Raw genomic sequence first — 107855 nt, 5'->3', positions numbered from 1 at the left:
CATACATTAGTCTACACTGAATCCCAGAATAAGACTGATTACCTCTTGGATAACAGCTAGTTGGTCAAAATCATACTTAAAACATTATCTTAACATAGAAGCTAAGTTTATGCAACTGACCCCAGGTAAGTAGAAACCGCCTGAGCAAATGGCTTCAGACTGCCAAAGCACCATAACTTTATCATAACTAATGTTCTCAAACACATTTGTAAGGGGTTGTAAAAGTTAAGTTAACTCAGTCCTTCCAGCACCATTCTCTTCACCAACCTGCCAACGATTAATGTCATTTCAGTAGCCTGAATAACAGAAGCATTGTTATTGTGCATAGGGTCAGACATGTAGAGACCAGCTGAATTCTACACACAGTTATCATTCACCAACTTGTTGAATAATGTAATCATCATTGTTAACAGATCTGCAAAATCTGTGCACACAACAAAGCGCACAAAAAATGTTGTATGCATGTGGAATTAAAAAAAAAAAAAGAATTATTTGTAAAGAAGAACAAACTAATCAATTTTGCACATGGAAAATGCTGTTCATGTCTGTGACTTAGATAGATACAGGCTGACTGAGTTTAGCTCCAACACTAATCAAACACACTGCACAAGCTCATCAAGGTGTTCAGAATTACTAGAAGGCTACAGGAAGGTGAGCTTGATTAGGCTTGGAGCCAAACTCTGCAGGACAGTGGACCTCAAAGGCCAAATTTGACAAGGCCTGTGCTATTGTGTACTACAGTGCCACACATTTTTCCAGTTCTGGAATTTAAAAAACAATCTTTGTTTAAGAGTTATAAGCCATTAATCAAACAAGCCTGCTTCAAGGAGAATAACAGCAAACTCTGATTTGAAGCAAAAAATCTGACAGAAAGACGAAGGTCCCCATGAAGCATTGTGAATGACATACATCAGGCGGAACAAAAGAGCTCTTTTGACATGATTTGCTTGCAGAGATTATTTTGATTGGTGGAGAGCTCTCTGCAGAATTATGGGTAATGTAGTTTTTCACCAAGAAATCGGCTGTTGAACACAAGCTTAAATAATTTATTAAACAAAAATGTATAACAAAAAGATTAAATAATGTGGGCTGATGGCTTCAACAAATGCAAATAACATTGATTAACAACCTCATGGCTCACAGTAGGTGTGTCTTTAAGGGTAAGTTATAATTGAAATGTTATATTATTAAAAATCAATGCCCCTTTGATGAAACATATGGAAGCATATGGGTAGCAATATTCAATTCGGAATGTAATATGCAAAATGACAATGCAATATGTAAAATGGCAATGCATTTCTGTATTTACATTTACATTTTCCAATACTATTGTGCAACGTATGGTGCAAAATGAAAATGAAAATTAAATTACATAATTTTCATTTGCCATTTCACACACTAGTTTTAATATGTAAAATGAATACTTATTTTAACGCTTAATAAGTTGCAAAATTAAAATGAAAATGTATTACAGAAATGATTAGATATGTCTAACATGTTTAAGCAAAAACTGTGACAAAATTATCATTTAAATGCTATTTTTCTTAAATGCATTAACACTCACAGTCAAGACACTTACGATTGCATTTTCATTCAGTGTCCCGCAATGAATGTAACAAAATTCAATGTGCACATTGAAAATGCATTCCGAGCCGATCACGTGTCCGCCCCCTCGCGCCATGTCAATCACTGCGTGAACAAGGCGGGGCTTGCAGAAGGTCTGAGACTCAAATCTCAAGAAGAGGATTCAAGTGAGAGAACATGGACAAGACCGTTGGTCTGTGTACGTTTTGATAATTTCGGTTTATGGCTTCAATATTTCATTCGCACTTGTGGGCGGAGCTGAAACGCTGCTTTCATCTGATTGTTTGAATCGTTCCACCTTCAGCTCGGTCTTTTCATTCTTTCAGACAGAATAAGAGTTTAATTTGACATGAACCAGAGAAATGAACCAAGATCTACAGCCTCCAGCCACTAGAGAGCGCCCTCTCGCGGCTGGAGACGGTAATGTTTTCTCTTGGTTCTGAATAAATGCGACTTATATATGTTTTTTTCCTCGTCATGACGTATTTTTGGACTGATGCGACTTTATACTTAGGTGCGACTTATAGTCCGAAAAATACTGGTAACATTATTATTATTCTTTATTATGAGAGTAATTGACACAGACTAGAAATTTAATGTTTCACCAAATTCAGCTTAGATTTTCAGATTCATCCGACTCGCATTGTTGTATAACTGGCCAGACTTACCTTCCCAAAAAATCCTATTTAATTTTATTTCATAAATGTAACTATATTTATTTCCACTTCACTTTTATCCAAAGAGACATAACTATTTGCACTGTATTTATCAGTGGGACAATATTTATACAATACTATAATCTAGAAATTATTTGCAGGTCTCAGCAGCACGAATTATGTGCCCAGCTACATCTGATTCAAATATTATGCTAATTAACAGTGAGCGGTGGTTTCAGACATTACAGTGCTTCACTCGCACTGACTCTTATTCTGCCTGAAAGAATGAAAAGACCGAGCTGAAGGTGGAACGATTCAAACAATCAGATGAAAGCAGCGTTTCAGCCCCGCACACAAGTGCGAATGAAATATTGAAGCCATAAACCGAAATGATCAAAACGTACACGGACCAACGGTCTTGTCCATGTTCTCTCACTTGAATCCTCTTCTTGAGATTTGAGTCTCTGACCTTCTGCAAGCCCCGCCTTGTTCACGCAGTGATTGACGTGTCGGGAGGGGGCGGACACGTGATCGGCTCGGAATGCATTTTCAATGTGCACATTGAATTTTTCTACATTCATTGCGGGACATTGAATGAAAATGCAATCGTAAGTGTCTTGACTGTGAGTGTTAATGCATTATAGAAAAATAGCATTTAAATGATCTGGGCCCGGTTCCCCAAAACATTCTTATCGCTAAGTAGTTCTTAACCTATTCCTTAACCTATCTCTTAACCTTATGGCACGGTTCCCGACACGTTCGTACGCTAAGTATATCTTCTGTAAGTCACACTTTCGTAAGGTTGGTCTGGACCATTCGTAGCTCTCTCTTAGCGTTATTTGAGCTCATGACGCTACTGTACAACAGTCTTTAGAAACCAGCGCAGCGAAGTACAAGTCAAACTATGGTATGTTGACAATTTTGTGGCTCAACAATGATTTTCTGTTATTTTTTAAGACTCATAATAAATTATGTTCGCAATGGATACAGGCCTATTTATGAAGTTGACTTTATGTGGTTACAGAACTAATAAGGTGGTAATTAGCCTAGGCTTTTTCGTAATGTAATTAAAGCGAATTGGCAATCATTTTTTTGATAATTAAAATCTGGCAAACAATTTGGCTCTAAATGGCTAAGATCTTTAAATGGGTAAGCATGGTGGTGTCCAGTAAGCGACCAACTATGGCAGCGATCCAACGTGTTCTTGTATTGAATCAAAGACGGAGCCGGACTCGGAGCCGTTTAGTTCATGTCAGTTTTTTTATTCGGCAAACATAAGCCCTTTTGACATTTTGCCTGACGTGGCTATATTAAAAAAAATCCCCTCCCAAGACAACTCATTGTGGAGCAGCTGGACCTTCGCAGACCTGCGCTGGCCAGGCTAACGCGGCGGAATTCTGCTTCAAGCCCTGAAGCCCAGCGCTACTTTTTTTTTTTCTTTTTTTTTTTTTTTTGCTACAGAGAGATTCATCGAGGTCGTGGGACAGGGCTACAGCCTAATCAAGACCTCTGTGTGGAAGTGCGTCCACACTGTCTCCAACACCCTTCTGCGCCGTGCCGGGGATTGCATCCTGGTGGATGGCACTCATCCCTATCGCCAATCCATCAGTGAATGATCAGGTGTAGGCTACTCATCGCGAAAGGAAGACGCGGCCATAAACGTGCAGGTTATAGTGGACCATAGGGGTGTGATATCTGACCTGGTGGCAAGGTCCAGCAACACTTCAAGTTCCTCTCACGAGAGGCTTGGTGCCCTTTTTTACGTTGCTTCCCCAGCATATTTTGTATCTAACTCTCTCTCTCTCTCTCTCTCTGTTCATTGTAGATAGGTTGCTTTTTATTAAAAACATAAACCAATTGCAATCAATACCACATTAAACAGAAGTAACTGCAGCTGCTTGCCAATCAATTCTAATTGTAAAGTACCTTGCCATTAATATAAAAGTGTATTATATAATTTTTATAAGTCGTTAAACCCATGTCAAAAAGCGGCACAAGTGGCACAACGGGATGGATGATTAGCGAGGGATACCCGGTTTGTCTTACCGTCACAACATATCGTGTGAACATTACTGACCCTTTGATAATTTAATTTATAGTCTATATTTTACTGATAACTTAAACTATGTTAAAATAAATGTTATTGTAATAATTTGAGGAATGTTTCATTTGCATAGAACATGTTGTCTTTCTTAACGCTGTAATGCACCTTCGCGTAAAGTGGAAAAATCGATTCATGAGCAATCGATGCCAACTAATTCAGCACCTTCACTCGGGACAGCGCTCTTGTAACGTCGGACGTAAGAGGCAGCGTGCTAAGAAGCTTCCTAAGGGACACTTCGGGGAACACACTTAGAAACATCAACAACTTTGGTAAGATATATCTTTCGATGTCTTCTTAGTGCGCTAAGAGTGAACGTTATCGGGGAACCGGGCCCATTTTGCCACAGTTTTTGCTTGAACATGTTAGACATATCTAATCATTTCTGTAATACATTTTCATTTTGCAACTTTAAAATTACAATTAAAATTAGTATTCATTTTACATATTAAAACTGGTGTATGAAATGGCAAATGAAAATTATGTAATTTAATTTTCATTTTGCACCAAACGTTGCACAAATCTATTGGAAAATGTAAATACAGAAATGCATTGTCATTTTACATATTGCATTGTCATTTTGCATATTAAATTCCAAATTGAATATCGCTACCCATATGCTTCCATAAAAACAGTTTTAAACCATTATCCTAATTCTATAATAAATCTGTTATGCATACATTTTGACCTTCATGGTGCTAATTCAGCTGCTCAAAGTATTTCAAATGAGATGTGCACTTTATTCACTGTAGACATTCTAAACCAGACCCGTATGTTCACACAACCACAATGCTAAATTGTGCTAAACCAGTCTACTGTGTGTCTGCATGGAATACCTTCTGAATATGAACCTGTCGAACGGAAAACACTTCCGCGCGTCACGACGCTCTCTGCACAATATGGCCAAATTGCATAACTAACGCGCGTGCGGTCCTAAACGGCACGATTCTCGACGCGCGTCGTATAAATACTCTGTTGTGCGCGTACAGTCAAAAGCATCGCGCAAACGCGCGCCGATGAAAGCGCAGTAAATGGACGCGCTCGTTCAGATGTGATGTCACTGGCGTCAATGGCGCATGTGAACGCGTCGAGCCGCGTGAGGTACCGCAGCGAGTGAGGAGAGGATGCGCTCGCTCCATCACACACAAACACTCACACACTCACACACACACGCACACACACACACACACACACACACGCATCTCTCTCGTTTAAAGCCGCTCTCCATGCTTCACGCGCTCTCCATCGCGGAGGTGCTCGCTCGTTCGGGAGCAGATGCTCGAGCTGTACCGTTACCGTATCTCTGGAGGATGCTGTTGTCGCGTTGTCAAGTGAAGGGTGTATCCGGTGTTTTCCTCTCGGTTCCGCGGTAAAAGCCGCGTCTCTCCGCGCGTTCTCCTCTATCTCTCGGCTCGGCGTGATTTCGTCCGGTCCGGGTCGAGCCCCATCGGCTGAATTGCGCGATCACGGATTCGGGTCCATTAGTCGAGCGGAAGGAGCTGTTTCTCCTCTACGGTGCTGAAGTGACGTCATGACGCCCGCTAGAGGGCGCGCGCGTCGGCGTGAGCGCGCATATGACGTCAGAGCCACATGAGGTGGATGTACAGTATGTACAGTTTGTTCAGTGATCTGTCTATGAGCTTCCGATCAGTTCATATTTTAAAATTTTTATTAATCAGGATGTGCAGAAACGCTGCGTTGATAAATATGATTTAAAAATTGCTCCAGTGTGAAAATGATATAGCTGATATTATAAATAAATTATAAATAGGCTACGTAAAATTTGAATTAAATAAACAAACAGATATTATATTTATCAACAGCTTGTGCATTAATTTCAACTTAACTGTTTTATTTATTTGTATTGTGGTTTAGAACAAACTTTTCAGTTAAATTCATATTTGAGGCACTGTCCATGCATACATTTTTACATTTTAAGTTGTCCAACAAAACAAATGTCTAAAAAATTGACAGCACATTGACCTCTGACCTGTTCAGCAAGACATTAGTCCTCACAAAATGAAGTTGAGTTCAGCTCTGGAGTCTCTTAAATCACTCGTCTATTTCCACGTCATCTAGAAACCTGGACATTAAACATCCAGGCCTATAAAAGCAACATGTTTGTGTAAAGAGTGTGTTCAGCTGTTAAACAGATGTGTTCAGTGAAACTCACACACACGGACTGGAACTATCTGTTTCATGTGTAGAAGAAAGAAGTGCTGATCCTAATGTTAACCATATGATGGTCTGACCCCAGTGAGACTCTTTCTCTCATGAGCTTTATTAGCACGTAGCACAATGTAGCCAAAGCATTCACATATAGTATACAAACATAAAACAGAGGTGGAAGTGTTTTTCATCCTCGGTTTGCTGTAGATCCTCTGCTCTCTCTGACCATCTTCATCTACGAGATCATGATCACCTCATCTGTATTCACAGAGGATCTGTCTTTGTTTAATTGTTTCATTAATATGACATTTGCTCATTTAGAGGTTCTGTTTAAGGCAGAGTTTATTTTGGAGGTCAAATTGTGTTTTTGTTGCCTTTGTGATTTCTGGGTGATGGAGGAACTGAACTGAAGGCATCTCTTCAGGATCTCTATGTTCAGAGGGTACAAGCCTAAATCAGACGAGAGGCTGTGGACCCCTAACAAGGGTCTGACAGTTTCTGATGATTTCTGAAACAGGAAGCCATGTAAATCATGCTGGTGTTTGATGAAGAGAGAGAGAGAGTGTACATGTGAATGTGTGCCGGATGTGTTCACTGACATCAGGTTGTGTTCATCTCATTAACACATCAACTGTCTGAGAGAGACACTCACTTCATCTCTGTATGCATCTGCTGCACATTTCTCCAGTGTTCGTGGAAATATTTGTGACAGACTGACATTAGCTAGATATTTATTCATTTTTGCAAATATCACACAATTTAATATAAACATACTGAATAACCTTAAACCTCTGTACTTTAGATGTGTTTAGGTGCTTCTCTCCCACACCACACCGTGACAGCATCAATGTCTCTATGAACTCTTCTATATCAACAGATGCACATCAGCTCTTCATGCCACTCCGTATATCAGCCTTTCATGTTATTATACTTTTGTGCAATGAAAGATTATTAATAGCCTTTCTTGTTGTCTTATCTATCATATGTTGCTGCCTCATTATTGTGCTATAAATGTAAAAGAAATGTATTTCATTTATATATAATTATATTTACTTTCTATGTACTTTACAACAATACACAATACATTTTTGTCATATATTATGATTTTATCTTTAGTCATTTGTTGTTTTTCTTTATAATGAAGTCTGTATTTGATAGATTGTGTTTAACACACACAATTGTGATGATCAGGTCAACACATTGAGGTACAGAAAGTCTACACTGGATTCTACAGAAAAACAGCTGTGCTGGTATCAGATACTCAGAATCGGATCGGATCGGATCTGATAAAGTGATATTGAGCCAGCCGTTACTTCTGCTCTTTTCTGCTGGTCAGGTCGGTTTATACTGGATCCCACAGCATCACCCGATGTCAAACATAGTCAGCGATGTGTCTGAAATCACTCCCTATTCGTACAGTAGACCTTATTCAGTTAGCCTTCCCTTATAGTGGAGGGAGCGGGAAATCATAAGTGACAAATGAGTCCTTAATTGATTATTTGTTGTGTTTTGTCATCTTTTAACATCTGACTGTGAGTATGAGATTGTGTCCACACTAAATGGACAGCCGTTGTTTCTGTCCACCAGTTGAGCAGTGATGAGATGGCAGAGTTGGATTGGTACGTCGTTTTATCAGCCCTCGATTTTGACATGTACACTGTTCTTGGTTCAGAGGCCAAACCTTTAGAAACTGAGAACAGGAGATCATCCGTGAGCTTTCTGCCAGTTTCTGGTCTGATTTCTGTGTGAGTTTCTCAGGTATTCTGAAGGAATCGTACAAGTTAGATATTATACTACTATTCAAAATTGCAATTACAGATTTGCACACACCCTGTGCAGCTCCATGTGTGAGGTTTAGTGTTTTACTTTACTGAATATTTATGCACATTCAGAAAGAATTCAGACACCTTTATTTGATATTTTGTTAGACTGCAGCTTTGCTAGTGTTCAAACTGAAGAACTCCAACCTATGTTGAGGATCCAGACTGAGTATAAAGTCTGTGCAGTGACCTTGTCCCTGGGACTCAAGCTGAACTCAGACCTGAAGTGGTACATTCACACTGCTGCTTTTAGGAACTTTCATTTGCAAAAGATAAAGCTGAGAGCTTTCATGTTGATGGAAGTGACATTACAAACACTTCTCGTTACAAATCTGGTAAAAACACCCTAATCATCTTTCTACAGAAATGTTGGAAATTATGTAAATGTGAAAACTGCAGTAATTTTTGCCAAAGGTGCTCCAAGCAGAACCTGATTTTACCAAGTGAGACATGTTCCTGGGACAACATCTTTGTTGACCCTGGAACAACATTGTGATTAACCAATCAGATTTGAAGAACAAGTTTATAGATTTTGTGAAGTTTACATTTACAATCACTGTTAGGTGCTTGTACATCAGTGTCATTCATCTATGATTTTAAGGATCACTCATGGTAAAGTTTAGGTTTAGGTGTAGGGATATGGTCAAGACTACATTTTTTGAGTAAAATGTTGTTCCAGGGTCAACAAAATATGTTGACCTAGGAACACATCTAACTCAGCAAAGTGAGGGAGCGGAGGAGTCGGCGCCGTTCGCCAGGGGGCCGGAGCCTGCTGCCTCCGTGAAGGTATCCGGAGGAGCAGGGAACGGAGGACTCCTGCCGGCTGCCCAAAACCGGAGGAGCCGTCGCCGTCCACCGACGGCGGAGGGGTGTTGTGCCGTCCGCCGAGGGCCGTCCAGTGCCACTGCCAGGCACCGCGGAGGAGATCGCCCAGCCGGTGGAGGGCCGAGCAGCAGTGCGTCGGGGAACCGGAATTTTTTTTTTTCTCCCCTCTCTCGTCTCTGTCGCTCCTCCTTCCATCTCCTTTTCTCTTGCCTCGTCTGTCCTACCCCCAGGTTCCCGCAGGTCCCCGTGAGCGGTCCCCCCCGGAGGGAGGGGGGAGTAGAGCGCAGTCTCAAAGGGATCCCCCGGCCTGCGAGGGGCGATGGGGGTATGTGGCGAGTGGGGCGGGGCCGAGGGACGTGGGAACAAGGAGGGAGGCCGGCAATGATTGGGAAATCAGTGACACCTGCGACCCACCGCCGGTCTCGAGTCCCACGTAGGAGATGGAAGGATATAAAAACTGGAGCGACGACAGTGAAGGACGAGAGAGGACCAGGCCTGGGCTTTTAGTTGTGTTTTGGTTTTATTTTGTTTTGTTTATTTTGTGATTATTAAAGTTTCATTTGATTGTCCGCTGGTTCCCGCCTCCTTCTTCCGAAAGAATACGAAGTTTTTATCATTACATTGTTGTTAATATGCAAAGTTATCAAATCTTTTTTCCCCTTTGCCATAATGTGTTATCCAGTGTAGATCGATTTAAATAATAAATCAAAGCATTTTTAGCAGAAGTCTGCAACAAAATCAAAATGATAAGAAGTGGTTGTGGATAGTTTCTAATCTGGCTGCATGAAGTGTGTTATTAAATCAACATCACGCAGACAGTCGTGCTCATATCTGTCACAGCACTCCTGATCATGTGATGATCGACGGCTCAGTTAATTATGAGTTTTCTAGTTCTGTTTCAGTACTTCTGGAAGACCAGTTGATTTACTGAGGAGTAATTCAATGTAAATGTTAACTGACATGAATGATTGCAGTTTCTGTGTGAAGGAGAATCAGTGTGTGTAAGGATTTTTACTATTGGCCTGGTCAGTGGTTCAGGTTTTTATTTCCCCTGAGGTTCAGGAAATATAGTGTCTGTTGCAGAGTGTTGGCCTCTCTGTGGTACTAGTAATATTTCAGTCATCAGTCATTCCTGTGTTTATTTGTATTTACGGTTGTCATCCATGAAGTAAAAGAGCTCCAGCTAATGCTTGTGTGTGCTCCGGTCACTCTCTGGGATCTGGACCACATCTCTGCAGGACAAACACTAGGTGCTGCTGGGGGTCATTGTGTTGCAGGATAGTCAACAAAGAAGCCATTTTCATTCAAACTTTGACATTTCTATTTCATTTTTCAAATCTCATATCTATATAATTCATTGCTATTCTGCTTCCTAGACTGTAGTGCTATTATAGATTACATTATTATAATAACCTCTCATCATTCAGATGAGTCAAATTCAAATCACAGAACCCTGTGTACAACTTGCACAAATAGAAGGAACAATAAAGTGTTGTAAGCTTCAAACACCAGAGAGCAGGAGAAACAGTGAGTTGACGGAGTCTGTGTCTCTCTCAGTCTGGTCTCATCCTCCGGCTCTCTGCTCGTGTCTGTGTCTCTCTCTCAGTCTCGTCTCATCCTCCAGCTCTCTGATCGTGTCTGTGTCTCTCTCTCAGTCTCGTCTCATCCTCCAGCTCTCTGATCGTGTCTGTGTCTCTCTCTCAGTCTCGTCTCATCCTCCAGCTCTTTGCTCGTGTCTGTGTCCCTCTCTCAGTCTCGTCTCATCCTCCGGCTCTCTGCTCGTGTCTGTCTCTCTCAGTCTCGTCTCATCCTCCAGCTCTCTGATCGTGTCTGTGTCTCTCTCAGTCTCGTCTCATCCTCCAGCTCTCTGATCGTGTCTGTGTCTCTCTCAGTCTCGTCTCATCCTATGGCTCTATGCTCGTGTCTGTGTCCCTCTCTCAGTCTCGTCTCATCCTCCGGCTCTCTGCTCGTGTCTGTGTCTCTCTCAGTCTCGTCTCATCCTCCAGCTCTCTGCTCGTGTCTGTGTCTCTCTCAGTCTCGTCTCATCCTCCAGCTCTCTGCTCGTGTCTGTGTCTCTCTCTCAGTCTCGTCTCATCCTCCAGCTCTCTGCTCGTGTCTGTGTCTCTCTCAGTCTCGTCTTATCCTCCAGCTCTCTGCTCGTGTCTGTGTCTCTCTCTCAGTCTCGTCTCATCCTCCAGCTCTCTGCTCGTGTCTGTGTCTCTCTCTCAGTCTCGTCTCATCCTCCAGCTCTCTGCTCGTGTCTGTGTCTCTCTCTCAGTCTCGTCTCATCCTCCAGCTCTCTGCTTGTGTCTGTGTCTCTCTCAGTCTCGTCTCATCCTCCAGCTCTCTGCTCGTGTCTATGTCTCTCTCAGTCTCGTCTCATCCTCCGGCTCTCTGCTCGTGTCTGTTTCTCTCTCTCTCGTCTCATCCTCCAGCTCTCTGATCGTGTCTGTGTCTCTCTCAGTCTCGTCTCATCCTATGGCTCTATGCTCGTGTCTTTGTCTCTCTCAGTCTCGTCTCATCCTCCAGCTCTCTGCTCGTGTCTGTGTCTCTCTCTCAGTCTCGTCTCATCCTCCAGCTCTCTGCTCGTGTCTGTGTCTCTCTCAGTCTCGTCTTATCCTCCAGCTCTCTGCTCGTGTCTGTGTCTCTCTCTCAGTCTCGTCTCATCCTCCGGCTCTCTGCTCGTGTCTGTGTCTCTCTCTCAGTCTCGTCTCATCCTCCAGCTCTCTGCTCGTGTCTGTGTCTCTCTCTCAGTCTCGTCTCATCCTCCAGCTCTCTGCTTGTGTCTGTGTCTCTCTCAGTCTCGTCTCATCCTCCAGCTCTCTGCTCGTGTCTATGTCTCTCTCAGTCTCGTCTCATCCTCCGGCTCTCTGCTCGTGTCTGTTTCTCTCTCTCTCGTCTCATCCTCCAGCTCTCTGATCGTGTCTGTGTCTCTCTCAGTCTCGTCTCATCCTATGGCTCTATGCTCGTGTCTTTGTCTCTCTCAGTCTCGTCTCATCCTCCAGCTCTCTGCTCGTGTCTGTGTCTCTCTCTCAGTCTCGTCTCATCCTCCAGCTCTCTGCTCGTGTCTGTGTCTCTCTCAGTCTCGTCTCATCCTCCGGCTCTCTGCTCGTGTCTGTGTCTCTCTCAGTCTCGTCTCATCCTCCGGCTCTCTGCTCGTGTCTGTGTCTCTCTCAGTCTCGTCTCATCCTCCGGCTCTCTGCTCGTGTCTGTGTCTCTCTCAGTCTCGTCTCATCCTCCGGCTTTCTGCACGTGATTGTCACTCTCAGTCTCGTGTCATCCTCCAGCTCTCTGCTCGTGTCTGTGTCTCTCTCTCAGTCTCGTCTCATCCTCCAGCTCTCTGCTCGTGTCTGTGTCCCTCTCTCAGTCTCGTCTCATCCTCCGGCTTGCTGCTCGTGTCTGTGTCTCTCTCTCAGTCTCGTCTCATCCTCCAGCTCTCTGCTCGTGTCTGTGTCTCTCTCAGTCTCGTCTCATCCTCCAGCTCTCTGCTCGTGTCTGTGTCCCTCTCTCAGTCTCGTCTCATCCTCCAGCTTGCTGCTCGTGTCTGTGTCTCTCTCTCAGTCTCGTCTCATCCTCCAGCTCTCTGCTCGTGTCTGTGTCTCTCTCTCAGTCTCGTCGCATCCTCCAGCTCTCTGCTCATGCCTGTGTCTCTCTCAGTCTCGTCTCATCCTCCAGCTCTCTGCTCGTGTCTGTGTCTCTCTCAGTCTCGTCTCATCCTCCGGCTCTCTGCTTGTGTCTGTGTCTCTCTCAGTCTCGTCTCATCCTCCGGCTCTCTGCTCGTGTCTGTGTCTCTCTCAGTCTCGTCTCATCCTCCGGCTCTCTGCTCGTGTCTGTGTCTCTCTCAGTCTCGTCTCATCCTCTGGCTCTCTGCTCGTGTCTGTGTCTCTCTCAGTCTCGTCGCATCCTCCAGCTCTCTGATCGTGTCTGTGTCTCTCTCAGTCTCGTCTCATCCTCCGGCTCTCTGCTCGTGTCTGTGACTCTCTCTCAGTCTCGTCTCATCCTCCTGCTCTCTGATCGTGTCTGTGTCTCTCTCAGTCTCGTCTCATCCTCCAGCTCTCTGCTCATGTCTGTGTCTCTCTCAGTCTTGTCTCATCCTCCGGCTCTCTTCTCGTGTCTGTGTCTCTCTCAGTCTCGTCTCATCCTCCAGGTCTCTGATCGTGTCTGTGTCCCTCTCTCAGTCTCGTCTCATCCTACAGCTCTCTGCTCATGTCTGTGTCTCTCTCAGTCTTGTCTCATCCTCCGGCTCTCTTCTCGTGTCTGTGTCTCTCTCAGTCTCGTCTCATCCTCCAGGTCTCTGATCGTGTCTGTGTCTCTCTCAGTCTCATCTCATCCTCCAGCTCTCTGCTCGTGTCTGTGTCTCTCTCAGTCTCGTCTCATCCTCCAGCTCTCTGATCGTGTCTGTGTCCCTCTCTCAGTCTCGTCTCATCCTCCAGCTCTCTGCTCGTGTCTGTGTCTCTCTCTCAGTCTCGTCTCATCCTCCGGCTCTCTGCTCGTGTCTGTGTCGCTCTCTCAGTCTCGTCTCATCCTCCAGCTCTCTGCTCATGTCTGTGTCTCTCTCAGTCTTGTCTCATCCTCCAGCTCTCTGATCGTGTCTGTGTCTCTCTCTCAGTCTCATCTCATCCTCCAGCTCTCTGCTCGTGTCTGTGTCTCTCTCAGTCTCGTCTCATCCTCCAGCTCTCTGCTCGTGTCTGTGTCTCTCTCTCAGTCTCGTCTCATCCTCCGGCTCTCTGCTCGTGTCTGTGTCTCTCTCAGTCTCGTCTCATCCTCTGGCTCTCTGCTCGTGTCTGTGTCTCTCTCAGTCTCGTCTCATCCTCCGGCTCTCTGATCGTGTCTCATCCTCCGGCTCTCTGATCGTGTCTGTGTCTCTCTCAGTCTCGTCTCATCCTCCAGCTCTCTGCTCGTGTCTGTGTCTCTCTCAGTCTCGTCTCATCCTCCGGCTCTCTGCTTGTGTCTGTGTCTCTCTCAGTCTCGTCTCATCCTCCAGCTCTCTGCTCGTGTCTGTGTCTCTCTCTCAGTCTCGTCTCATCCTCCGGCTCTCTGCTCGTGTCTGTGTCTCTCTCAGTCTCGTCTCATCCTCCAGCTCTCTGCTCGTGTCTGTGTCTCTCTCTCAGTCTCGTCTCATCCTCCTGCTCTCTGATCGTGTCTGTGTCTCTCTCAGTCTCGTCTCATCCTCCAGCTCTCTGCTTGTGTCTGTGTCTCTCTCAGTCTCATCTCATCCTCCGGCTCTCTGCTCGTATCTGTGTCTCTCTCAGTCTCGTCTCATCCTCCAGCTCTCTGATCGTGTCTGTGTCTCTCTCTCAGTCTCGTCTCATCCTCCGGCTCTCTGCTTGTGTCTGTGTCTCTCTCAGTCTCGTCTCATCCTCCAGCTCTCTGCTCGTGTCTGTGTCTCTTTCTCAGTCTCGTCTCATCCTCCAGCTCTCTGCTTGTGTCTGTGTCTCTCTCAGTCTCATCTCATCCTCCGGCTCTCTGCTCGTGTCTGTGTCTCTCTCTCAGTCTCGTCTCATCCTCCGGCTCTCTGATCGTGTCTGTGTCTCTCTCAGTCTCGTCTCATCCTCCAGCTCTCTGCTTTTGTCTGTGTCTCTCTCAGTCTCATCTCATCCTCCGGCTCTCTGCTCGTGTCTGTGTCTCTCTCAGTCTCGTCTCATCCTCCGGCTCTCTGCTCGTGTCTGTGTCTCTCTCAGTCTCGTCTCATCCTCCGGCTCTCTGCTCGTGTCTGTGTCTCTCTCAGTCTCGTCTCATCCTCCGGCTCTCTGCTCGTGTCTGTGTCTCTCTCAGTCTCGTCTCATCCTCCAGCTCTCTGCTCGTGTCTGTGTCTCTCTCAGTCTCGTCTCATCCTCCGGCTCTCTGATCGTGTCTGTGTCTCTCTCAGTCTCGTCTCATCCTCCGGCTCTCTGCTCGTGTCTGTGTCTCTCTCTCAGTCTCGTCTCATCCTCCGGCTCTCTGCTCGTGTCTGTGTCTCTCTCAGTCTCGTCTCATCCTCTGGCTCTCTGCTCGTGTCTGTGTCTCTCTCAGTCTCGTCTCATCCTCCAGCTCTCTGCTTGTGTCTGTGTCTCTCTCAGTCTCATCTCATCCTCCAGCTCTCTGCTTGTGTCTGTGTCTCTCTCAGTCTCGTCTCATCCTCCAGCTCTCTGCTCGTGTCTGTCTCTCTCTCAGTCTCGTCTCATCCTCCGGCTCTCTGCTCGTGTCTGTGTCTCTCTCTCAGTCTCGTCTCATCCTCCGGCTCTCTGCTCGTGTCTGTGTCTCTCTCAGTCTCGTCTCATCCTCCGGCTCTCTGCTCGTGTCTGTGTCTCTCTCAGTCTCGTCTCATCCTCCGGCTCTCTGATCGTGTCTGTGTCTCTCTCAGTCTCGTCTCATCCTCCGGCTCTCTGATCGTGTCTGTGTCTCTCTCAGTCTCGTCTCATCCTCCGGCTCTCTGATCGTGTCTGTGTCTCTCTCAGTCTCGTCTCATCCTCCGGCTCTCTGCTCGTGTCTGTGTCTCTCTCAGTCTCGTCTCATCCTCCGGCTCTCTGCTCGTGTCTGTGTCTCTCTCAGTCTCGTCTCATCCTCCGGCTCTCTGATCGTGTCTGTTTCTCTCTCAGTCTCATCTCATCCTCCAGCTCTCTGATCGTGTCTGTGTCTCTCTCAGTCTCGTCTCATCCTCCGGCTCTCTGATCGTGTCTGTTTCTCTCTCAGTCTCATCTCATCCTCCGGCTCTCTGATCGTGTCTGTTTCTCTCTCAGTCTCATCTCATCCTCCAGCTCTCTGCTCGTGTCTGTGTCTCTCTCTCAGTCTCATCTCATCCTCCGGCTCTCTGCTCATGTCTGTCTCCAGTCCAGATGAAAGCTGAAGTGTTCTGTATGGTAGGACGCGTCTGTGATTGAGAAAAGTGCTGTGATTCTCTAGACACTATTCAGAGTGTTCACTGTAGTGTCACCTCGTGTCAGACGGACTGAACTGTAGCTGATAATAAATAACACAAATATACAAGATTAGTTTTCTGATTATATATATATTTAAGTCTATAGGGTTACTAGTTTTCTCACAAAATCCAATAATATTATTTTTCTTCCACAACAATAACTAAATGTCTGACTAAATAAGTGCAATTCACCTTTATTCCTTTAACCCAGCTTTGAAAAGGTACCGGGATGTGCCTTATTTTATTCTCTTGTACTTCTTATTAAAATATCAGGAGAGTTTTACGCTATTACACTGAAACTGTTCTTTCAATAATGTTTTTAATTACCCACCATATTTCTAGCTAAATTTAACATCTGCACTGGACTAAATATTTAGCACTGCCTTTTATGCTTGACTTGAACTAGAAAAAAATATTTGTCCTAAATATGAAATGTCATAGAAAGCATCAAATGTATCTTTCTAATTCATGTCGACACATTGTTAAAACCAACACCAAATATTAAATTCTCCATAGTCTCCTATGCAGAGATTATGAACTAATTATTTTAGAGCATAGACTAAATAAACAATTATAGTTATTTTTAAAATGAGAGTACATCGAAAGCTTTGAAAAGAACTATAATTTTTTTTTAATCAGTCACTGTTGATGTTTTCGGACAGATGCACTTGTAACATTTTATAAGTGGATTTAACATTTGTAGATGACCTAAAGCAAAAGAGCTTTTTAATATTTTAGAGCTCCTTGTATTAAAATTTAGAAAATCTGTTTAAAAAAAGACACATTATCTGTGTATATGTATTTTACAAGTTTGTGATTTTTATTACTGTAAGCCACAGTTTCTGATCTATAAATCAAAACATCAGTTACTGCTTTATTTATTCAGAAACACAATCTTAATGTTATTTGTGTGTTTTACTTTCATGTTATTACATTAGGCCAACAGCGCTGCCTAAATAAATAAAAGTGAGTACTGACTCTTTGTTCTGATTAAATGAGACCTGTACCTCAGGAAAGACATTCAGTGTCCATACACTTGACTGTCCTTATATTACATACTGTTTTTTACTGTCCTTTTTGATGTGAAATTTACACCAGATTATATAATGAGGCTTATTTCAACAAATTAAAGTAGAAACATAATTATGTAATTTAAAAGTTGCTGTAAACTGCTATTAATGTATGTAAATGCAAGAATTCTCTGTTGCTTATGTGTGAAAATGAAGAGATAACAGTGGAGAGATCAGTGTGTCAACTCTCTCAACAAACAGACTTTACTTCTGTGATGTCACTCGACCCCCCCGACATCATCTATCACACTCCACTACTGCAGCGCTGAGTAACAGTGCAGTTCAGATCAAGATGATGATGGGGTTTTAAACAGTGCCATCCAAAGATCTGAGAGCATGAGTGAAAACGCTTGTTTTCTGATGGACTTGCAGAGAAAGACAGAGTCTGATTCAGTCTGATCCTAACCTGTGACTCCATGGCTCAACCTCAGACGGCCAGACAGGGATGGCACACATTTCACTGAGAATTCTGATTGATAAAAACATTGACACCCAGTAAGAATCCATGCAGCTCCACCATCTAAAGAAGCAGATGACAAAAATAGGCCATGTTTTTCCTTTGTTTGTGTCTGATGTGTTCGTCGGCCCGCCGGAGTCCTGACGGTATTCAGGGAGAGAGACTCATCTATGTGCCCACACACAGTCCTCCGATTGTTTGTTAGATATTATTATGATTCTGAAGGGTGTGAACCATTGGGTAGATAGTGATTCACTCTGATTCATAATTCAGCTTCTCTGTTCAACTCTAAAGAGGTTTATGCGAGTTCAGAACCATTTGATTCTCAATGAAATTTGATTAGAAATTCTAGAACCAAAGCAAGAAACATCAGTGGTTATTTGAAACGATACGGTTTCACATCATTGGCTTGCAGTGTACAGTAGATGATGTAACAGCCTGTCCTGCAGTTTACACTTCAACTGAGCCATGCCACAAACCCAGAACACGCTCTCTTGTTCCCTGTAAAGCTTGCATGGTGAAAAGTGCTGACAGCTGACGAAAGTGTGCTCCTGTAACTGTGTTCCTCTACATATGCACACGCTTCAGACACCAGAGCCACTGAAGAGTTCACATCAAACACTGTAAATCTGCAGTGACCGCTCCGCTGGCAGCTTCTTTCAACATGGTTGCAGAATTGCTTGATTTGGGTATATTATATTTTTTCATAATTGGAACAACAGTGGCGTTTTTCATGCTATCAAAGGGCCAGTGAGAGTTTGCTGATGTATAATCTAGCGATAACGTAAATCAGGCACATGATATTCAGTTTGTTGTGGATGTGTGGTCTTCATAAAGACAAATGACAGGCAGTTTATCTGCACACACAAGATGTATACTCATTTAAACTATTATTCTCAATGAATCAGTGAGGTAACAATCCTGATTTGTCCTCATTGCATATGTGATTACCAGTTCATACTGGCTTCAGTAGTTTAAAATGAACAATGCAATGTGAATAGTGCTGTCATTTCCTCACTTAATCACCCGTCAGTCACAGTCGTCATTAAAACACGCTCCAGTCCTGTCTTTGAGTCTTCCTCAAACAAGCTGTACACCGAGCACATTTCCTGAACACCCTCTGCACAGCCACTTAACAAAATTAGAAGTGCATAAAGTACTTTAATGGTAAAATGAATTTTTGCAAAATAATGTTGTTCCTCAAAGGTGCAGGATGTACGTAATATTGACAGCTAGTGGTTGAAATGAGTACTGCAGTCCACATTCACAACCTATCCTCCATGAAGAGATACACGGGATAAAGGTCCACTGTGCAAAGGTCCTTTTGATTTTTCTTTATATTTTTTAAGATAAAAAGATACAACTACATAAATAACAGTTGTCTTCAGAGGTGATGTAATAAAGCAATCATTATGTCACAGTCAGGAGCAGAGCATTTGCCAGGAAAAAACAGTAATTATAGTAGTAACAAATGAAAAAATTCACAAAAGAGGAAAGCAACATAAAATAACAAATCTATAATGAAATGAAACCGTTTGAGGCAGTCCATTTACTGCCAGGCAGTCGGTTCTTCAACACCCAACTACAACTGTCTGTGGGAGAGAAAAAGGGTCCCAAGTCTTGTAAAACTGTAAAAGAAACTCAATCTTCCAATGGCATGATGTCCAGTACACTCTTGGTCCACTGTGTCTTTGTTGGCAGCTTTTCAGAAATCCACTTCAGCGTCTGCTGTAAATAACACATTATGATGAGCTGGACCTTGGAAGAAGAGCTTCAATCCCTTCAAAACACACCAGTGAGTCCTGATCATTTCCTCAACAACATCTGACCAGAATCCTTAATATTACAACAGTCCTCCACTTGTATTAAAATGTATTATTCCAAATGTCTTCTCATTTAAAAGTAGGCAACTTTATAACCCAACAAACAATACTAACGATACAGTAATATTCTACCCACGGTCTCAGGACTCCATCCAGGAGATATCTGCATCATTTCTCTGAAGCTGCTGAATATATCCAGTGCCTCCATCAGAGATCAGTGGGTCAGTGATTCAGATTTAGCGTTCGGTTCTGTAGCATCCACAGATACACCGGGATCTCTTCTGCCAGGACAAGCTGTAATTCAGTTCAGTAGAGTGCAGCGGTTGTTTCGGTGTGACCGTCTTCAGCTGGGATCTCTCTGTGGTCAGATCAGGTTTAGGAGCTCTGGTGAGGCCGAAGAGGTCAGGGGTCAGCCGTATTCATGAAACACCTTAAGGCTGAATGTAGGAGATGGTGAACGTGGTGATTTAAGAGAAACTCTGGAGGGTTTTCACACTGTAGTGCCATGGGCTGGTTTGACGTCAGAGTATGGTTGGTTTAGATAATGTGAACGCTGTTTTCTGTACTCAGGTGTGCACCCCTCCAGAACATTCACTTCTGATGTGAATGCAATCGCACTAAATTATCATCATCAAAAATTGGGTTCAGAACCCCCCAAAAACAACAACACACAGTATGAATACAGTCCTAACTTAAGGACTCCTAAATGTGTGTTTGTAGAGTAGTTCCCAAAGCACTAAAATCAGCTCCTAAATCTGCTGAAAGTTATGGGGTTAAGAGTCACTAAGACCCAGTCACTAATCATGCCTGTTGTCCACAATCCGGCTATAAAAGTAAACCTTTTTAGAAACATTTCAGAAATAATTTGTCTTTAATAGAATTACGTCCTCCTTTTCATGTGCAAATTTGGCAAAAGTAAAGCATAATGAGTCTTTATAAAGCTTGCACATATGGGCTGCCGTTTGTTAAATAAAGTAAAACTGCTCACATTTTGTCAGATTTAACTAACATAACAAATACATTTGGCAAGATTTACCTAAATAAGCTTTATATATGTATTACTATATTACTAAATTAAAATCTTAAAGATGTTTTTATCTTATTTTTAATCTTGTATTTAAATCGAAATGTTAAACCTAATCTGAATATAACATTTAAATCTTATATCTAAATGTATATATATATATATATATTATTATTGTCCTAAATATTATTCGATATGCTAACAGTGTTTTTAACAGTGATGTGAACTTTAACAGCTCACTAAAATACTGATCCAAAAAATAACTTTATTGCTTTAAGTTTAATATTTTAAATAGTGAAAATTTTGTTTTAAAAAATTTTTGTTTTAAATTTTTTTTGGAAAGATTATTGTTGCTGTGTGTTTTACAATAAACTCGTCATCAGTGAATATCGAGAAGAGGCGGAACCTCGCTGGAAACAGCAGCATAAGGTTAAATTAATAAGAGCATCATGATATTGGTACAGAGAAGATCAGCGAGCCTCTCTGATATGTTTTAAATGTTCTGCTCAAATATTTTGAATAATCTCCTAGGTTTTCAGGGTGCATATGTGCATGTTGGTGTATGGAGGGGGTGATTCCGATACGGGATGTTTACCGTACGCTCATCAGCGCGAGCTTCATCACGCCACGGAGGAGAGGGCCACGCGGTCACGTGATCACGAGGAGTCCCGGACAGGAGAAATGTCCGTGCATCTGTTCAGCGGCGCTTCAGCTCGAACCCTTGAATCATTGCCCGGGACACATTGCGTCTGTTCTTCAGTCGAGCTCCTGCAGCGCCCCGCGTCAGCACACATCGCTCGCGTCGCGTCGCGTCTCGCCGCAGGTAGGTACTGTACCGTATGACCGCTGCGGCGTTCTCCTCCTGATCACTCGTTTATTGTGCTTCCCATATTAGTTCAGTTCTGAACTTTGAGTACAGTTAGTGACTAGGCTTGAGTTGTGCTGGTTTAGCCCGTGTTCGCGGTATGCATGAAGATGCACGGTTTCTCCGTTATTAAAGCGTGCTGTCACGCACTGTTTGCCGTTCATTGATTTCAGCATATGTGCGACGGACTGAAATGACGCATAGATGTCAGCCTGGGCCAGGGGGTCAACATGTTAATGTACAGAGATGTCCTTGTATCTACCATCATTTAAAGGGACAGCTCACAGTTCCCTAAACATGACTTTCTGTTTTACATGAACACAGTATGAGAAATTCTGATGAATGTCCTCGCTGCTCTTTTACACACAATAGCTGTGTCTGAAATCACTCACTCGTTCACTCATTCACTGTTCCCTATATAGTGTAAGGCAGTGTAGTGCACTAAATCAGAAAGGAGTGACCTAAATGAAGTGAGCAACTTCAGATTCTGCTGTACAGTGTGCATCAGAGAGCACAGAAACATCTCTCCCAAACAGAGTTTGTGCTCGTACACTGGTCTCACAGCTCCCTCGGGCGACCATTCATTCTGCAGTACAATGAATACACTACATACAAGTGATTATCCAATATTATATAATCATGCACCAAAATAAATCTCCATCATCTCTTGTTAACAACGACTCCACTTCAGTAAATTAGTAAAACATTAAACTGAGTTAATGCCTAAATAATATATTTTATTTGAACAATGCATGAAATAGCCCAAGCTTGAAAACAGAAATAATAAAGATGTAAACAGCATCTCTCATTCAAACTCATTCGCTCCTGCTCTCGCTCTCCGCATTGGATTCTGGGAAATAGTGCTTCAGCGAGTGTACATCGGTTGTACATTCTAAATCAGAGAGGATTGTGGGTAAAAATAGTGAATGAATGTAGGGAATAAACTCGTTCACTCAGAATTTAGAGAGTGCTACAAAATGGCCGACAGCCGATGTAGTGCACTATATAGTGTATAGGGAGCGGTTTCAGACACAGGTAATGAAACAATGAGACAGTAAGCAGGTAGAAAAGGGCTACTTTTACTACTAGTTATGTGTAGGGGAACATTTTAGTATCCCTACCCTTACCCCTATCAAGACACTTTATTCCTAACGTGTTAGCAATGTAATCTTTTACTTCACCACAAACTATTTGAATTATATTGTGAAAACTACAGTTCCTGTGTGACATTTAAGATCATTTTTAGAGCTTGGTAATATTAAAGGGATACTCCACCCCAAAATGAAATGTTTGTCATTAATCACTTACCCCCATGCTGTTCCAAACCCGTAAAAGCTTCGTTCATCTTCAGAAAACAATTTAAGATATTTTGGATGAAAACCGGGAGACTTGTGACTCTCCCATAAACTGCCAAGTAACTTACACTGTCAATGTCCAGAAAATTATGAACAGCATCATCAGAATAGTACATCTGCCATCAGTGATTCTACCGTAATGTCATGAAGCGACGAGAGTACTGTTTGTAAGTGAATGAACCAAAAATAACGACTTTATTCAACAATTCCTCTGTCAACAGTGTCCTCTGTGTCTCTCCACATCACAGTATGCTGCGTATGCTCTTCTGTTCAGCCGCGCCACAAGGATGCGCTGTTTTCTTTCAAATCAAAGCATAAATACACGTAGAAACAGTGCATCCTTGTGGCGTACTGTATCAATGCTATATCAGGATAAAACCGTGTATTAAAAGCTAACAGAAGCAGTAGCATTTACAAATAACAGCGTATCTAAAAGTATAAGACACCAAGCAAAAAACATAGTCCTACCATTAAAAGCCGTGCTTGCACAGATTCTGCACGATCCTCTTCATTAATATCCTCTGCTTCTCAATGGCACTCAAACTGATAAACGATATTAACGATGTTTACCATAAAGCTGGAGCACATGCCACTGATGACAGGGGAGGGACGTTTAGACGCGCACTGGAGGAAGTGTAGCCAATCACAACACACTGGGCTAGCTGACCAATCAGAGCCCACATGTACTTCTGAGGGAGGAGCTTCATAAAAGCAGGAAATGATCAGCGTGTTTCTCAGAGATGGGACAGAGTGGTGTGGAATAAAGGTAAATTATGTGGAAAATAATGTGCTTTTTTTGTTTTAAAGGGAGCATTAAGGATCCAAATGCAGACTTAAAATAGTGCGTAGTTAAAACAGGCAGGGCCACACAGCAGCAAATGACAGTATCCAGGGCAAGACAAAGGGTTAAACCACAAAAACTCAATGGTCAGGACAGGCAGCAAATTATCAAAAAACAAGAAAACAGTACAGAGTCAAAAACACAGGCAAGGCAAGAACAAGGCAAAAAAAAAAGACAAGGCTAAACAAAGCAAGATGGACTTGGAAAAAATGCTTAGTTTTTGCCGCAGTAGCAAAAGAAGAATTCACAATGAGAGTGTGTTTGTGTGCAGCATTATAGTCCATTGATGGGAGACAAGTGTGTCTGTAATTATAGTGCGTTCAAGTTCTCCTGGGAAGTTTGTACGCACGAGGTGGGAAGTCGTGCTTACGACGGCATGTGCGTTCACGTCACTTTCGTCAGAACAAGATGGTGGAGTACTTTCTCTTAATTAATAACACAAAAATACAGCAATGTTCTTAAACTCTTGTTCTAGAAAATGAAGAACAAAGAAATGTGCATTAGGTATACTTCATTTTTAATGTTTAAAATTAATTTATGAAGCCACTGCCAACTTTATTGTTACAAGTTGCATTGTTATATTATAATGCCATCATATTATGTGTCGTCGATTAACTTACTGCGCTGTAAATAGAAAAGCCTGACAATATCACAGCTAAATACTTTTAAGTATTTTGTATTCCGCCATGTTAATCACTGACAAGCCCACAACTCGTACAGATCGGGGCTTAAAGAAAATCCCGATCTCCCCACTGGTATTTACGATATTGTGGTGGCGTTCTACTCGTAAATACGATCTATACGAGATGACTTGAATGCACTATTAGTTCCCAGAGTGGGGATTGTGGGAAATGTAGTCTGGGAGGATATGTAGATGGAGTTCTCTGGTGGTGAGCAGGAAGAAGGACAGGGACCTAATTCATAACAGAGCCCCCCTTCGAACGAGCGGGTTTGATATGCTGTTGTAAGCTATAAGGACATTTGGTGAAGTGATACCGACATGTAAATCCAGTCAAGACCTGCCTGGAACTACTTTAGCCATGCATTTCCCTGAAAATAATTGCACACCTTACACTGTTTGTCAGTCAATCAGATTCAAGCATTCAACAGCCCTGTAGTGTGTGTGTGTGTGTATGTATATATATATATATATATATATATATATATATATATATATATAATACCGGTATCCGATTTTTTTTGTAAGTGTGCCCTGCCAGTACAGAGTTTTGCACATTTTCATTTTTCTATAACTGACAGCATATACAAACAAAAGTCTACTTTTTGGTTCTCTTACGAGAGCTCTCTCGTACTGCGTCTTAGCTAAGACGCTACGGGAAAAGTCTCTTTTCACGAAATACTGAAGCAAAAAATTATCCTTAATTTTGTATTTTTGTAAAGCGCATTTGCAGCAGTACACAGCCATAGGCGAGACGGCTCGCTCGCTCATTGGCTTGTTCTGCGGCAACTGCACAGCCTATCGAGCGCAGGCTGATGCAACATCAGACCAATAAGGGCGCTTTGCGCCCTTCTTGCCACTTCCCGCCGAAACGGGTGTGGCCCAACCTATAAAAGGAGCTCGAAAAGGCTGACTCACCTGATTTTTCATCTCTTCAGCGAAGCTCACGCATCGCTGGATCACGAGGAAGCAAGCGCCGTCTGGAAGAGCATATCAGCAGGACGAGCCATCCTGAAGCCGCTGGCACCTCCGCCTTCCACTGCCATTCCTGCTGCGCTATCCGGCGCCCATATCCTTTATAATCCTTGTTCTGTGATATTCTGTGTGTGTGTTCGCCCTGCGACGCACATTCACAAAAGAGCTGCGTCTTTTTAAAGATGCCTTCGTGCGGCTCGTGCAGAACCCCGCTCAGCGAAGGAGATCGTCATGTCATCTGCGTCTCCTGTCTGGGTGAGGACCATGCAGCGCTCGCGCTCGCTGATGGCGGATGTCCTCATTGCGAGTTGATGCCTATGGTGACTCTGAGGACTCGCCTGGCATCCTTCTCGAAGCCTGCATCATCCGCTGCGCCGCAGCGCCTACCAGAACCGCCTCCAGCTCGGCCGAGCTCGACGGTTCCCTCCGCTTCGCCGGTCTCCCCTGCATCGCTTCCCGATGCTCAGCGTCCGCTGCTTGCCGACGCGTCATCGGAGGAAGTGGATCTCAGGCCCGCGTCGGAGGAAGAAGACACGTGCTCTCTGCTTGCTTCGGGCAGTGAGGGTTGGGCGAGCTCCGTGGACCTCGCGACCGCTGCTCAGAGGCCCAGCAGACGGGGGGATATCGATAAGGAGCTGATGCGTGTACTCTCGTTGGCCGCGGCGAGCCTCGGCCTCGAGTGGTCTGCACCAGCGCCCCCTTCACGTTCCCGGCTGGATGGTAGCTATCTTCCGAATGAGCGCTCTTCCTCAAGCTCAAAACACGCCCCTTTTCTTCCTGAGCTTCACGAAGAAGTGGCGAAGGCTTGGGACGCTCCATTCTCGGCGAGAATCCGCTCATCTGTTTCGTCAGCATTCTCCACACTGGACGGTGCTAAGAACAGAGGCTACCTGTCACTTCCGCCGGTGGAACAGGCTATAGCAGCGCACCTTTGCCCGCCCTCTGCTGGACGGCGGACTAAGGCGGCGTTGCCATCCAAAGCCTGCCGCATGACGTCATCGCTGCTCGCACGGATATTCTCTGCTGCTGGGCAGGCTGCGTCTGCGTTACACACCATGGCGACGCTACAGATTTTCCAGGGCGATCTTCTCCGCAAGCTGGATGAGATGGGACCTGAAGCGATCTGTCTCGCGGATCTGAGGAGTGCTTCGGATCTCTCCCTCCGCGCTACTAAGTCCGCTGCACAGGCCATGGGACGGGTTATGGCTTCCGCTATGGTGGCTGAGAGGCATTTGTGGCTGACGCTTTCTGACATCAAGGAGTCTGAGCGCGCTGCGTTTCTTGACGCTCCGCTAACTCCTGCCGGCCTCTTTGGATCTTCCGTCAACGAGTTTGTGGAGAGATTCGCCGAGGACCAGAAAGCTTCACAGGCGTTCAAGCACTTCTTGCCGAAGCGCTCCAGTTCTGCAGCTAGCCGCTCTAGACCGGCCCCACAGAGCTCTCAGTCACGCCCACCGCCTCCTGCTGCGCCATCACGACAGCGTCAGCAACGCAGCTCGGGACCCCGTTCTCGCTCTTCGAGCCGTCGCCCCGCGCCGCGGGAGCCGCGGCAGAGGATTGCGGTGAAGCCAGAAGCCCCGAAAGCATCCTAGCACTGCTGGGAAAGCGCCGGTGTTCGAGTTCCGCTGCGGCCGAGCTCTCACCCAAGCGCGCCGCTGTTGCAGTTCCAAGAGTTGCGACTGCCTCAGTGTCTTCTGCAATGCGCAAGCCTGCACGAGTGCCCGCTTGCCTGCACACAAAAGCCGTTATCACGGCTACCCAGATGTTTCACAAAAACAGTGTTTTTTCTGGTGTTCCGGCCACGGCCGATGGTACTATAATTGTTGTGACGATGCCCACTCCTCAGTGCCCATCTCCACATGTAAGCACAGCCCTACACACAGGGCCTGCGCTCATAATGTCGACTCAAGTCGGTCGCGCACACTACATAGTAAACGTGCCCACCCCTCAGTGCCCACAATTACTATGTCACACGCGTCATGTGGTTTCTGTAAAAACGAAACCCGTGCACGCTCGTCCGGCCACGGCCGATGGTGCTTTAAATGCAGTGACGATGCCCACTACCCAGTGCCCATCCCCGCATGTAAGCACAGCCCTGCACACAGGGCTGGCGCACATAAGATCGACACAGATCGGTCGAGCGCGCCGCATAGTAAACGTGCCCACTTCCCAGTGCCCACATACACTATGTCACTTACGGCGCGGGACTTCTGTAAAAACGAGGCCCGTGCACGTACATTCTGCACAGGCAGACGGCGAGTTGGAAGTGGTAAAAGTGCACACATGCAGCCCACGGTTACTCGCAGATATATTGAGTCCCACGGGACCCGCTCAGCCTCCCTCCAGTCGGTTAAGCGCCGGAACGGGGTCGAGGATGAGCGATCTGCCCGCTGTGATCAGCGCGCTCCCCGCCTCAGATGCCCAGTCAACAGAGCGCGTGTCACATCCAGCCCTTAGCCATTCATGCAGATGCATGGTCAGCGCTTCCAGGGGTTTCGGATTGGGTGCTAGGCATTATAAAGAGAGGCTACTCGCTACAGTTTTCTCGACGCCCACCGCGCTTCTCAGCGCGCGTCGAAACTACGGTCAAAACAGAAGTAGCACACATACTTCGGGCCGAAATATCAAAACTGTTGAGCAAAGGGGCTGTAAAGCCTGTGTCTCAAGCTCAAAGCGAGGGGGGGCTGTACAGCAGATACTTTCTGGTGCCCAAGAGAGACGGGGGTCTCAGGCCCATACTGGATCTAAGACAGCTGAACAAGGCATTGATGAAACGCAGTTTCAAAATGCTCACTACCAGGAAGCTCCTCGCGCAGATTCGCGGAGGGGACTGGTTCATGTCAATAGATCTGAAGGACACGTATTTTCAAATACAGATAGCGTCAAACCACAGGCGGTTTTTGAGATTCGCCTTCGAGGGCCAGGCATACCAGTTTGCAGTCCTGCCATTCGGCTTGTCCGTAGCTCCTCGTACGTTTACGAGGTGCATGGATGCAGCGCTCGCTCCTCTCAGACTCAGAGGCATACGAGTGCTGAATTATTTGGACGACTGGCTGGTTCTGGCCCAATCACGAGCGGAGCTCGTGGACCACAGGGCCGTTTTACTCGATCACCTCGAGAAGCTCGGCCTCAGTTTCAATTGGGCGAAGAGTTCGCTGAACCCCAGTCAGACGATCCTGTTTCTGGGTATAGTTCTGAACTCGTGTTCCATGACGGCGCGACTGTCACCACAGCGCACGATGGGCATTCAGCGCGCAGCGAGTTCTTTCCGCTGCGGCGCGACTGTGTCGCTCAAACACTGTCAAAAGATGCTGGGTCTCATGGCCTCAGCATCTCCGGTTCTGCGGCTGGGCCTGCTCCGCATGCGCCCCCTGCAGTTCTGGCTGAAGGCTCGGGTGCCGCGCAGAGCGTGGGCGTCTGGCCGGCTGCATTTCAAGGTCGATCAGAGCTGTGTTGCGGCTCTAGCACCTTGGACAGCGAACGGCTGGTACCGATCAGGTGTAAGCCTGGGGACTTCCACGAGTGTGAAAATGGTGTCGACAGACGCCTCCACTTCGGGATGGGGAGCGCTGCTCGAAGGCAGACCGTCCTTTGGCCTATGGTCAGAACGGGAAAAGCTCCATCATATCAACTGCCTGGAAATGCTGGCAGTGGAGAACGCGCTGATGCGCTTTTGTCCCCATATCAAGGATCACCACGTCGTAGTCCGTTCGGACAACATGTCCGTGGTGTCCTACATAAATCGCCAGGGCGGTCTCGGGTCCCGAAACCTGTACAGGCTGACGGAACGCCTCCTGATTTGGGCTCAACGCAACGTGCGCTCGCTGAGAGCAGTGCATGTGCCTGGACTGCAGAATCTGGGTCCAGACAGGCTGTCCAGAGGCAATGTCCCTACGGGCGAATGGTCTCTACACCCGCAAACATTTCGGCGGTTGTGGGAGAGATTTGGCACGGCGGAGGTGGACCTCTTTGCGTCCCACGAAAACGCTCACTGCCCCGCATTCTTTTCCAAGAACGAAAAGCGCGCTGTCACGGAAATGGCCGTGCTGCCCGCTTTATGCGTTCCCTCCCGTCTCCCTCCTTCCGCAGGTGATAGAACGGGTGAGAGAAACGAGATGTTCAATACTGCTTGTGGCACCTCTTTGGAAGAACCAACCATGGTTCCCAGATTTGATGCAATTAGCAGATGTCGCCCCATGGCCGGTACCGTTGAGGAGAGATCTCCTCTCGCAGGCCAGGGGCTCGATTTGGCACCCTCAACCGGAGTTGTGGTCCCTCCATGTATGGGCACTCAACGGTTACCCGCTGATCTCGCAGTGGGAGTGCTAAATACCATCACTCAGGCTAGAGCTCCGTCGACACGACGTCTGTATGCCTCGAAGTGGTCGGTGTTCTCCAGCTGGTGCACAGCTCGAGGTTATTCACCCCTTAGTTGTGAGGTGACGGAGGTCCTCTCCTTCCTACAGGAGCTGTTGGATAAGGGCAGAGCCCCATCCACGCTCAAAGTTTATGTGGCGGCCATCGCGGCGTTTTCTGAAACGGCGTCCGGTCAGTCAATAGGAAGGAACGATTTAGTCATCCGGTTCCTCAGAGGAGCTAGGAGGCTGAATCCTCCCAGACCTCCATCAGTCCCTATGTGGGACCTCGCGGCGGTTTTGGAGGCCTTGAAGGGTCCCCCTTTTGAGCCTATCCAATCGGTTAGCCTTCAGCATCTGTCGTTCAAGACAGTATTCTTGTTGGCTCTCGCTTCTGTGAAGCGTGTGGGTGATTTGCACGCGCTCTCGGTGAGCCAGTCGTGCTTGGAGTTTGGGCCCAATGACTCAAGGGTCATACTCAAACCTAGGCACGGTTATGTGCCGAAATCCCTCAACACACCGTTTCGGGCTCAGGTTATTGCCCTGTCTGCCCTGCCGGTGTCAGGGGAGGATGGGGACTCGAGTCTTCTTTGCCCTGTCAGGGTTTTAAGAGCTTATGTGTCTCGCTCTGCTGCCTTTCGGCAGACGGAGCAGCTTTTTGTCTCGTTCGGTGGACGTTCCAAAGGAATGGCTGTTTCGAGACAGACTCTATCCAGATGGATAGTTGACGCCATAGCGTTAGCTTACGCTTCCAGGGGCCTTCAGTGCCCGTTGGGCGTCAGAGCACACTCCACAAGAGGCGTTGCCTCGTCGTGGGCGTGGTCTACTGGGATCTCCTTGCAGGATATATGTATGGCGGCGGGTTGGGCCTCGCCGTCTACATTTATCAGGTTCTATAACCTGGAGGTTCCCGCCTTGCAAGCAAGGCTACTGTCGGTATAGAAGAATCAGGGCCCTGAGGGGAATTCTGAATTCATGAGCACCCGCATTGCCACATTGAGAGACCCGCATTGCCACATTGGTCAGGCCTTGCCTCGGCTGTGTGATGTCATATTGCCGCATCTACGGATGCTGCTAGATATGGGACGGAGGGCTTTCCCCCTTTTCTGTCCCGGACTCTCTGTGAGTCCCTCAGGTGACTGTGCACTGTAAATCCTGGGCGTTGCTTCAGGTTTATCGGTGTGTGATCCCTGCGCGCACGGCGTTTTACATCGGGTTCCCGTAGCGTCTTAGCTAAGACGCAGTACGAGAGAGCTCTCGTAAGAGAACGTACTCGGTTACTAAACGTAACCTCGGTTCTCTCTAGAAGAGCGAACGAGTACTGCGTTCTCTGCCGTGCGTACGATTCACTCTGGTTCGCTTCGGCGATGAAATAAATCAGGTGAGTCAGCCTTTTCGAGCTCCTTTTATAGGTTGGGCCACACCCGTTTCGGCGGGAAGTGGCAAGAAGGGCGCAAAGCGCCCTTATTGGTCTGATGTTGCATCAGCCTGCGCTCGATAGGCTGTGCAGTTGCCGCAGAACAAGCCAATGAGCGAGCGAGCCGTCTCGCCTATGGCTGTGTACTGCTGCAAATGCGCTTTACAAAAATACAAAATTAAGGATAATTTTTTGCTTCAGTATTTTGTGAAAAGAGACTTTTCCCGTAGCGTCTTAGCTAAGACGCAGTACTCGTTCGCTCTTCTAGAGAGAACCGAGGTTACGTTTAGTAACCGAGTACGTTTTCAATGCAAAAAAAAAAAATAATAATAATAAAATAATCTAATCTAAGTTTAAGTTCTCTCACTTAAACAACTCTCAGAAGAAAATACTCTGTGACTTTAAAGAGGTAGAAATAACAGTTAACTGAAAATGAGTGGCTGTAAATAACACAACAGATGTAATTTCCCACAGCTTATAAATGGTCCTTTTTTCCCCTAACAGTATAAAATGTGTTATCTTTCACATCAAATTCTTACATTGTTGCAGTTAATTCAGTAGAGTTGTTCCCATTCAAATGAAATCAGTATCACCAAGAATGTGAGGGAAGTCGTGGCCTAATGGTTAGAGAGTCGGACTCCCAATCGAAAGGTTGTGAGTTCGAGTCCCGGGCCGGCAGGAATTGTGGGTGGGGGGAGTGCATGTACAGTTCTCTCTCCACCCTCAATACCACGACTTAGGTGCCCTTGAGCAAGGCATCGAACCCCCAACTGCTCCCCGGGCGCCGCAGCATAAATGATGACCACTGCTCCGGGTGTGTATGTATGTATGTATGTATGTATGTATTTCGGATGGGTTAAATGCAGAGCACAAATTCTGAGTATGGGTCACTCACTTTCAAACTCCAAAACTGCAGAGGCAACAGAAGCTGCTTCTGAAGGGACAGCTGATGAAGCTGAGAGGTGCCAGAAAGTCATTTACACAGCAAAACTGCAAATGCATAATCATGTTATAATACTGCTTTAAATATTATTAAACATACAAATAAGAAATGTTGAGAAAAAAATGCAATATGTTTAAACATGAAACCAAACCATTAGTTGGTGGTGTGAGTGAGGTTTTAGTGAGGGAGTCATTTTTTTCATTCATCCATTCAACTGATTTGTTCAAATGGCTAATCATTTAGAAATGAGGCAAGTAACTGTCTTAATGAACTGGTTATGAATCATTGACTCACTTGATTCATTCAAAAACGTAGATTTATTAAGTAAATCATCTTTGTCGTGTCATGTTGTTTACCTATATTATATATTTTTTTGTACTGTACACAAATTCTAACTTTCTGAATTAATTTGCGTGTGCTGTTGCTCACATTTGTTTAGATCTTTCAACGAGTCTTTCTCTCTCTCAGGCTGCACAAACCTCATCTGGGATGACATTATCAGTCTCCGTTTACACTGAATGCAATACAATCTGATTCATTTGCAGGCAAAACTTTTTGATGGCCAAGTTTCAGTGGTTCCCTAATTATTTTTGGTATTGAAGTTTTAATCAGGCTTTTTGTCCAGACGGGTGAGTAAAATTCCCTCTCACTTGCTCTTTTAAGAAAAAGGCAGTAGGAAAGGTCTCAGGTCCGGTAACTTAGGAGAGTAAAAAGACATTCCTGCTGAATCAGAAGTCAGATGGAAAACAACAGAAGAAATATGTCTAGGGTTTCTGCTCACCTTCGTGAACATAGCAATAGTCCTGCGGAAGAGATGTGTGATCAGGTGCGTCATGCAGATTTTTGAGGGGGCACATTTTGGGGGCGGGGGGGGTATAAGTCATTCTACGAAAGCACTGTATAACTGATATAGGCTTATTTTTTTATTATTTTTTTTCCTTTTTATTCAAAACAATTCCAAACATGCTTAATATATCAGGAAATATCTCGTTTCTCAAATATGTGTAGGTAAACGCGTTTTGCACCTTTATAGATCGTTATTTGATCAATATATGGAAATGTAGTGTAATCTATTAACTACACATAAAAACCTGACTTTTTACTTAAGTGCCATATCATGCCATAACATATTTTTAATACGACTGAATTTGCATTTAATGTAAATTTTAATAACAATATTGTAAGATACTTATTTTAACACTTTCATTTTACAGAGAGTAAAGAACATTTACATGATCAAAAAACATTTTCATTCAGTCTAGCCAGAGTTCAGGCACTCTCAAAAACTCCCATTAAAATCACTGAAGCACTTTACATTATGAAACGAATATCTTACTTACATTCGTACGCACATCTGCACTTTTTGTTGTTTCTGATGAGAGAATTCGCTAAATAATTCAGACAGCGAGCAAGTGAACAAAACACCGCGTTTCAGTGATGACTCTTCTGGACGTCTCTGATTGGCCATTGCACCCATAAGCGCAACAGAATAGTTTCTGATTGGTTATCATGAAGCGTTGTACGAACGCGTCTGTCTCTGGCTCAGCGCCAGCCAGCGAACGCAGATTTTAATTTAGCAGCTGATGCTGTGCACTGAACGATCTAATCACACCGCTGTGATTGTATCAAATATAGAAAAAATATTATTCTGCAATTTTTTTTTTTCGTTTGGAAGCTGCATTTAAAATCCACTTGGCTCAGAAATCTGAGGGGGCACGTGCCCCCTCACTTTGAATGGGCACGACGCCTCTGTGTGTGATGACTGCAGATGAGTTCATAACTGGGATTGTCGCGATAACTGCAATATCACAAAACCGCACTATTGACGAGCAAACCGCAGAGGAATGGAAGAACCGTTTTCTTTTCTTGTATCAGACTGAATATTAAACAAGTTAGTGATGATAACATAATGTGTCAATAACACAAAAATGGTGTGCACATCCCAAACATCCAAATAGGACGCAGGTGCAAGACAACTGAATAATATAATCAAAGAAGTGAAGTCTAATGGCTAAATATCAAAATCCTCATTCAACCCTAAACACAAAGTATTTAAAGTATAAATCCAGAAACATTCCCTCTGTAATAATTTCTTCTCATAATCTCCTCCTCTTAAGGGTTTTGTTACCTTTTCTATACCGATATACTGTAAAACGCTGCCGTTATGGCCTGCTTGTCTAAAATGAGACGCTATAGGACTGCGCATATCTCCAGTTCGAATGTTACTGCGATGTTCCCTAATACGAGTGCGTAATTGTCTGAATGTTTTACCCACGTATGCAAGACCACAAGGACAACGAATTAGATAAATCACATGAGTGGAAACGCAGGTAATGGTACCCCGTATCAGAATGTCACGACCAGTGCGTGGATGACTAAACGATTTGCATTTATGTGTAAAAGCACACTTACCACATCTATAATTACCAGGAGGAAGAGAAGGAATGTCTTTGTAGCTTGTATCTGTTGCATGATTTGTTTTTTGTCACATAATAGACATGACTTGTATGTGTCACATGATTGCTTGGATGTGCCTAATTAAGGTGATCACCTGTGTCTATTTAAAGTTGACCTCACTTTGCATTGATACTGTGCCTGATGAAGACCTGAAGGTCGAAACGTTGCTTGAGCTTAATTAAATTCCTCTGGAGCAGTAGTTTTCAGTGTGCAGACTTCACTTCTTTATTTGATAACATAATGTGTACCAAGCTGATTTGAACAGCGGCTCCGTAGATTTGCACTTAACAAGCCTAAGCAGACAGTAAATGAGCGAGAGATCGTCTGAGCGCGTGTGAATACTTGCATCTGTCCTCCAGGCTGGGTCATATATAATTGGGAAAATAGGTTGTCATGTCCAAGAAAAGCTTCAGCATTGACTCATAGCTGGTCATCTGAGCCTGCTAAAGTGGCGCTCAAAGGTAAAATGATTTCAGCAGCGTGTTTCATTATGTTTCTTTTTGAAATAATCCGTGTTTTTGAAGGTGTAGTTGGATGACAGTGCGTGGCACATCAATCTAACTGCAGTGACTGACCGCCCATCTAGATCGCCTGCTGGGGAAATATCAATACAAAGTCTCGTCCACTTAGATTAGAAAATCAGATTACAACTAACTACATATTGACTCATGACAATTTTATGTATACAGTATGTATATGTATGGCAATAATACTAGGGCTGGGCCGATATATGAAAAAATCTATTATATCTCGATATTGTAAAAAATATTTATGATATTCGATATATATCTCAATATATTTAATTTTGCATTTAAACAATACAAAATCTGGGGGGAAATAAACTGGGATAAGGAATTATTTAGTTTTTTTTATACAAGTTTTTAGCTAAGAACACAAGTGTGTGTACTGTCTCTGGTGTAAGAGAAGCTCTGTGGCATGCATCTATGTTTCTGCTGCCACTAAAAACCTTTTTTTTCAGCTATTTGCTGATGCACATATATATTTCTTATTTATTTATATATACCAAAGACTTATACACTGTTTCTGTCTATATTATGAAAACTGATAAAACAAATGAAAAATATTATAAAAGTTAAATTCATATTAGTAAATCCACATTGCCATAGCCTATGTTTCTCTATTCACACAACAGCGATTGAGTTTATACAGTGACCACAATCGCATCCAGTCGAGATCTCATGAAAAACCGGCTGAGTGACGCATTCATTTAGATCACTAAACTCCAGCTTGTTTGTTTTTCAGATCATATCTGTAGCGGCGCCTCCGCAATGAGGAGCGAGCGTTTGCGTGCACATGGTTGCCAAATTGCTTAGAATAAGCAGAACACCAGGAAGAAAAAGTGTCTATGTAACAGCGAAGCTCTGATTCGGGGATTTGAACTTATGGGAAAGGATGCTTGAATTTGAAATATTCAATATTCACAATATTTTCCAAATTTACATCGTCATCAAAATTATTCCGATATTATCGCTAATATTCGATATATCGCCCTATACCATGCTATTGCGCAACTCAAAATTACTGCAAGGGAAATTTTCTCAGCACGACAGCCCTATCCAGAACAATAAACTGCAATGTCTGTAATATACGTTGTAATGTAAGGCAATGCTACAGGGAGACAGGAAGGACAGCTGATCTTCGTTTCAGTGGCAAACCACATGTAATACTTTTCTGGACTTTGACAGTGTACTGTAAGTTACTTGGCAGTTTATAGGACAGTCACAAGCCTCGCGGTTCACCCAAAATATCTTAAATTGTGTTCTGAAGATGAACAAAGCTTTTAAGGGTTTGGAACAACATCGGGGTAAGAGATTAATGACAAAATTTTAATTTTGTGGTGAAGTATCCCTTTAACTGTAAACATCGGACTGCAAAAGATATATTTAGAGGACAAAAAAAAAAAATAAAGACAGTGGGGATTGTGGGTCAGGAAAAAATATGATGGTGATAGAATAAAAAAGTCAAAGTTGATTTTTGCAGAGGTAAGAATGAATACCTGAAGTATTAAAGTGTACATATCAATTTTTGTTATAGTAATTAAATATCATATTTTACTGATAAGAATAGAGTCGTGGTGCCCAGTTTTGGCTGTAGTGTAAATGCTTCTGTAGTTCCCTTTCAAGGAATGCTATGGGAGAAACCCTCGTCGGGACCCATGTCTAAATTATACATTTAAAAAAACTCCAACAACTTGTTGGGCGGCGACAGCCCATGACATCACTACTGGTGTGACTATAGTCTATAGTTTCTTTAAGTACCGGTGGTACCGAGTACCCAGTCAACCCGGTTCTTGACGAATACAGCGCTATGATTTCCGCGAAGCAGAAAATGCGGACGGAATTTTAAAATCCAGTCACGAAAATGAAATTTACATTTTAATATGGACAGTCACCGAATTTGTCAAAGTTAGATTCAATTAATCAAATCAAATCTCCATATGGACCAGTACCTGTAAAAGTTGGTTGAAATCTGAATCCTGCATGTTCTGCGCATCTCTGTGTGAATGAATGAATGGTTTGTTTACTACATAAACTGAAGCGCGTGACACTTGCAGTCAATTTAGCATCTGCCGTCTCAATGAGGACATAAATACATAAACAACATCACCAGAATTGTTCTGAGTCACTTCACAAGAGTTTTACCATTTCATTTGAGTAAAACCAGTGTCAATTTAAAGTTATTCACGGTAACCCATCAAAATAAAAGTTCATTTTTACATAAAGGCATTGTGCTAGAAATATTACTTAGTTAGTTAGTAGACTTATTATTTAGTAGAATGTATGTGCTACTGCTACTACTGTTGAAAAAATTAATAAAACTTTTTAAAGAAATAAATAACACAATATTTCTTCCATGTTTTAATTTTCATAGCAAATCCCCTTTATTTACAAAAAAATAAAATGTGTTTTAATTTCATTAATTAAAAGCCAAATTACATTTGGTTGAAACTTGTTTACTGGTTTTCATAATTATATTACTTGTAGAAAAACTTTAAACACAATTGTTAATAAGTATAAAGAATGGCACTGGTTTTATTTTTAGTGATAAAAAGTGTTTTTTTTTTATTAGCATATTTTTGTGTTTTGCTTTGGTACCGAAATTCGTACAGAGATCCGTGGATTTTCACTGGTATCGGTACGGTGACAACACTAGTTTTTGTTTGGGAGAAGAGCATGCACACGATGTCCTCAGGGGGCAATATGCATGCACTGTGAGTGTTTTCCGATGAAAAAGCTCCGCTCTCGTTTTTCTTTAATTTCGAGGAAAAGGTGGCAGGCATCTGCTACACGTGGTTCAGGACCCACCGCTGCTGGGTTCCACCCAGGAAGAGCAGGAGATCAAGAAGGAATAGAATAGGCCATTTTCATCTCACGTAGAAGAGACTCTGGCTAGTTATCTCTCTATGGGTGAGACATCATCTCTAAAGATTCCCTCCTTGCCATCCAAACCCCTTCAGGATACATCTCACTTGAATGGCAGGGTGTACGGAGCAGAAGCTCAGGCCCTCGCTTCGTTGCACACAATGGCGGTTTTCCAGGCATATCAGGCTGTCCTACTGAAAGACTTAAATAAAAGCAAGGGCCTTTACGCTGATGAGATAGCTGAGTTGCATGGCACCACAGATCTTGCTCTACGTGCTACTAAGCAGGCTGCCTCTGCTATTGGCAGGTCCATGGTGGCTATGGTAGTAATGAAGAGACATCTTGAAGGTCTGGTTTTGCCTTCCAAACTTTTTGGTGCCTCTGTTGAGACAGTGGTTGAGATGTCCAGGGAGGCGAAGTCATGCTCGGTGGCCTTCAAATCCTTCATTCCACGAAGGTCTATGGAGGAATTATTGCGTCAGATTTAAACTAAAAGTCTAAAACTAAAAGTCTTAAACCAAATCTAAAAATCTAAATTGTAAGCTTAAAGTCCAAGTCGAAAATTAATTTGGTATTTAGGATTGGGCATTTGGTATTTAGGATAGGGCATTTTGTATTTAGGGTTGGGCATTTGGTCATTTAGCCATTTAGGATTTAGGATTGGGCATTTGGGGATTTAGGATTGGGAATTTGGGTATTTAGGATTGGGCATTTAATCATTTAGCCATTTAGGATTGAGGATTGGGGATTTGGGGATTTAGGATTGGGAATAAGAGGATTGAGGATTGAGGAGTGTATGCAAATTAGGAGGCATGGCCCAAATACTGGAGGCTGGGTTTGAAATGGCTGGTGCGCAGAGGCACCTTATGGACAGCAGAGGGAGCTCCCAGTGCTAAGGAGCACACTGTAATGAAATTAATGTAATTGTAATGTAATTCTGTTTTTGTAATGAAACAGAGCGAGGACTGTGTGATAACTTCAACTTAATGACAGCTTTGTAACATTTGTGGCCTGAAAACACAAAGTCACCAGTGAAAGGAGTGCTATCGGTCTGACGACGAGAAAGCAGCAGACAGTGCAGCAGGTAAGATGCTAACATTAGCTACTAGTTATATAAGCTGATATTGCTAACATGCTTTAGTAGGGTATTATTATATTGGGACATGCTGTTTTGTTTTTTTAAACTGCGGTTAACCCCTCTGACATTAGTAGATACACTCCTTTCACATTGCCACTAGATGGTCTTGTTTTGGTCTTGTGGATCAGTGCTTCTGTAAAAACATGCTTGGGAAGTTCTTAAATCCATGCTATGGTAAGTGCACACGCTAAGCTTTGTGCACTTTCTGATATCCACATGATGGCAAGTGTGCACACTGAGCCTCTGCGCACTTTCTGAAATCCTGTATGGTAAGGGTTATGCATTATTAGCCTCGTTCCCTTTCTCTGAGTTGGCTTATACCCCGGGACTCGCCTTGGGATCCACTCAACCAGCATGTCTCTGTTGACACCCTTTGAAATATCACTTCCCTCTCCATGTGGGTTACTGTGAGCATGATGCTTCCTTTCTGAGGAGTTGTATTCCTCGCTCCATGGGCTGTTCTCATGGTAGTGATTAGCAGTGCTCTTCTTTATCAAGGGGTTGCCCATGAACACGCTCCTCATTCTGAATTCTGAGTTCTCCTGTCACATAAGAGTTGCGTTCTCAGTTTTTCCCAGTGCACATAGAAACGGAAGCATCAGGTGAACTGGCCCTTCCTCTGCCTCCCTGATGTGTTGAGTTTTTGGCTAAATTGTAGTACACTTACCCTTTTGATCTAGCAATCATGCTGTAGGTCGAGCCCCCCTCGTTTGAGAACTGGGTGTTATTCTCCCTCAGCCGGGTAACTTCCTACTAGCCATACAGCACTGAACCTTGTTGCACCTGACTGTGTCTATAGGAGTCACATTGATGTACAGTGAAAGGTCGAGGCTGTGGGACTTCCTGAAATTAATAGGTTATTTATTTTGTTGTTCAGTATACAGTCACAGAGCAAGGAGCTGATGTTGAGTGAGCTCAGTTTCTCTGTGAGGTTCATGAGGATTGATTGTTTTGAATGATGAACTAAAGTCTATGAACAGCATTCTGGCATAACTGTCTCTCTCCAGGTGTGAAAAGGCCAGGTGAAAGGGAAAGAACATGGTAGTGTCAGTAGAGCAGTTGGATCAGTATGCAAACTGTAGAGAGTCCAGAGAGGTGGTCAGCATGGACAATGTTTTTCTCATTATTAGCCTCTTGAAACAGAGAGAACATCTTCATAATTATTGTTGTGAGTGCTACATGGCACTAGACATTGATTTGGGTCCCAGTGAACGTTTTTGGAACCTGTATGATGGTGGTGGATTTGAAGCAGACAGGAATGACAGCCAAGCTGATGTTACTGCTGCAACTAACGATTATTTTGATAATCGATTATTTAGCCATTTCTTTTTTCGATTAATCTGATAACCCCGACCCCCCCCCACACACACATACACATATTTTAATTTTATTGACAAAAACATACTATTCCAGATTGTGCTAAATGTCCTTCAAAGAAATGTGCCAACGGAATGCTACGAAAACATACAGTGCTTAACAATTTATTGGACCACCTGTCATAATAGAGAAATCACAGATATTTTAGGAATCTGTCAAAAAAATAAATAATTGTAATTTATTGGGCAAATAACAAACCAAAACAACTAAATAGTATTCACATAATAACAAAAATGGCTTTCTTTCTTTTTTTGCTGAATTTGAACATGTACTGTGGGCAGATCCGATTAATCGATAATGAGAATAGTTGTCGATGATTTTCATTATACTGTAGATAATAATCAATTTTATTGATTAGTTGTTGCAGCCCTAGTGGGCATGATATAAAGATGCCATTATGTTAACAAAGCCTTGTGGCCTTAAAATAAAATCTTAGAGCCACAACATATTACATTGTGATACAGCAAGACTTCAAACATCAAAAGAATCAAACATGTCCCTTGAAGCTACAGTTCTGCTAAAACACAAATGATCTTTGCACTTTGTTTGATTTCACCAACACTCTTAAGCCTAAGATTTAGCATGAAAACCTCTTTAACCCTGCTCAGTGACATTACCTTATGATAAAATAGCACCCAGGATGTTCTATAAGATGCAGCTATTGAATGTGCATATGTGACCTGAACTCAAAGTATCTTTTAGGTCGCGGGAAGAATTTTGATGGACCGCATGAAGATAATTAAAAAGCGCCTGTCCATGAGCTTGCAAAGTGTACGGCGTGTGGACGAGAGTCTCTCAGAGCTTCCTGAACATGCCGGACTGGATGAGCCTCCCTTGTCACAAGACAGTGGTGAGAACAAGCTTTTACATTAACTATGCACACAAATACATTCACACAATTATTTTGTACACTGAATATTGTTCACACAGATGCATGAAAGGATGTTTTAAAAAGGACACAAAGTGTGTTGAATTCTTACAGTTTTAGAACAACACTTGTTAATTTAGGCACATTCACTATGTTAACAAAACCGCTTTTTCCATTTCATCATTAGGCATCATGGTGGCACATAACACCACCTTCTAATAATTTAATTATCTTGGAATGATGTTGATCTAACCATCCAAAAAAGTCAGTATCGACAGTCAATATTGTCCAGTTGTTTGGACGATATTGAATTGGATAGTATTTTTGCTACAGTATATTCGACTCATTAGGCATAGCTCAACTTAATTAAATTCAGTGTACTTTACTGTAAGCATTCTGTGTATTTTTCTTCTTTAATATATACAGTATTTTAACAAATTTATCAGAAAATGCAATCAAAAATATTTAAACATCCCCGCCTAGCTATACTTTCTACCTGACTGCCATCTTCCTAAGCGTTCGATGCATTCTTCTTCTTTAATATATATTTTAACAAATTTATCTGAAAATGCAATAAAAAGTATTGTTCTACGTTGGCCCTCCTCAAACAGCTTGACCCACCCTTAAACACTTTAGCTTGTGTGGTTAACATAATTTCTAGAAGATGTTGTGTCCTACGCTGTGAAAGTAAAAAAAAAAGGCTTCAAAGAATCAGAGGTTAAATTCACCGTAGTACAGCCCTAATCTTTTTTTGTGTTAGGGTCAGTTTACTGACGACTGCTTCTCTAATCTTGGGGAGTTCAAAAAGGCATTCATAAAAGGTTGCTCTTGAAAGATGGCTCAGTACTCAGTTTATTTGGACCACCTGGCTCCACTGAATCACAGCCTACAAGTATAATAAATAACATATTTCTATTTTTGTATCTGAAGTTCAAAATACAGAACTATGGCAATGGGCTTATCATTTCTGACATGTGCTGTACGTGGTCGACCAATCACAACAGGCTGGGCCGCCTGACCAATAAGAGCAGAGTAGGCTCAGAGAAAGGAGGGGTTTAGAGAGACTGAGTCCTAGAATTGCTTTGAACGAATTGTTTGAGAATCGCTGGGAGACGAGGTGATATTCAATACATGTTTTGAGAAAACGAAAGCATTTTCTGACCTTGCATGCATTTAAATATATTGTAAGCGACTCCCAAAACAATATTAGGAAGCTTAGAAATGGCAAAATAGGGGCAATTTAAATAATAGATTGGCTCTGTCATGGACAGAATCATACAACAAAGAGGATGGACAAAGTGTAGATATTTGGTAAATGTGACGGGTTCACATTTATTTTACAAAATGCATAATACCAGTTATCTGATCAGTTTAGTAGCCTATGTGATGTTTCCAGCACACACAAGACTGGCTAGGAATGTTAGCCCAACTAGCTTACTGTACTTCAGAAGAGGCAGATTGTCTCTAATACTGCCATACATGATCTGGGGAAATACAAATAAAACAATAGTAAAACCAATTGTTATTCTGCAAAAATGATTATCATCCAACAAACAAGTTATTTAGAAATTCCAACCTATTAAAATTGAATGACTTAGTCGAATTTAAATAGCTACAATAATGTTTAAAGTAATAAATAATATAGTCCCAGATTGTGTCCAGAACTTGTTTCAGATGAGATCTACTTCTTATGACCTTAGAGGAACACTTATGTTCAGTAAACCTCACACAAACAGAGAAGTAAATCCATTGGAATTTGTAAGAAATTATAAAAAAAATAAAATAAAGCTGAATGAATTTCGTCTTTTCTTTTAGTTATTGTATGTGAGATGACTTTGGGTGTGTGGGTTGTGTGTAAAACAACTAAGGTGTAAAAAGGGTCGGCGCAATAAGCGTAAGCTTCAGCCGACACCTATTCGGTCTAAATTTCCTTTCTTTTTTTTCTTCCCCAATTTGTTTGCTTGTAAATTGTTTTTCACTTTATTTTGTAAGTTAAACTAACCAATCAATCAATTACCTCAGCCTAACTTGGTTAATATATATATTTTCTTCTTCTCCATTCTGTCACCGATGGAGTTTCGGTTCCTTGCCGCTGTCGCCTCTGACTTGCTTAGTTGGGGACACTTCATCTACAGCGATATCATTGACTTGATTGCAAAAAAATGCACAGACTCTATTTAACTGAACTGAGCTGGATGATGACATCACTGAATTCAATGATGAACTGCTTTGCATTGAACTTTTTGCTCTATTGACACACTGTTTTCCTATTTTTTGTTGCTTTTATAGGTGCTTTGACACAATCTGTATTGTTAAAAGCGCTATATAAATAAAGGTGACTTTACTTTTTCTTCTCGTTTTGATCGTTTTAGTCATTTGGTTCATATGTGTGCCGTTAATTACTCTCGTTTAGTTCAGTATTTAAAGTGTTGTCTGTTCCTTGTTTTCTTTGTCCAGTGTCATCAGTTATACATCTATTGCTGCTACATGTGTCTCCTGCCTGCCTTGTGTGACCCTTTGGTTGGCAGTGTTGTGGGTAACGCGTTACAAAGTAACGCGTTAGAGTACTCTAATTACTTTTTTCCTGAAATGTGTAACTTAACGCGTTAGTTTCGTGCGTAAGTAATCAGTAACTTCGTTATTTAAAAAAAAAGTAATCCGTTATTTTAAGGAAAGGAAAATCCCGACTGCAGCCTGCTTTTTGTCAGACAGTATAGGTCTACTGTGCCACCTGCGATGTATCAGCGGAGCCGAAGCTCTGTGATCGTAAAGTCAATGGCTGTGATACGTCTGTGCCCTGCGCCTGACCCTGTGTGTGTGTGTGGGGTTTTTTTTAACTCCCGGCAAGATGGCAGAGAGGACAGCGTTTGGTTTATGGATTGTGTTAAAGCGAATTTAGGCTTGTGACTGTGAGTGACACTTTAATAATAATTAGTTCGGCTATTAAGCGATTTGTCATTTGCCTGTGTGGCAGTGAAGGATTTAATTCAGTTTGTTATCATTTTTGTTTGACAGGCAGCTGTTAATTTCTGTTAGATCGTTGGCTGGCTGGTTGTTCATCATTTCTAAATGGATTTAAATCTGCAAGCCTGTTTAAGGTTGTGTTTACAAGTAAGCATACTTGTACTTTGATAACTGCATTATTTAAAGTTAAAGAAAAATCAGGAGTTATCTTGTGGTGCTCATAATATACAGTAGCCTAGGCTACCCGGGCTGGGTAGGTGCGAATTTTGATTAATAATATGTTCTGTGATAATAAATAAATAAAACGCCATGTGGAATAGCCTATTGCTGACTGTCTTTCCTGTTATTGTTGTCCTGCAGTGTTCATTTAGTCGGATGACTGACGTTATTCATTGTCGGGAGTCACGACTTCTAGGTGCATTTAAAGGGGCCGGGGGCTGTGTCTGTCATGTGTGAGGAGCTGCAAACGGCTTTTAATTTTTGGTAACGCATGAGTACTCTAACGCGTTACTTTTATGAATAGGTAACGCTGTATCATAACTGATTACTTTTAATTGATGGTAACGTTGTAACCTAACTAACTACTTTCCAAAGTAACTATACCCAACACTGTTGGTTGGTTCATTAAAGTCTGTTATTCATGCTACTCCTATGTCTTCACGCTCCTTAGAGTAAGCAACCGTGACAACAACATCCATCCAAGAGGTTTTATCTGTGTAAAACACTGCAATAAAACTAGGGAAGACAAATGCAAAGTAGGTCTACTACCCAGCATTGTTAAATTGTTAAAGTTAACGTTAGCTGTAACTCTGATGGTCCTCAATTAGTCACAATGAACGAATCAGACATTTTTATATAGCACTTTTATTTTCTATTTCTGTACACCCCAAGTGCTTTACAATAATGTAAGGGGGTCTCCTCTCAACCACCACCAGGGGGCAGCATCCGCTTGGATGATGGGACGCCACCAGTGCACTCCCCACACACCAGCTACAGGTGGAGAAGGGAGTGATAGAGCCATTTCAATGAATGGAGATTATTAGGAGGCCATGATTGACAAGTGCCAGTAGAGGGAATTTGGCCAGGACACCGGAGTTACACCCTTACTCTTTATGAGAAGTGACATGGGATTTTTAATGACCACAGAGTGTCAGGATCTTGGTTTAACATCTCATCCAAAAAAAACAGTGCTTTTTAAAATATAGTGTCCCCATCACTATACTGGGGCGTTAGGACCCACACAGACCACAGGGTGAGCCACCTCTTATAGCAGCAACCTAGTTTTTTTCCCAGTATGTCTCCCATCCAGGTACTTGCCTGGCTCAACCCTGCTTAGCTTAGTCTTTGGCTGAAGGGTGATTGTGCAGTGTCCTTTTTACTGTTGTGGCATTGTTTTAATGAGTAAAAAATCCACTGATATATAGCAAAACACTGATATATAGCAAAAAAGAAAAGGTAAAGAAGTTTTTTTGTTGTTGTTTTGTTTTTGAGTTGGTATTTTGCCTTTATTTATTATGATCAGACACTTACACTTAATATTTAATGAAAATCATGTTCAGATGGAGTCAAATTGGTTTTTGACCAATGAGTGTTTTGTCCGTCATTAGAACAGTGCACATCGGAGGCAGTAAGTGCATCACAATACATTTTCATCAGCATAGAGGTTTTAAAGCTTATTGTAGCTACAATTCCAATTCCAAAAAGTTGGGACACTGTACAAATTTGAATAAAAAAGGAATGGAATAATTTACAAATCTCATAAACTTATATTTTATTCACAATAGAATATAGACATAGCATATCAAATGTTGAAAGTGAGACATTTTGAAATGTCATGCCAAATATTGGCTAATTTTGGATTCCATGAGAGCTACACATTCCCAAAAAGTTGGGACAGGTAGCAATTAGAGTCCGGAAAAGTTAAATGTGCATATAAGGAACAGCTGGAGGACCAATTTGCAATGTATTAGGTCAATTTGCAACATGATTGGGTATAAAAAGAGCCTCTCAGAGTGGAAGTGTCTCTCAGAAGACAGGATGGGCAGAGGATCACCAATTCCCCCAATGCTGCGGTGAAAAATAGTGGAGCAATATCAGAAAGGAGTTTCTCAGAGGAATAATTAAAAGAGTTTGAAGTTATCATCATCTACAGTGCATAATATCATCCAAAGATCCAGAGAATCTGGAACAATCTCTGTGTGTAAGGGTCAAGGCCGGAACACAATACTGGATGCCCGTGATCTTCGGCTCTTAGACAGCACTGCATCACATACAGGAATGATACTGTAATGGAAATCACAACATGGGCTCAGGAATACTTCCAGAAAACATTGTCGGTGAACACAATCCACCGTGCCATTCACCGTTGCTGGCTAAAACTCTATAGGTCAAAAACGAAGTCATATCTAAACATGATCCAGAAGCGCAGGCGTTTTCTCTGAGACAAGGCTAATTTAAAATGGACTGTGGCGAAGTGGAAAACTGTTCTGTGGTCAGACAAATCAAAATTTGAAGTTCTTTTTGGGAAAACTGGGAGTCCATGTCATCCGGACTAAAGAGAACAAGGACAACCCAAGTTGTTCTCAGTGCTCAGTTCAGAAGCCTGCATCTCTGATGGTATGGGGTTGCATGAGTGTGTGTGGCATGGGCAGCTTACACATCTGGAAAGGCTCCATCAATGCTGAAAGATATATCCAAGTTCTAGAACAACATACTGTATGCTCCATCCAGACGTTGTCTCTTTCAGGGAAGACCTTGCATTGTCCAGCATGACAATGCCAGGCCACATACTGCATCAATTACAACATGGCTGTGTAGAAGAAGGATCCGGGTACTGAAATGATCAGTCTGCAGTCCAGATCTTTCACCCATAGAAAACATTTGGTACATCATAAAGAGGAAGATGTGACAAAGAAGACCTAAGACAGTTGAGCAACTAGAAGCCTGTATTAGACAAGAATGGGTCAACATTCCTATTTCCATTCCAGAATGTTATAAAAAGAAGAGGGGATGCCATACAGTGGTAAACATGGCCTTGTCCCAACTTTTGGATGTGTTGATGCCATGAAATTTAAAATCAACTTATTTTCTCAGTTTAAACATTTGATATGTCATCTATGTTGTATTCTGAATAAAATATTGAAATTTGAAACTTCCACATCATTGCACGTTGTTTTTATTTACAAATGTTACAGTGTCTCAACTTTTTTGGAATCGGGTTTGTATATGGGAGTTCAGATTTTCTATTTGTGTAACGCATTTGGCCAAAATCTCATGATATTTAAGATGAACCGCTATGCACAGGATATTTGAAATTTACAAATTATATTGGCTACACATTGATGGCAAATGCTGTATAATATATATTTTTCATCTTTATAAAGATGCACTTTATGCTGCCAAATATGATTTTAATTCACATCTGATTGACTCTGGATATAGTAATACTAAAGCTATGTTCTCCACTGTAAATCGTATTCTGAAACCACCTGACAGCCTTCCTGCACACCTGTTCTGGACAGCTTAATGTGATTATTTTAATTTTTTTTTCAGTGACAAAATAAGCGCTATCCATCAACAGTTGGCCTTCTTGCTAAACCCATATTGTAATTCATTATACAGTGTATCAGCAGATTCCCCTCTTATTTTTCTTTCATCTTTTACCTTGCCATCTGAATTAGAAATCTTATCTACAAATCTAATTCTTCCAAATGTTTATCTGAACCCATACCAACTCACCTGGTAAAAGGCAGTCTTCCTTCTTTCTTCTCTTACAACCCATATTATACCTCCCTTAGCATCTGCATTGTTCCATCATCTTTTATAATAGTTGCCATAACCCTAATTCTTAAGAAACCTTTTGCAGACTCTAAAAATTTATATAACTTCCTTCCCATCTCAAATTAGCTAATGTAGCTAATGATCTGTTAATGGATGCTGATGGCGGGTCCTTATCTATTCTTGTTCTGCTATATTTGAGTGCAGCTTTTGACACTATTTCACAGAATATTTTGTTGAACTATTTATCTGCTATTGGTATCGCTGATATTCCTCTCGACTGTTCAGTTCATACTTTTTTTTACAACATTTTCCTTTTAGCTGTAGCGTCCCCCAAGGTTCTGTCCTAGGTCCTTTGTTGTTCCTAATTTTTCTTATCCCACTTGGTAATATCTTTTCGGTTAAAGTTTATTTTAAGGTATCCTTTTTACAGTGTAATTATACATTTAAGTAATGTGGCACGAATCCAGTCCGTGCTTTTCCATTTGCTCACCACCAGATGTTGCCTTCCAATAACATTGACTCTCACATCCATTGCACTGATTAAACACACAGTTGCCACCAATCAAACACCCTACATGAAACATGGACTTACTCTTCCTCACTGCTGAGTATTGCTAGCATTTATGCTGTTTAGCGTAGATACTCTATGGAGCCGTTTAGGAATGTACATTTTAGATCATTTCCATGATCGATCGCCATTTAAATTAACGATCAATTAATCGATTAATCGTTAACCTTAATTCTGCAAAGTGTGTCTATTGCAGCCATGCATTCACCGGCATTACAGGATGTGCAAAAAGCCGCGCGCACACACACACACACACACATACACAAAAATGCTTTCTCAGTTGAATTAAAGGGGTTTTAGTCTGAATAAAATGTGATTATGATCATTTGATAAAATGAAGAGAGCGAGCCATACGTTTGAGGTCTTTTTACTTTGTTGACAGATTCCTATCCCGCACGGAGACCACTGAACGCGCCTCTTTAAATGGTTTTGTGGTGCTTGATGTTGTATTTTAAAACACAATTGCAATGTTTTCAACTGACATTATGGTATTTAAAATAAAATTACCCCGAACGTAACTGTAGCGCGTGTGAACTACTGCTGCTCACATTAAATCTTTTTATGTGATTATTATGACAAGTACTTAATTTGATCCTGATTCTGTTCTGGGTCAGATTTTGAATTTTTGCATTCCGGAAGCCAATTTGTTTTTTAAAATTCAGGCATACAGTGCATTAGATTGTGACAGTGCATGCGTGCATACTAGAACGAGCGAGCGCGGGTTTGGCTAGATTTATTTGGAGAATATTGCTCATGTCTCATTCGGTACAAATCCAAATGTTTCCATATTCCCAATGCATTTGAATGTTAAACTTATTTATTATGGAGCGCCACCACACTACTGTTTTAAATCCGTTATCTTAATTATTTAAGTCAGATATATTTCGCAAATTTAAAAAAAATCAAATGTATCAAAACAATTTATTTTTTATTTTTATGTTAGTCCTATTACTTATACAGGCTATTTTGTGGCGTCACCGTTTAGTGAGATCATTGAATGCTCCAGGAAAACGTGTTGTCAGTGTCGGTCACAGCGCCTATTCAATTCAAATCACCTTTATTTATATAGTGCTTTAAATAAAATACATTGCGTCAAAGCAACTGAACAACATTCATTAGGAAAACAGTGTGTCAATAATGCAAAATGATAGTTAAAGGCAGTTCATCATTAAATTCAGTGATGTCATCTCTGTTCAGTTAAATAGCGCTGCTAAATTACCACGAGAATCACCCAAATAGCCCCTCATGTTGAGGGAAGTGATGCTTGAGGTGTATAAACAAATACACACTGGCTGAATGGAGCCCAAGGAACCAAGGTCTGATCATCTCAAGAAAGGGAACGAAGCGGAGCGCGTAACCCTTATCGTACAAGATTTCAGAAAGTTTGCAGAGTGCATGCAAACTTACCACTTGTGGATTTTTAGAAAGTGCCGAAGTGTTCACGTGCACACTGACCACCATGTGGTTTTGAGAAAGTACACAAAGCTTAGCGTGTGTACTTAAAGGTTCCTAAGCATCGCAGAGGTGCTGAATCTCACGGGAGAGGCAAGCTCAATTTTACAAACCTCGGACGAGTGGAGCATCACCTGAGGCAGCATATACAAGAAGAATTCTGTAACTGCCACCTCCACTTCCCGCTAGATGTGACAGCACCACTAAGCGGCCAGGAGACCACTCAGGGTGACCTGGCCGGACATCCATGAAATTCCCTACAGTGCTGTGCCAGGCCTGATGATCAAGGAAGCTCCCGCAGAAGCCTGTGATCTCAGCCGCCTAATACCGGAACATGAAGCCGGATGGCTGGTGCTGGCGAGTGTTTAGTAAACACTGTAATTGAGCACTGCAAAAGGAAACTCACAGAATTTATTAGTAGACACGTAACCACCAGCAATTAAATACACATAAGTATATACAGAGAGGGTTATATTTACTCACCCACCCTCCTACGGCAGAGCCCCGCTCAAGGGGCGCCTCCTTTTAGTCTGGACCATCAGTCAGGTGGTTGCATTAAAAAACATAGGCTACTGGAGATATGCTTATGAATTGTTTTATTAAAAATGCTCTGGATTTTTATTAAAATGTGGGGGGGGGGGTTGTTTTAGCATGGTTTGTTGTGCATGCAGATCATATAAATTTTTTAAGCGAAATCAAGCAGTTTATAAGACACACTTCCCTTACGAAAATTAACCATGGTTTTACTACAAATGAAACCAAAAAACCATGGTTACTATAGTTAAACCATGGTAACCACAAATTAACCATGGTTTTGCTATATTAACCATGGTTTAACCATGGTATTTGTAGTAAATCTTGCCACTTCCCGCCGAAACGGGTGTGGCCCAACCTATAAAAGGAGCTCGAAAAGGCTGACTCACCTGATTTATTTCATCGCCGAAGCGAACCAGAGTGAATCGTGCGCACGGCAGAGAACGCAGTACTCGTTCGCTCTTCTAGAGAGAACCGAGGTTACGTTTAGTAACCGAGTACGTTCTCTTACGAGAGCTCTCTCGTACTGCGTCTTAGCTAAGACGCTACGGGAACCCAATGTAAAACGCCGTGCGCGCAGGGATCACACACCAATAAACCTGAAGCAACGCCCAGGATTTACAGTGCACAGTCACCTGAGGGACTCACAGAGAGTCCAGGACAGAAAAGGGAAAAAGCCCTCCGTCCCATATCTAGCAGCATCCGTAGATGCGGCAATATGACGTCACACAGCCGAGGCAAGCCCTGACCAATGTGGCAATGCGGGTCTTACGCAATACTGCCCATATAACAGTCGGCAGCGCATAGCGCTCGTGAACTCAGAATTCCCCTCAGGGCCCTGATTCGCCTATACCGACAGCAGCCTTGCTTGCAAGGCGGGAACCTCCAGGTTATAGAACCTGATAAATGTAGACGGCGAGGCCCAACCTGCCGCCATACATATATCCTGCAAGGAGATCCCAGTAGACCACGCCCACGACGAGGCGATGCCTCTTGTGGAGTGTGCTCTGACGCCCAACGGGCACTGAAGGCCCCTGGAAGCGTAAGCTAACGCTATGGCGTCAACTATCCATCTGGATAGAGTCTGTCTCGAAACAGCCATTCCCTTGGAATGCCCACCGAACGAGACAAATAGCTGCTCCGTCTGCCGAAAGGCAGCAGAGCGAGACACATAAGCTCTTAAAACCCTGACAGGGCAAAGAAGACTCGAGTCTCCATCCTCCCCTGACACCGGCAGGGCAGACAGGGCAATAACCTGAGCCCGAAACGGTGTGTTGAGGGATTTCGGCACATAACCGTGCCTAGGTTTGAGTATGACTCTTGAGTCATTGGGCCCAAACTCCAAGCACGACTGGCTCACCGAGAGCGCGTGCAAATCACCCACACACTTCACAGAAGCGAGAGCCAACAAGAATACTGTCTTGAACGACAGATGCTGAAGGCTAATCGATTGGATAGGCTTGAAAGGGGGACCTTTCAAGGCCTCCAAAACCGCCGCGAGGTCCCACATAGGGACTGACGGAGGTCTGGGAGGATTCAGCCTCCTAGCTCCTCTGAGGAACCGGATGACTAAATCATTCCTTCCTATTGACTGACCGGACGCCGTTTCAGAAAACGCCGCGATGGCAGCCACATAAACTTTGAGCGTGGATGGGGCTCTGCCCTTATCCAACAGCTCCTGAAGGAAGGAGAGGACCTCCGTCACCTCACAACTAAGGGGTGAATAACCTCGAGCTGTGCACCAGCTGGAGAACACCGACCACTTCGAGGCATACAGACGTCGTGTCGACGGAGCTCTAGCCTGAGTGATGGTATTTAGCACTCTCACTGCGAGATCAGCGGGTAACCATTGAGTGCCCATACATAGAGGGACCACAACTCCGGTTGAGGGTGCCAAATCGAGCCCCTGGCCTGCGAGAGGAGGTCTCTCCTCAATGGTACCGGCCACGGGGCGACATCTGCTAACTGCATCAAATCTGGGAACCATGGTTGGTTCTTCCAAAGAGGTGCTACAAGCAGTATTGAACATCTCGTTTCTCTCACCCGTTCTATCACCTCTGGAAGGAGGGAGACGGGAGGGAACTCATAAAGCGGGCAGCACGGCCATTTCCGTGACAGCGCGCTTTCGTTCTTGGAAAAGAACGCGGGGCAGTGAGCGTCTTCGTGGGACGCAAAGAGGTCCACCTCCGCCATGCCAAATCTCTGCCACAACAGCCGGACTGTTTGCGGGTGTAGAGACCATTCGCCCGTAGGAACATTGCCTCTGGACAGCCTGTCTGGACCCAGATTCTGCAGTCCAGGCACATGCACTGCTCTCAGCGAGCACACGTTGCGCTGAGCCCAAATCAGGAGGCGTTCCGTCAGCCTGCACAGGTTTCGGGACCCGAGACCGACCTGGCGATTTATGTAGGACACCACGGACATGTTGTCCGAACGGACTATGACGTGGTGATCCTTGATATGGGGACAAAAGCGCGTCAGCGCGTTCTCCACTGCCAGCATTTCCAGGCAGTTGATATGATGGAGCTTTTCCCATTCTGACCATAGGCCAAAGGACGGTCTGCCTTCGAGCAGCGCTCCCCATCCTGAAGTGGAGGCGTCCGTCGACACCATTTTCACACTCGGGGAAGTCCCCAGGCTTACACCTGATCGGTACCAGCCGTTCGCTGTCCAAGATGCTAGAGCCGCAACACAGCTCTGATCGACCTTGAAATGCAGCCGGCCAGACGCCCACGCTCTGCGCGGCACCCGAGCCTTCAGCCAGAACTGCAGGGGGCGCATGCGGAGCAGGCCCAGCCGCAGAACCGGAGATGCTGAGGCCATGAAACCCAGCATCTTTTGACAGTGTTTGAGCGACACAGTCGCGCCACAGCGGAAAGAACTCGCTGCACGCTGAATGCCCATCGCGCGCTGTGGTGACAGCCGCGCCGTCATGGAACACGAGTTCAGAACTATACCCAGAAACAGGATCGTCTGACTGGGGTTCAGCGAACTCTTCACCCAATTGACACTGAGGCCGAGCTTCTCGAGGTGATCGAGTAAAACGGCTCTGTGGTCCATGAGCTCCGCTCATGATCGGGCCAGAACCAGCCAGTCGTCCAAATAATTCAGCACTCGTGTGCCTCTGAGTCTAAGAGGAGCGAGCGCTGCATCCATGCACCTCGTAAACGTACGAGGAGCTACGGACAAGCCGAATGGCAGGACTGCAAACTGGTATGCCTGGCCCTCGAAGGCGAATCTCAAATATCGCCTGTGGTTTGACGCTATCTGTATTTGAAAATACGCGTCCTTCAGATCTATTGACATGAACCAGTCCCCTCTGCGAATCTGCGCGAGGAGCTTCCTGGTCGTGAGCATTTTGAAACTGCGTTTCATCAATGCCTGTTCAGCTGTCTTAGATCCAGTATGGGCCGGAGACCCCCGTCTCTCTTGGGCACCAGAAAGTATCTGCTGTACAGCCCCCCCTCGCTTTGAGACACAGGCTCTACAGCCCCTTTGCTCAACAGTATATTGATATTTCGGCCCGAAGTATGTGTGCTACTTCTGTTTTGACCGTAGTTTCGACGCGCGCTGAAAAGCACGGTGGGCGTCGAGAAAACTGTAGCGTGTAGCCTCTCTTTATAATGCCTAGCACCCAATCCGAAACCCCTGGAAGCACTGACCATGCATTTGCATGAATGGCTAAGGGCTGGATGCGAAACGCGCTCTGTTGACTGGGCAACGGCGGCGCTCGAGTGTGCTGCGCATCTGAGGCGGGGAGCGCGCTGATCACAGCGGGCAGATCGCTCTTCCTCGACCCCGTTCCGGCGCTTAACCGACTGGAGGGAGGCTGAGCGGGTCCCGTGGGACTCGATATATCTGCGAGTAACCGTGGGCTGCATGTGTGCACTTTTACCACTTTAAACTCGCTGTCTGCCTGTGCAGAATGTACGTGCACGGGCCTCGTTTTTACAGAAGCCCCGCGCCGTATGTGACATAGTGTATGTGGGCACTGGGAAGTGGGCACGTTTACTATGCGGCGCGCTCGACCGATCTGTGTCGATCTTATGTGCGCTAGCCCTGTGTGCAGGGCTGTGCTTATATGTGGAGATGGGCACTGGGTAGTGGGCATCGTCACTGCATTTATAGCACCATCGGCCGTGGCCGGACGAGCATGCACGGGTTTCGTTTTTACAGAAACCACATGACGCGTGTGACATAGTAATTGTGGGCACTGAGGGGTGGGCACGTTTACTATGCAGTGTGCGCGACCGACTTGAGTCGACATTATGGGCGCAGGCCCTGTGTGCAGGGCTGTGCTTACATGTGGAGATGGGCACTGAGGAGTGGGCATCGTCACTACATTTATAGCACCATCGGCTGTGGCCGGACGAACGTGCACGGGTTTCGTTTTTACAGAAACCACATGACGCGTGTGACATAGTGATTGTGGGCACTGAGGAGTGGGCACGTCTACTATGTAGTGCGCGTGATCGACTTGAGTCGCTTTTATAGGCGCGAGCCCTGTGTGAAGGGCTGTGCTTATATGCGGAGATGGGCACTGAGCAGTGGGCATCGTCACTACATTTATAGCACCATCGGCCGTGGCCGGGACACCAGAAATTACACCTTTTTCGGGAAATATCTGGGTAGCCGTGATAACGGTTTTCGTGTGCAGGCAAGCGGGCAACCGTACAGGCTTGCGCATTGCAAACAACGCTGAAATAGTCACAATCTCTGGAAACTGAAACAGCGGCGCGCTTAGGTGAGAGCCCGGCCGCAGCGGAACCCGTACACCGGCGCTTCGATGAAGCAGCCATCGTGTGTAGTGCCGACGCAGCGTCATGCAGCATGCGTAGATGGCTTTCCCAGGATGGCTTCGGGGCTCCCGGCCTCACCGTAATCCTCTGTCGCGGTCCCCGCGGCGCGGGGCAACGGCCAGTAGAGCGAGAACGGGGGTTTCGAGCTGCGTTGGTGAAGCTGTTGTGATAACGGCTTTTGTGTGCAGGCAAGCGGGCAACTGTGCAGGCTTGCGCATTGCAGAAAACGCTGAGACAGTCACAATTCCTGGAACTGAAATAGCGGCGCGCTTGGGTGAGAGCTCGGCCACAGCGGAACTCGTACACCTGCGCTTCGATGAAGCAGCCATCGTTAGTAGCGCCGACGCAGCGTCACACAGGAGGCTTTAGATGGCAACACCGCTTTTGCCGCCGTCCAGCAGAGGGCGGACAAAGGTGCGTCGCTATCGCCTGTTCCACCGGCGGAAGTGAGTGGTAGTTCCTGTTTTTAGCATCATCAGTGTGGAGAATGCTAGTGAGACAGACGAACGAGTTCGTGCTGAATATGGAGCGTTCCAAGCCTTCGCCACCTCTTCGTGAAGCTCAGGAAGAAATGAGGCGGGCTTTGAGAAGTACGCTCATCCGAAAGGGAAATACCATCCAGCCGGGAACGAGAGGGGGGGGCGCTGGTGCAAACCACTCGCGGCCGAGACTCATCGCGGCCAACACGATCATTCGCCCCGGCTCCTTCTCGATGTCAGCTCGTCTGCTGGGCTTCTGAGCAGAAGGCGCGAGATCCTCGGAGCTCGCCCAGCCCTCACTGCCCGAAGCTAGCAGAGAGCGCGTGTCCTCTTCCCCCGACGCGGCCCTGAGATCGACTTCCTCGGACGACGCGCCGGCAAACAGCGGGCGCTGCCCACCGGGAAGCGATGCAGGGGGGGCCGGTGAAGCAGGGCGAACCGGCGAGCTCGGTTGAGCTGAAGACGGTTCCGGAATCCGCTGGAAGCGATGCTTTTACGGCGCCTCAGCGCAGCGGAGAATGCAGGCTCAGAGAAAAAGGCCAGGCGAGTCCTCAGAGTCACCATGGCAACAGCTCGCAGTGGGGGCATCCGCCGTCAGCGAGCGAGCGCTGCATGATCTTCACCCAGGCAGGAGACACAGATGACGTACCGGTCTCCCTCGCTGAGTGGGGCTCTGACGAGCCGCAGGAAGGCATCTTAAAAAAGACGCGAGCTCTTTTACGAGTGTGTGTCGCAGGGCGAACACACACACACACATAAAGAACAGCTTGTATATAACAGGATTGAAAGGATATAGGCGCCGGATAGCGCAGCAGGAACGGCAATGGAAGGCGGCGATGCCAGCAGCTTCAGAATGGCTCGTCCTGCTGATGTGCTTTCTCAGACGGCGCTTGCTTCCTCCGTGATCCAGCAATGCGTGAGCTTCGCTGAAGAGATGAAAAATCAGGTGAGTCAGCCTTTTCGAGCTCCTTTTATAGGTTGGGCCACACCCGTTTCGGCGGGAAGTGGCAAGAAGGGCGCGAAGCCCTGGTCTGATGTTGCATCAGCCCGCGCTCGATAGGCTGTGCAGTTGCCGCAGAACAAGCCAATGAGCGAGCGAGCCGTCTCGCCTATGGCTGTGTACTGCTGCAAATGCGCTTTACAAAAATACAAAATTAAGGATAATTTTTTGCTTCAGTATTTCGTGAAAAGAGACTTTTCCCGTAGCGTCTTAGCTAAGACGCAGTACGAGAGAGCTCTCGTAAGAGAACCATGTTTATTTTTCGTAAGGGTTAAAATGAGGGACACAAACTTAAAAAAGGGGTACATTTTTCTTTGAAAACAAACTCTTTAAAACTCTAATATGGATTATATCCATAGAACAATGCACAGATTAAAGGGATGGTTCACCCCAAAATTCAAATTTGCAGTTAATTTAATTTACTCAGCCTCATGCCATCCAAGATGTTGGTCAAATTTTCTTCTGCTGACCAGTAAAGATTTTTAGCTGAAAGCGTGGTCCATGGTGATTCTAAAATGCAGACTGTGGCTACTGTTTTTTTTTTAAGAATAAAAAAAGCATATCATACAACACAAAATTAATACTTGTGTTACTTGGCAATTCTTCCATGGACCAAACGTTTTGTTTCATTAAACCTCAATATATAATCAGGAGCCACTGTTATGATTTCCTTTAAAATCAGTGGCAAAGTTCAGACTTTGTTTGCCAAGGTATACATTTAGAAAATATAGGGGCAGAGAAAATCATTGAATTCTGTATCAAACATACTTTGTAAAACTCCCATCAAAGCCAGGGGCCTAGCTGCAGTTTATTGATTTATGCCTATTTCTGCACTGAGGAAGTCCTAAATTAGGGTGAGTAGGTCACAACTATCCAAAAGCTTCTTATAAAGTGTTCAACCCAGGTACCCAACTTTGTGATATTTCCAACAACCTCTGTTGCTCATGTTGCCTCAATTTGCCAACTCTTAGAAATGATTGATTTCCAGTTGCTTTGCCATTGCAACTCAGTAACTGTGTGAATGTCCTTTTTTACCCCTGATCAGGGATGGGCAACTTTGGTTCTGGAGGGCCACTGTCCTGCAGAGTTTAGTTCTATGTATAATCAAACACAATTGTCTGCAATTGTCAAGCAATCTTGATGACTAAGGCTCAATTTTTCAGATGTGCTTGATTAGGGATGGAGCTAAACTCTGCAGGACATCTATCGGTAATGACGGAACGTGCTACCATAGTTGCTTTTGGGAAATTCACTCCAGGACTGTTGCCTGTCCATGCTCCTGATGCGTACACTTTTGTGTACCTAATATTTGCATGGTTATGGTTTTTATTTTTTTCACATATGATGTTCAGTAAAATAAAATTCAAGACATCAGAGTTAATAAATGTGTGTGTTTGCAGGTGTAGTCCATCATAAAATGTGGTCAGATGGAGAAAGTGATCAAGCTTCAGGAACCTCTTCTGATGAAGTTCAGAGTCCTGTTAGAGTGCGTATGCGCAACCTTCAGCAGCGCATCTCTAATGAGGTAATGCATGTACAGTCTCAAGTGAGTAATAAACAAACGTTCCAAGAGGTGGACACACACTTAATGTTTCACTTATGATTCACCATATGTTCGAACATGGTGTTTGTTATGGCCAATGCCATACACAAAAGTCCCAACAAAGAAACACCAGGCAAGCTGTTCTTTCTTTTTATTTCCCTCCAGATCCCTCAGTTGTCACCAACATTAGTGTTGAAGCTTCTCATCAATACTATGGATTCACAAGGTAGTACCCTTTACAGGGTCCCACCCAAGGTCTGAAAGAAGGCCAGATATAAGCACAGAACACAGTAAGAGCCTTCCCCTCTGTTTCACTGGGTCATATTGAGGCAACCCTATCATCCATTGGTCTAAACCCCAAAACAATAGCGTTGAGTTGGAGACTTGTGATTCCCACACCTGTGATTCTTCACACTTCTCACTCAACTCATTAGATGGAGAGACCCCTGTCCAGGCATTTGCTTAAAGAGCCATGGCTCTGAGTACAGTGAGATACAGATACAACTATATCTATCTGGCATTTCTCAACTTCTTGTTCTAACTCCCACTCCTTCCCCAGCAGAGAGGTCACATTTATGCAACAATAGCTTGTTTTATGCCCATCTCAGCTATAGTCCTGTGTTTTTTGAGATTTTAGTTTAACCAGTTTAATCAACACTTCATTCCTTAGTGAATGCACTTTCACACTCTTTAGAGTCTGTCTTTGTATGAATGACTTTACGGCAGAATTTACTGATGTTTATCCCTCTTGAGAGCTTCCACACAGAATTGACTACTGTTTGTTGGCATCTTTTCATTGTCTTTCTTTGATCATATTTTTTGCTAATGTTAGCTCACGATAAAGTTGTATAAGTGCACTTCCATCAGCATTGCTTTAAGATATATCCTTCAAGAGTGCTGCCCCAATCAACTGCTTTTTGGTACATTATTTATTTTCTTCCCTTCCATTTCCTTTTCAGGATATCAATAAACGTCTCTCGCTGCCAGCAGATATTCGTTTGCCAGAGGGTTACCTGAAGAAGTTTGCAAAAAACAGCCCCCCATTTGACAAACCTCTAAGTCGAAGATTTCGCAGAACTTCACTTGTGAGTTTGTCTTTGTCATGATCTATTAATTTGACATCATCAGATGTTCAGAGTATATTTCAGTTCAATTCATTATATATATCGAGGTCTGTTCTGTCTTGTTTTGAATGGCATTATTTGATATGGTCATTGCCATAATCTTGAATTTTACCTTGAGGATTTAAGAATATTATTATTGCCAACACTGACAAATTTAAATGAATATATTTGTTAATAATTGTTTAAAATAAGTGGGAGATGAAAGGCAAGGTGTTTTTTAATCACCATGAAATTAAGACTGATCATGGTGTTAATTATTGAGGCAGTTTGTATCAAATACACTATATAGAGGTCTGGTCTTCAGAGTGATGGTGAATTATCATCAGTCATTTTTTGCAAAATTAACAGTTTGGAAAATAACAAAGGTTCCTTTCAAATTAAATATAAACAGACAATAGAAGTATGATCAAGGGTCGTTTTCGAATATGTTTTTTTAATTTTCATACAGTGTCTCCACATAAAGAGTCAGGTGTTGCAGGTGATTGGTCTTACATTTTGATTTAAAGAAATGCTTTGACCTTAAAGGTAAGATTATAATATATTTTATTTTTTGGCCTCAGGCAGGGTACACCAATTTCAGGGTCTGTTCACACAAAGATGGATGATTGGTGCAAAGTTGTGTACGATAAACATTTTAATTTGAATGAACAGTTTTTCTCTTTTCCATTGTTATAAAACTGCAAAAAAAAGAGAAGAAAACAGCCAATTAATAAGAGTCGTGGTTTTGGTCATGCCTAGAGATAACTTTTACTTGGTGGCACTATGAACAGACTATTTTGCTAAATGACAGTAAATAGCACAATGGTACTGGCTCTCTAGTCTTAGTACTCTTGTATTTGGTCATCTCTAATAAATATGAGACGTCCTGTCTTCCTGTGGTTTCATGACCAAAAACAGAAGGACTGATGTTTACCTGTCCACATTTAGAGCACTATTTTTTTCTGTCTTTAATTTTTGTTGAAGTTCTTTGACGTAAAGGAGAGTGAGAGAGAGAGTCCGAGAGGGCACACTTCTGTTGCATGATCTAGAATGCTTTTCACTCCATTAGTGCATCATTTGGATTAAAACTAAATCGTAAATATAAAACAAACACGCAAACACTGCATCAGACTGTAATGTGGGGTTTGGGATTTGTTTCATGTTCCTGTTTTCATGTCTATTATTTAGTCTGTGTGTTATGTTCTGATTGGTTCTTTGGTTCATGTGTCATGTTCTGATTGGTTGTCCTAGTCATGTGTCTTGTTTCCTCATTGGTTGGTTCTTGTCATGTGACCCTGATTGTTTGCTATAGGTAGCCATCATGTTGCCTTTGTGCTTTGCCATGTATTGAATGCATTTATTCTGCTGTTGATTATTGTATAAGTTGTAGTCAAGTTAAGTCAACTCTAGTCTGCTCAAGTTAAGTCTTCATCTCTTTCTATTTTGGATTACACTTTGTTTATTAAAATCTGCGCTTGGATTCACTCGGCTCGGCTACACTGGATTATCGTTACACAGACGAATACAGCAGGGACTCTTGCTCCTGGAAAAATGTACTGACAGTCACGCAGAACATGTTAAAAACACGTAAATACAGTTTTTTCATAAGATTAGAAAGCTTCAGTGCTGCCCTTGTGTTTTTATGAGCAGTCATACACAAATACTGAGACAAAAATAAGAAAATCTATTAAAAAACACAAATAGGGTTTATTATCATCTTGATAAACAAATAGCATATTATACTGTTGTCCTTTCTACAATACCATATTGTACGGCTGCCTTTGTTTCTTCATGCTGGTGTGAACAGGCATTAATGCTGAAAAACAGTGTACTATACAAAAATGTTTTGTAGAATTTATTCTATACACCTTCCTTCCTTCTTTCTTGTACATAAATATAATAAATCAATACAGAAAACTCTGAAAATCAAATATTTTAAGGTTCATTACACTCTCTTTTAATGTTTACATTGTCATAGACAAAAAAAAACATCATATATGCCTTGTCTTTCATTAAACCCCACTGCTAACAAAGTCCTGTTGATGATACATCTCTATGACACAATCAGCTAATTACTGAGATCTGTTTTTCTTTTCAGTCAGAAATCGGATTTGGCAAACTAGAGACGTATATCAAACTGGACAAAGTGGGAGAGGTGAGATACTGACAATCTTACCACAGTTTGTGATACAGTTTCAACTTAAATGAATAATGTAATGTGTTACCCCAACACTAGTTAAGATATTGTTCTTTTCTGATGATCTTACAGCTTGCCTTTTTATATAAAAGCAAAGGTCATTACACATCATTAACATTATTGAACAGCATATTGTATGTGTTTGTCGGTGTGCAGGGCACATATGCCACAGTGTTCAAGGGTCGTAGTAAACTAACGGATAATCTAGTGGCTCTGAAAGAAATCAGGCTGGAGTATGAAGAAGGCGCACCTTGCACCGCCATACGAGAAGGTACAGTGCTTTTCGGATGCATTTAATAGATTGAAAATAACTCAAACTTTGCTCACAAACGTCCTTAGAAATTTGGATCCGTTTCTAATGAATGCTGTATCATTCATCACAGATTCATGCATGCAATCCTGCATCAAATTTTCATCTGTAGCTTTCTGAAGTACTTACCATAGGTATTTGGCTTGTAGGTCACTTCTCACAGACTTTAAGATCATCAACTCAAGCTTAGTTCATCCACTCATGATGCTCATTTCAGTCTCATAGATAAAGCAGGTGTTTCGAGAGAACCGTTCAATGAAGCTTCTAGCTGAATACTGAGGGAATTACTCTGATGTACTCCACATCTTCTTCTTGTGCATCAAGTCTGTCCACTTCTCTCTCTATGCTCTCTCAAATTAACATAAGACTGATTTGTTTGTAGACCAAACAAACTATCACTATTACTCTAGTAATTCTCAATGCATGTTTATGGCTATTGGGATTATTTAACACAATTTTCCCAGTGGACTACAGTAACAGTCCCAGGCTGTACGTGTAGTGTTTTCATTGATGCTGATTTGATATGATATTTCTCTCTCTGTTAGTGTCTCTTCTGAAGAACCTGAAACATGCCAACATTGTCACCCTCCACGACATCATTCACACAGAGAAGTGCCTTACACTAGTCTTCGAGTACTTGGTGGGTGACCTGCATATATTCTGTTCATCTCTCTATTTCTGATGTGTCCACCTAATTCTAACTCATTTGTGTCTTTTCCAGGAGAGGGACCTCAAACAGTATTTGGATGACTGTGGGAGCATAATGAGTGTTTATAATGTAAAGGTGAGGGGCGAAGACATATATCTGCCAGATATAACTGTTTCATTTTTTTAACATTTTAAAGTTTAGTATAAAATTTGTATGTTATTATCCTAAACAAATCTTATTTAAAAATTAATGCATGAGAAAAAGTCATTGGGAAAGTCATTGAGAAAGAAAAAATATTTTGTAGAAACATTTGGCTACAGAAACAAAGACATTTTATAAATTTAAATTAATGTATGCATTTAGCAGACACTATTATCCAAAGCAACTTACAGTAAATTCAGGCTAACAGTTTTTACCTAACCTGTGTTCACTGGGAATCGAACCCACAACCTTGTGCTGATGCTCTACCACTTGAAGCCACAGGAACACTCCTCATCGATTAAAGACAAGACATTGATTTAATACATTTGAGAGATAATCAGATTAATAAAGAATAATTAATTCAATATATCAAATAAAAACTGGAAACATAATGGAAGCAAAACAGTGACTTAATCGATAATATGGCTTCAGAAGATGGAATAAAGTTGAGGAATATAGTGCACAAACAATACAGGGCAAAATGGGGTGTATCTTTTAATACTGTAGGTATTATAAGAAGGAGGATACAGGGCGAAACAAGAAAACAGGGAAGAGAACAAGCAGCTGTCATGTAGATAAAGGATATACAAAAGCAAAGCCATATACACACATTAGTCTCTGTGTAGTCAAGTTCATTGTTAAATGCACATTATTAAAATCTTTCGGAAGACAAACACCAATGGTAAGCACCTGATTTTGGAATGACTTTTCTGTATTTTTTGTTGCCACCTTACAGATTTTCCTGTTTCAACTACTGCGAGGTCTAGCTTATTGCCATCGGCAGAAGGTTTTGCACAGAGATCTTAAACCTCAGAACCTTCTCATCAGTGACAGGGGAGAGCTCAAACTCGCTGACTTCGGTAAGCTTCATCACTCACATACACAAATACTTATCTCTTACTTAACAGAGAGCATATCCACAAACCTACGTTCACTGTACGGGAGAGTTTCATGGTTTGTTTGTGTACTGTAGGCCTTGCGCGTGCGAAGTCAGTACCCACAAAGACCTTCTCTAATGAAGTAGTCACTCTCTGGTACAGACCTCCTGATGTGCTGCTGGGATCTACAGATTACTCCACCTCTCTTGACATCTGGTGAGATGCATACACACTTACACGTTCAGCCCATTTGTGTTGCTCTCATGAATACTAGTCAAGTGATGAACCTTTGTAGGCAAAATACCTTATTTTCAAGTTTGGATAAACTACCTTGATGTATTATTTACATGGAAGTTAATTAGCTCAAAAGGGAATTATGAATAAATAACTGGTTATAATTACATTTAGTCATTTATTCATTTTGCAGATGCTTTTAACCAAAGTGACTTACAATAGTGGAATACATGAAGCAATTCTTCTTAAAGAGGCAAACAGACACAGGAAGAGCTTGTAATACCAAGTTTTAGGCATTGTTCAAGTAAGTACAAGCTAGAAAGAGAAGGAATAGGTAAAGAGAAAGACAAAGAGTTTTAAGAGATGAGTGCTGAGTCTGTTCTTTATGGAAACATCAATGTCTGGAACAGGGCCGGCTCTAGGTTATTTGGTGCCCAAGGCGAGAGAGCTCCCCCAACCCTCCCCCGGGAAAAAGCAACTCCACAGTTATTCCATAGTTATTCATTTTTTATTTTACATGTTCACACAGCAACTCTTTAAAAGCAACAACCTGAAGGATACAGTAGAAAACAATAGAGAAGCATTAAGATCTCACCTCAAGGAAAAGCAGTTATAGTGTTTTCATTTTATTACGTGTTTTCATTTACCCCATCATTTAAAGCGCTAAAACCAGCTGTCAGATGTTTTCGCGCCACTCCCGGTTGCTGCCTGTCAGAGTGACTCAGTCGTTTTTTAGGATTGTAAATCTAGTAAAAGAAATTAACAAATGCAAGCAGTGTGTGGACAGTGTACAGTAAAAGTGTACAGCGTGTGCGCAGCTTTCATAATTCGATACATACATTTAATTAACTTTTTTTTTTTAATTCTGCAATTTTGCGCCCCGTCCAGCAGATGGCGCAACATCGGCTCGTTAAAGGATTTTGCTTTATTAAACTAAAACACAAACACACATGAACTAGTTTAAACAAACATAAACATACTATCACACCCATACATGGGTAATCTGGAAAGAGAAAGCAAGAGTGAATGAATGAAGCCGGATCAGAAACAGGGGAATGATCCTATGAAACATGTGAGAGTCAGTTATTCACCTGAACAGAAGTCTGGTGACAGAGGGCTCTACAGCTCATCACAAACCTCTGTTTGGGTTGGACACATGCACTGTTCTGGAAATTTAGTTTTAAAAAGTGCTCAAAATATAGTATAATATAGTATAATAGGTTAAATAACTTTTTTCTAATAACAAAAATAACTGAACATTTAAATAAAATAAAGCAATACAGAAATATATATAAAGTTAAAAGTTTTGCACAGATTAAAGTGCAAAAGAACTATAAAGACCAATAGGTAAGCTGAACATCATAGCAAATACACAAATCTGAATGGCTATTTAAAATGATTTAAACATGTTTTAGAAAGTAGTGCAGCTGGTTTATTTATGGGGTTTCCAGTGTAAGGACTGCATTGTCTGCAGTTTAGCGCCATCTGCTGTCAGAGAGTGAATGTGCTTTCACTCAGCGCGTCTCTCACATGTTCCTCCATGTGCTTCTCATTCGTGCTTGTTTACATCAGAGCACACAGCGTCTTTCAATCAGCATACCGGCTGAATACCGGCACAAGTCTAGATGGAGGTGAAGTTCTGATCAAGCTCTTCTGGGATGAAGATTGACAACTTAAAGTGATAGTTCACCCAAAAATGAAAATTATGTCATTAATAACTCACCCTCATGTTGTTTCAAACCCGTAAGATCTCCGTTTATCTTCTGAACACAGTTTAAGATATTTTAGATTTAGTCCGAGAGCTCTCAGTCCCTCCATTGAAGCTGTGTGCACAGTATACTGTCCATGTCCAGAAAGGTAAGAAAAACATCATCAAAGTAGTCCATGTGACATCAGAGGGGCAGTTAGAATATTCTGAAGCATCGAAAATACATTTTGGTCCAAAAATAGCAAAAACTACGACTTTATCCAGCATTGTCTTCTCTTCCGTGTCTGTTGTGTGAGAGAGTTCAAAACAAAGCAGTTTGTGATATCCGGTTCACGAACGAATCATTCAGTTCACCAAATCGAACTGAATCGTTTTAAACGGTTCGCATCTCCAATACGCATTAATCCACAAATGACTTAAGCTGTTAACTTTTTTATGTGGCTGTTACACTGACTGAAGTGCTGTGAAGAGAGAACTGAAGATGAACACCAAGCCGAGTAAAGAACCAGTTGCATCAGTTTTCGGATCACCAGTAGTTCTTCCGGACAGTTCGATTCAATAAACCGGTTGAAGAAAACGGTTCATCGGTTCTTTTGCGCTCGACATAATGGCGTCATTTGCGATGATTGCCCTTGATTCAAGCCTTCGGTTTACCCGCGCTCATAACACTAGCACAGAATCAGTTCAGAATCAATCATCAAAAGAATCAGTTCGGTTCAGACGCTCTGTGTGTCGGTCTGCTTCACGCTGAATCACTCATGCGCAGTATCATCAGCTCCTCGGTTCTCGAATCGGACGCGTCTGACAGAAACGGATCTTGACTCGAGAACGAGTCAGTCTTTTGTTCGTTATCACAGACACTTGCCTCTAGTTTGGTGGCAGGTGCTGCGTTCCCTGATTGACCTTAGAATTGAACATTAGTCATTGTCTTGGTTTCAAACCTCAGTGAGGTTTGTTTGTGGACAGCTCAGAATCTGAACACTTCAAAGCAAAGCCTGTCACGGAAATAATGTTCAGGACCTCCACAATAATCTTAATCAAACAGAGTGGTCCTGACTGAGTTGTCCAAATAGTGATGTAGAGAAACATCCGAGACAAGTTTTCCAAAGCCATGAAAAGAATGAAAGGGAGGAGTAAAGATGTAAGGTGGCACATACCAAATACATGTGTTTCAAATAGATGTTACACCTTACTGCTGTTGTTTTTTCTTTCAGTAAGCGAATTTTGTAGCATTTGGACCAATCAGACACACCATTTTTTATTTGATTTAACAAATCAATTATTCATTAGATTAGCAAATGATCACAGACCCCTCTAAACATACAAGTGAAAAGTGAAAGTGACGTGACATTCGGCCAAGTATGGTGACCCATACTCAGAATTTGTGCTCTGCATTTAACCCATCCGAAATGCACACACACACAGAGCAGTGAACACACACACACACTGTGAGCACACACCCGGAGCAGTGGGCAGCCATTTATGCTGCGGCGCCCAGGGAGCAGTTGGGGGTTCAGTGCCTTGCTCAAGGGCACCTAAGTCGTGGTATTGAAGGTGGAGAGAGAACTGTACATGCACTCCCCCCACCCACAATTCCTGCCGGCCCGGGACTCGAACTCACAACCTTTCGATTGGGAGTCCAACTCTCTAACCATTAGGCCACGACTTCCCCAAAGAAGTCAGGATGTGCCAGGATGTCTAAAAATGGACTCTTCTCTAATTAATTCATAGAAAAACCTTTCTTTGAATGAACACACATATACTTCAGGTCATTGTGTATGTTGTTACTGTTCTTATATATTGTCTTTTCGTCTTGTATACTGGTCTATGCATGCTTGTAATATGAACCCCTCATTCATGTAATCTCACCATGCTTAGTATCTATGAATTCATCTTCTGATGAATATACACTAAACGAGAGGGTATAATATATGTTGATACGTATGCAACATATTAGTGTTCTAAGAATCCTTACTGGTTTGTAAATCATCTTCTGATCCAGTTACATATACACATTACCAGGGTTTCACACAAAGGGGTGTATAACTCCCCAGTATTTCTAAACTCCCACTTGGAATTTCATCTTCTCTCATTGGAAAAGCCCTTCCTAAGAGGCGTGAACCGTCTTAGACTTTAAAAAGGCCTTTTGCTAAGAGTATGTGAGCCAGACCTCTCTTGGACCTCTAAGTCTGCGCCAGGCCTCATGCCTTGACTTTCCATTCACCAAAGATCTTAGGATCTCAGCTGATGTCTCTCTTAGTCCTATACACCTTCCACTGGGAAGAAACTCCCAATCACCATCGAGTCAAGGCACCTTTGGAATTCATCACTCTTGAAGACGGGAAGAATGTGATCGTGACTCCTACACCACCGAACCTCCAAACCATCAAGACTTTGCTTCCAGATGCTCATTCCAGGTCAAGGAAATGCACGTATCATACATTTAACTAAACGAAACAGAGGTTTAGTATAAGCTATAGACCCCGTTATAAACAGCACTGATGGTTTTACTCCGGTGGTTAACTGACTCTTTTCACAGCTTCATTCTCTGGTTTTCCTGATGGTGTCATCCATCAAATCCCATTTGCCCTTTCCCCTGTATGAGTGATTGAATGTATGTTTGTTTGTTTATTAGACTAGCTTGCGTTAGTGTTTAGTTAATCAAAATCTTGTGCACAAATTACATGATTCTGCCTTACATAGTAATGTCCCTTTACGATTTGAGTTGATATTAAATTGCAAGAAAACCCAAAATTGTGTGCATGACTGTTGCACACTCAATTAACGCTACTAGGAAAGAACTTTGTTCAGCTGTACAGACTGGATGTTACTCTGATGACTATTTTAGCTCTTCAGCTCATTCCTTGCTACAGAGAGTTTAGCTGGCATTGGTTAGTCTGGGAGAACATGTCTGCTCTTCTAAAAGTCAGAGACCCTGCCCAATCTTTTTTCAGCCTGGATAATGACTTTTATACATGGTTTAAAAAGACAATTCATTATTTTTTTGTCTCTCTGCTTTGTTTTTATTAATACAGGGGTGTAGGTTGTATATTCTATGAAATGATCACAGGACGTCCCCTTTTCCCTGGGTCAACAGTGGAGGATGAACTTCATCTTATATTTCGTATATTGGGTAAGAGCTCTGGTGTTATGCCGTTACTAAGCTTTTAGTTTTTAGCTAATTTGTCCCAATAGTACCAGTAGTTTTGATGCAAAAAGTTTGTTTTCTAACTGTTACTGATTCACAGCAAAACTGTTTCATTATGTTTTTGATTTGTTCCCGTTTTATTTGTTTTTCACATTCTATTACTGCATACATCCACAATGTATTTTTTAATTTTTTTATTTAGCCTTTTTTGTTCATTGTTGGCTTTTCATGCTACAAATGGTTTTTCCATGTTTGCATATTATATGCCAATTTGCACCTACCTCAAGTGGACCTACTTTATATTAGATGTCTTTAACAAGTATTAGAAATGCAACCCCCTATTCAAAAAACTTGTGCCAAATGGGCAAGCATAATAAAGAGGACACGTGAAACCAGAATGCAGGTTTTGTTTTTTTCAGAATTGAGTACGGGGTGTCCAGGCCTGTTTCTGGAGGGACACTGTCCTGCAGAGTTTAGCTCCAAACCTAATTGAATGCACCTTAACCAGCGAATCAAGCTCTTCAGACTCACTAGAGACATCCAGGAAAGTGTGTTGAAATTGGTTGACGCTTCACTATGAAAGACTTTGGCCCTCCAGGAGCAGGATTGGACAACCATGATTTATTACAAATGTATATTACCAAACTCAAAGAAAACACTTGTCAGGTCATTTATTTTTCAATCTGTAGTGTTTGGTCATATGGGTTGCACAAATGAATGACTCAGGCTCTATTATGATATTGTGTCTTTACTAAGTGTATTGTGTTTATTGTTACATGTTTATTTGAATATTTGTATGATTTTTAACTTGTTTGCTTTTTAATGCAATACAGTAAAATATGGTCTACATCAGTGGTTTTCAACCTGTGGGTCACGATGGTCTTGCAGGTGGGCCGCCAATTACTACTAAAAGACATAATAATATTGTTAATATATTTAAAAATGTCTAAGTCATAGCATAATAACATCATTTCATATATTTAATTAAATAACAAAAAATAAATATGAAACTGTAACTATGCTTCCACTATTCGAGCTCGCTGATTGGTTTAAGAATAAACCACCAGTTTATCTTAGATATTTTGCTGCATATGCTACAGAACAACAAATTCAAACATGCATAAATGGCTGTAAACGTGTTTCCTCCTGACTGCTTGCTCCCGTTTTGCTGAGCGGTGTCAGCCCGAGTTATTTTCTGTTCATTGCCAGTTCATTCATTAAAGACAGTTAACAATCTAGCTTCTGAGTGCTAAGTTATTAACCCAAAAATAGCGGGGTCAGTTATTTTTTTGCAGTGGGCCGCGCAAACATATGTGTTTGGTTGTGTGGGCCGTGAGTAGAAAAGGTTTGGGAACCACTGGTCTACATCATGTCTCTAAATGATACTGATCTCATAATTGAGTTGAAAAATTGTTATGTTTTGCCAGTGTAATAAGCTACAAGATCCCATTACAGTAGAACATGGTTTGCAAAGCCACAACTTTTTTATTTAGATCTATAGCTGACTCTAATGTCTTGGAGTGTAGCTGAGTGTAGTCTGTTTTGATTAAAATCTTGTATATCATCTCCAGGTACTCCTACTGAGGAGTCTTGGCCAGGAATCAACACCAATGACAGCTTCCTTTCACACAACTTTCCTCATTATGATGGGGCACCTCTGATCACACATGCACCCAGGTGTGTGTCTACTGTTTTCTGTGGGTGTGTGTGTGTGTGTGTGTGTGTGTGTGTGTGTGTGTGTGTGTGTGTGTGAGTGAGTGTGAGTGGTTTTTTCAGTGCTGCCCACATGTGCAAATGAAATATCAAAGCCATAAACTGATTTGTTAACCACAAACGAAAAATGAGCTGAAATCTTATTTTCCATTTGATAAAAAAAAAATTAAAATGAAACCACGAGTCATCTTTCCATTTCTCATTATTCCATTTCAGAAAGGATATCAAATGGGTAAAAAGTACACAGACCATTTACACACAGAAAACAGTTTGACAAGAGAGACAAGTGAATAGCAAACGGAAAAAGGAAAATGAGAAAAGAAATGACACCAAATCATTATATTTTTCTATTAGTAGCTTTGTTTGCTGTAATGAAAATACATTGCAAGTGATTCAATCATAAATTTTAAATCAGTTTAGAGTTCAGGTGATATAACTACTAAAATGTGTTAACATAGAGATGGGAAAGCTATAGCTATAATATGTTTTGTGTGATTTTGTTCTACAGGATCACCAATGACGGTCATGATCTACTATGCCAGTTATTACAGGTAAAGTATGCATTTAATTTTACCCTTGCGAAGAATTGCCTGAGACATCAAAAAGTTTTTGACTGATGTCTACTTTAATGATTTACATTTTTACTTTTTAGTAAAACATTTTAGTATGTTCATTATTATGAAAGATGCTTGAGTACTTAATAAATTGAGCCATCTGTCCATATTATATGTTTACAGTCAGTCAAGACTAATAAAGGAAATTCAGGATTATTATCTGTGCTGTCATTTATACAAAGTTCATCTGAGTTTGTTAAGTTTAATGTTCTGTTACAATTTACATTTGTGTGTCCAGTTCCTGTGTTTATTTCCCGTCTTCTTTAGTTTGCCTAGTTTATAGTAGTTAGTAATCTATTGTGTCCACCTGTCACTTGTAAACGCACTAATTTAGTCTCTGTGTATATATTCTCCCTGTACATACTCCCTGTTTAGTTTAGTTTGTTGTCAGTTCTTATGTCAATTTCAAGTGGTTGTTCTGTTCTTGTGTTTTCTCTCTCCTGAGAAGGAATGATTTGAATTAAACTGAGTTATTGTTAAACTGCTGTTTCACTGCTGCAACTAGATCCTGCTCAAAGTCATCCTTGTCAGACCCTAAATATGGATGTAGCAGAAGTTTTTCTTGGACTACAAATTATTCTGTGTTCCATTATTCATGATGGCTGGAAAATTGAGGAGACCATGGAGTATTTGGAATATTGTCACCAGACCTTGTGGGATGACTCTATGACTGTTTTTGGAGAGAGCTGGATGGGAATATTGGCCAAGGACAACATTGGCCATTGGATGCCAGGACAAGATTCCAGCAGGCCACTGGCTAAGTATCTGGACATTGTGCTTTGCCAGTGTGGTTCACAATTTAGCATTGTTGAGGTGAAGGACAACATCACAAGTCAAGTCAAGTCACCTTTATTTATACAGCGCTTTAAACAAAAATTGTGTCAAAGAAAGTGAACAACATTCATTTGGAAAAAATATGCAAAATGACAGTTAAAGGCAGTTCATCATTGAATTCAGTGATGTCATCTCTGTTCAGTTAAATAGTGTCTGTGCATTTATTTGCAATCAAGTCAGCGATATCGCTGTAGATGAAGTGACCCCAACTAAGCAAGCCAGAGGCGACAGCAGCAAGGAACCGAAACTCCATCGGTGACAGAATGGAGAAAAAAACCTTGGGAGAAACCAGGCTCAGTTGGGGGGCCAGTTCTCCTCTGACCAGACGAAACCAGTAGTTCAATTCCAGGCTGCAGCAAAGTCAGATTGTGCAGAAGAATCATCTGTTTCCTGTGGTCTTGTCCTGGTGCTCCTCTGAGACAAGGTCTTTACAGGGGATCTGTATCTGGGGCTCTAGTTGTCCTGGTCTCCGCTGTCTTTCAGGGCAATAGAGGTCCTTTCTAGGTGCTGATCCACCATCTGGTCTGGATACGTACTGGATCCGGGTGACTGCAGTGACCCTCTGATCTGGATACAGACTGGATCTGGTGGCTACGGTGACCTCAGAATAAGAGAGAAACAGACTAATATTAGCGTAGATGCCATTCTTCTAATGATGTAGCAAGTACATAGGGTGTTATGGGAAGTGTTTCCGGTTCCGGTTTACCTAATTAATGCAGCCTAAAAATCCTTTAACGGATTTGGATAATAAAAGCATATTAGTATGTTATGTGTATGCCAGGTTAAAGAGATGGGTCTTTAATCTAGATTTAAACTGCAAGAGTGTGTCTGCCTCCCGAACAATGTTAGGTAGGTTATTCCAGAGTTTAGGAGCCAAATAGGAAAAGGATCTGCCGCCCGCAGTTGATTTTGATATTCTAGGTACTCACAACACGGCTTTAGCCCACTCCCATCATCTTGACATCATTCACCAAGCGTCAGAAATCACATGCCACAGACCCAGAACCCGACTATGCCTGCCATTGACCATGTGCTAGAGCCATTTTCTCCCCTGGATCCCGAGGCTTCTGCAAATTCTGAACAGGTGTTTGAGCAGGTCCCCATGATCATCCCAGAGGAAATTTTGGTAGAATTGGACTGCCTGGAGTGGCTGATTGACTTGAGTGACACAGAGCCAGTTCCTGTCCTTGAGCAACACCCTTCCTCGCCAATCCTCTTCAGCTGTATAGTTACTCTGTTTAGATACTCTATTTAAATACTCTTTTTAGATTCCAACCAGCTTTGAATCTTCTGTTCCGCTGGTTTCACATAGCCCTGAATTCCCTGTCAGCTAGTTCCAAGTCTCCTTCAGCAACATTGTTCTCGTCCAGCCTCCTTCTCTCTCCTTCCTTTTTTAAAATAAAGGCAGTTTTTCAGCCATGTCTCTGCTGGCTCCCCTCAGCCAATTTGCCAGCTCTGCCTAGGTGTGTAAATCCCCTGGCTTCACCTCGAGCCTCTGAGCCCTAGACTCCACTAGATGCCCTGTTGACCCATTGTTCCTCCACCAGGCTTCCTTGTCTCTCCACCACTTTGGCTCTCCCCGGTTCTGCCTCAGTCTGCCAAGTGGCAGCACCACATGATGACAATGGTCTCATTCTGGGAGTATATGAGGATATCATTAATGTCCACTTATGATGAAATGTTGTAGGTACTCCCAGAACACCTCATTAATGAATCCCTGGAATACAGAGGGAGCACTTGCCAGGCCATATGACATGATCCAATATTTGTAGTAGATAGTGGGTGTGTTAGAATTGTTTGAGAAATATAGGAGCTTGGTAGGTGGAGACCACAATGGTGGAGGTGGATCAGCAGTGTGCTAGCATAAAAGGTCAATTAGACGTGAAGCTTGCAGCAGAGATTTATGCTGCTGTGTTCTGGATCATCTACTCTGACTTAGTTGCACTGGTTGGAAGGCATACCAGTAGAGCATTGCAGTAGTCCAATCTTGAAATTACAAGAGATTGGACAGGTAGCTGTGCTGCATATTCTTACAGGAAGAGTCAGATATATACACTGCCTGTGCGATATCACAAAAGCTACTGAAGTACCGTACCTGAAAGAGTGGACAGGAGGATACGTCAAAGGCTGCAAGTCAAGCAAAATAAGAACATATGGTTTGGAGTGTTCAGTCAGCTCTCTGCTTTTCTGTCACTGAACAATCTACTTGAAAAGAACCAGTCTGGGTTCAAAAGAGGACGCTGACCCTGTCGACCATTACGGAAATTCTTTGGCTGGCAAGCGTGAGCAAAGGATGTATGATGGGTGGAACAGAACTTTGGAGATTTTGTTCTCTAAAAAAGAAGTTGAAGAGAATTTTACTGTGAGGATCTGATTCGTAATTGGATGAGAGAACCCCCTGCATGCTGGTTAGAGCACAATATTATATAAGGATAAGGAGATAGGTGATCAGGTTTAGGTGATGTATTAATATAAGGTAAGCCAGAGAGGTACAGGTATTTCACAGGTGGGTATTAATTACAGGCAGTAGAGGCATTGGTCTGGAAGACAAGAAATACAATAATGTTTAATGAATAACTAAAAATAACTAGGCATATACAACAATAAACCTTCATTGGTACATAAAGGCAGCCAAAGCAAGCTAAATCCTCATCAGTAAAATTTTTCCATGAAATAATCAATCCAAGAAAGGAAAATAAGGTATCAAGTTGTACATTATAAGCCATTAGAGATCATCTTACATGATGAACATCCCTCCATATATGGATACAATCACTGTACATCAAAGTTTCAGTCGTTTGGCATAAACAGCTTAAAATATCAAAACCACATCAAAAAGTTATAATCGAAAACCAAAACAAATACATATCAATGTAGAATAAATAGTCATATAGAACAGCATTATTTTGCTAAACTAACAAAACAACAGCTGCAGGCATGTCTAGACACGTGCGTTTGACGCAGCTATCTCAATAAACAGAATAATAAAGAAAACCAACTTACTTTTAGGTCCATGACTAACACCTCAAGGTAACTTCTGCAGCAAATATGACAGGAATGAATGACCTTTCAGTGATCAGCAGAACACAGAGTTCAGCAGGCAACAGCAGCTCAAACTGGAAGGTGTCAGAATAAAAGCCCTCTCTCAGAGGAGCCTTTATAACAAGAAGAGTTGAATTTATCTGGGTGGAGGATGTAAAGAACTTTTTGTTGATGGTTGGCAACTTATCAGTGAAGAAGCTGGCAAAGTCATCAGCAGTCGGAGAAGAAGTGAGAGGAGGTGGACAGATAAGAGAAGAGAAACTTGTGAATTATTTCAGGGAGCCTAAGGTGTTGCTGATTTAGTTTTGGTAGTCAGATATATTGGCAGCAGAATCATTATAGATGAAAGAGGACAGGAGAGAATGGTGTTTGTTCAGGTCAGCAGGGTCTTGTGTTGTGTCATTTCCTGTCAGCAGCTCTGAGCTTCGTTTGAGAGTATAGAGATGAGGAATGGGACAGAGATCACAGGGGAAAGTTCTGCTATACTGCCAGACAGGGTCTAAGATTGTTGTACTCCAGGGTTGAACTCAAACCTGTCCTTGAGGACCCTCAGGACTGCACATTTTGTATTTCTCACTTCTCAGACACACCCAATTACCCATTTCAGGTCTTGTAGTCTCTACTAATGAGCTGGTGGGTTGAATCTGGTGTGTTAGTTGAGGGAGACATAAAACATGTGCAGGGATGGAGCTCCTCCAGGACAGGTTGAAAACTCCTTTTGTAGTTTTTGTTACTTGGTTATATTTGTCTTCCAATGCTTTCACTGTCTCTGGTAATAGAGTGCTGGTTAATGGTCTTCCATCATTCAGAGAACCATGTTTACACCACCCATAACTTAGACTTGCAGTACAACATCACGGAAGGTTTCAATTTATATTTGACTGCAGGATTAACAGTAAGATCCCCTTTGTAGACTTGCACATAGAAAAGAAACTCACACTTCACATTAGATGTATGTGTGTTTTTCAGTTTGAAGCACGGCGGCGTATTTCTGCAGAAGTGGCTCTCCGGCACATTTATTTTAGAGACCTGGGAGAAAAAGTGCAGGACTTGGCTGACAGTAAGTATTTTATACTAGTAATATTTTAATCTTATAATATATTAGCCTTATTTTATTATTATTATAATTATTTTTATATTATAGTCTTATAAGCTAATGTTTTGTAAGATGTGATGCTGTGTACATACATTTGCAAGGACAGTCTTGAACAGAACAATTTCTAAACATTTATAAAGTCATACATTCACAGCTGAAATGTCATGCCTGTATTAATTAAATGTTAAAATCTGTCACTCCAGCTACCTCCATATTTTCTGTCAAGGAGATCCGACTTCAGATGGACCCAGGGAAACACTTTCCAGCTCAAAGAGAGTTGGGTGAGTTCAAATAATCACCTGGATTTTGAGTTCCTTGTACATGCTGGGGAAAAAAGAAGCAGAGGGTAACCCTATTTTTATCTCTCCTCCAAAAAATCAACTGAGAAAGTTATTAACACTATAGGAGTAAAACAAAAGAAAAAATATTGCATTACAGTATTACAAAATATGGCATCGAACAGTGTGTAAATCATTCAATTTACCTAAGTAACACAGCAGTGATTTATTGTTTACTGAGGATCTGTTGATTAATGTTTTGAGAAGTAGGTGATGATAAACAATATGCAGACAACAGCTAGCAGCAATAAATAATATTACACTTATTACTGTAATATAGTAGGTTTCTTTTTTTTTTTAAACAAATAATACACCTGGCAGATATGTTGAATCCTGCTACTGAAGGACCACCTTTCTGCAGAATGTAGCTCAACCTAGACGTTTTTGAGCAAGGAAATAGTGACTGTAACTGTGGGTACGCCGGGTTCACACTGCACAATTTCAGCCCTGATTTTCACTCGCCAAACAGTTTTGCCTGTGAAATATTTGGATTTGTCCACAACTCATAGTCCTGCATTGTGAAATGAGTTTTGACTGGGAATTATATGAGTGATGACGTACTGCTGATAAGAGAGCACAACAGGGCAAGGGAGAGCACCGGGGAGGAGTAATGTGTGTAATGTGTGACCCTGTCTGTCGTGTAGTGTGCTCATTAAAGCAACTCCATCAATACACTGAATGAAGCGTATTCCACACTAAATGCTGTAAAACCATGTTGTAAATGCTCTCTAGAGCACACACATTAATAGGCACTGGATATTACCCCATATCTGTTTCGCCAATGTGTTAATATTACAGCTTCAACAGAGGGTGCATCTAACACTGATTTGTGGACAGCGAGTTCTTCTATGTAATTTACCTTTTTTTTATTGTTTAAAACGTGACACCTTCAATCTGCCCTCACTGATCGCAACTTTTTGAGCAATGTGCTTATGCACTTTTTCACTGAGAATGGTCACCAGTTTCTATCTGGATACTGTGGATCAGTCATGGACCCTGTGTCTCACTCAGCTGTGTCACGACAGGGACTTGAACCCAGAGTGTGTTGTTGGAAGATCTGACCCCTAACCACTAAACTTATCTAAAGTCCTTCTTGAATAAGCACAACAAATCAAGCATCAAAAGCTGGGCTGGGAAACGTACCGATCCACAGTGACTTGCAGGCAAAATGTCCAAAAACAAAGAATAGTTCCCAAATATGTGTGTGACCGGCTACCCATTGACTGCAATTGGTAAAGGCACCGCTAAAGGCATTCGCTGCATTTGGGGTAAAAACGATGGAATTAATTATTGTGTAAGGTGCCAAGAATATAAGGAGGTACGGGATGCACTGTCTGTTCATTCACACGCACCTTTTGGTGCCTTTAGTGGAGTCTTTACTGATTGTTGAAACTATTCGACACAATCGTCTGTGAGTGATGTCACTTCCCAACAATAGCACGCCCCCTGTGTAGTCCCACCCCTGACACTGACTGACAGGTTTCCACGTTAGGAATTGGGAATTCAAACGGTAAAGGACTTGCGATTCCATTTGAGTTTTGGTAGGTTACATGCACGATGCAGGGAAAGTGAAAAACAGACATGGTAATTAATCGTGCTAAAGATTTCACTAACACTGATGGTCTTCATCTCTGTGAAAGAGATTAGTATACAATTATTTCATTATTTCATTCATGTATTTATTCATTCAATTTAAGTACTGTTGCTAACAATTTTCAGTTATAAGGTTATCAGTGAGACTGGCCTGCAACTTTCAAGGCCATGTGGAGGCTTGCCTTGATCTGTTGAATCCATGATCACTGGACTCTTTTATCCCATAGCTCTATCTAAGGCTGGAGATTCCAGTCATAGTTTTAAGAGCTGTAGTCAATTATCTTTATAGTCCAATAACATCTTCAGAGAAACAGTTCATAGACGCTAACACTACAAAAATGACTGACAAAACAAACATGTTATTTAACCTGTCCTGTCACTACAATTAATTAGATCTAACGAAGTGGCTGGATCAGTTTGTTCCTAACTGTAGGACAAACTCCTGTCAATCTGTCACCAGCAGCCATTTAGTCTGTTGAGTTTAGTGGTTTAAATATACACACAGTTAGAGCTAAACTCTGCATGAAGGTGGCCCTCGAGGAGCAGGACTGGAGATCCCTGAGGTAAAAAGAATTAATGATGTCTTTCGTCACGGACGAAAACTCAAGGTCCATTTGTGAATGCAACAAACATGCAGGGAAAAAAAGCAATGCAAATGGTTAGATGCAGTCATGCAGACAAAAGCAGGCCCTTGTAGCACAGGGACTGAGACCAGCTGAACCGATCTGCTGTGAATGAGTAATCCGAGAGCAGCTCGACAGATATAAATCCACACAAGGCAGGACACAAGCCCAGGAACAAGAGAAACACATTGCATTAGCATACAATAATTTGACAACAAGCACAGCAGAACATGAGGCAGATATAGAAAGTGGTAATGCAAAAGGTTACAGGTGCATCCATTCTGGGGTGCGTTTCCCAAAAGCAACTATGGTCACAAGTTCTTTCATTACCAATAAAGTTCATTGGAACTAACGACCATAGTTAGCTAAAGGTGTTTTTGAGAAACGCACCCCTGATTATCTGGCCTGCCTCGTGTTTGCTGGACACCACTGACAAGCAGTCTGACCAGCGACAACAACACAGACATGCAGAAATAAACACAGCCCATGAACCTTGACAGTCTTGGTTTTGATTAAAAGCTATAAATTATAGTATAAATATTATAGCTGAGTTCAACAAGAGCCCAATTTCTGTTGAATTAGAGCTTTAACTCATTATAATACAAATGTTTATTCTCAAAGTTCATCCATTATACTCTAGGAAAAGCTAACTCTATTGAATGATTTTATATTATTAAGTTCATTATTTTGTTAATTACATCAGCAGTAATTTACTGTGACTCACATAGCAGATTGATTAAGTTTAAATATATGTCATTATATATTTCAGCAGTGGTCCATCGAATGGGATCTGCTCCACCTGAACATTTTCTCCCTGAAGGAGTCAATCGTCTTCTACATCCTGCACCCCTCTCTTCATAAATTTGCTCATATGGTAAAGACTTTCCTTGCTTTCCTTTGTTATGTAACATATTTTGTTCACTGTTTACAAGGTTTTCTGCAAGTATCTTTTATTGTATAATTTGATTTATTTATTTTCTTTTTCCTCTGTATGTAAATGTTTGAAATACAATGAAGTAGGGAAAATATGCATATGATAGGCATCAAGCACCAAAGATTTATTAGTTATGGTTTCTTAGGCAGCCCAAGGGTAAGAAGTTGCCAGTATGTCTCTTAATGTGATCAGATTTAGTAATTGCCCCTCAATGTGTTCAGTGTTTTTGCCTGGTCACCCACTTCACAATGAGGCCAAGCCAGAATCAATGTACTTTCAGTATCAGACGTGTTCACCATCTTGGATTTAACTAAATATTTAGCCATATTTTAGCAGCTTTTTCTTCTCTATAACAAAAAATGTGTCCAGAGTTGACCCCCCACACAACATCTTACCACTGTGTTTGAAATGTATTACAACAATAAAATGGCCTTTTGTCTGTTCAAAACCAAACAGATTTTCATAATTTAGCAATTCGGCAATCACTGTATTTGACGGTGAAGATGTCAAACAGGTAAAGAAGCTGCATCTTTTCAATACTTTTGAGTTGTGATGTACAAGCTGGTATGTATCTTTGGAAACGTGCCATGAGGATACCTTAGCAGATTCACACTCCTTCTGCAGTCCGAACATCACCAGGATGCTTTTCAAACAGAAGTCTGCATTTCTGCGCTGCTGTGTCAAGCACTGCCCAAGGCCATCTCAGTGTGATGGATCTTTAGTTTTGTGTCCTTCATTTAACATGTTTTGAAGGCACTGAACGGGTCCAGTTTCATTATGTAATACAAGACAAATAAATGATTAAAGATGAAGGCATTACGTTTTGTTATAAATTAACTGCCCATGAAAAAAACCAATGGGAGACAACAGATAGAAAGTCATTTATTATAAAGATGTATTTTTCCTAAATTAAGTTTAATAGTGTTTTTGTACTGTGACCACAGGGGTGGAAATCTCATGTTAACCCTTGTGGATTGTTCAAATTCACTACCCTTTCGAGTTGTTCGGGATGAAAACATCCACTCAATTAAACTGCTGTAAAAATGTATCAGATTCATATTTTTAGAGAGAGAGAGTGTGTGTGAGAGAGACCTTTGCGCACTTACCTTAATGTATTTCAGAAAATCACAATGTACACCTCAGCTCTTAGAACTACATGGAGTAAACAAAAGTGTATTTATGCACCTGCTGCCTTTTAATGGTGGTGAAAGTATTCGGTTGTTAAGTGACGATGTAAGAAGCGCTGTTTCCGGGTCCAGGCCTCAACTCGCTTCACTTGAGAATATGACCTCAGCAGCCGTTTATGAGCACTGTTTATTCATATTGATAATTTAAGCTAAACGATTTCAAACTTACGATATACACTACAGTCTCCGTGCTCACAGCGTCCGAAACACAAATAATTTTTATATATATTTTTTATATTTATATTTTCATTGTCTGGCTATCTGGTACTTCGGTATGGAGTTAAAGGTTAATATTATAACTTTTTCACTAGTATTCTATCACATTGTGAGTTTATATGAGCACCTTTTGTTGTTTTCTCATGGTAACTGATAGAGCGTTTGGACATGGAAGCGCTGCTACGTGACGTCAGACTTAACAAGCGAATAGACTAAACAAAAGCAAAGTACGTGGATTTAAACACTTGCATCCCATCGTGCTGGATATTTAATGGTGAGAAGAGCAGCAAGCAACACGAGAAAGGGCTTGACTTGTACCAAAGTTTTAGAAATGATTATGTAGCGTGACCCCTCCAGCGAGCTGCAGCTTATTTGAAGTTGGTATTGCATTTTGGTTCATAATACATTATGTTCATAAATTTGATGCAAAGTAGATTTTTTTTTTTAAGGTTTTAAACTGGCTTTACCATCAAGAAAAGAGGAGCATTTCACATATAGGCCATCTGTACTTTTCACCATCAAAAGGCAGCAGGTGCATAAACACACTTCTTTTTTTATTGTTTACTCCATGTAGTTCTGAGAGCATGAGGTGCATATTTTGATTTTTTCAAATACTGTACATCAAGGTAAGTGCACAAAGGTCTCTCTAACACCCTTTCTCTCTCTCTCTCTCTATCATACACACACACACACACACACACACTATAATTTGCTATTATACTCCATATAACTCCATACAAGCCAGAAACTAAGCCTTTTTTTGCACAGGCCTATCTAAAGGATTAATGGTTCCACCTAGTGATCAACTGTAAAAAATACCAAATGTTACCTCTTCCCAACAGGGAAAACCACCAACAATCAAGAATCTCACACACACACAAACACTATAATTTGCTGTTATACTCCATATAACTCCATACAAGCCAGAAACCAAGCCTTTTTTTGCACAGGCCTATCTAAAGGGTTAATGGTCCCACCTAGTGATCAACTGTAAAAATAACAAATTTTACCTCTTCCCAAAAGTGAAAACCACAAACAATCAAGAATGCATGATTATATGGTGTCATGGCTTTGCAATCAAAAAATGTCATTATAATGGAAGTCAATGGGGCAAAAACAGCCACCAACAACAAATTAGGGAGAAAAAATGTAAATCTAATGCTACACAAAAACTAACAATGCATCAAAGCCAATCTTGTTACTAATCTTTGACATGTCCAAGACTGTGATAAAAGGTTAAAAAAAAAATCCAGTCCACAATCACTTTTTATATTAAAAATATGTAATTTTGTGTGTTTTTTTTCCCAAATCAGTGACATCATTTATGAACTTGGTAATTAAAAAAAGTTAAAATCTTGGAATTTTTTTTAAAAAATTGGTAGTTTTGATCAGGACTGAGGTTGATTAATAGATTTATGCAAAAAAAAATTGAAAAAAATATTTATCTGATACATTTTTACAGCAGTTTAATTTAGTCGATGTTTTCATCCACGAACATACTGAAAGGGTAGTGAATTTGCCCACAGTGTACCATTGAGTTTTAGAAAAATTTCAAAGCATTTTCCCAAAATATGGGTCAAAATAACACAGAGAAAGTTGTGGCCAAAATAAGACTCAACTTTACCCCCTAGTGGAGGAAAACGTCCCCAACAACACACAAGGGTTAAAGTTCAGTGTTGAGAAAGACTAGGACACAGCCTTCTCTTTGAGAAGCATCCCACAGTTAGATCTTCACACCATGACTTACAACAATGTCCAACAAAACCAGTGATTGTAGAGGCTTGGCCTCTCATAAGCCTGTGGGTCAAATCCAAAATAAGCCAGTAGTTGTTTGGCATTATTACCATTTTGTTTAATGTTATGCAGAAATATTTCTGTTAAGTACTTTATCACTCTCTTCAGCTCAGGGGAAGAAGACTTATCGACAAAGTGTTTAGTTTGAACTCAGATTGGGATATATACTGTATGATGATGTAACATTAGTGCACAACTTCTGCTGAGATCAATATAGCAAAGCAGATCACAGGAACTCGACACTTGACAATGAGCATGCAATCAACATAGAAGAGAACAATTCTAAATATATAACGTATCTGAAGCGCAGTTTTCATTTATCCATGTAAATATGCTTAGGATTGGTTTCACTAATACACATTCATGTGTGCACATACGAATACTCTGGTTGAAGTATTGTAATTCATTATTAAACAATCAGAAAGTGTCAACATAAGGCTGTGGAAGACAATCAGAGTGTGTTAGTAGTAGTTAACGCTGAGGCCGGTTCAGGCTCAGTAAGGAGTGATCCATGAGCCGTCATCAGAGTTTGTTTACATGCACTTATTTAAGTGAATCCAGCCTGATTGCAGCTTTCAGAAGTTATATCATTTACACTTTATTTTAAGGTGTCCTTGTTTCATGTTACATGTACTTACTAATAATATTATACGCAAGTAGCCCTAAGCCCAACCCTAATCCTAACCCTAACCATAGAGTAAGTACACGTAGTTAAATAATATTACTCTGTACGTATATGTATAATTACACTGTAACAAGAACACTTTAAAATAAAGAGTATTCACAATATTTTATATTTGAATACACATAGGTTTTGCTATTTTGGTTAGATGCTTCTGTATTTCATTGGCTCTGTACTGTACTCTGCACAATGACAATAAAGTTGAATCTAATCTAATCTAATTAACAAACAAGTTTGGCTTTCTTCCTGTGTGACGTGCAGAGGTGACATAAATCAGGGTGCAGACTATTTAGAACAGTGTTTGGTAACTCTAGTCCTTGGGATCCACCTCCCCGAAGGTTTGACATGTCTCCTTGTTCCACACACTGATGAGCTGAATCAGAGACACATCTAAAATGGTCTGGAAGGTGAGAAATGCTGAATCATCACAAATCATTAGCCAAACGAGGGAGTTTGTCAAGTAATGTTTTACAATATGGTTCAAGGTTTGCTAAAAATTAATGCATACAGTATTATTTAATAATAAGGATCTACAATAGTTAAACACTCTGTAGTCCCCTTTGTTTTACAGTCCTTTTACAATAACTGGGTAATAACTAGGAACTAACCCTGAACCTGCAATTTCAGTCTATGTAGTTATTAAATATTATCAGGCACTTTCATTGCAAGTACACTATTAGTGCACGTAATGTAAAACAACCAAAACCTGTATGACATCGAAATGATTAAATAGTAAAATTTATCATTGAACTACTTCTTTATAGCATCTGTTTCCTCCACTAAAGTCCTGCACATCAAATCTAAAATAAGAAGTTGTTTAATTCTTATGCAAGCTGCTTATTAGATTCATAATCAACATTTCACTGAGTCAGTTGACTTGACCTTGAACCCAGTTGTAATATCCATCGCTTTTCAAGCAGAACCCAAACTAAACACTAAGAAAATTCCTTCCTCCTTGACCTTAGAACTCTTCTTAGTATATCTCAATTCATACTATATTTCTCTCTGCAGATTACACTTCCATAACACCTAAATGAAATTACTTTGTCATAAGAGAATCATAAGGGAAGTAGCAGAAAATGTTCTCATGGTTTGAGGGCGTAGTATGTCAACATCATGAGTTTATCAGTGTTACAGCACATATTTGTAAACCCCCCTGGTTAGCACATTCAGACCAGTCTTGCAGAGCTAAAGATGAGCCTAAAGAAGCATGCATTTGCATGGTTTCAGTGCTTCATGAGATAAAATCTTCAAAACCACTATGACATCTGGATTCTGTGCCTCCATAATCTGTAAAATCCTATTGTATAAGTACTTTATTATAAGCTGAGTCTTGTCGAAAGGCTGTTGCTCGGTAAAGTCCCGAAAAGGCTCCTCATGGTAGAAAGAAGATTCGTAAGACATACAGGCCATTGCTATGCCAGCATGTTTCCATCACTGCACCTCACTCTTAACCTTGTGTGAGTGCTCGATACAACCACACAAGTCAGACAGACTATTGGTAGAAATGGCTCATTCTTTCAGTTGATCAGTGGAAATTAATACTATTTGTTTTGACTGTGCACATATGCAAAATGAGTTGTTGGTTTAATCTAATGTTGCATGTGATTTATCTTTTATGCATTTTTGGAATGTTTGATTACTCAAAAGAAATATAATATAACTGATGTTGTTGTGGGGAAAATACTATATATACAAATACAAATATAGCGGTGCTAAGTCTTTCTTGTCTTTAAGAATGATTTTGATAAGCTGTTAACTATCCAATACTCCTCAAATTCCAAAGTTGTAAAAAAAAAAAAAAAAAAAAACTCATGAAGTTCTTTTTTTCTCCATCTCTGTTGGCATGTGGGTCAAAGACGTTAAGATGTCCGCATCAAAAGAAATGTACTAAAGTGATTTTGTGTCCATAGAAAGCACATTCAATGTAAGTAAAATGTCTACTTTTAAGGTTTCAAATAAGTTTTTGGTAATGTTTCATTCAGTGTAACACAATATTTATGCAAAAATTCAAACAACATGCTTATTCTGACGTGTACATATTCAAATATCTAAAAGAATAATGGAGCATACTAAATTTTATTGTGTTTTAAATTAGTAAAAAATTCTTACTGACAAATGGGAAAACCTAGGATAGTGGCAAATGTTAAAAATGTAAAATTACAACTCATTACTATTTGGGGTGAAAGTAATTAGTCTTTTAATATGTCATAAATTGATTTTTGTTGTAAATATGCCTGACAAGATTGTTACACTGAATGACATTTTACTGGGTGTCTTCTGTAAATCCGGGGAAAATGTATGATATTATTTTTTGCTCAGAAAAACAAAAATAAAATTGCAATTAAATAAAACAGAAAACTTTTAGCATTTTTTTTTTGGGGGGGGGGCTACAACAGTTTAAAGCAGTATTACACTTTTTTTATGCTTAAACACTTTTTCGTCTTTGACCCATGTATACATATGTATGTTCAGCTGTGACCCTGTATTGATTTATTACAGAGTTATTTCTTTATTTAAAAATAACTGCATGAGCGCTGATAGTGAGAAGGTAGTTTCTGAGGTGAATTATACCCAAGTACACAGCAGAGGAACAAATCTTCAATGACTTGAGTTATTTGAGATAATTGCGTGTTAATGGGTAGGTTTAAAAGGGGTTATGTATCGATACTCGAAACCATGATCAGCAGTGCAGCGATTGGCTGACCGCAACGTAATGGCATCATATAAATACAAAAAACACCTGACAACAGCCAAGTGAGCCAAGTGAGAAAAAAAAACTTATAATAGATAAGTGAAATGTGCATTGTTTTTATTTTATTAAAAATTATTTATATACATGATTTCTAATATTTGTACAGGCTTAACATTTTTTATTTTTTATAACATTTTATTTATCAATTCATCTAATTTTATATTTGAACAGATTTGTTATGTAACAACATTAGTTCAAGTTTTTTAAGGGTCGAGATCAAGTTATCTGCATCTCCTGCACTCCATCAAGCCACTCCCATAATAGATGTTATCACTCAAATTAATGCACAACTCTACATTATCTGTATAGCCTATGTGTAGGACTTGAATACAATTATGAAGTCATTTCTTTTTCAGGGTTCGTACAGAAACTGCAAAATGAAATTCTTTTCAAGCACTACTTTTTTTGGTTTTCAAGAACTAAAATCAGAGATCTCACTTATCAAACAAACAATATTGTTATTATCTTTCAGATTCTAAAACTAATAAAACAAAAAGCATACAATGGATGAGGCAACTTTAACATTTGAAAGGATATTATGGCAAAGTTATTGCTTTACTTATTCTGATTTTTATTTTATTTTTTATGAATGTGATTGACCTGAAGAATGAAAGCTGTATCTTACACTTGGGGAATTATTAGCTTTATCACCACTTATCAATACTAGGGTGTGTGACAATACAATTAGCTCACAAGATATACAGTTACTTGGTTCACAAGAATGAGACAATATTTTAATACTATTTTTAAGATTTTTTTTTTTTAAATTACAAAATATTTTTTAATCACACAAATCAAAACAATGCAGTTTTATTTTGAAATATTTTAACTAATATAGGGTTGTAACTAATGATTATTTTGGTAATCAAGTAATCTACTATTTATTTTGACTATTGAGTAATCTGATACTTTAAAAAATACAAATAGACTTAAGTGAAAAATAGGCTTTAGTATGACTAATAATTACATTGACATTAACAATTGGTTCAAATAAAGTATCAAAACCAAGTAATTACATTGTTTTATTGAATAACCCTGACAAAATAGGCATACATTATATAATATGCCTACACAAAATATGAACATAACCAACTTAAGTTTATTGCGTATTATAACAAACACCTGCAGAGGGCGCCAACAGCCTGGCCATGCTTCACTTTACAGCGTGTTCCAAAGACGTTTAAATCCATGTAATTTTAAAGGTGCAGTGTGTCAGGATAGTACACTGGAGACAGAGATATTAGAATTCAACACAGTGTCTTTATTAAAACAAGAGTTTGTGAGAGGTGAGTGTTGTGGTCTCTGTTAAGCCTTAATTGGCATTAAGACAAGTACACACAGGAGTTATCATGCTGAACTTCTTTACTAGCAAGTTAGTTCACACACTATTCACAACGTTGGCTACCAGCCATACAACAGTGGGTCATACCAACTGCACGAACTGTATGGGGGTGTACTGGACAGAACCACTCAGTGCATATACTACATTGAGTAGAGGTTAATTTCAGGTGCCGGTTCTGTGGAGTTCACTTCGGTGAAATACAGGTGAGTTCGTCAATTGTTGATACGTCAAAGCCACACAATTCCGGGACACTAATACTTGTCTCTTTGTTTTACAGGGAAAGCCACTGCCCAGATAGTCGTAGGAGAATACAGGAGATATCGAAGCTCGTAGGGAATTCAGGTAACAGATTTTGTCACAGGCGTTCTAGAGACAGGAGAACAAAGACACACAGGTTAGCTTCTCAAAAGGTAAGTATATGTTACTTCTGGTGATCTTCTGAAGTCGAGGTGAGCTGGAGACAAGATCGTGAGGTCGATTCCTGTTGGAGATCCTAATTGAGGCTCGTCCCAGAACTGGTGCTGAGATACCTGTTTTATAGTGCCTTGATTAGCTCGTTAAATAGGAACAGGTGTGGGTGCTTAATTGGGCAGGATCCTGACACAGTGTGTAAATTTGAGCGGCATCTAGTGGTGAGGCTGCGAATTACAAACCAACAGCTCAATCCCCTGCTCACCCCTCCCTTTAGAAAAGCTATGATTTAGGACTAACTTTACAAAGGTAAATCAAGGAATTATTTTTACTTAATTATTCAACAAATCTATGTTTTTGCAAATATTAATGTACTTGTTAATTATTCTGTCAGTGTTTTATTTTCAGGAACAACAAAGTGACGAAATGCGCTCTGTAGAGCAGTTTGTCCATTTAAGCCTACAGTACTAACATGGTGGTGACTTCCATGTTAGGATCCTCCTAAATATTACACACTGCACCTTTAATATTTGGCCACCTGCAAACTCAGAGCGAGGGTTCATGACATTTTAATTTGACTTCTACTCAGCAAACATCTCGATTTACCCTTCCATCTTGCATTCTTCTATTCCATACAGTAATCAGCTTCATTTTCCATGGGTTTGTGCTCAGACAACTACACAAATATTATAAGAAGGAGTGTGAGAGCGAGACACACTTTACTCACCACTCTGCATACATCTGCTTTACTTAAGTGTTCTGCTTCCCCAATGTTTTATAGAAAACTATCATTTAAATATGGTACTGCTCAAATAAATATGCATGCGGAAATGGCAAAAAAATCTAAATAATCCTCTCCCGATGTAAATGTAAATCCCTACGAATCAATGCAGCCTCTGTCAGGGTTCTGGATAGATAGGACTCGGATGCAGAGTGGTAAAAAGGTGAAACTTTATTCTCACCCCAAAACACAAAATAACATAAACAATAATTAATTGTTGTCCAGGTGAAGAGAGATCTCCATACTACGAGTCCTTGAACAGGAGAACAGAGGGTCAGACACTGAGATAAAGACACAACACAAAACCTGAGTAAGGACAAAGCAATCTACTCACAACTATGGACAGACAGGCAGAGACATATAAGGGAGAGGGGGAATGTGCGACAAGAGGGAAGGAATAAGCTTGTTATCTGTGCACCCCCGCCGCGATATAATAATAATAATAATAATAAACTTTTTTTATATAGCACCTTTTAAAGTATATATCGAAGCACTGAACAAAAACAAATAAAGCAATACACTGTATAAAATACAGAAATACAATCAAAACAACAACAAATATATATATATATATATATATATATATATATATATATATATATATTTTAAATAATACAAATGATTACATTTTAGTTTAATTAAAAGATACCCTAAAAAATTAAAGAGGTTCTGGCTGCAGACTTACTTCACTTCCGTTAGTAACATCACTTGCCGTCTTTATTTTTATTAAGTTGAATTTTTTATTACTTTTTGTTTGAATTTCCCAAAATTTTACAACAGTAGCCAGGTGGCGGAGACAAGAAAAAAGAAACTAAATTACAATGTCACTTGCAATCGCTACTTGCACTCTCCACTACCTGTGACGTCATTTGCAGTCAACACAAATGCGTGCGTGTTGCCAATGGAGACAAGATGCTGTGGTGGTGATTAAACGATTAAAACGTACTCGGTTACTAACGTAACCTCGGTTCTCTCTAGAAGAGGGAACGAGTGCTGCATCTTAGCTAAGACACTACGGGAAAAGTCTCTTTTTTTTTACGAAATACTGAAGCAAAAAATTTTCCTTCATTTTGAATTTTTGTAAAGCGCATTTGCAGCAGTACACAGCCATAGGCGAGACGGCTCGCTCGCTCATTGGCTGCTCTGCAGCAAGTGCACAGCCTATTGAGTGCAGGCTGATGCAATATCAGACCAATTAGGACGCTTCGCGCCCATCACGCCACTTCCCGCCGAAACGGGTGTGGCCCAATCCTATAAAAGGAGCTCGAAAAGGCTGACTCACCTGATTTATTTCATCGCCGAAGCAAACCAGAGTGAATCGTACGCACGGCAGAGAACGCAGTACTCGTTCCCTCTTCTAGAGAGAACCGAGGTTACGTTAGTAACCGAGTACGTTCTCTTACGAGAGTTCTCTCGTACTGCGTCTTAGCTAAGATGCTACGGGAACCCCATGTAAAATGCCGTGTGCGCAGGGATCACACACCAATAAACCTGAAGCAACACCCAGGATTTACAGTGCACAGTCACAGGGACTCACAGAGAACCCAGGACAGGAGAGGGGGGAAGCCCTCCGTCCCATATCTAGCAGCACCCGTAGATGCGGCAATACAATCATCACACAGTCGAGGCAAGGCCTGACCAATGTGGCAATGCGGGTCTTACGTAATACTGCCCATATAACAGTCGGCAGCGCTCACGAACTCAGAATCCCCATCAGGGCCCTGATTCGGCTACACCGACAGCAGCCTCGCTTGCAAGGCGGGAACCTCCAGGTTATAAAACCTGATAAATGTAGACGGCGAGGCCCAACCTGCCGCCATACATATATCCTGCAAGGAGATCCCAGTAGACCACGCCCACGACGAGGCAACGCCTCTTGTGGAGTGTGCTCTGACACCCAGTGGGCACTGAAGGCCCTTGGAAGCGTAAGCTAACGCTATGGCGTCAACTATCCATCTGGATAGAGTCTGTCTCGAAACAGCCATTCCCTTGGAATGTCCACTGAACGAGACAAACAGCTGCTCAGTCTGTCGAAAGACAGTGGAGCGAGACACATAAGCTCTTAAAACCCTAACAGGGCAAAGAAAACTCGAGTCTCCATCCTCTCCTGACACCGACAGGGCAGTAACCTGAGCCCGAAACGGCGTGTTGAGGGACTTTGGCACATAACCGTGCCTAGGTTTGAGTATGACCCTTGAGTCATTAGGCCCAAACTCCAAGCACGACTGGCTCACAGAGAGCGCGTGCAGGTCACCCACATGGTTCACTGAAGCGAGAGCCAACAAGAATACCGTCTTGAACGACAGATGCTGGAGGCTAATCGATTGGATAGGCTCAAAAGGGGGACCCTTCATGGCCTCCAAAACCGTCGCGAGGTCCCATATAGGGACTGACGGAGGTCTGGGAGGATTCAGCCTCCTAGCTCCTCTAAGGAAGCGGATGACCAAATCGCTCCTTCCTATTGACTGACCGAGCGCTGTTTCAGAAAACGCTGCGATGGCCGCCACATAAACTTTGAGCGTGGATGGGGCTCTGCCCTTATCCAACAGCTCTTGCAGGAAGGAGAGAACCTCCGTCACCTCACAACTAAGGGGTGAACATCCTCGAGCTGTGCACCAGCTGGAGAACAACGACCACTTCGAGGCATACAGCCGTCGTGTCGACGGAGCCCTAGCCTGAGTGATGGTATTTAGCACTCCCACTGAGAAAATCAGCGGGTAACCGTTGAGCGCCCACACATGGAGGGACCACAACTCCGGTTGAGGGTGCCAAATCGAGCCCCTGGCCTGCGAGAGGAGGTCCCTCCTCCACGGCACTGGCTACGGGGCGATGTCTGCTAACCGCATAAAATCTGGGAACCATGGTTGGTTCTTCCAAAAAGGTGCTACAAGCAGTATTGAACATCTCGTTTCTCTCACCCGTTCTATCACCTGCGGAAGGAGGGAGACAGGAGGGAAAGCATAAAGCGGGCAGCACGGCCATCTCCGTGACAGCGCGCTTTCGGTCTTGGAAAAGAACGCGGGGCAGTGAGCGTTTTCGTGGGATGCGAAGAGGTCCACCTCCGCCCTGCCAAATCTCTCCCACAACAGCCGGACTGTTTGCGGGTGTAGAGACCATTCGCCCGTGGGAATGTTGTTTCTGGACAGCCTGTCTGGACCCAGATTCTGTAGCCCAGGCACATGAACTGCCCTCAGCGAGCGCAAGTTGCACTGAGCCCAATCCAGGAGGCGTTCCGTCAGCCTGTACAGGTTTCGGGACCCGAGACCGCCCTGGCGATTTATGTAGGACACCACAGACATGTTGTCCGAACGGACTAAGACGTGGTGGCCCTTGATTCGGGGACAAAAGCGCGTCAGCGCGTTCTCCACTGCCAGCATTTCCAAACAGTTGATATGTTGGAGCTTTTCCCGTTCTGACCACAGGCCAAAGGACGGTCTGCCCTCGAGCAGCGCTCCCCATCCCGAAGTGGAGGCGTCCGTTGACACCATCTTCATTTTCGAGGAAGTCCCCAGGCTTACACCTGATTGGTACCAGTCGTTTGCTGTCCAGGGTTTCAGGGCTGTAACGCAGCCTTGATTGACCTTGAGACGCAGTCGACCAGATGCTTTCAACCAGAACTGCAGGGGGTGCATGCGGAGCAGGCCCAGCTGCAGAACCGGAGATGCTGAGGCCATGAGACCCAGCATCCTCTGACATTCTCTGAGCGAAACAGTCACGCCGCAGCGGAGAGAACTCGCTGCGCGCTGCATGCTCAACACGCGCTGTGGTGACAGCCGCACCGTCATGGAACGTGAGTCCAGAGCTAAACCCAAAAACAGTATCGTCTGACTGGGTTTCAGCGAACTCTTCGCCCAGTTGACACTGAGACCGAGTCTCTCGAGGTGATCGAGTAAAACGGTCCTGTGCTCCACAAGCTCCGCTCATGATTGAGCCAGAATTAGCCAGTCGTCCAAATAGTTCAGCACTCGCATGCCTCTGAGTCTGAGAGGAGCGAGCGCTGCATCCATGCACCTCGTAAACGTACGAGGAGCTACGGACAAGCCGAACGGCAGGACTGTAAATTGGTATGCCTGGCCCTCGAAGGCAAATCTCAAATATCGCCTGTGATTTGACGCTATCTGTATTTGAAAATACGCGTCCTTGAGATCTATTGACATGAACCTGTCTCCTTTGCGAATATGCGCGAGGAGCTTCCTGGTCGTAAGCATTCTGATACTGCGTTTCACCAATGCCTTGTTCAGCTGTCTTAGATCCAGTATGGGCTTGAGACCCCAGGCTCTCTTGGGCACCAGAAAATATCTGCTGTACCGCCCCCCCCCCCTCGCTTTGAGCTTGAGACACAGGCTCTACAGCCCCTTTGCTCAATAGTTTTGATATTTCGGCCCGAAGTAGGTGTGCTACTTCTGTTTTTACCGTGGTTTCGACCCGCGCTAAAAAGGGCGGAGGGCGTCGAGAAAACTGTAGCGAGTAGCCTCTCTTTATAATGCCTAGCACCCAATCCGAAACCCCTGTAAGCGCTGACCATGCATCTGCATGAATGGCTAAGGGCTGGATGCGAAGCGCGCTCTGTTGCCTGTGCTTACATGTGGAGATGGGCACTGAGGAGTGGGCATCGTCACTACATTTATAGCACCATCGGCCGTGGCCGGAACACCAGAAATAACACTCTTTTCGGGAAATATCTGGGTAGCCGTGATAACGGCTTTTGTGTGCAGGCAAGCGGGCACTCGTGCAGGCTTGCGCATTGCAGAAGACGCTGAGACAGCCACAATTCTTGGAACAGCAACAGCGGCGCGCTTGGGTGAGAGCTCGGCCGCAGCGGAACTCGTACACCGGCGCTTTCCTAGCAGTGCTAGCAGTGCTAGCAGTGTGGGGCGACGGCTGGAAGAGCGAGAACGGGGTCCCGAGCTGCTTTTGCTGTCGCTGTCGCGATGACGCAGCTGGAGGCGGTGGGTGTGACTGAGAGCTCTGTGGGGCCGGTCTAGCGCGGCTAGCTGCAGAACCGGAGCGCTTTGGCAAGAAATGCTTGAACGCCTGTGACGCTTTCTGGTCCTCGGCGAATCTCTCCACAAACTCGTTGACAGATGATCCGAAGAGGCCAGCAGGAGTCAGCGGCGCGTCGAGGAATGCAGCGCGCTCAGACTCCGCGATGTCAGAAAGCGTCAGCCACAAATGCCTCTCAGCCACCGTAGCGGAAGCCATAACCCGTCCCATGGCCTGTGCAGCAGACTTAGTAGCGCGGAGGGAGAGATCCGAAGGACTCCTCAGATCCGCGAGACAGATTGCTTCAGGTCCCATCTCAGTATCGCCTGTGACGTGACGCTATCTGTGTTTGAAAATACACGTCCTTCAGATCTATCGACAAGAACCAGTCTCTTCTGCGAATATGCGCGAGGAGTTTCCTGGTTGTAAGCATTTTGAAACTCCGTTTCACCAATGCCTTGTTCAGCTGTCTTAGATCCAGTATGGGTCTGAAACCTTTCTTGGGCACTAGAAAGTATCTGCTGTACAGCCCCCCTTCGCTTTGAGCTTGAGATACGGGCTCCACAGCCCCTTTGCTCAACAGTTTTGATATTTTGGCTCGAAGTAGGTGTGCTACTTCTGTTTTGACCGTAGTTTTGACACGCGCTAAAAAGCGCGGAGGGCGTCGAAAAAACTGTAACGAGTAGCCTCTCTTTATAATGTCTAGCACCCAATCCGAAACCCCTGGTAGCGCTGACCATGCGTCTGCATGAATGGTTAAGGGTTGAATGCAAAGCGCGCTCTGTTGGCTGGGCAACGGCAGCGCTTCGATGTGCTGTAACATAGTCGTTATGCCTGTAACATTTGAGGCGGGGAGCGCGCTGATCACAGCGGGCAGATCGCTCGTCCTCAACCCCGCCACGGTGCTTAACCGAGTGAGGGAGGGCTGAGCGGGTCCCGTGGGACTCCTGCTGTCTGTGAGTAATTGTGGGCTGTAAGCGTGCACATTTACTGCTTTCGACTCGCTGTCTGCCTGGGCAGAACGAACGTGCACGGGTTTCGTTTTTACAGAAACCACATGCCGTATGTGACATAGTGTTTGTGGGCACTGAGGAGTGGGCACGTTTACTATGTAGTGCGCGCGATCGACCTGAGTCGCTTTTATGGGCGCGAGCCCTGTGTGAAGGGCTGTGCTTATATGTGGAGATGGGCACTGAGCAGTGGGCATCGTCACTACATTTATAGCACCATCGGCTGTGGCCGAGACACCAGAAATTACACTCTTTTCGGGAAATATCTGGGTAGCCGTGATAACGGCTTTTGTGTGCAGGCAAGCGGGCAACTGTACAGGTTTGCACGTTGCAGAAGACGCTGAGACAGTCCAATTCCTGGAACTGAAACAGCGGCGCGCTTGGGTGAGAGTTCGGCCGCAGCGGGACTCGTACACCGGCGCTTTCCTAGGAGTGCTAGGATGACTTCGGGGCTTCCGGCCTCACCGTAATCCTCTGCCGAAGTCCCTGCAGCGCGGGGCGACGGCCGGTAGAGCGAGAGCGGGGTCTCGAGCTGCGTTGCTGACGCTGTTGTGATGAAGCAGCAGGAGGCGGGGGGTGTGGCTGAGAGCTTTGCGGGGCCGGTCTAGCACGACTCGCTGCAGAACCGGAGCGCTTCGGGAGGAAGTGCTTGAATGCTTGCGACGCTTTATGGTCCTCGACGAATCTCTCAACGAACTCGTTGACAGAAGATCCGAAGAGGCCAGCGGGAGTCAGCGGGGCGTCGAGGAACGCAGTGCGTTCAGACTCTGCCATGTCTGATAGTGTCAGCCATAGATGCCTCTCAGCCACCGTAGCGGAAGCCATAACTCGTCCCATGGCCTGTGCAGCGGACTTAGTAGCGCGAAGAAAGAGATCCGAAGCACTCCTCAAATCCGCGAGACAGATAGCCTCAGGTCCCATCTCGTCCAGCTTACGGAGGAGATCACCCTGGAATATCTGCAGCGTGGCCTTTGCCACCTCTTCGTGAAGCTCAGGAAGAAATGGGGTGGGCTTTGAGTTCGGAGAAGTACGCTCATCCGGAAGAAAACTACCATCCAGCCGGGAACGAGAGGGGGGCGCTGGTGCAGACCACTCGAGGCCGAGGCTCGTCGCGGCCAGCGTGAGCACTCGCATCAGCTCCTTCTCGATGTCAGCTCGTCTGCTGGGCTTCTGAGCAGAAAGCGCGAGATCCCCGGAGCTCGCCCAGCCTTCACTGCCCGAAGCTAGCAGAGAGCACGTGTCCTCTTCCCCCGACGCGGACCTGAGATCTACTTCCTCGGAAGACGCGGCAGCAGACAGCGGGCGCTGACCATCGGGAAGCGATGCAGGGGAGGCCGGTGAAGCAGGGCGAACCGGCAGGCTCGGCAGAGCTGGAGACGGTTCCGGAATCCGCTGGGAGCAGCGCTTTTTACGGCGCTGCAGCGCAGCGGGGAATGCAGGCTCGGAGAAAAATGCCAAGCGAGTCCTCAGAGTCAACATTGGCAACAGCTTGCAGTGAGGGCAGCCGCCATTAGCGAGCGCGAGCGCTGTATGATCCTCACCCAGGCAGGAGACACAGATGATGTGACGGTCTCCCTCGCTGAGCGGGGCTCTGCACGAGCCGCAAGAGGGCATCTTTAAAAAGATGCAGCTCTTTTACGAGTGTGTGTCGCAGGGCGAACACACACACGAGGATATGAAAAAGGATATAGAATCAGAATCAGAATCAGAATCAGAATGAGCTTTATTGCCAGGTATGTTTACACATACGAGGAATTTGTTTTCGTGACAGAAGCTCCGCAGTACAACAGAATGACAGCGACAGAACATAAAACACATAATAAAAGAATATAAAAATACAAAAAATACAAATAAGTAGATAAGAAATGACAATATACAAATTGACAATTGTAGGCAGGTATATTCCAAAAATGCAGTTATGTATGTACATGTATATTATGTGCAAAATTTAAGTGTATACTAAGTATGTGTGTTAGATAAATTAAGTGTATATGTATATAAATATAAAGTGTAGTGTGTTCAGTGTGTATCAGCTGTTCATAAGATGGATTGCCTGAGGGAAGAAACTGTTCCTGTGTCTGGTCGTTCTGGTGCTCAGTGCTCTGTAGCCTCGACCAGATGGCAACAGTTCAAAGAGGGAGTGTGCTGGATGTGAGGGGTCCAGAGTGATTTTAACAGCCCTTTTGCTCACTCTGGATAAGTACAGTTCTTGAATAGATGGGAGAGTTGAACCGATGATTCGCTCAGCAGTCCGGACTACCCTCTGTAGTCTTCTGAGGTCAGATTTAGAAGCTGAGCTGAACCAGACAGTTACTGAAGTGCAGAGGATGGATTCGATGATGGTGGAGTAGAACTGTTTCAGCAGATCCTGTGGCAGGTTAAACTTCCTCAGCTGGCGAAGGAAGTACAACCTCTGCTGGGCCTTTTTCACAATGGAGTCAATGTCCATTGAGATGTCCATTGTCCATTGGTCCTGAGAGATAGTGGTGCCCAGGAACCTGAATGACTCCACTGCAGTCACAGTGCTGTTCATGATGGTGAGTGGGGGGAATGCAGGGGGGTTTCTCCTGAAGTCCACAGTCATCTCCACTGTTTTGAGCGTGTTAAGCTCCAGGTTGTTGAGAGTGCACCAGACAGCCAGCTCTTTAACATCCTGCCTGTAAGCAGACTCGTCACTGTCCTGAATGAGGCCGATGAGTGTGGTGTCGTCTGCAAACTTCAGGAGCTTGACAGAGGGGTTCTTAGATGTGCAGTCATTAGTGTACAGGGAGAAGAGCAGTGGGGAGAGAACGCAGCCCTGGGGAGCTCCGGTGCTGATTGTACGGGTGCTGGATGTGTATTTTCCCAGCATCACTAGCTGCTGCCTGTCTGTCAGGAAGCTGTTGATCCACTGACAGACGGAGGTGGGCACGGAGAGCTGAGTTAGCTTGGGCAGGAGGAGGTTTGGCATGATCGTGTTAAAAGCCGAGCTGAAGTCCACAAACAGGATCCTCACATAGGTTCCCGGTCTGTCTAGGTGTTGCAGAACATAATGCAGTCCAATGTTTACTGCATCGTCCACAGACCTGTTTGCTCTGTAGGCAAACTGAAGAGGATCCAGCAAGGGTCCAGTGATGTCCTTCAGGTGAGCCAGCACCAGTTTTTCAAATGACTTCATGACTACGGATGTTAAAGCCACAGGCCTGTAGTCATTTAGTCCTGTAATTTTGGGTTTCTTTGGGATGGGGATGATGGTGGAGCGTTTGAAGCATGAAGGGACTTCGCACAGCTCCAGCGATCTGTTGAAGATCTTTGTGAAGATGGGGGCCAGCTGGTCAGCACAGGATTTCAGACAGGCTGATGTAACACAATCTGGGCCTGGTGCTTTTTTCCTTTTCTGCTTCCGGAAGACCTGGCGCACCGCATCCTCGCTGATCTGTATTGCAGGTGTGGGGGAGAGGGGGGATGCAGGAGGTGTGAATGGTGAGAGTGCTTGATTGGAGAGGTGTTCAGGATGGGTTGCAGGAGCTGTTAATGGTGTGAACGGTTGTGTGGAGAGGTGTTCAGGGCAGGTGATGGGTGTTCTTTCAAACCTGCAGTAAAAGTCGTTCAGATCGTCTGCCAGTCGTTGATTCTCCACAGTGCTGGGGGGTGGTGTCTTGTAATTGGTGATCTTCTTTAGACTTTTCCACACTGATGCTGAGTCGTTCGAAGTGAACTGAGTCCTTATTTTTTCAGAATAATTCCTCTTTGCCACTCTGATCTCCTTTTCCAGTGTGTATTTAGCCTGTTTATACAAGACATTGTCCCCCTTCCTGTAAGCATCTTCTTTGGCCTGACGGAGCTGTCTGAGTTTTGCAGTGAACCACGGTTTGTCATTGTTGTAATTTAGTTGAGTCTTGGTAGGAATACACATATCCTCACAGAAACTGATATATGATGTTACGGTCTCTGTGAGTTCATCCAGATCGGTGGAAGCAGCTTCAAAAACACTCCAATCAGTGAGGTCAAAACAAGATTGTAAATCCTGCTCTGCTTCATTAGTCCATCTTTTTACAGTCCTGAATACAGGTTTAGCTGATTTTAGTTTCTGCCTGTAGGTCGGTATAAGATGAACCAGAAGGTGATCAGAACGTCCCAAAGCTGCTCGTGGAACAGAGTGATATGCATCCTTTATTGTTGTGTAACAGTGATCCAAGCACGATGTCAGACACTGTAATATGCTCTGGTCCCCTCCCTGCTTACCGTGGTGATGAGATGCATAGCAGATTGTCATCACTCAATGGCTGGATGTCTAAGTGGTGCCCACAGAATAACATAGGTTTCATAGACAATTGGACGAGCTTTTGGGGCAGACCTGACCTGTTTAAAAGAGATGGTCTTCATCCCTCCTGGGGTGGCGCCACTCTTCTCTCTAGAAATATGGCAAATAGTCTTAGTGTTTATACTTGACTAACTGGGGCCCAGGTCAGGAAGCAGACAGACTGGCTAAACCGACCATCTGCTAGCTGCCTCCCGTCACAGAGGTCAGTTAATTCTCAGCACATAGAGACTCTTTCACCTAGATATCACACTATAGAGACTGTGTCTGTTCCCCGAACTAGAAAATACAAAAAACGTCCAAACCAAGTTAAGATTAACAATTTAATTGAGGTTCAACAAATAAAAAACAGAAGCAATATGGATAAACAAATGATAAAGCTTGGCTTATTGAATATCAGATCCCTTTCTACGAAAACACTTTTTGTAAATAATATGATCACTGATCATAATATAGATGTACTCTGTTTGACAGAAACCTGGCTAAAACCTGATGATTACATTATTTTAAATGAGTCCACCCCCCAAGATTACTGATATAAACATGAGCCACGTCTAAAAGGCAAAGGTGGAGGTGTTGCTTCAATTTATAACAACGTTTTCAGGATTTCTCAGAGGGCAGGCTACAAGTATAACTCGTTTGAAGTAATGGTACTTCATGAAGTGAAGTGAAGTGAAGTGACATTCGGCCAAGTATGGTGACTCATATAACATTATCCAAAGAAACAAATGTTAATGATAAATCCCCTGTTATGTTTGTTCTGGCTACTGTATACAGGCCACCAGGGCACCATACAGACTTTATTAAAGAGTTTGGTGATTTTACATCCGAGTTAGTTCTGGCTGCAGATAAAGTTTTAATAGTTGGTGATTTTAATATCCATGTTGATAATGAAAACGATGCATTGGGATCAGCATTTATAGACATTCTGAACTCTATTGGTGTTAGACAACACGTTTCAGGACCTACTCATTGTCGAAATCATACTCTAGATTTAATACTGTCACATGGAATTGATGTTGATGGTGTTGAAATTATTCAGCCAAGTGATGATATCTCAGATCATTATTTAGTTCTTTGCAAAATTCATATAGCCAAAATTGTAAATTCTACTTCTTGTTACAAGTATGGAAGAACCATCACTTCTAACACAAAAGACTGCTTTTTAAGTTATCTTCCTGATGTATCCAAATTCCTTAGCATATCCAAAACCTCAGAACAACTTGATGATGTAACAGAAACTATGGACTCTCTCTTTTCTAGCACTTTAAATAAAGTTGCTCCTTTACGCTTAAGGAAGGTTAAGGAAAACAGTTTGACACCATGGTATAATGAGCATACTCGCACCCTAAAGAGAGCAGCCCGAAAAATGGAGCGCAGCTGGAGGAAAACAAAACTAGAGGTATTTCGTATTGCTTGGCGGGAAAGTAACATATCCTACAGAAAAGCATTAAAAACTGCTAGATCCGATTACTTTTCTTCTCTTTTAGAAGAAAACAAACATAACCCCAGGTATTTATTCAATACAGTGGCTAAATTAACGAAAAATAAAGCCTCAACAAGTGTTGACATTTCCCAACACCACAGCAGTAATGACTTTATGAACTACTTTACTTCTAAAATCGATACTATTAGAAATAAAATTGCAACCATTCAGCCGTCAGCTACAGTATCACATCAGACAGTGCACTATAGACCCCCTGAGGAACAGTTCCACTCATTCTCTACCATAGGAGAGGAAGAATTGTATAAACTTGTTAAATCATCTAAACCAACAACATGTATGTTAGACCCTATACCATCTAAGCTCCTGAAAGAGGTGCTTCCAGAAGTCATAGATCCTCTTCTGACTATTATTAATTCCTCATTGTCATTAGGACATGTCCCCAAAACCTTCAAACTGGCTGTTATTAAGCCTCTCATCAAAAAACCACAACTTGACCCCAAAGAACTAGTTAATTATAGACCAATCTCGAATCTCCCTTTTCTGTCCAAGATACTAGAAAAGGTGGTATCCACACAATTATATTCCTTCTTAGAGAAAAATGGTATATGTGAGGATTTCCAGTCAGGATTTAGACCGTATCATAGTACTGAGACTGCTCTTCTTAGAGTTACAAATGATCTGCTCTTATCATCTGATCGTGGGTGTATCTCTCTATTAGTTTTATTGGATCTTAGTGCTGCGTTTGACACAATTGACCACAACATTCTTTTGCATAGACTTGAATACTTTGTTGGCATCAGTGGAAGTGCATTAGCATGGTTTAAATCGTACTTATATGACCGCCATCAGTTCGTAGCAGTGAATGAAGATGTATCCTATCGATCACAAGTGCAGTATGGAGTACCTCAAGGCTCAGTACTAGGGCCGCTACTCTTCACGCTTTATATGTTACCCTTGGGAGATATCATCAGGAAACATGGTGTTAGCTTTCACTGTTATGCTGATGATACTCAGCTCTATATTTCTTCGCAGCCCGGTGAAACACACCAATTTGAAAAACTAATGGATTGCATAGTCGATATAAAAAACTGGATGACGAATAATTTCTTACTGCTAAATTCTGAAAAAAACAGAGGTGTTAATTATAGGACCTAAAAACTCTGCTTGTAATAACCTAGAACACTGTCTAAGACTTGATGGTTGCTCTGTCAATTCTTCGTCATCAGTTAGGAACCTAGGTGTGCTACTTGATCGCAATCTTACCTTAGAAAGCCACGTTTCTAGCATTTGTAAAACTGCATTTTTCCATCTCAAAAATATATCTAAATTACGGCCTATGCTCTCAATGTCAAATGCAGAAATGTTAATCCATGCATTTATGACCTCAAGGTTAGATTATTGTAATGCTTTATTGGGTGGTTGTTCTGCACGCTTAGTAAACAAACTACAGCTAGTCCAAAATGCAGCAGCAAGAGTTCTTACTAGAACCAGGAAGTATGACCATATTAGCCCGGTCCTGTCAACACTGCACTGACTCCCTATCAAGCATCGAATAGATTTTAAAATATTGCTTATTACTTATAAAGCCCTGAATGGTTTAGCACCTCAGTATTTGAATGAGCTCCTTTAACATTATAATCCTCTACGTCCGCTACGTTCTCAAAACTCAGGCAATTTGATAATACCTAGAATATCAAAATCAACTGCAGGCAGCAGATCCTTTTCCTATTTGGCGCCCAAACTCTGGAATAACCTACCTAACATTGTTCGGGAGGCAGACACACTCTTGCAGTTTAAATCTAGATTAAAGACCCATCTCTTTAACCTGGCATACACATAACATACTAATATGCTTTTATTATCCAAATCCGTTAAAGGATTTTTAGGCTGCATTAATTAGGTAAACCGGAACCGGAAACACTTCCCATAACAACCTATGTACTTGCTACATCATTAGAAGAATGGCATCTAAGCTAATATTTGTCTGTTTCTCTCTTGTTCCGAGGTCACCGTGGCCACCAGATCCAGTCTGTGTCCAGATCAGAGGGTCACTGCAGTCACCCGGATCCAGTACGTATCCAGACCAGATGGTGGATCAGCACCTAGAAAGGACCTCTACATCCCTGAAAGACAGCGGAGACCAGGACAACTAGAGCCCCAGATACAGATCCCCTGTAAAGACCTTGTCTCAGAGGAGCACCAGGACAAGACCACAGGAAACAGATGATTCTTCTGCACAATCTGACTTTGCTGCAGCCTGGAATTGAACTACTGGTTTCGTCTGGTCAGAGGAGAACTGGCCCCCCAACTGAGCCTGGTTTCCCCCAAGGTTTTTTTCTCCATTCTGTCACCGATGGAGTTTCGGTTCCTTGCCGCTGTCGCCTCTGGCTTGCTTAGTTGGGGACACTTCATCTACAGCGATATCGTTGACTTGATTGCAAATAAATGCACAGACACTATTTAACTGAACAGAGATGACATAACTGAATCCAATGATGAACTGCCTTTAACTATCATTTTTGCATTATTGACACTGTTTTCCTAATGAATTTTGTTCAGTTGCTTTGGCGCAATGTATTTTGTTTAAAGCGCTATATAAATAAAGGTGACATTGACATTGACATCCAATATATTACTGTCTCTGGTGGGACAGGTAACATGCTGTCTGTATTTTGGCAGTTCACGGGAGAGATTGGCTTTATTAAAGTCCCCAAGAATGATTAAAACAGAATCCAGGTGTTGTTGTTCTGTGTCTGTGATCTGATCAGCGAGTTTCTGTAAAGCCAGGCTTACTTGCGCTTGCGGAGGGATGTAAACACTAACCAGAATGAGCGAGTGAAACTCCCGCGGCGAATAGAACGGCTTGCAGTTGACAAACTGCATTTCTAGATTAGGACAGCACATCTTCTTAAACACAGTTACATCTGTACACCACCGTTCATTGATGTAAAAGCATTTCCCGCCGCCGCGCGATTTCCCCGTTGATTCTGCGTCGCGATCCGCTCTAAACAGCTGAAAGCCCGGCAGATGGAGCGCGCTGTCCGTTATGGCGTCATTCAGCCAGGTTTCCGTGAAACACAGAGCAGCAGAGTGTGTGAAATCCTTATTTGTCCGAGAAAGCAGAAGGAGTTCGTCTGTTTTGTTGGGTAGAGAGCGTAGATTTGCCAGATGGATGCTAGGCAACGGCGTTCGAAATCCGCGCTTCCTGAGTCTGACGAGCGCGCCAGCATGCTTTCCCCATCTGCGTGTCCTGAAGCGTTTGATCAGCGCCGCTGCTCCTCCGATAACAATATTCAATAAAACGTCTGAATTGAAATCCGGAAAAACATCTTGTGGTGCGTTCTGCCGAATGTTCAGCAGTTCATCCCTGGTGAAACTGATTGCAGGAATATAACTAAAGACAGGACAAACTAAAAAAAAAAAAAAAAAAAAACAGAGCACGTCACGGAGGCAGCCATCCTGTACCGGCGCCAAGTGAACGCGCAGCAGGAACGGCAGTGGAAGGCGGCGTTGGCCAGCGGCTTCAGGAATGGCTCGTCCCGCTGAGATGCTATCGGACGACGCTTGCTTCCTTTCGTGATCCAACGATGCGTGAGCTTCGCTGAAGAGATAAAAAATCAGGTGAGTCAGCCTTTTCGAGCTCCCTTTATAGGGCTAGGCCACACCCGTTTCGGCAGGAAGTGGCATGGAGGGCGCGAGCGCCCTCATTGGTCTGATGTTGCATCAGCCTGCGCTCGATAGGCTTATGCAATGAGCGAGCGAGCCGTCTCGCCTATGGCTGTGTGCTGCTGCAAATGCGCTTTACAATAATTCAAAATTAAGGATAATTTTTTCCTTCAGTGTATCGTGAAAATAGACTTTTCCCGTAGCGTCTTAGCTAAGACGCAGTACGAGAGAACCCGTAAGAGAACCTGATGAAATTGCTCTAGTTATTGGTGATTCTATTGTACAGAACGTGAATATAGAGACACCAGCCACCATAGTCAAATGTTTACCGGGAGCCAGAGCGCTTAAAAGTGCTGGCTAATGCTAAACGTAAATACAGTAAGATTGTTATTCATGCCGGCGCTAATGATGTTCGACTTCGCCAGTCGGAGATCACTAAAAATAACATTAAAGAGGTGTGTGAACTTGCAAGCACGATGTCAGACACTGCAATATGCTCTGGTCCCCTCCCTGATAACCGTGGTGACGAGATGCATAGCAGATTGTCATCACTCAATGGCTGGATGTCTAAGTGGTGCCCACAGAATAACATAGGTTTCATAGACAATTGGACGAGCTTTTGGGGCAGACCTGACCTGTTGAAAAGAGATGGTCTTCATCCCTCCTGGGGTGGCGCCACTCTTCACTCTTCACTTTATGGCAAATAGTCTTAGTGTTTATACTTGACTAACTGGGACCCAGGTCAGAAAGCAGACAGACTGGCTAAACCAACCGTCTGCTAGCTGCCTCACGTCACAGAGGTCAGCTAATTCTCAGCACATAGAGACTCTTTCACCTAGATATCACACTATAGAGACTGTGTCTGTTCCCCATACTAGAAAATACAAAAAACGTCCAAACCAATTAAGATTAACAATTTAATTGAGGTTCAACAAATAAAAAACAGATGCAATATGGATAAACAAATGATAAAGCTTGGCTTATTGAATATCAGATCCTTTCTATGAAAACACTTTTTGTAAATAATATGATCACTGATCATAATATAGATGTGCTCTGTTTGACAGAAACCTGGCTAAAACCTGATGATTACATTATTTTAAACGAGTCCACCCCCCAAGATTACTGTTATTAACATGAGCCGCGTCTAAAAGGCAAAGGGGGTGGTGTTGCTTCAATTTATGACAACGTTTTCAGGATTTCTCAGAGGGCATGCTTCAAGTATAACTCGTTTGAAGTAATGGTGCTTCATATAACATTATCCAGAGAAACAAATGTTAATGATAAATCCCCTGTTATGTTTGTACTGGCTACTGTATACAGGCCACCAGGGCACCATACAGACTTTATTAAAGAGTTTGTTGATTTTACATCTGAGTTAGTTCTGGCTGCAGATAAAGTTTTAATAGTTGGTAATTTTAATATCCATGTTGATAATGAAAAAGATGCATTGGGATCAGCATTTATAGACATTCTGAACTCTACTGGGGTTAGACAACACGTTTCAGGACCTACTCATTGTCGAAATCATACTCTAGATTTAATACTGTCACATGGAATTGATGTTGATAATGTTGAAATTATGCAGCCAAGTGATGATGTCTCAGATCATTATTTAGTTTTGTGCAAACTTCATATAGCCAAAATTGTAAATTCTACTTCTTGTTACAAGTATGGAAGAACCATCACTTCTATCACAAAAGACTGCTTTTTAAGTTATCTTCCTGATGTATCCAAATTCCTTAGCATATCCAAAACCTCAGAACAACTTGATGATGTAACAGAAACTATGGACTCTCTCTTTTCTAGCACTTTAAATACAGTTGCTCCTTTACGCTTAAGGAAAGTTAAGGAAAACAGTTTGACACCATGGTATAATGAGCATACTCGTATCCTAAAGAGAGCAGCCCGAAAAATGGAGCGCAGCTAAAGGAAAATAAAACTAGAGGTATTTCGTATTGCTTGGCGGGAAAGTAACCTATCCTACAGAAAAGCATTTAAAACTGCTAGATCCGATTACTTTTCTTCTCTTTTAGAAGAAAACAAACATAACCCCAGGTATTTATTCAATACAGTGGCTAAATTACCGAAAAATAAAGCCTCAACAAGTGTTGACATTTCCCAACACCACAGCAGTAATGACTTTATGAACTTTACTTCTAAAATCGATATTATTAGAGATAAAATTGCAACCATTCAGCCGTCAGCTACAGTATCGCATCAGACAGTGCACTATAGACCCCCTGAGGAACAGTTCCACTCATTCTCTACTATAGGAGAGGAAGAATTGTATAAACTTGTTAAATCTTCTAAACCAACAACATGTATGTTAGACCCTTTACCATCTAAGCTCCTAAAACAGGTGCTTCCAGAAGTCATAGATCCTCTTCTAACTATTATTTATTCCTCATTGTCATTAGGATAAGTCCCCAAAACCTTCAAACTGGCTGTTATTAAGCCTCTCATCAAAAAACCACAACTTGACCCAAAAGAACTAGTTAATTATAGACCAATCTCGAATCTCTCTTTTCTGTCCAAGATACTAGAAAAGGTGGTATCCACACAATTATATTCCTTCTTAGAGAAAAATGGTATATGTGAGGATTTCCAGTCAGGATTTAGACCGTATCATAGTACTGAGACTGCTCTCCTTAGAGTTACAAATGATCTGCTCTTATCATCTGATCGTGGGTGTATCTCTCTATTAGTTTTATTGAATCTTAGTGCTGCGTTTGACACAACTGACCACAACATTCTTTTGCATAGACTTGAACACTTTGTTGGCATTAATGGAAGTGCAATAGCATGGTTTAAATCGTACTTATATGACCGCCATCAGTTCGTAGCAGTGAATGAAGATGTATCTAGTACCTCAAGGCTCAGTACTAGGGCCGCTACTCTTCACGCTTTATATGTTACCCTTGGGAGATATCATCAGGAAACATGGTGTTAGCTTTCACTGTTATGCTGATGATACTCAGCTCTATATTTCTTCGCGGCCCGGTGAAACACACCAATTTGAAAAACTAATGGAATGCATAGTTGTTATAAAAAACTGGATGACGAGTAATTTCTTACTGCTAAATTCTGAAAAAACAAAGGTGTTAATTATAGGACCTAAAAACTCTGCTTGTAATAACCTAGAACACTGTCTAAGACTTGATGGCTGTCAATTCTTCGTCATCAGTTAGGAACCTAGGTGTGCTATTTGATCACAATCTTTCCTTAGAAAGCCACATTTCTAGCATTTGTAAAACTGCATTTTTCCATCTCAAAAATATATCTAAATTACGGCCTATGCTCTCAATGTCAAATGCAGAAATGTTTATCCATGCATTATGACCTCAAGGTTAGATTATTGTAATGCTTTATTGGGTGGTTGTTCTGCACGTTTAGTAAACAAACTACAGCTAGTCCAAAATGCAGCAGCAAGAGTTCTTACTAGAACCAGGAAGTATGACCATATTAGCCCGGTCCTGTCAACACTGCACTGGCTCCCTATCAAACATCGTATAGATTTTAAAATATTGCTTATTACTTATGAGGCCCTGAATGGTTTAGCACCTCAGTATTTGAATGAGCTCCTTTTAAATTATAATCCTCTACGTCCGCTATGTTCTCAAAACTCAGGCAATTTGATAATACCTAGAATATCAAAATCAGCTGCGGGCGGCAGATCCTTTTCCTATTTGGCGCCTAAACTCTGGAATAACCTACCTAACATTGTTCGGGAGGCAGACACACTCTTGCAGTTTAAATCTAGATTAAAGACCCATCACTTTAACCTGGCTTACACATAACATAATAATTTGCTTTTACTATGCAATACCGTTAAAGGATTTTTAGGCTGCATTAATTAGGTAAACC

At 42.6% G+C, this 107855-nt stretch overlaps 1 protein-coding gene across 2 annotated transcripts; it reads left to right on the top strand.

The window, feature by feature from the left end:
* Window positions 1-20944: 20944 nt before the first annotated feature.
* LOC132152606 (cyclin-dependent kinase 16) lies at window positions 20945-80219 on the top strand. 2 transcript variants are annotated; one of them, XM_059561356.1, is made up of 16 exons: window positions 20945-21250; window positions 40915-41062; window positions 58057-58181; window positions 59159-59284; window positions 61401-61457; window positions 61656-61770; window positions 62355-62449; window positions 62531-62593; window positions 63396-63519; window positions 63633-63753; window positions 68515-68612; window positions 70199-70304; window positions 70849-70891; window positions 75800-75890; window positions 76130-76207; window positions 79253-80219. In XM_059561356.1, the coding sequence occupies exons 1-16, from the start codon at window positions 20990-20992 to the stop codon at window positions 79339-79341; spliced, it is 1740 nt and encodes a 579-aa protein (XP_059417339.1). In that variant the 5' UTR covers window positions 20945-20989; the 3' UTR covers window positions 79342-80219. The 2 variants fall into 2 exon arrangements, with proteins under 2 accessions (XP_059417339.1, XP_059417338.1); XM_059561355.1 differs by having other exon boundaries at window positions 20946-21250; window positions 79250-80219.
* The last annotated feature ends 27636 nt before the right edge of the window (window positions 80220-107855 follow it).

Source organism: Carassius carassius, chromosome 11 (genome assembly GCF_963082965.1).
Source record: "Carassius carassius chromosome 11, fCarCar2.1, whole genome shotgun sequence".
NCBI lineage: Eukaryota > Metazoa > Chordata > Actinopteri > Cypriniformes > Cyprinidae > Carassius > Carassius carassius.
This window is presented reverse-complemented; position numbering and strand designations above follow the sequence as displayed.

Bases quoted from the DNA above. Each gene is read 5' to 3' on its own strand.
- LOC132152606 (XM_059561355.1), top strand. From the start codon at position 20,990: ATGGAGGGGGTGATTCCGATACGGGATGTTTACCGTACGCTCATCAGC. The intron at 21,251-40,914 runs GTAGGTACTGTA...AGTATCTTTTAG, and splicing joins CGCGTCGCGTCTCGCCGCAG to GTCGCGGGAAGAATTTTGAT. The intron at 58,182-59,158 runs GTAATGCATGTA...TTTCCTTTTCAG, and splicing joins AGCAGCGCATCTCTAATGAG to GATATCAATAAACGTCTCTC.